At 40.6% G+C, this 119374-nt stretch overlaps 5 protein-coding genes across 9 annotated transcripts; 2 read left to right on the top strand and 3 right to left on the bottom strand.

Annotated features, from left to right (window-relative positions):
• Positions 1-30793: 30793 nt before the first annotated feature.
• CROT (carnitine O-octanoyltransferase) lies at positions 30794-47312 on the bottom strand. The gene is made up of 16 exons (XM_069006755.1): positions 46891-47312; positions 44124-44248; positions 41989-42170; positions 41692-41816; positions 41003-41111; positions 39405-39498; positions 39186-39311; positions 38642-38743; positions 37905-37988; positions 37694-37801; positions 37321-37451; positions 35903-36026; positions 33987-34065; positions 33099-33192; positions 32792-32911; positions 30794-31731 (listed from the first exon to the last, which is right to left on the bottom strand). The coding sequence occupies exons 1-16, from the start codon at positions 47147-47149 to the stop codon at positions 31611-31613; spliced, it is 1983 nt and encodes a 660-aa protein (XP_068862856.1). The 5' UTR covers positions 47150-47312; the 3' UTR covers positions 30794-31610.
• Positions 47313-47849: 537 nt separating this feature from the next.
• OLAH (oleoyl-ACP hydrolase) lies at positions 47850-62240 on the top strand. The gene is made up of 8 exons (XM_069006751.1): positions 47850-47987; positions 48760-48808; positions 56185-56316; positions 57950-58088; positions 58672-58771; positions 60706-60881; positions 61771-61856; positions 62096-62240. The coding sequence occupies exons 2-8, from the start codon at positions 48772-48774 to the stop codon at positions 62227-62229; spliced, it is 804 nt and encodes a 267-aa protein (XP_068862852.1). The 5' UTR covers positions 47850-47987; positions 48760-48771; the 3' UTR covers positions 62230-62240.
• Positions 62241-62786: 546 nt separating this feature from the next.
• ACBD7 (acyl-CoA binding domain containing 7) lies at positions 62787-71949 on the bottom strand. Its single transcript, XM_069006752.1, has 5 exons — positions 71640-71949; positions 70579-70884; positions 63122-63239; positions 62958-63020; positions 62787-62870 (listed from the first exon to the last, which is right to left on the bottom strand). Exons 2-5 carry the CDS (start codon positions 70588-70590, stop codon positions 62797-62799), a joined length of 267 nt encoding a protein of 88 aa, XP_068862853.1. The 5' UTR covers positions 70591-70884; positions 71640-71949; the 3' UTR covers positions 62787-62796.
• Positions 71950-72215: 266 nt separating this feature from the next.
• RPP38 (ribonuclease P/MRP subunit p38) lies at positions 72216-75636 on the top strand. 5 transcript variants are annotated; one of them, XM_069006749.1, is made up of 3 exons: positions 72216-72272; positions 72543-72681; positions 74594-75636. In XM_069006749.1, the coding sequence occupies exon 3, from the start codon at positions 74621-74623 to the stop codon at positions 75461-75463; it is 843 nt and encodes a 280-aa protein (XP_068862850.1). In that variant the 5' UTR covers positions 72216-72272; positions 72543-72681; positions 74594-74620; the 3' UTR covers positions 75464-75636. The 5 variants fall into 5 exon arrangements, with proteins under 5 accessions (XP_068862850.1, XP_068862848.1, XP_068862851.1 ...); XM_069006747.1 differs by having other exon boundaries at positions 72221-72272; positions 72540-72588; XM_069006750.1 differs by having other exon boundaries at positions 72237-72272; positions 72540-72681.
• A 210-nt stretch (positions 75637-75846) lies between these two features.
• On the bottom strand, positions 75847-111914 carry NMT2 (N-myristoyltransferase 2). Its single transcript, XM_069006744.1, has 12 exons — positions 111715-111914; positions 101842-101977; positions 96396-96540; positions 91512-91630; positions 91324-91415; positions 91101-91217; positions 90375-90545; positions 89118-89226; positions 85491-85661; positions 82938-83105; positions 80208-80345; positions 75847-80011 (listed from the first exon to the last, which is right to left on the bottom strand). The coding sequence occupies exons 1-12, from the start codon at positions 111822-111824 to the stop codon at positions 79991-79993; spliced, it is 1497 nt and encodes a 498-aa protein (XP_068862845.1). The 5' UTR covers positions 111825-111914; the 3' UTR covers positions 75847-79990.
• Positions 111915-119374: the final 7460 nt, after the last annotated feature.

Here is a 119374-nt window from a genome sequence, read left to right as displayed (position 1 = left end):
TGCTACACTTGTCTATAAAAACAAGCTGCCTGGCAGCATTAATTTCTGTAAGACACTAAAATCTCCTTTAAACATTTGTTAATGAATAATCCTTGTAATCATTCACAGCACAAAGAGACACAAAGTTAATCTCTTTCTCAAGGTGTATAGTCTATTTGAACCTTTGTAACTCCTCTCCCTCAAAATCCAGTCTAACTTGTAGATTTTGTCATTGAAAGGAAAGAAGACAACTGGGAGGAAAGAAAAAACTTGATAAACTGCTTGTGAACACAGGGCAAAACCATTCAATTCTTGTGCAGAAAGAGCTACATTGTAAATGTATCTATGGACAGTCTAAATAGTCTAAATATCTGTTAATGTCAAGTACTCAGTCTTCTAGACAAATTGTCTAGAACAATGTAGTTTAATCATAAATTCATTCTGTATTTCTGTCCCGGTTTGAGACAAATTACGGGAAATGCTCTGGAAGGAACGTCTCCTCCAAAGAAAGCAGGTTTCAGCCACCCCTCCTCCACAGGTTTGGGAAGAAATTCCTCAGAGGAAAGTGAAAAAGAAGTTATTTATTTAACAAGCAGAGTGCATGCAGGCATGGGAAAAAAAGAATAATGCTAAATAATAAAACCTCTTGCTGTGGAGAGAACCTGGTAAAATTCAAAGCTCTTTGTATGCGTGGCTCAGCTCTCTCTTTCCGGAGCTGGGGTTTGGTGTGGGCCCCTCCAGGCCACGGTGTAGGGCCTCCTGGTGATGTTCTGGTGTTGCTGAACAGTCCAGAAGAGAAGAAGAAACCAAAGTCCCAGGGAAAGACTTTCTTGCCTCAGCTAGCAGACTAGCTAAAATGCAAAGGAGTTTAACTCTCGGTCTCTCTCCTGAGAAAAGGAACCGAGGGCTGGGAAAAGCAGGAAGAGTTCTTTGCTCTGCTCTGCCACAGCGGTGAGAAAACACAGGGGAGTGTACATGTCCTTGAGATACAAACCGCTCTGAAAAATTAGCCTGGCTTCTCTCCCCCCTCTTCTGAGAAACAGCTTAAAGACACAGGAAGGCACAGGATTCATGTCTGGCATAGGGTATACAATATACAGTATCATACAGTCACCCCAGGACAATTTCCAAGAGACGATGGTATCATTATTCTAGTTATTTTAATCCAGTAAATTGAAAGCAAAAAGTAAGAAACAGGACCAGCAGCAACTTCAAATTCTTTGCTGTGGATTTCATACACTGCAGAGCTATCAAAAGTAGAGAACAGGAAGGAAAATAGCAGAACACAAGAGGTTATTGAAAGGTGAGTACATTTCATTTTGTCTTTGCATGCTTATTCCTGTATACATTTCATTCTGGGTGTACTCCATTAAAGAGGGAGATCAGTATCATAACACTGTTGCTGTAGAAATCTAGGGCAGGACTGCATGTAACTCATAGTGAGCATTCAAACCTAAATCATTTCTCTAATCAAGTATGTCCTCTACAGGGTTAACAAAGGTCTGGCCAATGAAGTTCATCCTGTTCTAGAGTTGCTGTCACTAGCAGGTCAGATTAGCAACAACCTTGTATTCTATCTCTACATAAAAGGGTGTGAGCATGATTATCATAAATACCTACATTGTTAATGCCTTGGTGTAGAGTAAATGAATCACACCTTGAATGAGTGCTCTACTAAAATAAGCATCTTAGATCCTGCATTACATAATGTTTCATAAAAGTAGATCCGTAAAAACTGGCTGCAGCCTTACATTCACCAAGCCAGAGAAAATTTTTACGGAAAAACTAGAAATTGTATGGGGCTGTTTTAAAATGTCCTGACATTTAAAGTCATCGATGTTTTAGATAACTTAAATGTAAATATCGTGTCAACATATATAATCTCTGAGTAGAAATGGTATCATTCATTTGCTTAGTAAAGGAGACAAATATGTTAAGAATTTTTTTGAATACAGCAAACAATTGTTCTAAGATAAAAAAGTGTGGTCCTTACATCATCTAACAAACAGGAATAGTTTTATTTCTTTGTTATCTCATTATATGCAAGATATTACAATGAAGCAATGTTGAGGGAGAAGGAATGTATATCTGTATGACACAGGAACTGTGGGTTCCACTTACATTTCAGATGTCCATAATTAGGACAGCTTTCATTACAGCAATATATAAAAAAGACAGAGCAGAACTTCGAAAGAATGAAGATACTATAGAATCATAGAATGACTTGGGTTGGAGGGGACCTTAAAGAACAGCTAGTTCCAACCCCTCTGTTGTGGGCAGGAACACTTTCCACTAGACCAGAGTCCCATCCAACCTGGCCTTGAACACTTCCAGGGATGGGACTTCCCACAACTTTTTTGGGCAACCACACCCAGAGTAAGGAATTTGTTCCTGGTACCTAATCTAAGCCTGCTCTCTTTCAGCTTGAAGCCATTTCCCATTGTCCTGTCACTACATGCACTTGTGAGTAGTATAGGTGCACAGTGACCAGCTTCATCTACTCTCTTTACTGCTGGGGCTATGAAAATCTGTTTGGTTAACACTGGCACCACACCTTTTTCTTCCTAGGCACTCTCATCTTTCCCCAAGATTAACTTCTTCTTACCTTCCCTTCTACATATATGACATTTTGTACAGCTTTCATTTTGGATTAATCAATGTGCTTGCTTGTTGTAGAAACTCTTTGGTCATTCTTTGATATGCATATATTTAATAGTGTTGTAAAGCAATACATCATTTCCATGTTGTTCAACAAACAAAAAACGACACAATTTTTGCACACTTTCCAAGGGACAGGTAAGAAAAGGCACTATGGAATTATGACACATTTCTCCATCCATAAGATGAATTCCTAATCTAAATTAAGTTTTCCCAGGATTTTCTTTTGGGTAGGTCTACAGAAGATTTATCTACATGTATCTGTCTATTCTTCACGGTAAAAGAAGATGAGTTATTAAAGATCAGAGTTATTTGCACATCTGCTGAATCAAAAACAACTTAGACACTACTCTTGATGTATATTAGAGTTGTGAATTACAGTTCAGGATGCTAATATTTCCCTGTTCAGCTTGTTAATGGTACATTCAATGAAGCATACAGCAATCTAGTGTTGCGGATGTTTATAATTTTGTTTCTTGCAATTTCCTGAGGATCTTGATGAATAATCAGAAGCTTGGTTGCTCACTTGGTGCTCATATGAGGACTTTTGAAATCTTTCCTCTGAAGATATGATTATTCCTCCTAACTCACATTTTCCCACTATTACCTATGAGATTTTAGCTGTAGAAAAAAAATATGTGATTTCCATCTAAGGATATTTCATTGAAAAATAATTTCTAAAATTTCAAAATATCTTTCAAAATTTCTCTATAATTGATTGTGAAAAATTGAAATGCTCAAAGTAATTTCTGTGTTGGATCTTTAACACTAGTTTCCTTTGATTTCATGATAAAAGGTGTGTATTTTCTTCTTTATTACTCTATTCTGTATATCAAGTTTTTCTTCCTATGGCCATGTCTTTAATTTGCCACATGATGGCCTCATTTGTTCAGAAAATGGCTACACTGATCTGCATTGTCTTTTTTTCTTTTTACTTCTTCATGTCTGTCTTGTTCAATTCAATGTATGCAGTATTCTTCTAACCTAAACAGCAATATTCTCTTTCCTGCCTATGGGATTAGCACATCAATTTACAGTCCTGCCAGCATTGCTGCCATGTCTTCTAAAGTCAGAATTCCTAAGTCCTAGACTAAGGCAGTAGACACTAACTGCTCTTCCCAGCTTCTACTATGTCAAGCAGACCTGCTGGAGGCAATCCATGACGGTAGATAATGTTTATCTCTGCATTCAAATCAAAGGCCTTTCATTTATTTCTTCCTAATTTAATCTGTCACAAAATCTATTAAGATAAAGGAGAAGGATAAAGAAGAATCTTCCCATGTATTAAAAATATTTCAGAGTATTACAAGAGCAAAGAGCTTTTCATTTAGTCTGGGAAATTTGATTCCAGATACAGAGTTTGAGTTCCATTTTTCTGAGTGACTTGCTTCTTTAAGGGAAATTACATTCAACACCACTATCATTCTACACTGAATTTCGCATGACTTCTAAATTTTACAGAACAGATAAAGAATTTTTTAAAAATAGGGTATTAAAATGCCACATATATATTAAAGTGAAACTGTTCACCTGTGACAACAGGCATCTTACCACCAACATCAGTATTTTACACTAGGTGAATTCAGTATTTCCTGTTAATAAAAAATAAAAGCTTGTTGCTTGATTTTGCAGCTGTGGACAAGAAATTCAGTGTTTGGTTCAATTTAATATACCACAGACTTTTAAAAATATGTACAATGAACTTTCATATTACCTAAATGAAAATAATAATTTAAAAATAATTTAACTGTGTAATTGGTTTAGCTGGCTGCAATGAGAACACAGAGATGGTTTGTTGCTTTACACTGAGAAAATTCTGTTTCTAGGATAAGATTGATTCACAAGAAGAAAATAATTCTCAATAACACATCCATGAACTTCTCATTGCATGTGCACAAACACTACTCTTTGTTGTGTCCAGTAGCAGAAGCAGCAGCGCTGGGTCCAATTTCAATACCTTTGAATACATCACAAACTGTATTAAGAAGTAAATAATTATTAAAAAATGCTTGAACATAACTTCATAAACTTTTGTACAACGAGTATGTAGAAGTCTCCCATGTCTCGAAGATGACAATAACACGACAAAAGGAATGTTACAGGAATCCTTATGACCTCTGGTGGCAGCCTGAGGGAAAGAATCAGATTTGGGTTTTGTCTGCCAAAGGAAAAAGAGGGTTGTTTTTTCACTCTTACCAACAAGCCATCGTTTCTAACAGAACGTTGTTTTGACATCATGACAGTAAACCATGTCTTTACTCGGTGAAAGCCAGGGACTGGAAACCCTTTGTTTTTAGGAATTGCAGCTAGTTAATTACAGGACAGCCACAGGAAGCTGGAGAGTGAATCCTCAGGTACTGCCATGGTTTCTTCTCCCTGCTTTTCTGAGAGCAGCTCTCCCCTTCTCCTCTGCCACCTCCTCCTGCTACTGCATTGCTGTAAGACCCTCAAAGGCCACCCTGAGAACTCATAATGAAAGGAAAACACTGAGTTCCTCCAAGTTTCTAAGAGCTCTCATGTTACCAAACCTCACTCTGATTGCTGAAATTTTTTTCTTTAATTTTTTAAGCTTTTCATCCCTTCCTCAACCAACACTATCAAACTCTGAAAAGACAACACTGGTTTTCTAAATATATATACAGCCAGCCATAAGACTAATTCTAGAGATAAAATATAGCATAGTTCAAACCTTATTGTAAAACTCTCTGGCAAATTATTCTGTATTGGTACATCAGTGAATTTTTCTAAGAAATTTTTCTTACACTCTGATGGGAAAGCTGAAGGAAGAAATGACCAGGTAATAGGAAAGTTTTTATTCAAGCCATGGTTATTCTTTTCTTGTAATAGAGATCTTAAGTGAATGTTCTCTAAAGATTATTCCAATATTTGGTTAATCTTATTATAAATATTTCACAGAACTGTAGGAATTCAACTTTTATTATGTCTTTGAGCTAACCTCATTTTATGAGTGAGGGAGCACCTTGCATTTTCCCACTCTAATCCCAGTCTGTGCCAGATGGCTTCTGTGTGCTCCTACTCTTACTCTTCTTCCGTGCCCACGTCTTTCACTTCTCATTGTCCCATTGCACTCCCCTGTTCCCATTTTGCCACCAGCCTTGCCTGATTTGCAACCTGGTTTCTCTTCTTCCTGACACAACTTTCCTGTTCATCCTTCTTCCTTTCCTCTGATGCTTTCCCTCTTCTGTCAGTGGGTGATGACCACAGGAGAGTAAGGTATAGTCCAATGCACAAATCACTGCCACGCATCTGGTTCTGAGGGAGGCCCTGGGGGAGGGATCTCTCGCAGCTGGGTTTTTTTAGTCACATCTCCAAGATTAAAGAAGGAAGAGGGGGAAATTGCAATGTTAATTCAGGTGGTGGCTACCTTTTTCATTGAATTTAGAGTTGGTTTTACAAAAAGCTGGAAATTGACACTTGTGATTCTGTCCTTCAGTCCTGTTACAGAATTCTCATCAGCTCTCCATGCAAAGATATGAAAAACATATGAGTTTTCAAGAAACTAGTGAGCCATATCTTCTGTAATCCCATTTGGTGTCTGTAAGATTTAAAAATACAATCTGTCTCTCAGTGAATTTAGACCTTGTCCATATACAGAAAGGTGTGAATAGCTGCATGATACCACTGGTGCAGCTGAAGAGCAGTGCCTCCAGCATGGACTCAGATAAAATGCTGCAAAATTTCCATATGTTGGCTGTTTTTATAACAGTGGCTAAAGAGATTTTTCTTTTTTCTAATATATTTTTGCTGTAGATTTTTTGTCTTTACATTCTTTTTAGTAGTTTAAAAAAGCATCACAAATCATGCAGAGATGCAGTCTCTTTCCTGAAGAGAATATGGTCTTACAGACCTCATAAACCCAATGAGAGTTGCAAAACAAAAAGAAAGGCACATGGCAAAAAATCCCCAGGTATAACACTAACTAACCAAGGGCATGCACATGTATTTATTTGTATTATATTACAAAATACCAGTCTTGCCATTGTTTTGATATTTTAACTAAATATGAACAGTGTGACCACGAAACCCAGCAAGTTTTGAAACTCAAAATTCAGTAACAACTGTACCACCCACAGAAAACATGTTCCATCCCCTGACCTGCATATCCCTTTATGCTCCAGCTACCGCTGTTACCCAGCTCAGGTGGCTAAGGAAGATCTTTGGGCACCTTCACTTGGCTTCCCAGTTCAACACATCTCTCTTTGGTCACCCAGTGTTGTTCACTACTCTCATAAGTCTCATTATCTCTTTTTCCTGCTCATCTTCAAGGCACTGTTTGCCAGCCACTTCCTGCCATGAGTGCATTACTGACGTAGGTCTTCCCTCAGGGTTCAGAAGTGGGAAGGACCTTCCCTGTTATTGAGACCAGGTCTTGTTTTTGTAGAAAACTAATGTATGACCAGAACTTTTTAACACTATTGCTTCAGGAAGAGTATTCTACTTGTTTTAAGACTGAACATCTCTTTCCAACAAAATAGATGCACAGTTCCTGTATATTAATTTCTTCCTGGACCAGCACTGAGCCTTTGCTCAGTAGTTCCCTCCTGTGGGTTTACGCTCCTATGCTGTTCATAGAAATAAATCTTAGATTCTCTCAGATAACATTTTGTGAGGCCAACCAAATTAAGTCATTTTAGTTTTCTCATACAGTGTAGGTTTTCACTGATCATATTTTTCTTTGATTTTGTCATATTGTATTTCACATAATTATGGCTCATCTGCTTCTCTTACTGCTACTCTCCAATATAATTTATCTAATTCTGTAAGATATTCTGATATTCTTTTGTCCTGGTCTTCTCACTGGTTTTCTGTACTGATCCTCTCAGTTTTGTACCATCAGAAAATTTCATTATCATGAGCATTGTTTGCATGCCCAAGTCATTAATTTAAGTAAGAGCAATAAATCCCAAGACTGAAGAATTAATGTTGTCAGCTCCCTTGGGTATTACATCTCCATGCTGAACACCTCTGTCTTCCTTCAAACTCTTTTTTACCTTACTGTTCTTTTATTACTTCACAACTAGTGTTTAATAATTTATCTCATGGCTCCAGGATAAATTGGCATTATTAGGCATTAATGAAGTCCCAACGGATTAGTTTTACTGGCTCTAGTCTAAAAAAAAAAAGTACCAAAGAAAAGTAATTTTTGCTTAATTCTTTGGTTAATTCTTTGCTTCCCTAACTCATAACGTACTTAATTGTCATTTATTTCGGATTTTATTATTTTTGTTAGGATTTGCTTGCAAGCTTCCTGTGCTGATTTTGTCAAGATAAAAGTGCAATTTCTCAGCTTACTGTCTCTGTTGTAACTCTTCAGCCCTGTGTCTCTATCCATAATTTGAAAATAATCACTAAAAATCTTGGATACTGAACCAGTATTATGTTGGCCAGGTTATTCAATACTCTGGAATAAAGAGATCATGATCACCATGAGAAGCACACTCCCTCCTTATCATTTTCTCTTTCGGGTCAGATGTGGTAATTAAGATACCCCAATTCACATTGTCACCCTGCTTTTGGCACCATGCACTTTTGTGGGTTTTTTAACTGAAGGTTGAGGCTGAGTGACAGTTTCAAGGCCATCCTCGGTGCAATTTTCATCTCAATGCTTTTTAATTTCTAAGACACATGAAATGAAAACCCATTGTTGCAGACCTTTTCTCTGTGTGTTCATCTGTAATTACAGCAAGTTAAAATTGCTCAGTATATCACAAGTAGAAAGGCAGTCAATACATTTTCTTCTACTCTTAGAAACATCTTTCTTGGGCTTGGATTACTGTCTACAAAAATATTTTATACATCTTCAATGTATTTCATGAGAAATTTATGCATATACACAATGAAGAAAGGGTAATTTCTTGTATGTTCTGGGGCTTTTTTTTGTCTTTCTACAATTTTGCAACACAGAACTAACCAATATTTTGTTTCTCATATCAGAGGTCACTCCTCGCTTCCCGGATTCCTGGCAGAAGGGAATGCACGAGCAGATAACCTGACAATGGTTGTTTCAAACACTTTGCCAAACATCTTTGAACAAGCAAAACTGAGTCATGCCTTTTTCCACCAAAATGCACAAGCACTTGTGAGGATGTTTCACATTTTTTAAAAGTCAAGCCAAAACCATCATTAGTACTTGCCCTGACTATCAGCATGTGCAACCCTGTTTCTACAGGAGCTGTCAACCCATGGCGTTTGCAAACCCTGCATCACCAAATACCCCTCCTTTGGGAAATTTAAAAACATCCATGTGTCAGTGGACACGTTCTCAGGAGTGATATTTGCCTCTGTTCACACTGGAGAAACTGCCAATCATGCCTGCCAACATTTTTTGCAAGCATTTGCTTCACTAGGCATACCCCAAGAAATCAAAACAGACAATGGCCCTGCATACATATCCCAAAAATTGGCCACATTTTTAATGGGTCGGGGTGTTTGCCACACCTTTGGTATTTCCCACTCTCCCACAGGTCAAGCAATCACTGAAAGGACACATCACACCCTAAAACATATTTTAGATCAACAGAAGGGGGGAGTGGAGGCGACACCACAGATGAGGTCGAGTAAAGCTTTATATGTTTTAATTTTTGAACAGCTCTTTTGCAGAACCTGATCCACCAATTTTTAGGCATTTTTCAAATAACACACAAGCAAAATTGAGAGAAATTCCCCGTTTTAATTAAAAATCCTGAGACAGGGCACATTGAAGGTCCTTTTCAACTAATAACTTGGGGCAAATGGTGTGCTTGTGTTTCCACAGGTGCAGGACCTAAGTGGGTCCCCGCAAGGAACGTCAAACCATATCGCACACGAGAATCCTCTGACAACTCTACGAGCAAAGAAGCAGGCACGCAGACGTGAGCCAAACAGAGAGACTGCGAGTCACGCCCGACATCCCTAGCTCACCCATGGAATTTGCAAACCTTGATTTCATGTCAATAATAAATGAGTGAACTGTTGCTTTCGTAGAGCTCTTTGGCAAAAGCTTGGTATCCATTGTGTTCAGTAAAAGTGTGTCCCCTCATTGGTTGTGCAAGGGGAAGTTCCACCTTTGCCATTGCCACCTTTTACCGTTGCCATTCGGTTCCCCGGCAATTTCAGGAAGAAATATAAACAGAATTTATGAATTGCAATATATGGGAAAGTCTTTTGCCAAAAAGTAGCTCTCAAAAAGAATGGAGCAAAATCAAATGTTTTATTGGAGCTTGTTAGCTTTGCTTGCTTTTTTGCAATGCAGATTTTCCTGTGGTACAACCAAAACCAAATGTTTGGGTCACCTTAGCCAAAGCAGCAGGCTCAGATACCATATGTCTCTCTAATTTGAACCCAGAAATGCCTTTTACAACCTGTTTAGTCAGTGTGCCAGTTAAAGACTGGCCAATACCCATATATCATAATCCCTTCACCAAAAAGCAACTTAACAGCAAACCAGGAGAAGTTGCTAGCAGGAGCAATCCCGGAAGGGACTGGGACCTTTGGACCATAAAACTCCCCAAAGCAACTGCTGAACCCCAGGAACTGGAAATTCTGGGCTCCTTGACAATGGACTTATACCTTACCTTTTCAGATAACAATCAGCAAAAGAAAGATCCTCCCAGACACAATGTCACTCCTAATCACCCTGTCTACAAAAACTCAAGTTTTTGGTGTAATTACTCAGGCAGTTGGGGCGGATGCTCCGGAGTTAACCAATATCCACGACAATTACCAAAAGGATATTGGTCCATTGGCGGAAGTAAGGCTTGGCAAGGCATTCCATCACACCTTGAAGGTGGTCCATGCAGCATTGGACAACTTACTGTGTTAACACCCAATGCCAAAACAGTCGTCAGGGAAAAACATAGAAGGAAAAGATCTGCTCATCCATATGATGAGAATTGTAACAGTGAGTTTAGACCCTGGAAAACTGCGGCAAGGGTTTCAGCAGGTTTGTTAGTATGCCAACTTGCCTCAGCAATGGCATTGAAGCAATTGGATCAAGTTGGATGTTGGCTGAGTAAACAAACTAATGCCACATCCATTGTGATCAGTGATATGGTGACTGACATCAACAGTGTTAGACATGCTACCTTTCAAAATAGAGCAGCAACTGATTTCCTTTTACTGGCACATGGACATGGTTGAGAAGAATTTGAAGGATTGTGCTGTATGAACTTGTCTGATCCCTCTGAATCCATCCACAGAAGTATACAAAAGCTGAAAAATCTAAGTCTCAAATTCAAAGAGACAGTGGATCATGGCTAGACGGTTTGTTTGAGGGATGGAGCTCTGCACCTTGGTTGAAGGAGCTTTGCAAAGCAGGTTTATATGTGTTGCTGCTTGTAGTGGTGATATTGGTAGTTGTGCCTTGTATACTTCAGTGTGTGCGATGAACGACAGACATAACTGTTAAGGATGTTTTTGTCGTACAAGAGAATGATGTTGGAAAAGGGATCACAGAAAGTTCTCAGAATCTTACACAGGCTGTTATGGATGAAGGCTTTGAATTAAGGCCTTGGAATGGACAAGACCTATTCAAACTAACACTGGATTTGACCTATGTTCTTGAAATAGACCCAAACCTTTCACAGCATTAAAATCGCTGTGGTGTAAAATAGCACCGCTTAGAGCAAGCAGAAGAAGTGCCTTTACGCAGAGGAGCTATGAAACACAAGGTAGTCAATAAGCGACAAAGTTAAGAGGGTTTCTTTATGGTTGTACTGAGAGGGGGAATTGTGGGGAAACACAAAAGGTGGAAAAAGCTTTTAGGTGTGAGAAAAAAGCAGGTTATAGGAATAAAGCAGAAGAATTTAGGGATCAGCTTTGGCTGCAAAAACTTGAAGAAGATACAATTATACAGCAAGCAAGGACATTAAAACAATGGTTAGAGTTTTTAGGTTTGGCTGAGATAGGTTTTGAAGTTGCAAAAAATATGCTTAGTAAGATAGATAAGTTTAAGCTTAATAATGGAATATTGTGTATTATTATATGAGGCATAACAAGCAACTATGGTGTACAACAGATGTATGTGCACTATTGTGGGTTGGTTAAAACAGTTGTCTGTAACTTTGAGAAGCATGTTATTGGCTGAGAAGCTTTTAGGGATGCTCTGTAACCAGGAAGTCTTTGGATATCTGCGACAGCGTGAACTTTGTACCATCTCTGTCTCAACTCTGTATGTGAGACTGATAACAGAATAAAGTAATAAAAGGCTCCTGGAACGTCTGTCCGGGCTCCCTGTTCTGTTTGTTGACAAAAATGCCGACATCAGATACCAAAAAAATAGAAAATGTCAAATGCATTGCTATCAAACAGGCTATTTCAGCCAACATTTCTACAGGAATTGCTTTCTTTTTGATATATACATCATATGCCTTGGCCTTCTGGTATGGAATCATTGTGATACTTTCCAATTTTCATAGAGTTCACAATCCTAAAATTCTTCTGCTTGATGAGGCAACATCAGCTTAGGATACTGAGAGTGAATCAGCAGTGAAGGCAGCACTGGACCAGGTCAGTATTGGTCAGTGTTGAAGTGTTTTTATCAATGCCCATGGAATTCAGTTAATGATGTTATGGGTAGAACTGAACAGCAGCAGGTTCCCCAAACATACTTTAGTCTTTAGAGCACTGGAGAGCTCAATGTGTGCTGAGACCTAAATATTCCCGAACAGTTTTGGGGAGCCCTGTGGTTCCAGCAAAGTAATTGAAAAACAGCTTGGGGGTTTCTTCTAGAGCAGCTGCTACACGTTGACTGCTGTCTAGACCTAACTTATAAACCACACAGACAATTCAAAGCAATAGCCAACCCTGTATTTCTTGCTGTCTGCTCTAAGCATGTCTATGAACTATTTACAAAACAATTCCACCTATAGCCCAGTCTGAATCAATCATATTTGCTGATTTTTCCCCCCCTCTGTTTCTCTACCTTACTATGCATCTATGCTTATGGTCTGGATGAAGACAAAATTCTCACCATTGCATAAACAGTTTCAGCAATGATTACAGTTTCTCTATGGACAAGATGTTCAGGGAACATTTTTTCAAGATATACTGTCACAGGAGAAGTACTTAATCTGCCTTCTCATCATCAAAAATCTTTTAATTCCTAGTGTTTACTTGGACAATTAATTACTTGACAATTAATTGCCACTAATTTCAGCAAGAATTGGACTCTTTGTCCAGGAGTTCTAATTCCTGATAATTCACACTATTTTGTGAAGCTATGCTCACTGGCACACACAGTGATCTTCCTCCCAACCCATGACCTGTAAAGTGAATCCCAGAGACAGCAGGGCAGAGAACTGCTGGTTGACTCATTTGGTGGGATTGCCAACCAAGTGCTGCAATATAAAACTTACAGAGCTTGTTTAAACAAGCTACTAAGCCTCTCACCTCCCCCACACAGCTTTGAAATATGTCCTCCTATTGACATTTCTGGCATAGCATGACGGAAAGGCTTGCTCGGACTAGACTAGCTCTGATTGCTGATGTTGAGCAAGACAAAGCTAACCTGTTGTCTGCCAAGCGTGCATTTGTCCTCCTCTTGCCTAATTTTTCTCTTCCTCCCTGTGCTCAACATGTACCTCCACAGAAGGTTTACATCCAGTGTAGACTAGACTCTTTTCCCTGCAGGCTTTACCAAACTTCTGATGAATCTCTGTTTATTGTTTTTGTGAATGGGACGTTCTGCTTTTTATAATGAAGGATGTTAACCTGGTTTTCTTCTATATTTTGATGTGATTTTAGCTTTTTAGTGTCACCTCAGTTATAGTGAATCTCTCAGTCTACCAAGAAAAATCATACATATTTTTATAGGCTGCTTGAATGGCTGTTATTTCCAGTTCTTAAAATCATATTACAATATAAAGATATCAGGTTTATCTAGAATTTCATGGACAACATGCCACACATAACAATTTTATCTTTTATTTCCTAATTGTAAAACATATTAATCCACTTATATTCTGGCAGTTCAAAATGTTCAGTGAAGATTTTTAAACTGAATTATATGAAGTTTGTAGTCATTTCTTGGATCATTAGATATTAATACAAAGTTATCCCAGCAGACACTGTCACAATGTGCCTGTAAATACATCTTTGTCATGACAAACTACATACTTCTAAAATTTATTTTATTGTTTTTGAGTAATTTAAAAGACGGAAAAAACTGTATGAGTAATACAAGTATGATTTTAACTACCTTAACATATATTTTCATTGAAACTATATTTTGCAGTATCTGATTTGTTACACTTTTGCTTTAGCTTACCTTGAAGAAACTTAAAAATATTGTGAAGTTCAAATTCCTCAGCTGTCCATTTTGATCTTTACTAGAACACCATTTTAAAATCTATTGTTCAACTCAAATATGAAGAGAGGAAAAGCTATATGTGCCTGAAAATGTTCATCTGGAGCCACAAATCCACTGTTTCCAGGTCAGGAAAAGATGCTACACATAGCTCAGTGCCTCAAAATGCAGATCTTACAGCTGCACTTGAAAATGGTGTCATCACAGAACAAGTTGATAATGAATTAATGGAACAGAATGGTATTTACTACAAGCTGTCAATATGCAGATAGCTTTTCTCATAGATTTTATCATAGGGTGTACCATTGACCTAACTGGATTGAATTGTTCCCAAAGGTACTTCCAGCTTTGCAGTGTTTTCTCAGTGAAGAAACTTCAGGGGAATAAAGCTCCCTTGAAGAGTGCTAAACTTCAGATAAGGAAAAATTCATATTAAATAAAATGTTCAAGTTTAACTCAAAGCTGTGAATTACAGGAGTTCTAAACAATTTTTTTTCAGAAGTATGACATTAAAAATTAAGTATATGTGAAGATAAAAATTAAGATTGTGGAAAAAAGGAAGTTGTGGAGTTGATTGCCTCTCAGACTACTTTTCCAGACTACGTCATAGTCACCAGACTAAAATCAAACCCCACTTGCCGGTGCCTAAAGTCCTACCTTTACTAGGTAATCTACTGTAGATTAATTGCCCCTTGATTCATTCACTCACATCCAGAAAAGGCCCCCTTCCTTGTTGTACACTGGTAGAGATGCAACTGGAGAGAAGAAGTTCCTTATCCAAGACTTGTGTGGCAACAAGTGCACATCAATAAAAGATGAGAATTAAAGTTATAATCCCTTTCAATGATAATGTAGCAGTGCCAAAATTCTCCCTATCCTGAAAAACAAACCCCACCTCTTTATTAGGAAAAGATGCATCAGTGGTTTAAGTCATTTCAGGAATGAAGACAAAACTGAAATCCTCGGCACCCTGTTCTTGAATTCACTGATAGAATGGTTGAGAACTGCACTGTACTTGTCCAAAATTACCAGATCTAGAGGCTGTGTGGTTAAAAGTGGCATCGGTACCTGAATCAGCTCTCACTTTGATCCGCCAAATGAAATCCAGAGACATTCCTGAATTTGGTTCTGAAGGAACATTAACTAAGAGTAAATCATAGGATTATAAAATCACTCAGGTTAGAGACGACCATCTAATCCAACCCCTGCTGAAGGCAGGGTGCACTCTGAGGTCAGGGCAGGGGTGCACAGATCTATGTACAATTGGCTTTGAAATACTTCCAAAAATGGAGACTCCACACCCTCCTCAAGCCCTCTGCTGCAGTGCCTCCCACTCTCATTGTGAAAATTCAAAATCTTTTATGCAAGTACCTTTACAAATCCACAGCATCTTAATGACTCAGAGTCCTGAAGTTTTGTAATTCAGACATGATTTATCTTGAGTATTTTTATTATCTCCCAAGCTATCTCCTGAACTTCTCAAGCAGTTTCTGTCAGGCCTACACTTGGAAATAGCTATAAATTTTGTTTCCTATTCTTCTTAGCTCCCTCCTTGCACTGAAAGTCCCTCTCAGTGACTTCCTGATTCTCTTTTAAGACTTTTAATATAATTTTTGCACTTTAAAATGACTCTTCAGTTAACTTCATTCTGTAAATTTTCATAACAGTTTAACATAATAAAATAATGGAAAAAAATATATGTGGCTAAAACACACCCACACACCCACACACCCACACCCTGCTTATGAGTGTTAGTGTAACGTCTAGGTTTTCAGTGAATGTAGAGAAGACTTAATGAAACTCAGTACTTAATTGGGCTTCGCAAAAATACTCAGCTCTTATCAATCTTTCTTCTACTTGACAGGAATTGTAGTTTTTATTCAGAATTGTTCATCATTTGAAAGTACAGGATAAGATAGAATCATAGAATCACAGAAAGGTTTGGGTTTGAAGGGACCTTAAAGACCACCCAGTTCTAACCCCCCTGTCATGGGTAGGGACACCCTCCACTAGGCCAGGTTGCTCAAAGCCCGCTCCAACTTGGACTTGAACACTTCCAGGGATGGAGCATCCACAGCTTCTCTGGACAACCTATTCCAGTGCCTCACCATCTGCACAAATTTTCTTCCTAACATCTAATCTCAGTCTACTCTCATCCATTTAAAAACTGTTACTGCTTATCCCATCACTATACTCCCTGTTTAAAAGTGCCTCTCTAGCTGTCTTGTAGCCCCTTTTAGGTACGGGAAGATGCCTGTAAGGTCTTTCTGGAGCTTTGTCTTCTCCAAGCTGAACAAACTCAGGTTTTCTCAAGTCTTGCCTCATAAGAGAGGTGTTTCAGCCCTCTGATCATGTTTGCGGCCTCCTTTGGATTTATCCAACAGGTCCATGTCTTTATGTTGGGCCCCCAGAGCTGGATGCAGTGCTCCAGGTGGGGTCTCACTAGGGCAGAGCAGAGGGGCAGCTCTGCTGCCCATGCTGCTTTTGGGGCAGCCCAGGGTGTGTTTGGCTTTCTGAGCTGCAAGGGCACATTGCTGGGTCATACCAAGCTTATCAACCAATGCCTCCAAGTCCTTCTCGGCAGGGCTGCTCTCAATCTATTCTCTTCCCAGCCCTTGTCTGTGTTGGATCACATCAGTGCAGGCGCAGTACCTTGCCCTTGGCCTTGGCGAACTCCATGAGGTTTGCAGGGGCCCACCTTGAGCCCATCGAGGTCCCTCTGGATGGCTGCAAACAAATTTTAGCATCATACTGTGTTTTGTTTCAGGCATCAGGAACTGAGGATCAGTTGCAGAAAGAAGGCAGTGCATCAGATGTCTCAGAGAAAGCACAGAAGGAATCAATACTGACTGGACAAAAAAACCCCATCCATTCAGAAAAGCTTTAAAAGGTTCAGAAAGCAGCATCATGAACTTGATCTAAAAGCTCGTGTCTCTGTATTCATACCTGCCTGTGTTTTTCATAACTAATGGGATAAAAAAGGAACACAATCCCACTTGAGAGGGCATAACTTTTAAACAAAATTTGTGAAGGCATCCTGTGTGTCTGGGTAAGGACTCATAAACTGACATAATCCTAAAAGAGTTCTGTGGATATGCCTTTTCCTCTGAAGCTAAATGTTTTGTTGTGATACTTAAAATTGTTTGAGTAATATTATTAAAAAAAATTACTTTAATATGGGAATAGCCTAAGTAGCAAGTTAATTCATTTAATGATAGAATAAAACCAAAACCATGTAATTAGTCATACAACTGATATAACACACCCTGAATAGAGTGTAATTACTATTTTTGTCTAAATGCTTTGATATCTGTTGTCTAAAATGCCTGTGTTAGCAAATAGATTCCTGGAAATCAAGATATAATTACCAATCTGTCTAAGGACCTAAACTTGCAAGAGAACACAGTCAGAAACAAGAAAGAAACAATTCTCTCAGTATTCAATACCATCAAATGCAAAAAGTGGTTTAAATTCTCAACTTCTGTTTCTGGATAATTCCATGAAAGGTAAGTGACTTACTGTATATCTCATCTACATGTGCAAATTGCTTTATTTATTGCTCAGCTACTTGTTCTTGCCCAGTCTGTAGAGTTGTGAACACCACCTTGCTTCCTTCTACCTGATGCCTCTGAGAATATGGTACCTTTTCTGAAAAGACACCCAGCCTTTGCCCTCTCTTCAGGCAATTCCCAGTTCTCTGATGCCCTTGGAAAAGAAAAGAAGATGCTGATGTAGCTGTTATGGGTATTACTCAACCTAATGTGTCTGCCGCATCGCATCGCACTGCATCGCACTGCATCTCATCTCATCTCATCTCATCTCATCTCATCTCATCTCATCTCATCTCATCTCATCTCATCTCATCTCATCTCATCTCATCTCATCTCATCTCATCTCTGTGTGGTCTGGCCCTGCATGGCCCTGCCCCAGGAGCGAGAGATTCCCAGCACATTTTTGTGCACACTGAGTTGTGTTGTAGTCAGTATCTGTGCAGGTTTACAGGCTTCCTCTAGGAAATAACCAGCAGCACTATAGGTTTTGGCTGTAAGCTCCTAGAGCGAGAGGGGGAAATCCTTGGTATTTGTACAGTGCCTAAAACAAGCCTAAAACATAGGGTCTGGTGGGGCCTGAAGACTGCTACATGATACACACTTATTTCTTAATAATGTATCATTTTTCTCTACCTTATAGGTGCTAAATTTAGGTTTTAAAAACTTGGATTACCTCAGTTACAACTTGAATTTTTTTTACATGGTAATATTATTTTTAAACTGTATGCACATAGTCACTTTACTTACCTGAAAAAGACAAAAAATATGGTAAGGTAATAAAAAAGCCTTTTTTTTTTTCTCAAACAGGATTTCACATTAGGCAAAGCTGGAGAAATTCTTACAATGAGGCTTTGATTCACAGTATTTAAAGGATGACTTCTGAGTCAGGTTAAAGCATTATATATATTTAGTTTTCTGGAGCTTTAGAAATGCTTGTTTGTTTAGACAACATAAACAGTCTTTGTGTTTATTTAAGCAGTTATGCTGTGGTCCTACCCATAGAGATACCACACTGATTTCTTTAGCTCAGTTTGGAAACCAACTGTGCAAGATCTTCAGAAGAGGTGTTGTAACTGCTAGACTCTGCCTAGCAGGCTGCTGCTCCCTGAGAGCTCAGCCAGGGTTTCTGAGGGCCATGCGAGCAGTCGCACCCCGGAGTCCGTTTCGGACAGCCCCGCGATCTGGCTCCGGCAGCCAGCAGCGTTACAGCGCAGTGGTGGTAAAGGAGGTACAGAAGGGTCTCTCATGAGGGTGGTAAGATGGCTTTATTCACATCTTGTCCCGGTGCCCTCGGTGGCAGAGAGAGACACCGGGGTCTGGGTGCGGGGTGGTTTTGTCAGGGACTCAAGGGCGGTCCCTGGGTGGGGTTGGGGTACAGGAGGAAATAGGGAGAAACTGACGGAGTGGCCAGGGCTAGGACAGGGAACAGAGGGAACATCACAGAATCAGGGGGTTAACAGGCTGCCACAGACAGGTCCAGGTAGATATTTTGAATGGTTTTTAAATGTAACTCTAAGTCAAGCGTAGAAAAGCTCAAAGGTAATTGTGGTATTTATTTAGCTGTTTTAATAAAATCAAAGCACCTTGGGATGGAGGACCAGAGAAAGTAGACTGTGTTCTACGAGACTGAACCTGAAATTCAAATCAGCCTTCAAAGACAGCTAACTCATATAGACTAGGACCCACAAAAAATAACTAGTGAAGAGAATAGGACTTGGATATCTGACTAACTGCACGCACTAAACTGGTGGCTGCTCCTCGGTAGAAGGCACAGAGCCAAAGACAGTCACAGTAGGGATCAGGTCTAGGAGCAGGGCTCTGCTGTCAGTAGAAGTACAGTCAGCAACGAAGATAAATCTTTTAAAAAGAATCAGCCTGAAATGCAAGCAGGGCTGTCTCCAGTTGCTAAGCAGTGAGTAGGTCAGCAAGGCTCCCAAGAGTGTGTGCAAGCAGCCCTATCACCACTATTGGAGGCTTGGCATTAGCTTCCTCCTGGAGCTGCTCAGCACCCCTACTCTGCTGCAGAGTGTGTGAGATGCCAGTGGAAACTGCTAAACCAAACCCTACCTGGGAGGCACAGCCTGCAGTGGTACCTGCCCTGAGGGCTTGATGGTGTTTCCAGTGTATATTTTAGCACAGCTAGAACTAATGCAAATATTTTTATCCCTATTTTGTTGCTGTTCCTACCCTTACCAGTGGACTCCCTGAAAAGTATTATTTTTAATTCATCACGTATTTTAGGGAAATGTTGGTATTCAGCATATTATCAATCCACAGAATAACTTCAATCCTTCTGTGAATTTCTACTAAATTTTACTCTCACCTGACCCAGCTGTAGGCATGCTTGTGATCCCTGAAGTAGTAGAAAGCAGAGCAATGTGAGAGACTAGACCAGACACATCCCTCCCTTGTCATTATCTCACTACAGACAGTGGTTTATCCCAGCCACGTCCACAACCTGACCACTTATTGAGCCCATGCAGCTGAGTGAAGGTTTCCTGGCCTCCAGAGCGGATCATTTCCTCCCTGAGATGCTCCCAGAGCCAACGTGAGTCACATCAGCTCCATTTGTTAACCCCTTCCCTAGCGACCCAGATGCCTCTTCTTCCTGGTTTATATGGGAAGGGATTATATATAGGTCACTTCCATGGAAATTAAGACCCATGAGACTTATTTGACCAGCCCAGGAGGAAAGTGAGGTCTCTCAGACCATGCTGAATCTCAACAGATCCCTGCAGGAAGGGCTTGAAAAGACCCTAAAGGAAAATGAGTGGTCTTCATGGTCTGAGGATTCAAGTAATGCCACTGTATTCACTTTTCTTACTCTGGTGTCAAGTGTCCACCTGGCAACCTCTTCAAGTATCAGGCAGTGCAACAGTGGGGCCTGGGAGGGTTTTGTGTATTAGCACCAACACACGTGGTGTGTTCTCCTAGCATGTAACACCAAAGCAGCCACCTGGCTTTGCTAGCCTAGAGCCAAATCAAAATTGTTTCTTTCATGTATTTTTTTTCTTACCACATGTAAGAATATAGTACTTTACTGCACTTAAAAATGATACCCTACCCTCAATAAAACCCCAAGAAATCAACATGTAATATGTTTGTTTATGTATAGAGGTTCTGCATTTATACACTTATGGTAAGAAACATAAAAACTCTTAAAATACCCTAACAGTTCTTACACAAAAATACCATTCTTTGAAACAAATTATGTATGTGTAAAGTAATAGAAAACTTAAGATTATTTCATGACGATGACATTTTAGTTTTGATATTTGGCAAATCTGGAGGAAAGGTAGAATGAATTTTTTTACTTTTGCTTCCTGGATTTAAATAAGACAAATGTCTTGCATTTAATTCAGACATTTTAGTTTTCAAAGATGTGTTTTAAAGTCACTGGTACCTCTCACCAATTTGTTGCAGTGGGGATACTGCAACACGCCTATATCAAACCAGGAGTCCCGTGGAAAGGAAATATATACGGACGGATTCTTGCTAGATGTTTCAGAGATGTTTATTTCCCCAGCCGCATGGCCGGGCTCTGCTGAGGAACTGCTACAGTCAGGACCCGAGCTGCTTTGCCCGCGCAGGGGAACACAAACCAACCCATGGGGAACGAGGCTGAGCAGGGGCAGGGAAACCCCGTGTGTCTGTGCCCTCAGGGCTACATGGCGGGGGGAGGAGACCCCAACATCTCACCCGTTTTATTTTAATAAAAGGAGAATGAAGACAACTGGATAAACATAACAAGAACTGTTTCAAAACAAAACAAGCCACCCTCCTGAGTCTTTAAATGTCCAAACAGATTCTGTGGAACATCTCAGGGCTGACAGAAGGGAGACAGAACTCTCTGGACATGCCTGTGGGGAAACTGAGGCAGGAGAGGGTTTAATTTCTTTCCTCCCCCTTTTCATCCCCCCATCGGCATCGGAAAGGGATTTTTGGGGAAACAACTGGCAAAGGCAGGGTTTTGTGAGGGAAACCATGGATGAAAATATGGATTGGGAATACACTGGGGGTAATAGGACATAGGGTAACAGGGAAAGGTGGGATTAGGAAAGGGAGACTGTAGGGGGGGTTTACAATGGAGATAATGTCTAACATGACTACGATTTTTTGCATATATACTGCCTTTTACAGGAACACCATCAGGCCCAGTGACCTGCGATGCTTGTAACCCTTTTCTACCTTGTATGATTTTGAATTCCACCACCTCTCCATCTCCCAAGCTTGGGATGCATTTTTCAGGGTTATTCTTTTTAATAGCAGTTCTATGCACGAATATGTCTTGCTGGTTATCACACCTTGTTATAAAACCATAATTTTGTTTAACATTATACCATTTCACTGTCCCTAAGATCTTAGCTACTATGGTCTTTTCCTTTTTCCGAGTGGCTGCTGTTTTCTGTCTCGCTGTGTCTTTGCTCTCTCTTTCGGTCGCTCCCGTGCTGGAACTATCGGCGCGCTTTTCCCAGGGTCGCGTTCGGGGCCGCGCGGGCCGGGCCGGGCCGGGCCGCTCCGTTCTCCGTGCATCGCCTCCTCTGCTCTCAGCTTCGCTGCCACTGCCAGGCGCTGCATCTCGGCGGGCCCCCAAGCGATGACCCCCCCGTGCCCTGCTCCAGCGCGCGTTTCAGCTGGGCACGGCTCCGCTCCGCCGCCGCCAGCCGCCGCCCGCGTGCCGCCCCTCTCGTTCGGGCGCTCACGGGGCTCGCTCCACCACGCGCTGCGCGGGGCCGGGCGGGCACTGCCGGGCCGCGCCGCTCCTGCCGCTCCCCGCTCCGCCACCGACACTGCGGCCCGCGTGGCTCCGCCCGCGCACGGGAACCGTCTCGCTGCTGCTCGCAGAGCGCTCGGTGCACGTGGCCTGGGTCGCACGGTCCCTGAGCCAGGCTTCCCTTCACCAGGACACAGCTGACATTGCTCAACAGTCTCGGTTATTAACTAATATTCACGAAAATATTCTTCCATCGGCATATATTTTGACTCAAATATTAACTGGATCCAAACGGTCTTCCAAAAGCTCTTGGTAAGAATTAAATCCCAAGAAACATAGAAAAAGTCCTTAAACAACCATGCCAGGAAGTGTTTCAGTTCTTTCTGAGCTTGAATCAAGCTAAAATTTACAAATCATTGTTCAAGAATCATTTTAAGTTTAAGATAAATGTCCATATGCGGCTCTGAAAGCCAAGAGTCTTCCCACTGTTCCTCCATAGTTTAGATATGGAATAGCAAAACAAAACCAAGAAGAGGAATCCAAAGTTTCCAGGGTTTACTCACACAAAGTCGCTTAGGGATCGGGGATCGTTCTGCTCACAATTCTCACCATTATGTTACAGTGGGGATACTGCAACACACCTATATCAAACCAGGAGTCCCGTGGAAAACAAATATATACGGACGGATTCTTGCTAGATGTTTCAGAGATGTTTATTTCCCCAGCCGCATGGCCGGGGCTCTGCCGAGGAACTCTTACAGTCAGGGGACCCGAGCTGCTTTGCCCGCGCAGGGGAACACAAACCAACCCATGGGGAACGAGGCTGAGCAGGGGCAGGGAAACCCCATGCCTCCCTCAGGGCTCCCGGGGCTACAGGGCGGGGGGAGGAGACCCCGACACCAATTAATTTGAATTGTTAATGAGATAGAAAAGTGTATAATTGCCAAGATATTTTCCCCCTAAAAATAGTATCTTCCAGATGAGGAAGAGGTGGTGTTGAGAAATCTCCCAGCTCTGCACACTATTTCCCATACGCGTTCTCAGACACCACAGAGATTTTGCAGCAACGCTCAGAAACATTCCACAGCAGAGTTACAGCTCTCACAGTACTTATAACTGACAGACAATGAAGATTTATTTCTAGTTTTATAACAGGAGAAAGTATGTTGTTTCGTAATCTTTGCAGATGCATGTTATAAATCCAAGTAATTGTCCCAGATTGGCAGCTTCTATGGCACTATTTACTGAGCATCTGATTGTCAAAAACATGTTAAATTCACAAGCAAAATTTCTTGTAAAGCTAAATTAAATATTAAATAATTTGGTGGTGTTTGTGCTATTGCAAAAAGGAGTTTTGTGTTTCCATTTCTCTATTAAACATTTAGATCTATTGCATTTATTATTACATGCAAGGAAAACCATATTATGTGTGTCATCCTGTTGTAATATGAAGTGATTAAGTTCTCTAATGTAACCTAATTAGGTGATGTGCAGACTAATGTTTTGTATTAATTAATTATTTATTAATTTTTAATTTATTAAATAAAATTTATTTTGTTGTCTCAAAAATGTATTTTATAAATAATTTCCTCCTAGTTCATATTAATGTTTGATCCAGTTATCACTAATATAAATGAGTTATCCAAGGAGTCTTAAGTTATTTATCCAATCTGCTTAGATGTCTAGACAGCGTTGTGTTTTCATGCTAAATATTGCAAATATTAAAAATATTAACAAAATGCTTAATTGTATCCCTCAAAAAGGGAAATTTTCTCTTTGCAGCACTGTTTCTCCTCTGTTTAAAGATAAAAGTGGTCAGAGAAAAAAAACCAGTCATCTCAGACTCCAAGTTAGGAAATGTCATGTTTTGGGATCTGGCAAGTTTAAAGTCATGGTCCTACATATAAAAAAATATGAGATTTATGAAATGCCATTGTGTTTTCTTGGGCAAAACCTGTGAACAAGGACTGTAAGTCTGAGTGAATATATGGAAGCAGAGGAGGAATGCTAGATAAGCTACAGAAGGCTTGAGGCAAACATCTGTACAACTGACAAAAGACAAAGCATCCAATTCTGCAGAATATTTAGACCAAATTAAGCACTTTCAGATGGCGTTTGGTGAATAAATCTCAATTGTCTAGGTAAAAAATATTTCCTGTCTAGTTTTCAAATAAACCAGAGTAATTTACAATGGTTTCATTCATTTCCAGGCTACAGGTTCCAGATTGGCACTAACTGCCCAAAATGTAGCAGTTCTTGGGACTGGATGTTTTGTTGTTGGTCTGTGGCTGGCAGCTGATTCCTCTGCTTTCAGCCATTGTGCCAATTATTGTTGTAACAGGAATGGTTCAAATCAAGATGCTTGTTGGACATGGAAAAAAAAAGATAAGAAGGAACTGTAAATCACAAGAAAAGTAGGTTCCGTGGCATTTTTAGGTTTTTATGTTGTACTAAACTGTGTTGCTTAATAGGCACATTGGTGATGGATTGAGAATATACTCCTGAAACAAGTTAAAGTCTACCTTGTTCTATTATTCTGACAAAATGGTGATATAGCAAATACGAAGCTGAAAATTGAAAACACGAGTTACTCATTTGTGTCCTCAAAGAGTTCATAGCATTCAGAGCATACTAAGCATTTTAAAAGTACTGGTTTCCTCATGCCTGTCCCAAACCTACATTTGGGTTCCCTAGTCTTTCCCAACACAGTTTTTTTCTTTTTTGTCTTTTTCTTTCAGTTTGTTCCTTTTCAGAGGCCCTCTCTTCTACCTCTCTTTCTCCCACCTTGCAGTTGTCTGTGGGCTTAAGATAAAAAAACACTGTACAGAAACCATCAGTAACAAGGATATGAGAAAGTGTGACAGTGTAGATGATCATACCCTGCAATTTCTTGCTCTGATTTTCATTCCTTCCCTCTCAGCCAGGAAGAGAAGCAGGAGCCTGGGAACCTGTTTCAAAGGAAAATCCTGAAAGGATTTTTAGTGAGGTAGGAATCAGCCTTTCCTCCCAGGTGACAGGTGAGAGGACAAGAGGAAATTACCTCAGCTTGCTGCAGGAGAGGTATAGAATCAGAATCATAAAATTATAGAATGGTTTGGGTCGGAAGGGACCTTAAAGACCATTTCCAATCCCTCTGCCACTGGCAGGACACATTTCACTCCATCAAATTGCTCAGAGACCCATCCAACCTGGCCTTAAATATTTCCAGGGACGGGGCATCCACAGCTTCTCTGGGTAAACTGTTCCAGTGCCTCACCATCCTTACAGAATCTTTTCCTAAAAGCTAACCTAAACCTACCTTCTTTCAGTTTGAAGCCACTCCCCCTTGTCCTGTCACTACATGCTCTCATAAAAAGTCCTTCTCCATCTTTCATGAAGGTTTTCTTCAGGTACTGGAAAGCTGCAATTAGGTCACCCCTAAGCCATCTCTTCCAGGCTGCACAAATGCAATTCTCCACCTTTCCTCACAGGAGAGGTTCTCCAGCCCTCTGATCATCTTGGTGGCCCTGCTCTGGACTCGCTCCAGCAGGTCCATGTCCTTCCTGTGCTGGGACCCCAGAGCTGGATGCAGTGCTCCAGGTGGGGTCTCTCTCACCAGAGCAGAGCAGAGGGGCAGAATCCCCTCGCCTGCCCTGCTGCCCACACTGCTTTTGGTGCAGCCCAGGACACGTTTGGGTCTCTGGGCTGTGAGTGCACATGGCTGGGTCATGTCCAGCCTCATCCACCAGCAACCCCAGGTCCTTCTGGGCAGGGCTGCTCCACATCCCTTCATCCCCCAGCCTGGATGGATATTGGGCATTATTCCAGCCCAGGTGCAGCACCTTGCATGTCAAAGGCCTTACGGAAGTCTAAATAAATTACATCTGTGGCCCTTCCCTTGTCCACTGATGTGGTCCTCCCATCCTAGAAGGCCACTAGATTGGATATTTCGAAAGATTTCTTTACTGAGGGGGCTGTTGAGCATTGGAACAGGCTTCTAAGGGTAGTGGTTGAGTCACCAAACCTGAAAGTGTTCAAAAAACCATGTAGATATGTGAGACTAAGGCACGGTTTAGTGGTGAAAATGGCAGTGCTGATTACGTGGTTGAACTCAACAATCTTAGAGGTCTTTTCCAACCTTAATTATACTGTGATTCTATGGTACTTAGTCTGTTGTGTTTCTTTTTTGTAGATTAACTAAGCACGTATTCTACTTCTTATGTGGAAGTAGTGATGTGGAAAGAAGGATTTACTAACTTCATGGGTAGAGTTAAGTTTTTGGAGGTTAGCTCCCGTACTTAGAGCTTCTAGGCTTTCCCTTCTTCTTACTGAGTTGGAGATTTAGCCATGTTTGCTTCCAAGCTGTTTTCTACATTTACAATAAGGTCTGATGATTCACAAGTGTAGATGTGTTCCATTACACGTTAAAGTAAGAAGTTAGAAAAGTTTATTTTTAAAAGAATAAATGTGTTAAAAAAAGGAAATGTGTTCTTCTTTACATGATAAGGTAACAAAGAAAAAAAATTCATTACACTGCCTCTAATTATTCACAAAGTTTTGCCAAATTAGTAAACTTGTTGAGTGCATTCTAATGCACTGAAATATTTCAAATTTTTTCATAGCCATGGTGTTTACAGATGATTATCATCTCATGCCAACTTCCCTGGAGAGTATTTGTCAGAAGAGTTACATGACTGTTAAGCGATGACCTGAGTATCTGGTTTTGGCAGACTATATTCATCAAAACAGTTTTTTGCAGATCTCCAGTTTCTGGCAGTATTTAAACCATATGTCCTTCCATAGCAATTCAGCAAAATGTTTTACTCTCAGTATATCAAGCAAACTTGAAGGAAAACAAGTCTCAAGCATCTATTTTTAGCTCTAGGTAGAAATCTACTTTTTTTAAAAGCAAGGCTCTTCCTGGAATACTGCCTGTGGAGAAATGCCATCTTCACACACCAGAAGTAAAAAAAAACTACTCTCATTGAAAGGCAGTGCAGAAATGGCGTAGTTAAAAGAGAGAAATGAATTTCATGCCTTCTTTATGAGCAGCAGAATTTGTCATACACTTACCTAATGAATCGAGTAGCTCCTGGTACAATCCATGAGCAACAATTCAGAGTGGTACAGATACTATGAGGAGCTTCTGTGAAGGCAGTGGGATTCCACAGAGTACAAATCTGACATGGGTAACAGAAAGTGAGAAAGAATTGAGCTTCAGTCCCGCATACTGGCTGGTTTTCTAGACATATCTAGTGATATAGTCACATATCTAGTGGATAATTCTAAATTTTCTTCTCTCACAAAATGAGTACTTTGAAACTAAATCATGAGTTGTAGTGAATTTAGTGCTTAATGAATATGCTTTACAACATTGATTTCCAATATGCTTTACATATTGAGTTTTGATTTTCTAGATTCCTGACCAAGGTTAAACAAACCGTTGCTTATATAAGACTTGCTGTTGATATTAATTAGCTAGAAGTAGATTCTCTTAATATTTGGGAGCATTAAGAAAATTAATGCATGAGCTTCCTCTAGTTTCCAATCACAGGTACCTAGCTTAATTAATAATTTTTGAGAACTTCTACTGTTTTTCTTCTGTGCAAAACAGGAAGATTTTCAAAGGTATAAAACGAATAGGTATTAGATACCACACTGCTGTATAAGCCAGGAAAACGTGTCTCTACATTTTTAGGAATGGCCACTGGTTCTCCTTTAGGAGTTTTAAATGGCATTGGGCGTGGAATTTCTCCTTTTGGAGTTTGGAAAAATTTTGATTTTTCAAAACATGCTGAGAATATAGCCCATGAAAGATAATTTCTTTATAGGCAAGCTCCAAATCACTGTTTGCTTTTGACAGTGCAGACATATGTTTACCCTGCAGTTCCAAAGGCCTTTGCAGGTGATGTGGGCTTGTTCAGTGTTTCGTGACTGGGCTCCCACAGCCAAGACAACTCCATGGCATTATCCTCGTGGCAGCTTACACAAGACCAATAGAAAATAAACTCTCATTGTGAAAATGTGTGCTGTTTCCACTTCACTGCTATAATTCTGTCTAATTGGATATATTTAATAGCAGCATATCCACAAATGTTGTGACTATGCTCGGAACAGGATGTAGAAACACTTCTACTGCAGTTCTCCATTGGATTATGTCTAGAAATACCCATATAATTTTTTTTCTGGTGTTGAATATCTGCTTCCACACACAGACTGCTTCAGCAGCCAAAGAAAATGTTTGCATTGTTGTTACTTTGAATCAGAAAAAAAAATTGAGCTTTTATCTGCACAAAGTTTGCAACTGCCGTACAAGTTACAGAATGCTTCTTTAATATATAGATATTGAAATATTCTTTTTTAAAATGAACATAAACACCAAGAAACTGAGGTCCTTAGTGGGTGTTAAGTGTTTATACCAAGTACATGCTTTCTTAGAGCTTAACAACTGAAATACAAAATTATCCAGCATGTTATTTGATTGTATGGACTCTTTGGGGGATTAAGTTGTAATTATTCAATGAGTGGGACTTGGAGCAGTTTTCCATGTTGCTGAAAGTGAGACAGAAAGTGCATGACTTGTCAAATAAGACAGGCCAATTTGTTTGGGACAGTTCCTAAAACTAACCAACTAAGATCTGCTCGAAGCAGTAAAAAAAGGCCAGGCTGGGACCCTGGAAAAGTCTGCTTGACCTGACTTCTGGGGCAAGTGAAAATACGGTGAGCACTGTCTGTCTCCTGTCCCCCATCCCAGATATACAAACAGGAATCTGAACTAGTCATCAGGATAGTTTTTCACCTCCAAGGCCATAGAAGCATCACCTCTGTCATTGTTCTATCACAGGTAACAGACTAGAAGCACCACAGGTGGGAACAGCGGCTGGATTAGTTTTTAATTCACCTTTTGGTTTTTCCATTGTGGAGACTGTCAGGAAGCGTCAGTTCAACACAGAAAAGGTCACACATGCACCATGATAGCTCACCACCTCTCCACCATCCAAAATGCAGACAAGATTGCTGTGGTTCAGAGTGCAAGGTTGTAGAGAGAAAGAATCAGCAGCAGTTCTGGACTGAAAAAGGCATCTACTATTCTCTGGTCAGTGTTCAAAGTGGGACATGAAATGCATGAGAGTGAGCAGTACCAGCTGTTGAAGTGCAGCTATACAGCAGGTTCAGTCTTTTAGATGAGACTATTAAGGATGTTTCACTACACGTGGTTTTGGTACAATTCCATAAATAGTTTCCTTAAAACCCGTAACTAATAAATAACTGAAGTACATTTGCTTTAAGTACCCAACCCTCTTCCACCAGCACAAAATTCATAGTTGCTCAAATTAAAAGAGTACACAGCAGTCCTGAAAAATCCTCACTGACTTGCCAAATTGAAAGCGAAGGACTGGGTGGAGAGCTCCAGGCACGGAGAGCAGCTCTGCAGCACAGAGCACCTGTGCTCATGAAGAAGGGCACAAAAACAGGGAGAGGCTTTGAGGGCAGAGGCACTGGAGATGAAATGCTTTACACAACAAGGAAATTAATACCACATTCATGAATTCATGCATCCACAGCACATAACAAGTAGCTCTAACAAGTCACAGAATTTAAATTTGTTCTCCCTGGATACACTTCTGGCTTCAGTTTCTCTAGGCAAGACTCAAAACTGTCTCAGCTGAACAGGAAATTCTGCTTATGCTGGTGATTGAATGCGATTTTCTCAATGATTCACTTTCTGAAAAAGTTGTCCTTTTTCTGTATTTCTGTCAGTGTTTCTATGTTCCCAGAAATCCTCAGAAAGGCAGGAGTAGGTGTATGGAAAATAAACGCAAATAAATGCAAAATTACACCCTTCATCAGACTTCAGACTTTTTTGAATGAATGTTCAAAGCAAACTGCCCTTATCACAACTGCAACCAGGTTTACTAACCCAGGTGAGGGGGGTGAAAGGCTGAACTATCAGACAGAACTTATTAAAATAAAGAATAAAAATCATCAGGCATAGCTTAATCCAAAATCCTAATCTATCTCACAGAAATCACAGCATCATAAAGACACAGGCTTCACTGCCCATGAGATTTCAGAAAGTCATTTACCTCTGAGAAAGAGTGGGTTATCATAAGCATTGCAGAACAGGGATGGATTCTTTCTCTGTATGAGTTTTGGAAGATCTCAAACTATAAAACATTGGATGGCTGTCATATGTAACTGAGACAAGACATACAGGTAGCTCAGTAAAGGCAAGGAAACCAAAGGCTGAAATGAGGAGACCATTTTTTGAGGCAACAAGACACAGTGTAACACACCCTAGACTATAGAGAAGTGTCAGGTATTGAGGGAGGAAATAAAAAGGGGAAGTATTCTTGCTACTGTGGACAAAAAATATGCAACAGAGCTTCCAGAGGGCAAAGAGACTGGTTCCATGTTAGCTGAAAATTGAGTTGTTTCTGTAAAATAAATAACAGTATTTGATCTCTCTGAAACCCTAAAAGCTAGAGAAGAAACAATGAGTACTTCAAAATCTGTTTCAAATTCACCTGTCTCCAAGATCATCTTTCTCTCACAATGTTCCTACACAATGTTACACAGTCCAGCCATAAATCAATAAATACAAAGTTGATTTTTAGAAAATTTTATTTCTGTAATAGGAAAATACAAAGCTGCTCAGAGGAATCAAGTATTAAAATCCTGAGAACCATATCAAACTGTATTTAGTGCTTACTTTTATTGTGCATTATTAGTGTAAAGCAGCAGGTATTCACAGTTCACTAGAGAATGAAAACTGAGAAATTTGAAACTCATGCTGCTTTCTGTCTTTATTATTGAGTGATTCTTTTTCGAAATACTTCAAACTGTAGTGCTCTCATACTACAATGTAGTGGGAACATCCCCATTCATGGATACAGCATTTATTTGGTATAATCCTGATAGTAAAAAATGAAAGATAACTTATAAAGTACCACATAACCTGATGGAGGCAGCCCTTCAGTTTCATAAACCACTATGAATAGGAAGCATAATCACGTAAGAGGATAGTGTGGTTACTTTTAAGTACACAGTTAAGTGCTCCACTGGCATAAACATTATCAGTAGACTACAAACTATTCTACACATGACTACTAAGGTCATAAATACAAGTCACCCATCAGTTCTCCACTCCAACATCCCATCCCTAAGTATGTTTGCATTGTTGTGGCATATTTTAATATTGCATAGTTCTACACAGGTAAGGTACTACTGCTTGCATTGCTGTTGCAAATGGCTACATTATTCTTAAATGGGTACTGTTACCACAGTAAATCTCATAAAAATAGGTACATGTCACATCGATCATTAAATGTCTTGAATGTAAGAGTACTCTTGAGTAGCATTTCATTTTTAAGTACTACATGTAATTTGTGAGCTTGCAAAGCCTCTTACATCATTATCGAGCTTACAGCTGAGCTGTAACTGTTAACTGCAGCATGTCATGAAAACACTGGAACAGAGTTCTGCACAGCACTTCTGCATCAGTCTCTGGACAGGATTTCCAAGAAGAACAGGTAGTAACAATCCTATCAATATAGAAAACAGTGAAATCACCACTCTTAATTGTGAAGGTCTAGGAAAAAGTCATACAAATTTTCCTGAGATGTGGAATTATTGACATAAATTCTTAAGTAGATTGTCACATAAACAGAGTCTCAACATTAAAAAAGGACTCAGATCCCTAGTGCCTTCAGTAAGCAATAATGTTGACAGATCTTGAAATCAGATACTTTGATTTAAAAAGCCATTACTACATACACAGTAACACAACTTTTCTGCTTATATTTGAAAATGCAGTGAATTATATTTCTTCTTTTTCTACAACTAGTTTAAGGTTTTAGGTACTTCTTTCTATTTATCTAATAAAAGGCATATCTTGATTTAGTTCCATTTATTTTAAGACAGCCATAGATCAAAGTATTAATGGCTTGTATTCTCAAACTGATTTGAATGGGCACACAAACCCATGCTTAGCTTTAGGAAGACATCATTTGAATTACACCTAAAGCAGCAATTTATCTCTACACATTCTAACCAAAGTAGTTTTAGATTTCATTAAAAAGCAGTAATTTTTGTCCATAAGAAGTAAGCCAAAGTTGGATCTTTTCAAATCATATGATTTTTGGAGAAGTGAAGCCAAATGTTTTAGCCTCTCCTTGTCAAAAAGGTCTGGTTTGAGTCGAGATGTGTGTCACTGCCAAGAATGATGGGCAGTGTGCTCACCTGTCCTCCTACCTGCTCTAGCTCAGCCAAAAAACACCTTTATATGTTCCAAATAATCTCTAAAATAACAGCCTATTTTAAAGTTAACTCCTTTTGTTGCTCCCTTCTTTCACCTTCCCTACTCTTTATTTCTGCTTCTTGTCAGTATCTTGGTGCTCACCTGCCCTCCACCACTCATCCTGCCTCCCACACATGCTTTCCCAGAATGCCAATGCCTCTATTCTCATGTACCTCACTTCTCAACCTCTTCTGACACATTCAGCCATATTTCTTCAGTATTTTCCTTTCTTCATTCTAGCTGTTGGCCACCTTTCCCTCTGTGACAAATGCAGAGCCATATCCAAATTGAAATTATATCCTTACCTGTCATCTCTAATTGAATAAAAAAAGCCATAGCCATGTTGTACCATAGGGAGTGCAGATCCACTAAACCTAGTGTAGCCAGTCAGACTAGTTGAAAGGACAAAATTCCCACCTCCTCCACTGTGAAACAACACAAAACAAAAGCAGCACTTTTAAAGACAATTTAAGACAAACTGAGTTTTACAAAACAGTTATTTTGTTGTAGAGATCAAGAAATCAGTACACACAAGGCCAGTGTAAAAAAGGCCTTGGTATACAACCAAGGGTTGAGGGATACAACTCCCCACAGGACAAGAATATGAATTACCTGGCTGTGAAGGCCTTATCCCCATACAGTTCTGGCACTGGCAGTCCTTGCTCCTGTGCTATGAGCAGGAGACCCAGAAGATGACGATCAAAGCCTGTCAAATAAATGCAAATACTGAATCATTAACAGCAGCTGCTTTTCTGCTTCTTCTGGTCTGGACAGCTGGGAGCTCAAATAGCAGCTGAAGGACAGGTGAACAGCAGCATCATATTGTAGCATCCAAAAACATTCCCACTATTTGATCTAAGAGGTCTTCAACACTTTCAACTTGCAGCACTGAGCTCAAAAGCAAATGATTTAAGTAACAGAGACCCAGCACAGCTCCTGTGGAGAACAAAACCCAAGAAAACTCCCATTTCAGTCAAGGAAGAAGAGTTCCTCACAGTGAAAGTGGCCCATGGGCAATTATGTCAACACAGTGAAAAGGCTTTCAGGGCCACGACTGTCCTGAATTGTGATAGCACACCAAGTAGGCTGGAGAGAGTATCAAGTTCATCAGGTTCATTTCCCAGCTACTCCTTCTTAGGCAAAGAGTAGTGTACAGCACTAACACAGCTGGGTTAGAATCTCACCCAATCTCTCCTCTGCCCTAAAAGACTACCTTTTTCACTTTTCAGCCAAGCACATATTTGACCAGAAGGTATTCCAAAGTAATGTTTAGCTGGGCAAAAAAACTGAATTAATATTCTAAGTGAACATATTTTTGGGGTACAAGGATGGGTGCAAGGACTAGGTGTTAGTTCTTCTCCCCAAAATTAAAGTACAAAATATTAAGGGGTAGTTTTTATTCAGTTTGAAAATAAGGAGACAGAGAAAATATACTAGCATACAATGATACTCCCTTTTCACCCACAAGGAAAAAAAACCCAAATTTTGATCCCAGAGTACCTTTTCCATTCTCACATTCTTTCCTCATTTTATTGTGCTTTGCAAATGCCTTATGCATCAGTTGTAGCTGTTGGTAAGTCTGTAAAGTAGGGGGGGAGACAGGATTTAAAAAGAAAAGAAAGAAAAAGAAAAACCAATCCAAATGAGTAACACATCATCAATCACAGATCAGCAGGTTTTTCCCTTTCATAGTTTCTAACAATTTTAGATAGAAGAAAATGGAGGAACTTGAAAGGTACATTAGAACCTCTCTCAAACCCTTTCTCCCAAGTCCAAATTCCCTTTTCAGGAGAATATGCTTGTTTGTTTCCTGTATTTCTGTTCTCTTACTCAGACTGCTTTCGAACTGAACAATATTCTAAACCTCATCCTCTTTGCCAAATAACCTGGAACAATGGAAAGGAACCTGTGTGAACTAGAGTGATCAAACCCAAAAAACTTCTACAATACTATTTATTTAGAAGGACACTAGCTCCGACTAGAGGCATTCCCAAATTTTCACTGCTGATTGCCAATTCTGCCCAACATCGTGTTTTTTTCAAGTTTATATTAAAACTTATATGTTAAAGTCAGAGAGAATACAAATAACATGGTTTTTGTAAAAGAGGCCTTGAGAAACCGTCCTAGATGCTCAAGATCGTGACTTCCAAGATCTTAGATCTTGATAGCTCTTTGACTACTTAAAAAGCGCTTTTTATCCTTTCATTCATCACACGAGGCTGCAGCAGAGAATGCAAAACAAGGACAGCAGCCACTCAATTTGGATAAAAATCAAACTACCAAGCTGACAAGGGGCAAAAGAAAATTTAAGATAAAAGGATTTTTTCCAAAGCATCTTGACTTTAAGGTACTAAAAATTACACAAAGGCAGACTTTTAAGCATGTTAATTTCAATACTATAGAACAGATTTTTTAAGCTCCAGCTGATGGTACCAAAAAAACCCCCAAAACAACAACAGGGAGATATTTGGAGATGCTATTTAACATTACAAAGAGAAAAAGGCTACAGTTAGTGTTGGAAGTTACACACCAGTAGTAGTAGCAGTAGAAACCACAGAAGCCTGATAATTGGTTAGAAGGTAACTGAGGAGCAGGGAAGTAATAGGAATCCATATTTGGAATAGGAAAGCAGGTTTGGAAGACAGCCAGAAAACTGAGTTTTAAAACTGGACTACATGCCAAAAGAAGCCAGTGAAGACCAGGAAAATGTACTTCAAGGCGAGAATAATCAATCACACATGCTTTCTGACAGCTGTTTTCCTCTATGTTTTTCAGATGCATTAATATTGATTCTTCTGAAGCTATGTGGCCCTTTGTCTCAAAAACCTTCTCCTTGCTTAATTGCTCAGGCTCTGAGAAATGTGCAGTGAGGACAACAGAAAGAGCTTTTGTAGAGCTCTTGCTTGGCAAGCAGGCATGACCTGCTTTGCCAGCCAAGCACCAGAGGGTAGTTGCTGGGAAAATAAAAGGTCTCTGGTTCAGCTACTCAAACTCCGGAATACATCCCTGTTACCACTAGCACACAAATAGATTTCAATCTTGCTCTCAGATGCAACTTACATAAACATTTCCTGATTTCACTTGAAAATTAAAACAACAGAACAGCAGCAGAATACTTTGGTCCCAACCCAGTAACTTTTCGAGGTGTGAAATAAATCAGGGTGAATATAACTCAAAGAAAATTACACTCTTGAACCCAAAAGGTAAATAGCACAGAAAATCAAGCAAGCCCACACATGGCAGCACATCTCAGTCACAATGACCAGAACCAGAGCTCAAGCAACCCAACATTAGAAATTTGTCTCACTGGAAAGGCACCAACTCCCATCAATGAGACAACAGAGAAACGAGTTTGAAGCGGTTCAAATGACAGGCTTTCTAATACTCAATGATTGAAGTAGCATTTCTGTATTTACACCGTCAGAGGGATCCAGCATGGACTTGCACCATTCCACTGCTTCCACAGTACATGGTCTTATGGTCTCTGTGCGGCCATGATAGAAACGCCTGGTCATGGCAGTTTCGTAACAGCAGCCTGGACTAAGAATAAAAATTAGGGAAGAGTGTCTCATTAATTTAACAAAACTATTTGCTCTCTCAAGGATTAAAAAAGTCCTGCAAAAGATCTTGCACATCTAGCTCAGTTACAAGTACCAGAAACCCATTAATTTTCTTTAAGTTACGTGTCTGAAAAAAGAGCCACAAAGCAACTCTATGTGCTTTTATGTGACAGATGACTGAAAGAAAGTGCCAGTACCATAATAATACCTTGAAAAGACTGCATTGCCATGAATATTTTCTGTAGACTACAGATCCACCAGCCTCTAGTTAAAATAGCTGAAATTATACAAGCTTCAGTTTCACTACTTACTTCCACCTACACCATCCAAACCCTCAAAAATTAAAGAGATACATTTGAAATAAGCAATGTGTTCTGACGAATTTAGCGGGAAAAGGTCAAAACCTTCTCTGCTGCATACTGACAGCCATCCAGCTTTCACAGGGAGCAACTCCAGCTCTACTTAATATACAACCTACATAAAACATGCTTGCATGTTTACAACAGACCAAGGCTATTTTAGTCAGATAATTTATTTGTCCTGACGTTCAGCAAACCAAGAGTTACTAACCATTGTTATGATGGGCCACACCTCACCAGTGACTAAACATCACACTCCTATGATGAAACCCTCCTCCTTCTGAAGCAAGCAATACTCTGCTGGTCAGTAATGACTTACATAAGCCATAATGAGTGCTAGTTAGCAAAAATATTGGGAACATCAATAACAGGAAAAATGACACCTTTTAATTGGTAATACAAAATTAAATGCCACATCCAAAAATGCAGAGGCAGGCATTTGAAGGGTCACTATCTCTATTATTCTGCCCAAACCTTCACCTCCAGTATTGCCAGAGAATGTGAGACACTGAAGTTTGTGAGGCCTTTTACAGGCTTGGAAGACTCAACATTTTACTGATGGCTGTCGCATGCTACAGACAAAACTCTCTTCTACATTTGAAAAACTATTTGACATTAGAGAATCCTGACCCACTGTGGATTTGGTGTTTGCCTGAGTGTTTCCCTTGTACAGCCCGAATTCAAGTTTTCATGGACTGTGTTCTGCCATCCATTCCACAATATGTTACATGTATTATCCCTATGGGCACAAGAACACAATTCTTCTGAACCAAGTACGGCCCTGTGCAACTGCTACTGTAAAAACCCCTTAGTTCCTCACTCTTACAATAGCAAATTACATATTAACACTGCAAAGCCACTGCATCCCTCTACTCAAGAAACTAGTTTTTTATTCCTAATCTGGTATTTTCTTACCGTCCATGGCATTTGTAATAAGCAAGCTGAAGGGCAAGCTGCACAAATGTATCAGGATGAAGTTTACTCTTTCTAATCAATGCTTTGCCAAAGGATGTGAAGGCATAAGACACCAGCTGCAAGTCAGATACCTGTCATACCAAAGGAGGTAAAACAACAGCAGTCAAGAAATATCACAACTTGGTCCACTGCAAAGAAAACACACTCAACATACACCAACAATGTTACAAATTTAACCATGGTGTTAAATTCAACAATTAATCAGTAACATACTCATTCCTGTTCTCCAGCATGAAAAAAGACCAACTAAAAACATGCAAATAGAATGAAAAAATAGTATCAGTAATAACTAAGAACCAGGAACAAATTTTACCTTCTTGTAATACAATTCTTTAGTACGTCCAATTTCATTTATAATTTTTGGATCCACTGTGAATACAAGTTCCTCTGGCCATGGAATATCCCTCACATTATCTGATCCCTGGGAAGAGGAAGACAGAAAGAAAGACACAAAATCAGAAAATGTTATCCATAAGAAAAGACACATTAACTGATAAGCTTGAAAATTTATAAAGGACAGATACCTTCCATTTTCCCTCATTTTCAATAATCTTCTTTTCGGCATAAGATAACATGGTAATTAAAGCCATGGCATCAAAAGGAGAATGCTAGAATCAGATAAAAGAAGATATTACATTATTTTGCACAACAGCAAGAAGATCAAACTGTTCTGCTTTTTTCCCTATCCCATTCTTTTTCCTGCAGACCAACAGATTTACTGGACAGGGTTGGACTTGTTCTATAGTTCTACAGTACATAAAGAACTACTTAAAGTCCACCCACTGTTTTGACTGCTCTGCAGCTGGACAGGGAGGCACAATGTACAACTGCCACAAAAAGGCACATTTAAGGAAAAATACAAGCCCTTCTGTGCATGCAATATGCATGCACAGAAAAACAAGTTTGAAAAACAACAACAACAACAGTTTAAAATAATGTAAGTTAAAAAAAAATAGCTGTTCAAATGGATACATCAAACAAAGAGTTAATTTTAAGCCTTCTTGTGCAATGTATTATTTTTTCTTTGGAGCTCCTCATTAAATTCTTCCAGAAATAAGATTATGACTTCAGATCCTGTTGTTAATTCATGTATGGTGTTGGTGTAGTATCAAACAGTGAGAAAGCAGACTGCTTTTGGAAACTTACCAAATCAGGTGCCAGGTAAACAATGCTCTACTAAAGAATAACACATTAAGCACTTACTCCGAAGGGGGAAATTCAGTAACTAAATACTCAGAAGATGGAAAAAAATTTAACTTACGTCACAGAATGCACTACAGGTTCCATTGGAAAAGAATATGCTGTTGTAGGATTTATCACCCCAGCGCACAGTCGGATCACCTGTTAGCCCCAGCCTTGTAAGCTAAAGCAGAAGAAACACATTGTGAACATTAAAAAACACCAAGAACACTGCCAATCTTTGTAAGCTAAACCTAGCCTAGATTAAGATGGCAAGACCTCCCTGACAGATGACATCTTCATCCAGTTCAAGATGAAACATTATTATAAGGCCAAGTTATTAACTAGAAGTGGAATAAAAAGTTAATGACTATGTTTTTGAAGACCCTGAAGGATAGAGGGCTAAAAAGTTATGAAGGTAGATTTCAGCCATTCCCACTTCCAATGTCCTAACGATTAAAACTATTTAAGTTTTCCTATGGATCAAAAAAGCACATTTTTTCCATATTTATCTGCTTCATTTTTATTGTTCTGAAAGAGAAAGAGGTGCTACTGCTGCATATATATGCAGGAGAAATTTTTATGTAAAGATGATCAGGTATGAATTACCAAAAATTCTTAGGTACCTCGGTGTAGTCCTCAGGAGTTGCATGGGGGCTAGAGTCATCAAGGCAGACCACAAACAAACTTCTCTGAATTTTTTCCAGAAGAGTTAAGTTCTTTGGATCAAGATGAATCAAATATTCCCGTAGCTACAAGGCGTAAAAACACAAAGCTAAGTGAAATAATGTTTTTCCAGTGATCACAATGCTTTTTTCAGGAACCAGCTGTTGAAGTACTCCTACCTCTGCCCATTTGGTCCTTTCATTGCTTGTTAAGGCTGCCAGTCCTGGTCCATCTGGTTCACTATGGCATCTCTTCTGTATATATGTAAGTTGCCTTTAAGAAGATTTCAAAAATTGAAGTTAACAAAGAACAAATGGAAAGAAGATAAAAGCCACCTTGTGTCTCTGTCTCTTTATTGCAAAGCTGGAATTTTGGTTCAACATTCACAAGCCAATGTGAATTTTCAGGAAGCATCAATCAGCTCCCCCAGATTCTAAGGACAATTGAAGACTAGCTCAGTTTTCAGTCACTCAGCACCTTCGAGCCCAGTACAAACTCACACATAAACAATTGTTGTGCTAAAGTGTTATTACACACTTAATTTGAAACTAGATTTAAGACTTCAACAGTGCAGGTTGAGACTTTTCAGAGCAGCAGTCATCTGCAGTACTGCAGCTTTACAGCTTTTACAGCAACTAATCACATATCGGACAAACCTTCCCTTCAAGACAAAACCTTAAATTTAAAGCAGAACATTAGCTACAGTAGTACATCCTGAATGTAAAGTCTGAACTACTCAAGAGCAATTCTCTTCCTACTTTTTCCTTTAGAAGAACAATTAACAGAGGGGTAATTTCTAGTTTCCAAGTTCAGTTTTTCACATGCTGTTCTTGGTGCTAAAGAAACTCCACAAATTGCAGGCACTTAATCTGGCTTGTTCTTTGTTCTGGCACTCTTGCCTATTAAATTTCACTACTGATCATTAGTTACATAGCATCAAAAATGTAAGACAACCATGATGGGGTTATAAAAACAAAGCCAAAGGAAAAAATCCCCACCAAACCGCACCCAACCTGCTCTTCCTATAGACAATAGATTTAGAAGGCTTTGTCTGTACTCCAAGTGTTCATTACTTTGTTACTGGCTTAACGGGTACAACTACAAAAATTAGAAATGCATATGTTAAAATATTAAGTAATAAAGTACCAGACTATTTTTAAAAAGTTATTTTTAGCTTCAATTAGTTTTTGTCTTGCCTGAGGAATTTGGCCATCTACTTTTTGCCAGTTTTAATTACAAGTTTTCTGTTGTGCACTATAAGCAGCACTTTGACAAACACATTCAATTATTCCCTAGCAAAATTAACAACCCTTCTTTAGTAAGGAGATGCATATAGATCCCAAATCAGTCACAAGAGACTTATGCTGAAACTACTTGCATATGTGATAGGAGAGTTCAACACGTAAGAGTGCTTCAACTTTGATAATGATTAAGTAGCAATGAGACAATTATCAATGAGGATTGTACCTGGATGGAATGATGATAGTTATAACCCTACTACCTCCACATAAAGAAACTTCATAAAAAATGATGTTTCCTACTGAAATATCTTTTTTCAGCCCTTTTTTATGATACTCTACAGATGTATTACAATAGTACATGGAAAGAAGTTGCCATCCACTCAACAAGAATTTATTCAAATCTGAACCTTCAATTAAAGGAGAAGCTGTAGCCTCTCTCACACCTAATTCTTTGGGGTGAAGGGAATGGGGAAAAAAAGCCTCTTTTGTGTGTAGTTTAAATAGCACAGCTAATTTAAAATAAGCGTTTTCAAAACCTGAAAATCTCCGGAGGAGTCAGTATGCTGCCTTCATGTACAGCATCAAATGCAAACACCCGACCTCGACACAGGACTATCAAGTGAGATGGGCATTCACCTTCAGCCTCTGAAATGAAAAACAGCAATAAAGGAAATACGACCTTGGGGATAAAGTGACAGATACAGAAAAACTCAGCAAGTCCTACAGACCTTTTTTTGTTAAATTCTGCAAACTTGAAGACATTTTAAAAACCAAGAGAAGTCACATATAACTTAAGTCCCTTTTACAAATTAGTTCAAGTCGTTGTCATCATGTAGTAGCAAATTTCATTTATTTGTGTCTCTTGTAGGCATGAACTCCCTCTGCTGAAATGAGTGTCCCTTGGTGAATCCACACACACTTGTAACACACAGAATTTGTCTTTCATCAATTCTTAATGCTGGCATGCTTATTATACGCATCAGGCTGGTAATATATGATTTGAAGCAGAGCTTTCTTTTACTCTTATTTGGTAGGGACTAAATATTGCACCAAAAAGGGCATTTGTAGATGAGATACCTTCTTTGCCTCATTATATAAACACTCAAAAACCAGTACCTGATTTAGTGCTCAAGAAAGCAAGTATTTTATGGTTAAACTGACCACTCCTTTAGCACATTAATAAAAATCATTTGCTTGTATTAACCCCCAATTTTCATTTGTTTACCAGTTTTAAAGTAAGTGCCAATCGAGTCTCTAATAACTCCAGGAATTTTGCAAGTGCAGAAGAGCATTCGAAATTGGTTCATGTCCAGAACAGTATTCCCAGACCTCTCTATGGCAACCTTCTCTCTGTAGTAATAAATACAGCAACATTAAGCAAGAGAAATTACAATGATGAAGTTAAACCAAGGTAAGGCAAACCTACTACTGCAAAGAATACATGCCAATGAACATAAGAATACATATGCAATTAAGGGATACACAGACCATCAATATTTAGGATCAATTATTAAAGCCTTACGCTCGCAACAGATCCCAGTATTTCACGGTGTGCCATATATTTACACATGCTCTGTCTATCTGAGTGCCCTCTTTTGGTGGCCAGCAGTGCTCAATGTAGGGACCAGGGCCTCCCATATTACAGTGTATTTGTGTTGAGATGCGAAGATCAAGATAAGCCACATTCAGCCACCAGTCCTCCAGCTGAAATGAAAAATGTTTAACATCAGAACTTACTGTTATTCATTAATTCTTTAATAATCACCTGACTGTTCAACTGCCTGCTCTTTTTACTTGTTTTTTTTTAATACTCTGAATAGTAGTTGTCATACATGAAATCCCTAATTAGCTTGGTCTTTGCATGTTAAGTGCCTTAATTAGTTAATTTTGAATTAAACAGCTCTTTTAATTGAATGATAAAGTTAACCCATCAACCCAGGTACAAAAATCAAGCCTTATTATTATTATGGTTTTCACTATCAAGCTTCATTATTAGTGTTTTCACTTGTTCAAAACAGTGCATTTGCATTAGTCCCAGTTAAAATTCCCAGTTAAAAGTTTCCTAGTTAAAAAAAAATCCCTTTTTCAAACTTTAAACCACTTGTACACTGTAAGAGTTGTTTCTCCTATGTTCATTGTCTGCTTTTGTGGATGTTTTGGGAGGTATTAGATGTATTTTAATATGTTTTTAGGGTTTTGCTTTGCACTTTAGTCTCAGGACTAACTCCAAAACCCCAGTCCTAACAGCCAATTGCTATTTGTAGCCCCATAGCCGTTATGCTGCAAGTAAGCTCCATAGCAACCTGAATCTTAATGAGGGCATGTTACCACCCTTACTTCAGCTGTTACCACCCCCCTGACAACGACGAGCTATTGGTAGACAGAGATGATCTGTCAAAAGGAAAGCATCAATCACTTTGGGCCAAAGGGGCGGGCTGTGGGCCGGCTGTGGGCGGGCTGTGGCGGAGCAAAGGCACTATAAAATAACGATGCACCCCCCTCAGAGCAGAGCTGAGCCCTCTGCAGATCAGCTGTGGTGGGCACCAGTGCTGGGTACTTAAGCCTTACTCCTTTTAAGGAGCTTTTAATAATTTTTACCTTTGACTTTTGGATTAGCTAAAAGTCAGCCCAGCACTGCAAGTTCTTCCATCAGAGGTCCAGTGCTGTCTAAGCCTGAAGATCTCTAATCCCTGTGCTCCTGGGGCATACGTCCTGAGCCACTAGGATCCCAAATTTTTATATTTTTCTAATTTCTGTAATTTTTCAATTTTTCCATTTTAATGAATTGTTTTAATTTTTTACTAAGAGTTGTTTCATTCCTCACAGTAGTTCATGTATAACACAAGGCAGGACACTGGTTCAAAACTAACTGCTGAAGATATTGACACATTTAGCTCTTCTATTTTCAAGTTTGAAATAAAATTCAATGCTGCTTAAGAATATTAAACTGTAAATTATGATACTTCTTCCCTGATATTCCTCATCTTAAACTCTTGCAGACGTCAGTTGTGGCAGCTGCGAAAATCACAGATTACTCCATGAAGAATAGAGGGAAACTAGACTTGTGCTGAGAAGGGATCTGAGACAGACAGTTCATAATGTACATTTTCTGTCACCATCTGAAAATCCCCACTCTGGACTGCGTCATGTTAGGATTTAGAAAGCCCTCATGAACTCCCCTTGGTAATGACCTTCCTCATATCTTTCTCTGTTGAAAGGCCACTTTAAAATGCTACCACATAGCCTCCTTCTGGGAAGAAAAAGAGAGAAACCAAACTCTGAATTTCAGGGTTGGTTTTGTTGGTTTGTTTTTTTTTTGTTTTGTTTTTTGGTTTTTTGCCAGGGTGAAGAGAGAAGGGACAGATGTCACAGAAGGAGATACTGACAGACAAAGCATGCAAAAGCTGGTAGATAAATGGTAAATTTAAATTTCAATTAGTGAGCTCTCTTAGCCACTCAGCTTTGAAAAAAACAAATTACACATATGTAAGTGAATGAATTCATATCCATAGGCCAAGTGGCAGATGTAAGGAAGATCCTAAGATTTAAAAAAGTGAAATGACTCCTTGAGTTATATCCTGAATAACTGGATTTCCACAAGTTGAATTAAAAGTTTCTCACACTGAATTATGATTTCTTACATATCTAAATACATACCCAATTCCTTCTCATTTTAGCTCTTTCCAGTAATTTCTGATGCAACTCTTTACCAATGCCATTTTCAAATTTTTTAACTATATTCTCGGTTCTTTGATATTCTTCTTGATTTAGAAATGGCTTCACTGTAAAAAGAAAATGTTTTTATTTTAAAGACAACTGTATACTAACAGTCCAAGATTCAGATATCCACAGGCAAGGGAGTGGATGAGAATTAACTTTTGTAAAACAAGTATTTGAAGGAAAACACCTTTTAAACACCTGTTAAAAATCAGTATGTTCTAATAAAACATAAATGCATACTTTTAAATAAATACAGATGCTAGCAGACTAAATCGCTGAAAACCTGAAATACCTAACAGATAATTAAATCAAATATATTTACATCTGTAGCTGGAAATACTATGGAGTTCTACCAGCAATTAAATTTACAGAAACTTTGTAAATTAACACATTGAGCCATACATGTCTGCCACCCTACTGCACCAACTAAAAGCTACTTGCCTGTATTTTCTAGTCCATTCATGGTCTACCAGCAACTTGCCCATCAATTTTCACTCACTGTCCCTGTGTTATATCCACCTTTGACAGCAAATGCAGTTACTGCTAGACAGTTTTTCTGGTTTTAATCCACTTGGATTTCTCTCAGATCATATGCATTATAAGCCAAAGTCCTCCATAAACATCTGCAAAACTAGTCATTATTTTAATCTGAGCATTCCTTAAAGACTTTTTACCATTAAATCTGTGGTCAGTAACAGGCACTGCTGATGTCATTTTCCATAGAGGCACATCTCATTTTTATCCTATACTCACTGGTGTATAATGTATTTTCTGGTATATTTATACTTAGATTGTGAAGTCAGTGGGAAACAGAATGGAGGGTTGTGTGTGAGGTGTGTTTCTGGTAATTCAATGCCTATCCAATAAGCTCTGGGAAGCTGGAACTTTGGGTTTTCATACTTTCATGTTGAGTTCATGTTTCTGAATCTCAGCCTCTGGGCTGGAAGGCTAAATAACACAGCTATGGCCACCTTCTCTGCTCAAGGCTTACTTTCTAAACAGGGTTACTCCTTAAAGAAGAGGTAGCTACTCTAATAAGGCATATTCAGACACATACTTTGTCCAGCTTTTCTAGTTGGCTGGCTTTAAACAAACAAGTGCTTTACTAGCCCACGCCCTGACTAATGTCAAGTGCCTGGAGTTCCCCTCCAACAAATGAAAGACAGCTTCCCAGGACTGATTTAAAGCGTGTATGAAGAATCACTTGGAGGTTCTGAATTGTTCTTCAGAAGCCTCTCCTTTCCTTCACTCACATTTACAGACTAAAATGACAAGCTTAAGCAATGAAATTCACAGAGCTACATCTAGAACTGTGCCCTGCACACTTTGAATTATTTGTACAAGGAAAGACTGTGGCAAATGCTGGGCTAACTTATCTCCACCACCAGTGAAACTAAACAAGAGCAACAGTGATCAAAATTATATAATGATTTTGTACATGGAACAATAAGCAGCAACTAACTTCAGCATGAAGAAGAAAGGGACATGTGATAAGGTATTCATGAAAACAGATCAGAATCAGAAAATGAGCGAACAAATTCACTGTCAGATTTTCTCACTCCATGAGAGTTATTTATTAACCTGGAGAGACAGATGACTTTACAAAACTAAACAGCAATTTTGTTATCGCAGGATCTACTTTTGCAGCACAACTTTAGTTTATCTGCATTACAGCAAAAAGAAAATGCATTATTTTAGACACACATACACACACAACATTTCTGCTCTAAACCCACCACTTGAACATTCTGTATCAAAAAGCAATGATGTAAGAACACCAAAGCAGGCCATTTCCAGTACTCAGAATAAACGGGAGCTCAGAGTAAATGGGAACTCAGAGTAAACTTAAGGAAGTCCATTTTGGGAAAGGGAAAATTTGGTGTGGTATGTTTCTGCTAAGGAAAGTACTTCAACTCTGTTAGCATTTGTGTAATACCTGTAAGATAGTAAGATACAAAGCAGATGTTTCAGAAAAAGCTCCATGTCTCAAGAGTTCTGAAAATTATTGAAGAAATAAAGAAAAGTAATCTCAAGATACTTCATAATGTATTTTTGTCATTCCCAATATATAATAAAGAACTAACCAGTCATTTCTGCTTTATAAACAAAGCTAGACACACATGCACTGATGTTGTTTTCAAAACTTTTCTGTGATCTTCCTTAATCAACATGCCAAGGCAGAAATTATCCAAGCTAATTAATGTGAAAATGCTCACCACTGCTTTTTCCTACTACTGTATAGTTAATAAATGTTCTTTCGCACCAATATTAAGCATGAAAAGTTTTAAATAACTGTTTTTTAAAAAAGATCCTGGGCAAACACAGTTATAAACAAGCAGTTATGTAAAACAAAATTTGTAGATGAAGTATCTTTTATCAGACCAGCTTTTTACTGGAGAGGGGAAAAAAAGTAAAAAAAAAATCCACTCTCAAACCAAAAAGTTAACCTTCTCACATGCCAAATTCCCTTGAAGAGAAAGGTAATTAGGGATAAAATGGAAACTTTTACTCAGGTTGCACTGGGCACTTAATTTCCAGTTTTCATCCCTGAGCCTGAAAAAGACCTTTGGCACTCTACATTTGTCTCTATGCCACGCCTCAATTACAATACAAGCTGTCTCTACAATCACTTCTTCAAACATCTTCATATTAGCCTGGTTACAACAGCACATGACACACTACCATTACAACATTAAGTCATTACCTGCATCAAGATATTTACTCAAAGATTCATCAAGAGGAGGTACTGGCAAGGAAGGCAGAGAATCTTGGTACTGAAACGTTCTCTCCTCTGAGGATTCAAGCACTTGCTTTTCCATGTTGCAGGTCTGCAGCACAACCAGACTATTCACCAAGCCCACGTTCGATGACGAATCCCCCCACAATGTTCTCTCCCCTGCTCCGTCCTCCTGCCATTTACACGGTAAAAGACAGATATCAGGGAACGTTCCCCGACAAAGCATGGACCGAGGGTTTCTTGTTGGCTTGCAGCCACGAGAGGCACACACACAACAGGGGAAAACGATGACCAGGCGGCTACTGATGCTTTCTCCAGCATGTCGCGATTAACCAGCGCGAGGACTGTGGCTTTCTTTCCCAAGGATAAGCCAGTCAGCCCTGGGACACCCGCCCGAGACCAGAGGATATCCGGGGAAGGGGGAATCACATCCCAGCCCGGCTGGCGGTCCCTCCTCGACCTCCCCCGCAGACCCCCCCAAGGTCCCCGCCCAAGCCCCGGCCGTGCCCCGACCCCAGCGCTCCCCGGGCGGAGCCGAGACGGGCCGGGCCGGGCGCGGGGCCCTCGGCACCACGGCAGTGTTTACAGCGGCTCAGGGCCTGCGTCGAGGAAAGCCCCGGAGAACCCCAGGCGAACGGGGCCTGGGCGTAAGGAGACAGCCGAGCCGAGCCCACCCCTCTGCCCCGCCGCCGCGCAGCCCCGAGGAATGAGGCCGGCGGGGACCACCGCTCACCCCGGCCCCGCCGATCCCGGATCCCTGCCCACCGCCCCGGCCGCCGCCTTCGCCTCTGCCCCACTTCCCAGCGGGTCCGGAAGCCGCGCGGGGCGGGGCGGCCGGGGAGGTGGGAGGGGAGCGGCCTCGCCATCCCCTGCGCTCTGGAGGCGTGCGGCGGGGTGTCAATAAAAGGACAGTTTGAAATGGGGAGGAGGTGTTGACTCCCTTGAAGGCAGACGGGCCCTGCAGAGCGACCTGGACAAATCGGAGGGCTGGGCAGTCACCAACTGTGTGAAATTTAATAAGGGCAAGTGCCGGATTCTGCGCCTGGGAGAGCGCAACCCTGGACGTACGTACAGACTGGGGAATGAGAGGCTGGAGACCTCATTTCCATCGATCGACCTGGAGTTCCTGGTCGATGGAAATTTGAATGTGAATCAGCAGTGCCCTGGCAGCCAGGAGGGCCAAGCGTGTCCTGGCATCAGGCACGGCATCACCAGCCGGGCAAGGGAGGGGATTGTCCCGTTCTGCTCTGCACTGGGGCAGCCTCACCTCGAGTGCTGGGGGCAGTTTTGGGTGCCACAATATAAAAAAGACTTTAAGCTATTAGAGAGCTTCCAAAGGAGAGCTATGAAAATAGTGAAGGACCTAGAGGGGAAGCCACATTAGGAGCGGTTGAGGTCACTGGATCGCTTCAGCCTGAGGGGAGACATTGCAGTCTATAACTTCCTTGTGAGGGGAAGAAGAGGGGCAGACACTGATATTTCTCTGTGGCGCACAGTGACAGGAAACAATAGAATGGCCTGAGGCTCAGGAGAGGTTTAGGTTGGGTATTAGGAAAAGGTTCTCCCAGAGGTTGGGCACTGGAACAGGCTCCGCAGCAAATTGGTCACAGCACCAAGCCTGGCAGAGTTGAAGAAGCCTTTGGAAGATGCTCTCAGGCACATGTTGTGATTTTTGGGATGTCCTGCACAGAGTCAGGAGTTGGACTAAACTGATCCTTAGAACTCAGGATCTGTGACATGGGGAGAAAGCGCAGCTGGGGCTGCACTGGAGGCAGGGGCTCTTCTTCACAGCTGCTGTCCCTTGTAGGCTGTGCTCTTAACTCCTCCACTTTGCAGGACTGAGACTACATGCAAGCGATGGCTGGCCGGGGGGACTCCACCCAGGGTAAGTGGCCCAACTGCTTTGTGAGTGGGCAATAGCTAAGGAATCTGCAAGGGCATTTCTGTGGCGCAGGTCTGAGCTAGACTGCTGGGTTTCTGTGCCACCTGTTAAAATGGTGTGTGGGAGAGATGCTTGTGGAGTGTGACTTGCCGCTCCACAGGAGTGGGAGTAAGCAGTAACCAGAGTAATTGGGTGGGATTTGGAGCAGTCTTCACATGCTGGAGCAAACATTTCACTACATGGTGAAGCACCACTTGTACTGGGAAGGACATGTGAGGCCCTACTTGCCATGGTTAACGAGGTCTCTACTTCCAGAGACTCCTGCCAATACTGCTATTTGGCACACTGAAGGGGTCTCTGACACCTGCATGAGTACCTGGGTGGTGTGTGTTGAAGAGCTATGGCTCAGCCCAGAGTCATTAAAAAAAAAAATCTGTGACATAATCTGCCATACTGAGAACAAAATGTCACCATGTTCCATGACTTCTTTCCTCTTTGTGTCTGCAGCAGTGGCACCTTCTGTTTGCTTCTTTGTTACTACCTGCCTTTGCTGCCAAAATGGCTTCCCATTACCTACTGTCATGGTTTAACTCCAGCCAGCAACCAAGCCCCATGCAGCTGCTCGCTCACTCCCTCACCAGTGGGATCAGGGAGAGGATCAGATGAGTAAAAGTTTATTGTGGGTAGGGAAAGCAAAAGGCACACATTAAAGCAAATCAAAACAAGGAATTCATTGGCTGTTTCCTATGGGCAGGTGTTCAGCCATCCCCAGGAAAGTAGAGCTCTGTCACATGTAACAGTTACTTGGCAAGACAAACACCATCACTCAAAACGTTCCCCCATTCTTCCTTCTTCCCTCCACTTTATGTACGGAGTTCTTCCTGAAGCTTATAGGGCTGCATGGGGTTGTTTTGACCCAAGGGCAAGACTCAGCACTTGGTCTTGTTGAATCTCATACCACTGGCCTTGGACCATCGATCCAGCCTGTCCAGATCCCTCTGCAGAGCCTTCCTGACCTCCAGCAGATCAATACTCCCACCCAACTTGGTGTTGTCTGTGAATTTACAGAGGGTTCACTCAATCCCTTCATCCAGATAATCAATAAACAGGGGGTTGAAATCTTCCAACTAATTTTTTCCCTTGAGATGTTAATTATCTTTTCATGTTGATGTCTTTCCTTGTAATTGTTGAGCTACTTGCCTGGTACCATCTCTGCAGCCTTTATCTGTAGTTTTATCCCTCTTCCCTTTCACAACTCAACTCTATGGACTTCTTTAGAGCTCTTTCTCTCAATTGAATGATTTCCTCAAAAATCTGAGCAAAGGTTATGTGGCTGTACCAAAGCAGAACTAGGCTGGCAGCAGAAACAGTAGGAAAGGAGGGGAGATTATACTGCTCCTTGTTGTGTTTTCTTTTGAAGCACACACATGGTCTGTATATTTGGCAGCTTCAACACTCTGGCAGGTCAAAGTAGTAAAAGTCCATGTTGGGAATGCATGTTGTGTGACTTTAATATTTTTTTCAATTATTTTGCATTAGGGACGCTTTGAGCTTATCAGATGCAAGTGTTCCACAAATAAGTTTCTCTGTTACAATGTCGTAGATTTTTTTTCAAGACTAAGTAAAGGAATGGGTAAACAGCTTTCTGGAGGACAGGATTTCAGTTAGTAATGACATATAAATTTTTTTTCATCAGCAGCTTTTAGATATTAGCAATGACATTAACCTATTTCAAATATAGTCTGCTGAAACTGTAGCCATGAGAGATATGTTACTGGGAAAAATATGACTAATAAGATGAGTATGCTCCATACTTTTTTCCAATATTTTCTAGGGTCTAGGTATAATGATGAAGGATTGCCTTAGTATTTATTTTTCAAGAAGCAAAGGACCAGTGTTTTCCTGAACTCGGGAGCTACTGAGATATAGCTTCCCATGGTTTTTTTCCTGTGGTTTATGTATTTTGCTGTCTCTTAAATGGAAGATGACACCACTGCTTTTTGCTGAGTATGAAAACTTTCAGGGATATAAATCCATTATCCTCAAAAAACTGTACTAAATATTTTAGTGCATGTAGCAGATGTATTTTCTCTCTAACTGGACACCTCTTTTCGTAAACCTGTAATTTTCCAGAAAGCCTAAGTGCCTACCCTAGAAAACATATTTTTAAACGTTTTTAAAGGATGATTTGACTACTGAATGTAACCAAACGTGTGTGATACAGGAATGTGTAAGATGCAGAAATAAAGAATTTCAACTGTATCACAATGTTTTAAGACACTGAGACATGTTGGTGTCTGTCAGTTAGACAAACTGTGTTTCTCTTGTGAAGATGAAGTCAGTAGAGGATTACATTGACTGTCTGTCCTACAGCCAGACAGCTCTGTTATTATAGGATTGCAGACACCAAATTGTCAATGCCCTGCCTTGTTAAAGTTCCTATGTTCCCAGCCAGGTGTCTCAGATGCGTGCCTATTGCCATAAGCAATCCAGCAGCTTTGATAACAGACTCTGTATCTACCATGAAGTAGATCATTTGACTCCCAGGCTTGCTATTCCACTTCTGTGCTTATTGGTGGGAGGTGAATGGACTACCTTAAATCTAAATTTTGTAAGTAGACATGGATCTACTTGCCATCTGGGGATAGGGTTGCTTTTTCCCTGGCTTCCAGTATCTGCAGACAAGGGGTTAAGTCACATATGCACAAATGAGACGGGTCTACTATGTAGGATTTGCAAGTGCCTGGATACCTGAGAGGTCTCTTTGGTCCTGGACTGCCCTACTGGCAAATACCACACTCTTACAATTGACAGACTCATTCCATGGATTTCTAGACTGTGTGCTATAGAATATATTTTCCTTGGGGAAATATCTTGCAGCCCTGTGCTGCAAGCACTAGGTGTTTCTTTACCTTTGGCTTTCTGTTCCCTGTACGGTGGGGCTGTTGGTCCATTTGTCCTAGCAGCTGGTCAGTGCAAAAGCAGTTTTGTTGTCACTAGTATTTTCAATTATACTTGTCCACCTACTATAAGGTGATGCCATGACAATGAATAAAGCTAATGTAGAAAGTTCTTCATGCCCTGAAAGCCTGTTTCAGAAACATGTTTGAAAAATAATCCAAAATTTCTTTGGTATACTACTTCTATGACCATTTTTAATTCTGCTGTATTAGAAGGATGTTGCAATACTGAAGTCAGGCTGGCAGCGTTCCCTGTGATTGTGACTGGAGTGGGTTGTGTACAAGGAGAGTCTGAGATAATTGGTTTTGTCTTAAGAGGGGAGTGCCAAATGAAGATGTCTTCACCTACCTAATAGAAGGATATGTTTTGGGAGGTTCGAGTGCTGGAGAGCTGCCAGAGTCATGACACATACACCGATATGATTTGAGCATCGTTCTCCGTTTATTGTTCAACTCTGCAAGCTTATATCTACTTTTGCAAAGATTCACGCCCAGTCCCTCTAGACAGCCTCTAATCCACGGGGGAGCCGACCAGTGTATAACTTGCCAAGGACTCTCAGGGCTGCCTGAAGCCAGGGGCCTGTTCAGGGGTTTTTCCTCAGCAACCCTGGGTTGTCCAATCTTTCCTGGGGTATCATATGCCCCTGTTCTGCAAGGAATCCCTCTACAGATGTGCAGAGGATGGGCAGAGCCAGACTCTTCTTCAATGTACTGTGCAAAAAGACAAAAGACTTGTGGATACAAGGGACAACAAGGATATAGACAGAAAGAAAAATGTCCTCACTGTGAGTCATGATTGAACACTGGAACATGGTTACCAAGGGAGGTTGTAGGGTTGCCATCCTTGGAGATACTCAACACCTAATGAGAGAAGATTTGGACTATATGGTCTCTAGAAGTCCCCTTGAACCTAAGTTCTTCTGTGATTTAAATGATGGCTCTTTTAATCTTTTATACAGCTCTTTATCAAACTAGAATTTTATTTTCAGCTTATTCTAAATGTGAAGAGCCAAAAGCCAGGAAATATTTTCTTAAAATTCAGTGGGGTTGTTTTTTCACTCACTGAGCCATTTTTTTGCCAATAGTTTAAGAAAGAAACATTCCTTTTAACTGTGAACACTCTAAAGTAGATTTTTCTGCCATTAATTCATCAGATCACACATCTAACTTAAAATTTATAGGGAGTAAAATAAAAGCATGTTTCACTTGAAAAGTTTACAATCCAGGAAAATCTTGATTATGCAGAAGAATTCTTATGTATCCTCTCTTTGTTATAATAGGTCTAAGTTAGATCTCAGGTATAAGGCCAGTAGGTGAAAGCAGAGGAAAATATAAAGATAATTTTGGAAATAATATAATCCAATTCTTTCAACTGCTCTCCTGTCTTGTAAAAAATGAGGAAAAAAGAGGAATTGCCTGTTCCTGTGCTTCCAAAAAGTGGTTCTTAAAGATTGACCAGTACTTGTGAAATCCTAAGCCCTGAAAAGAAGATTTCCAAGGTACTCCCATGGTGTGTTTCCACACTGCACTGGAAAAGGGTGGGGCTCCAGAACATCTGCAGTACATCGATGACATCATCATATGGGGGAACACAGCAAGGGAATTTTTTGTGATAAAAGATAATCCATCTTCTCCTGAGAGCTGGTTTTGGCATAAAACAAAGTAAGGTCAAAGGGGGGAAAAAAGTCAGTCTTCCTAGTATTGCAAATGCAGTTGTAAAATATACTGGTGTTTTTAGGTTACTGATAGTTCATTTGATTGCCAGGAGCATAGAGGATATCTAACATGAAATTATCATATGTAACCACAGTGTGTAGTTCATACACTGCTATGTCTTTCAGTTCGCAGAAATGACAACTGCTCTACTAACCGAATGCAGTGGTTTAATCAAATCAGGTGATGGTCTTCTACAGCAGCATTTTCAGACCCCTGTAAAACTCTCCAGCCTAGGTGTGAGTGCTGTACTTCTGGACATAGTTCTTACAAAAGGCTGGCTTTTCTATTTATGCAGCTTTTTTGTCAGCGAGGTTGTATGTCTCTGTGTATGAAAGCTGCTACAACTTCTGTACTGTCATGGGCATGCTAGCCTGTGCTGTTTCATTCACTGTGATTAGTGCAGTGTGCCTTTCTTATACTTCTGCCAAATGCCGTGTGTCACCTCTAACACATGATGCTTCTGTCTCCCTTTTGGGATGCTGCATGCCTCAGTTTGTGCCTTTTTTGTTTGTTTGTTTTTGTGGTGGGGCTCCTCCCCTTAAGCCTAGAAAAGACTTCAAAGCAGGTGTCTGCAGCTTCTTGATGTGCAACACTGAAAAGTGGAGCCACCCTCGGGTTGTCATTGCCTGGCACTAGTGGTCTTTCTGACTGTTCAGGTATTTGTACCTAAAGTAAGCTGGATGGCGACGGAATAAACCAGTATTTAAAAGTGTTTAAAGTGGGAAAGATTTCAATAACCATTAATGTATCTTTAAATAATTTAAAGACTTTGATTAAATATACTTTTATCATGCTTGAGATTTCTGTGTCACCTCTGGAATAGTTTGAGAAGAGATTTTTCTTTTGCTATTTGACTGCCAAGTTAAAACATTGGCTTCAGAAATGTTTGAGCTTTTTGTGTATTTTTCTGGAAGAAGTGACTGTGTAAATAGAACTAATTGTACTGAAGCTAAAAATCCACCAGAGGAGTTACGTCTGCTGTAGCACCAATGTCAGTATTCTTCAGCTGCTTTAGGCTCACATACCCAGTGATTTTTGAGACCTTTTTTTTTGCTTGTTTTCTGGTTTTTTATTGGGTTGGGTTTTTTGGGGGTTTTTTTGTGTGTCTTGCTCTTCTTAATGTGTCTTTGAAGTGATTCGTAACAAATATTCACAAACTGTCCAGTTCAAACACACATGAAAATCAAGCAACCATCACAGCAATATTTGGTTCAGTTTTCTTTTGTCTTGTTTGTGTAGTTTTGAAATAGATCCGAATTGCTGCCTATCCTGATCTGGTTGCATTTCTCAAACTTTTCGTGCAGGTGAAAAAGATTGCATGTAGGCATACAGGTGTATTTTATGGTGAATCAGCCCTTGCATATACTGAGCCATATTCAAGGCAAGAAATAATACCCTTAATGATATGCAGCATTTTGGAAATGGAATTTTGCTGCTTGCTATCCCCTAATCAGTATTTTTTTTCAATCTTTTTAACAAGAACATGAGAGTTTATTCTAATGGGCGCAGAAAACATTTTATAAAAATTCTCTATCATGTATTTCTAATTAATATATCTTCACCAAGCACATGGTTCCCAGGTTCTTTTGACTGAACACAGACTGATAGGCTATCAGTACTGCTTTGTCACTTCAGTACTTACATCCACAAATTTAATCAGCCAGAATAAAGGACAAGAAAATTGGGAAAGAAGAATAAAAATGATTGAGAATTGCTTTTTTCTTCAGATAGTAAAAGCAGTATCTGATGCTAGAGACAATGCACTTGGCATCTTCAATGCTATTGTTTCTTCTCAGCAAGAAGGAAGAAGTAGTTATAAATCTTGCTTCAGCTGTTAACTTCTATCAGTCACTAAGCAAAACTACTAAAGCTGTTGTGATAAAGTTGAATGTGGCTCTGGTTACTCCACCATCTCAACAGAATATAACAAAACTAGAAGTCCAGAGGTAGGTAGTGATGATGGATTTGAAGGATATCTAACACAGCCAGGCCTTTTCATTCAGGAAAAAGAAATGTTTGAGGGCTGAGACAATATGACAGCAGAGCTCAGAAATGCTCAGTGGCAAACCCTGAGAGGTGCACTATTCACTCTCTTTACTGCACTGCCCTGTGTACATCAAATGAATTTGTATGAGTGAGATGAAAAACAAGGGCATCATTCTTCATGCATCAGATAGTGGAGCTGTGCGACTCATTGCAATAGGACGTCGTGGATGCCAACTGTTCAAGGGGAGACTGGAAAAATATGTGAAAGAGTAATTCATAGACATTTTATATATATAAAGAAACTACATCCTGCTGTTCCCTAGACATCTATTTTACCACTGTGGTAGAGAGAACATTGAACTAGGTGGTCCTTATATTTTCTATGTCTTCAGATGGAAGAAATCCCTTATCAATTTATTTTGCTGCTTGTAATGTTTGTTGCGGTCAGTGACTGAGCAAATATTAGCTAAGGGTATTGCCCAATACTATTCTACCATCATTTATAAATGATATACAATATATAAATGGTTTACAGTGTTGTAGGAAGATCACCTCATGTCTAACAGATAGCTATTGTAGCACAAGCAGTTCTGATGACAGAAAATATTGCACCCTATTGTTTCAATTTAGTCTTAATTCACTCTAATTTTCCTATATCTGAAGAGTCTTGTTCTAGAATGATGTGTTGTTTTCTTGGTTTTTTTGGTTTTTTTCCAGAAATGGAAAAGCTGATTGCTTGTCTACACAAAAGGCCAGATGCTCTCTTTAGACTGATTTGCTTTCCATGGGCTGGAGGTGGAACTTTGCAACTTGCTCAGTGGGGCAAACTCTTCAGCGACTCAATTGAAGGTTAGTCATTTTTGTAGTTAGAGTAGAAGTTAAGCAATTCTAAAAGACATGGTAGCCACATTTTTAAAATGGAATATAATAATCTTGAGAGCACCACAATCTTTATCCAGTGGGTCTTCTCCAGAAAGGAAGGAACTAGCATTCATTAGGAGTTAGCATTTCCATGAGGCTACATTTTCTGTACCACCTTGAATCAAATTATATTTGATTAGGTGAAAAAATTATATGCTCAGAGCTACATTTCACAAGAGTATTGTATGTTTGTTTCAGAAACTATTGGTATGATTCAGAAACAGTACACTGCATATTGTGGATAAGCCAGTCTTCAGCAAGGTTAACAGTAAAGAGGAGAACTTTTCTAATGTTGTGAGGCTGCACAGAGCATGTTAGCCAGTGTTTGCACTTCTTGTATCAAAACTGAAATTTAATCTATGAATTTTATAACACTGAAATGACATTCAGGTACACTATGAAGTAATTCTTATTGTTCACAAGATATATCAGCACTAAAAAGATCCATTGCTCGACCTATTTGAAGAGGAACCAAGGCCATTTTCCAGACCTTCCACAAAGAAAAAAATAATTTCATATTCATGAGCATTGCCATTGCAGTTTTACTGGTCCTCTAAATGCATGCATAATTTCAGGTAAGCACTTGCACATTGAGTTTTTCTTGAAATTAGGAAAAAAAACCAAAAAAAGAAGAAATAAAAAAGTTTTTGTCCACTGGAGCTATTTACAAGAAAGTTACTAAGGAAATGGCCTAGGACCAACTGCACACAGATGAATAAAATCAGGGCACAGCATGCTCTTTCAGAGATGGTTTCTGCAGAAAGTATAGAAGATGCAAACTTTTCTGTACTGCTATCTATGGTATTAGGCTGTGGTTTATTCTGTCTTTTCTAAAATACTTTTGTGTCTGACCCGTTACTTCTGTGTAACTGGCAGTATGCATGATGTCAAGGAGATTTGAGAAAATCAACATTTTTTTCTTATCTATTCATTCCTTACTTTCACTAAACAGTTAGAGGAAAATCCTCAATTTTGAAGGGAAAATAGTAAAAACATGTAAAATTTCCTTCTATATAAATATAAATAACTATAACTATAAATATAAATACAAATGTCGACCAATTTGCACTATAATTCCACATTTGCCAATGAGTGGTGCTGAAGAGCTGACAAAGAAGAAAACAGGGATTGTACAATTCTAATACAGGGTCACTTACTAATGCTGCCCTTGAAAGGATGTACTTTACACAACCCTCAAACTTACTATTATTGAAATTGATGAATTTTTGATTGTTATTAAAACTTGTAACAATAAAGTTGCTTTCAAACCTCAGCTGAAATCAGGATCTTGTGCATTCTGACCCAAGGCATTTATCAATCAAATCAGCTGGAGAGGCAACATTTGTGACTAAAGGAAGGGATGGAAATCTAATCTCTTACAGGATTAAATCACAGTAGTAGCAATAGCAAGCAAGTGCACAATATCAACTGTAAGAAGGATTAAATTCAAATAATATATAAATTCTGCAGAATAATTTTAAAACTTAATTAAAGTTATGTTACTGTATCCATTTGAAATAACTATAATTATTTTCCTTCCCTTCCTCCACCTCTTCTGCAGTGTTCTGTATAAGGCTTCCTGGAAGAGAAACTCGTCTTAAGGAGCCTTTTGCAAAAGACATGACAAGCATAGTTAATGAAGTTACAAATGTTTTGTTAAAAGAATTGAAAGAAAAACCATTTGCATTTTTTGGTCACAGGTAAAAATATATACATTTTTAGATACCCTAGTGAAGGAGCTTCTATTTCTGAGCTCTAGAGAGCTTGTTTTTATTTGCAAAAACTTTAGGAAAATATGCTTCTGCAAGGATCTTCTGTCAAGCCATCCTAAAACATGCAGTTGCTCTCAAAGACTCCAGTTATTTATTTACTTATACTTTCAGGTACAACATCTGAACATGTGTTTCCAATCAATTATAATTGCATTTATTGTTAATATTTGTGTCAGTGCTTGATCTGTATGAATGCAGGGGGTGAACCATTCATGAAACACAGATTTTGAAGATTGCTTAGTCTCAAGTATTCAAAATAACTGTTCTTACTGAAAATTAAGGAGACAATTAAAAGAAAGAGAGACTAAGAAAAGGTCTTATGTACAAAATAAGACTGTGTAGGAATATACTTCATGTCAATTAACTAATATCATTGTAATCTGCATATCTTACATGGTTTCAGCAACTGTTCAAGATAGACAATTAGCACTGAAATTTAAATTACTTTTTTATTTTCCAGTTTTCATGTATTTTTTTGCATACTTTGCTTTAATTTATCTTTTTGCTGCAGTTTTGGATCTTACATGAGTTTTGCAGTTGCACTTCATTTGAAAGAAAAGTACGGACTGGAGCCAGTCCATCTTTTCATGTCAGGGGGACATGCCCCACACGTAAGTTACATAATCTTTAAAATTATGAAACAGAACTGTAAATTAGCTATCAAGGGTAAAAATAATATTTTAAAGTATGGTATGCAGATTAGTTTTAATACAAAATAAACATTTCTTCAGAATCTATGAGAGAAAAGTGTTCTGGGATAGATGCAGAATACATAATATTCACTGCTGCTAACTTTAGCCTTGGGAGAACAACCTCCTTAAACTAATGCTTGAATTAATTAATGCTTAAACTAACTAATCCTTAAACTAAACTTTTTTGAATATTGCGTTATTTACTATGGTGTCTTGGTTTGAAAGACAGGTGTCTGCTAAGGAAGGCAGGAGCCCCCCTTGGAATGGCAGATGTAACCCCTTTCCCTCCGAGTTATTATAATTTTGAAATCAAGGGGCTTTTAGGCAAAGATGTGGGAAATAGGAATAACAGTTCTTTACTATTATATATATAACAAGGCAAACAAGCAGCAATAACTCTGGCAGTAACAGCGAACAATCACAAACCCAGTCCCGGCCTTCTCGGCTGCCGGGCCCTTTCCCCTCGGGTGCAGTTCCGCTCGCAGCCGGCAGGGGCGCTGGCGGCTCCCGGTGAGCAGGGCAGGTGCGATGGTTCCCCCGCGGCTGCAGGGGGCGCTCCGGAGCGAGCTCGGGGAGCACGCGGCAATGGCGCCCTGGGGTCCTGGGAAGGGATGGGACAAAGGCTTCACAAACCGCTGGGCAGCCGATCCCGGTGTCTGGCCGAACCCTCAGGAACAGCAGGCTGGAACAGCAGGCTGGAACGGCAGGGACGAGAACAAATCCCGGGTAGCAGACGAGATGTATCCAAAAGGGGAACCCCCCGGAGGTCGGGCAGGCAGGGTGAGCACGGCTACAACGCAGCGAAGGCTCGAAGCAGCAGCGGGGCAGGGCGGCCACAGCCCAGCCTCCAGCAGGGCAGGGAAAGCGGCTTTGGGATCCCGGCGTTGTTTCCAGCAGAAAGAAAAACGGCCGAAAAAAGAACCAGCAGCTCCTCTCTCTGCAGCTTCTCTCCGAACGCTGAGATTGAACTGACCCCACACCCAGGTGAAACAAAGGAACAGCCAGGCCCACCCCACCCTCCGTGGGTAGCTCTTTTGTCTTCCTTAAGTACCCCAGCGATTTGTTGTCTTAGTAACAGTATGGGGAAAATTCCTTTAACAGAAAAAAAACCAACCTAGAACTCTTAAAACCCCAACATATGGCCTTTGGTTTAAAACTCAAAAGTAATGCAACCAAAATAATAAGTGGTCTTCCTTACTCTGTAACGTGTGAAATAACTGTCTTGACCTAGTCTTTCATAAACCTGCTGGATCAGCCCTCAATACATTTGTTCAATCTTTTTCTTTCTCCTCATTCTTTGTAGGATTTTTAATCAGTTTCTTCTGAGGTTCTTCTAGTTCTGCTAGTCTTTCTCAGATAAACAGCAGTGAAGTGGCATTTTTCCAGTCCTGTTCTCAGTCAGTATTTGGTATTTCTGTTCTTCAATTTCTGCTGAAGCTAAGGCTTCTTAGCAGTCCTGAGTATGAACCAGTGATTCATGGAAGCAATTGCTGCAAATTTCCATAGTCAGTTGGTCTCTTCAGTCCTACATTAGCCAGGTTTTTCTTTCTTAGATTATTTTACTAGTTGCATTTCAATAGTAAGAGTCAAACTTGAACAAAATAATACTAACAGTTATTTGTCTGTGGAAGTTTCAGAAGAAGAGAGTACTTGGCTCACTCATAATTTTTGATTTCAGTAAACACAGTTTACTAACCCTTTCCATGAAGTGTTCTCTGTGACTGTTGAGCTAATCAGCCATCGTATTTTGGAGATGAAAAATTATTGTACTTTTTACCAAAATCATTTTAATGGAAAGATTATTTAAAGTATATTATATGCAACACCTGATCTGTTTTGTTTGGTACTGACAGTCTGAAAGATTCCGTGCCCTGAAAAGCTTACCCATATCTGATACAAAAGATGAAGAAGTTATTGCACGGCTACAGGTTCTAGGAGGAATTCCTTCTGAGCTTCAGCATTATGAAGGCATTCTGAAACAAATGGTGCTTACTTTCAGAGAAGACTTTAGAGTTCTTCAGACATTTTTGTAAGTTTTACAACTTTGTATTACTTTCATATTTGTATTTTACATTTTTACTTCTGTCTGATCATGTCAGATTTTCTTTTTTCTTTCTTAGTAATTTGTGCTGATTTTTTGTTATGAAAAGAATAAGAAATAGTAAACATAGTTTTTATCCTTTGTGTGCTTTTCTATTTGTTTTCTGCTATTTAAGCCCTAGAAGAAACACTGCATACTGCAACAACCACAACTGTTACTGCAGTATTGACATGGTAGAATTATGGTTCTACTGAGGATCCAAAGTCAGCAGTTACTAAAAGGGAGTATTCTTGGGTCTTTTATTGTTTTCTGAGGTTAACAATCTCAGCTGATTGTGCTTCAGGAACACTGCATTCAGTCTCCTGATCCAAGGTCCTCTAGCCTAACCAGAAGAAAAGAATTCCAGTGTTCTGGGCACCCAGACAGCAACCGGCTTCCTCTGTCCTAACTGCTGTCCCCACTGGATGTTACATGACAGCTCATGTAGCTGAGTGGTTAAGGCTTCTCACCTTGGCAAAAACAAGGACACTCTTGGATGTTGCGCCCATTTTGGTCTTAGGAACCTGACACTGAAAGATGCTGAAACATTAGAAAACTTGTATATGTTGGTAACAATTATTTATTGTAGGTGAGAAGTTTTATTGAAGCTCTTTTTTTCCCCTAACTATTGGGTCATTTTTCTTTACAATTTTAGAGCTAATTTTAGTAGGGTAAGGACCTAAGAAACTTCAAGATGCAGTATTTTCTTCTCCTGATGTCCTGCATAATCTGACTCCTGAAAGTTGGAGGAGAACAAAAAACCTATTTTTTATGTGAAAGCAAATTCCAAATACAGGTATCTTATGGAATGTTTTATGACTATTTTTTATGTTCACAGATTTGAGAAGGCAGAAATGGATATCCCCTTCTCTTGTGATATTACCTGCTTTAATGGGTCTGATGATGAAGTATATGATGTACAAGGTACTTTGTTTCAATGGTTTTACTCTTATACTTACACACTTTCTTGTTGTATTGCATCTGTTAATTAAAGTTTTCTAGAATCTGTCTCCTTCTTAAAGGAAACAAATCAACAGAGCAGCCTCAATGTATGAACCAAAAAGTTGATATGGAATTTAAAATAATTATTAAGTAATTGAAATAGTTCTACAAAATGATCCCAATAGTTGACATTTCTCTGGCACTTTAAATATCTTTTTTAGCTTGGAAAGAACTAACGAGCGGAGATACTTCCTTTTATGAGCTTCCTGGAGGTCACTTTTATCTTCTGGAACCGTCTAATGAAACATTCTTGATGAAACACATAACAAGATGCATAGAAAATGCTGGTCTATGAGTATTTCCCTCAATTTTAATAGCAGAATGTTAGTCCAGTGCAATTTGTAGTAAGTCATTCTTTCTGAACATTGCTTACAGTTATGCCTAGAAGTTGTTCTGTTCCTCCTCTGTAATCCTTTAAAATGGGGAGTTTTCCTGATTTTTTTGAAAACAAACAATGGCTTTGGGTCTTAAAAAAGGTTTCGTCTTCTCCCCCTTCTCTTGCATGTGTACAAACTCTTCACTTTATTCCAAAACTTTGTTTGCAAAACAATTATGCCTATGTTATTTTACTGTTAGAGCTTCTCTGTTTTTCTGCTCCTGTCAGAATGCTAAATATAATTTAATACCCAAAAAAATCCACAATTCTCACAGAAGGCTTAATTTATTCAGTTCAAATTTATTTAGATTAAGATACAAGCTAAAAATATATTATATATGGAAATACCCTTTACAGTCAAACAGCTTATGCTTAAAATATATTAGTATCAGACTACACAATAAGAAGTTAGTATTGCATTTTTCTCAACAGTTAGTTCATTAGCTACTGAAGAGTTAATTAGTAGTGGGAATTATTTTGAATATTCTAGATCCCATACTTTTCTACCATTGCTCTTGCTTTAGAGATGTAGGCATTCATGGCATCCTCCTTTGATAAACCTGCAAAGAAAAGTAGGAGTCATTATTTTTCCTCATTTGTCATCCTATAAACTTGACTACAGGATGTAAATTTAATTGGTGTAACACCTTTTTTCAGGTTCCATGCTTCCCATTTGGCTTTGCCTTTCAAATCTAGCATTCCTGGACAGTCTGCCAAAATAAATGCATAGCTTTGGTTATCATGCAGATTTACATAACATTAGCTTGACTATCAAGATATGTGAGTAAATGTGAAGTATACATAGTAATACCAATATTAATATCTCCAACAGTGGCCTGTTTGTACAATCCATATAGTTCCTTCAGTTCTTCATCAGTTGGTCTTGTTTTTAATTTTTTTACATCTTCTGCAGCACCATCAAAGTCAGCCTGATGAAAGAACAGAAAGTGTTAGCTCTCTTTGGAAGGGGTGTATTTAAAACATGAGGTATAAGACACAGTATCATTAGATATTCTCAATTACTCACTTGGGTTTAGTGGTCAGACAAGGCTTTTTCCCATGAAGGAAGCTTCATAAATGTGTATATTGTTAGAAGGGGGTATAGGCTTGCATGGCTGATAGGGGCAAGCAGCCTCCACAATTTATGTGGTCTATTTGTCTTTTACAGTCACACTGCAGGTATGAAGGCATTCACTGAACTTTACACCCCACAGTAATCTCTGAACCCTTTTGGCCCTGCCTGCACTGTGTTGGCTCAAGTGGGGGAGCTCAAATCCTCTCTTGAGGGCTACTGCCCAGTTCACCCTCCATTTCCACTGCTCTGCTGACAGGGAAGTAGGTGACCAACAGCTGGCACAGAGGAACCTCAAGGAGATGAGCTACTGCCAGGACCACCTTCCACACCCAACTCTGAAACACAGGAGAGCACCAGAGTTAAGTGTAAATTTACTCCTTTCATCACTGTGAAGTACACACATCAACCTGAGGCTGTAGCCATTCTCTCTATAAAGCAGGTCTCAGGCTAAGGTTTGGGGTTCTGTTTCCTGCCCAGGACATTTCAGAGACAGATTTCATACAGTGACCACAGACCCATCAGGTCACTGCACTACTCTAATGCAAAAAGCTACAACAACTTTAATATGCTGTATGCTGGTTTCAACAATTATTTTAGCTTTTAAGTTGGATCTGTGTTTGCAGAAACACAGTGTATCCTGCACATGTATTTAATATGTACAAAACCAGCTGTATTGGTTTTGCATGGCCTGGGTTTTGGTAGTGGGGGGGGGTTACAGGGGTGGCTTCCATGAGAAGCTGCCAGAAGCTTCCAAAATGTCCAGCTGAGCCAAAGATGGATGTGTTGCTGGCCAAGGCTGGGCTGATTAGGTGGTAACGCCTCTGTGAAAACAACTTCAAGAAGAAAGATAAACAAAAGTTATGTTGCGGTTTTAATTATGACTAGAGAAGAGCAGAGTGAGAACGTGTGAGAAGAACAACTCTGCAGACACCAAGGTCAGTGGAGAAGGAGGGGGAGGAGGTGTTCCAGGCTCCGCAGCCGAGATTCCTCTGCAGGCCGTGGTGATGACCGTGGTGAAGCAGCTGTGCCCCTGCAGCCCATGGAGGGCCGTGGGGATGCAGGGACCCACCCACAGCCCATGGAGGAGCCCCACGCTGGAGCCTGTGGATGCCTGGGAGGAGACTGTAACCCTGTGGGAGACCCATGGAGAGAGGGGCCCTGTTCCCAGGCTGGAGCAGCCTGTCCTTGGAGGACTGCACCCCATGGAAGAATGACCCATGCTGCAGTAGTTTTGGGAGGACTGTTGCCCATGGGATGGACTCGTGTCGCAGCAGGTCACAGGGAACTGTTGCTCGTGAGATGAAGTCACGTTGGAGAAGTTTGGGAAGAACTGTCTCCCGTGGGAGGGACCCCATGGTGCAGCAGGGGAAGGACTCCTCTCCCTGAGCAGTGGGAGAAGCCACGGGTGATGAACTGACCATAACCCCCATTCCCTGTCTCCTTGTGCTGCTGGGGTAGGAGGTAGAGCTGAGAAGGAGGGAGAGGTTGGGGGAAGGTGTTTTTAAGGGCTTATTTTACTTCTTATGATCCTGCTCTGATTTTGTTAGCAGTGAATTAACTTTATGTCTCTTAGTTGAGCCTGTTTTGTCCTTGATGGTATTTGATGAGCAAACTCTACCTGTCCATACCTCAACTCATGAACCCTTTGTTAAATTTTCTCTCCTCTGTCCATCTGCAGAAGAGAGTGAGAGAGTGGCCTTGGTGGGTGCCTGGCATCTGGCCAGCATCAACCCACTACCCCAGCTTAAAAGTTTTGTGAAAATCAGCAATGATTTCGGCATGAGTGCTGCAGCTCTGTTTAAATCACACATCCTGGCATTACCCCAGAAGTCTGTACTGTGCTTCTTTATACCACCTTTCCCTTTAGTTACAGGAAAGATTTGATTTTTTTTTAATAGGAAAACCTAATGCATGTTTGTCTCCTTAACTGATGCCTTTCTCCTTGGGAAGTGACTGTGCTGGGTGGACCAAGTGATGAAAATAAGCAAATATGAATGAGAGCTTGGTTCACTATAGCATTTTGTATTTAAACAGAGAGAAAGTACAAGAGAAAGGTTATTTCTGTTTTTAAATTTAAGAAGGAAAAATGAATAATAATTCAATTAGAGAGTGATGTTCATGCATCTTTCCTCACAGAAAGGCCCCTTCCTGGAATCATGAAACTACCTATTCATTAATGTAAGGACACACCAGCTGGTGGCTGCATTAAGGCAGGAGCAGCAGGCAAAAACAGGGGGAAGTCAGGTAGCTGAGTGCACTGCAGTTTCCTGCACAGAAACTTGGCCACTCTACCACCAAATGAGTCACCGCTACCTCCTGAGATGGAATTCACTTTTTATTTTGGTCTGGAAATTTAGTTTGGCTAATGAGATTCCCCAGAAACAAAATTCTGAGTAATTTCTAATTTTTTGCAAATTTTGAATTGCTATATGAAACTCACGAAGGGAAAGCACAAGTATTCTAAGAACAAAAGGGCTCGCCACAAGAGGATGTACATCTGTAACACCAGAGTTACAACAAGGAGCAGCAGGCAGAGAGGTGCATTTAAAAGGAATGTTTTTAAAAAATCATTATGTGTGATTAAAAGGGCATTCTACCTCCCTGCAAAACAGCAATTAAATATTGAACATTCTTTAAACTGCAGCTGTAGATTGACAGAACACGAGATGAGAAGGATTCATGATGACAGTACACATCTCTAGGTCTGTCAGGTCATAGCACCCTTAAAGTGCAATGAAAGGAAAAGACAAAAATCCTGCAGCAGTGCAGATGCTTTTTAACAAATAATCTTCCTACTCAGTGAGGACCTCAGTGTTTTCGTAACTGACAAGCAAAAGTTTATGGGAGATTCCCACCAGGACCTCCCTGAACCAAACGCCCACTAGTGGATGGAGGAGTACAGAGACCAACTGGTGTGCTAAAATTGGTAAGGACTGTTTTAAGTCTGAGAAATGCTGCTGTTCTATTTTGAATGTAACAATCCTTCTGAGAATTAGCCAGATTCCAAGTGCCATTTGTCTTCTTAAAGATCTGACACTTGGTCATTCAATAAAGTATATGATTTGACAGTTTCTGTACTAAATTCTAGATTAAATTACTTCCAAATTATATTCTTATATCTACAACTTTATATACTGACACATGTAACTACTTAAGTAGTTTGTTCCTGTTTTAATAAAAATAATTCTCAATGTTACTACAATGCAACTATACCATAGAACCACAGAAAAACATGAAGCTTTAAGTCCAACTTTTTGTGTCTGATTTCTTTTAAGAACACTGTAGGTTTTTTTTAACCAACCAAGTATTTGAGAGTGCTGAAAAAAATACAGGATTTTTCTAGAATAAAAAACCAAAAGGCTCAGAATATGTTCATGTGCTATGTATATATGTTATATGTAATTTAGATAAACCAAAATTGTGTGCTCTAGGCTACATATAAAAGCTGAATCAATAATGTTGAAATGGCCTTGCAGCATTCCTTCTCAGCAATTTTTTTTTGGAATATTAATATTTGCTTTCATGAAAGCCTTGGAATCTTTATTTTTCTTCTTATGCTGTATTGTCTTTTGGTATCCTTCTGCACAGCAACTGTTCCTGGATTTCCTACAACCACCTGAAATGCTTCAACAAGTTCAGATGTTAGGCTCATTTTTAATTTTTCATCAGAAATTGCTGAGGGCCATAAACGCTATTCTTCCTTTCAGCAGCAAACCCAGAATGGTGAACCCACGTGTTTGAGGCCTGGAAGTCACACCAGTACAGGGAGAGAATTCAGGGCTTGGGGTAGAAGCACCTTGCCATGTGTCTTAGGTACAGCGTGGGTGCCTTCAGCCTGGGAGAAGGGAGGGGACAGACACACTGCCATAAGCAGGAGTCTGAACTCACAGTCGCTGTGAGACTGCTCACAGGACTTTTTATCTCACTGTATGCCTTGACAGTCAGGTGCCTTATCCTTCCATGAAAACAGGCCTGTTCCACTTTATGCTCAGCATAAAGGGAAGAGGCAAGGACATGGGGATTGCAGAGGAACTCACATGCTCTGAATTACATCCCAGCCTACCCCTGAGTCACTCCAGCTGTGCCACACTGCTGTGCAGTGTTCCAGACACTGCAGCATTAGGATATGAGGGAGTTTTGTACTAAGGTAGCAAGACAAGACTAATTACACAAAAACTGCTATACACTAACAACAGTATTTTTAATAGATGTACAGCATTTATAATGGAGAGGCATTTAACGAGGGGAAACAAAAATCAGCAATACAAACTACCTTACCAATGAGTTAAAAATAGTGGTCAAAAGAAACTGGAACAGTACATATTTGACACTCCTTAAAGCATTTAAAGTCACACTGTTGGTTCAGATGTATAAAAGGGATGTACATTTACTTACAAAAATAAATGTGATGACTACCGCTCAAGGTTTTTTTATTGGTACAATTTTATTAAAATAAGTATTTAATTATTAATCCAAATATCAGAAAGGTGATGTTCTTGACTACATCTATCACTGACTCCTTCATCACAGACACCTCTTAATATTATCCACACACATGCAAACAAAAGCAGGATTTATGCTCTGTTAACTGTTAAGATTTAAAATACGTATCAATAATAAACCATACCTAGGTTGCCACACTGCTTAAAAAAGTTACTACTGCATGTGAGCCTCTGCCAGCACTGACGTACAAGGACCATTCAAATCTGTGGAAATCTTTCACAAGTCTGGAGTTGTTTTCTGATCTAAACTTCTGTCGTGGTTTTGTCAGGGTAGAGTTCATTTTCTCCATAGTACCTGGTACAGAGCAGTGTTTTGGATTCAGGATGAGAATAATGTTGATAACACACTGTTACGTTTTGGTTGTTGCTGAGTAGTGCTTGCACTGAGCCAAGGACTTTTCAGTGTCTCATGCTCTGAAATTGAGGAGCTGCACAAGAAGCTGGAGAAGGGGGGGAACACAGCTGGGACAGCTGACCAAACTGGCCAAAGGGATATTCCACACCACAGAATGTCATGCCCAGTGTATAAACTGGGACAGAGAGAGAGGGACAGATCGCTGCTCAGGAATGGGCTTGGCCTTGCTCAGTGGGTAGTGAGCAATTGTATTGTGCAACACTTGTTTCTCCTGGGTTTAATTGCACATGCTTGCTCTTTCTCATTACTACTATCACAGTATTATATTTTACTTTTTTTTAATTACTAAACTAATCTTAGCCCATGAGTTTTTGCTTTCTCCCCCTTTTCTTCCCCCCTGCCCCCATTTCTCCTCCCCACCCCACTGTAGGTGAAGGGGGTGTGAACAAGTGACTGCATGGTATGTATTTGCTGGGTGGTGTTAAATCATGACAACTTCACAGTAAGAATGAACCAGAAGCCCTGTTATATTGTACAAGACAGAAGATAAAAAATTAAGGACACCATTAAGTTAATAACCTTATCTTCCTATATTTTTTATTCTATTTGCATCTATAGGAAAATATCACAAGATAGTTTAAAAATTTGCAAATGCATATCTTACAGAGCAAGAAATGTGCAGACATGAAATCTAAATACTAAACATTTCTTTCTTCATTCCCCTCTAGCGAATCATTCTGCAGAAACTGTTGCTTAGGATTTGCCTGCTTACACAACATGCTTATGAGCAGCCTGTAAAAATATAATTTCCTTTTAATCATGTGCCAATAAAATTCCCTTTAACTCCTCAAATAAAAAGCATAAAAATATATACATAAAATAGAGACATAAACATACACGTGCATTAAAGATAAAAGCACAAATTATCAGACTATTATCAGATACTCCCTTTTTACAAAGAAAAAAGCTTGAATGAATTCTCATTTACAGCAAATATTTTAACAGTTTGCAAAACTTATAAATATTTTACAGCCTCACTAATGAGAACATTATTTTATTCATTTGTCCTCATGCCCATACAGCTAGATTCAATAAATTTATGGATATGGTTAGTAGCTGTCAACCAAACCAATGTGAACAGAAAAGCTCTGTAATGTCTAATGCAGAATGAGTATGGTATCTTAAAATTTCAACCACTGATTTCTATGTGGAAGTGTAACTATACAGCTATGGAACGGCATGTCATACTGCATTCAGCTCTTTCTTATAATGATTTATGGCTAATTGCTTAATCATCAGGCTAATAAATTCTAGAGTGGATTCAAGGCAGATTAAAACAAACTGTAATTTCAGCGATCATTAATTAAGCAAAGGTGTCGTTACGTTTGGGATTTGGCAGTCTACTGAAGAAATGGATTTCTTCTTAGCTGGAATACAGCACAATGAAACCTCTGTGCTATTCAACATAATTGCAGCTCAGAAGAAAATTGCTAAGCTGCTGGCAGCGCACTCCCTGCATCTAGGTCAGAGCATTGTGCTGCTCACCCTTTGCAAAATGCACACTAACTAAGCGGAGATAGACATAATGAGACAGGAATAAAAGAGCTTGCAAATCTTGAAGTGAAAGGGATAATAGGAAAGCCTAAAGAAGAAAAACAGCTTAATCCATCAGGGCATGGCCGAGACAAGGGAAGTATTCATAGTTTCCCACAAAGGTAGGAGGCTAAAAGCCAGCAATAATTTCCTCAACAGCTATTTAAAGCTACGATCAGAGAGAAGGTAAAAGGAAGCTCTCTCTCTAGCCAGAAGGTAGGAAAGTAGAAGCTCTCTAACCAAAACAAGCCCATCAAAATGTACCAGTCCAAAGATGCATACACCCTAAAAAAACCACACCTCTTCCTTAAAAATTGTTTATGCTTCCCAAATGCACATATAACACTGCATCAGTATTAGAAGTTTCCCTCCTCCTTTAATAGCTCCAAGTAACCAGCTCATGTACCTGCCTTTTCATGCCTAACTCAGTCCTAGCAAACTCGGATGCACACCTAAAGAAAAATAATTCACGCATGCTCTGAACAGGTAAGGCTCCAAAATATTACATGACCTATGAAATAGTTCAAATTAACCAGCACGCTTCTCACCCTCCACTTGTGAAAAGTAACGCACTATTTAACCGTCAAGGGTTTAGGCAAATTTCCCTTGCCGCAAGGTAACCTTGATTTTGCAGTAAAAATCCTTATGCTGAAGAAATACCGCAGTCTCCAGCACGGCATTACACAGACGGACAGTTCATCCCTCTCCTCTCGTCTTTGTCTCACAGATGCAGAAGTGCGTACCTGGAGAGCCATGATGCTGCGAGGATGCGCAGGGAACGGCCTCTCTCTCTCTCTTCTCGGGCGGGGACGCGGCGCGTCTGCCCCTCGGCTCCGGTGGCGCGGTCGCGGTGGCGCTGGGACGGTCCCAGTGACCTCAGCTCGGCCGCCCCAGGGACTCGCTCCCGCCGCGCCCCCGGGACCCGCCGCGACAACTGAGCGGCGACAAGCGCCGGGGAAGGCGCGCTGGGGGCAGGAGCATTAAGCCGCCAGTCCTTTCCGCTGAAAGCCTGAGCTCGTTTCCACACCACCGAGGATTAGGCCACCAGGCTGAGAGCAGTGATACAGAAAGGTTCCCAAGCCGTTTGTTTGAAAAAGGAATTTCTTGAGTGATTTGAACTGCAACCAGCCCAGTTATTGGAACTGTTACCTCTGCCGCAGCCCCTGCCCCTGTCCATGCCCAGCCAACCTGGGACCTCTCATCCTTCAGCTGCAGCTATGAAAAACATGTGGGTCATTCCAAGGATACCTCACACAAGTGGCTACACACACAAAATACACTGTGAATGCTGGTTTTTAATTTGGTCTACTAAGTACAGAATAAAAAGAATGTTAAATTAATTGACAAACTACCCTACAAAGGTAACCATTGAAGAAAAAAAAAATCCATCTCTATTGTATCAATGAATAAATTATTTATATTCATGCCCCTATACATTTATGTTCCCCATTCCCTGAGCATTGTTTGATCACAATACTAGGTACTTCTGCATTTTTTAACCCACTAACTTCCATAAAACCATGCAAAAAGAGTAATTTGAGGGGAAACAAGTCCAGCTTAAATTAAGTCAGGAATTAACGAGAAAACAAACCAAATAAATTTCAGTAAATAGAAGAAGATTAAAAAAAAAAAATTGAAAACATCTCTGAAGCACCTGTGTCCTGGCGAAGAAGCTCTGCTCTTTCATGGCCAAGAGGCTGTCATGCTGTGCAGTACGGCGAATGTGTAAACTGAACGTGCTTGTGAAGATTTATTAAAGGCTTGGGGCAGATTGTGGGAACCACTGAAAGGAACCAGCCCTTACCTGTCTGCTCAGTCACAGAACACAATGTCCGAGCACAGCACGGCGCACATTGCACTGCAGCAAGGGACGCCCCTGTGGCTGTCAAGTCCCTGTGAAGCACCCCGTCACCTGGCCCTGACTTTGTTAGCTGATATACGACGAAGCAGGTCTGCCATCGCCTATACGCCAATTTTCGGGAGCGCTCGAGCCCCGGGAACGCCAGTAGTGAGCCTACGGCGACAAGGGCAGGCCCCCGGCAGCAGCGCTTTAACGCTGCTTTGCACCAACGCTACGGCCGCGTCCCGCTGCGGCCCCGAGCGCAGCCCGGGCACCGCCCGTCCGGCCGCCACCGCGGGACCCGCCCGAGCAGCCCAGCGCCCCCTCCGCCCCCGCCACGCCCGCGCGGCTCCTGCCCGGCCCGCTCCGGACACCCCCCAGCCGCGGCCGGAGGGCGGAGCGGGGGCGGAGCGGGGGCGGAGCGGGGGCGGAGCGGGGGCGAGGGCGGGGCGGGACCAGACCGGGGGCGGAGCGGGGCCGAGGGCGGAGCGGAGCCTGACCAGGGGCGCAGCGGAGCCGGGGGGCGGAGCGGGGCTGAGGGCGGAGCGGGACCGGGGTGCGGCCCGCGGCGCGTTCCCGGAGCGCGGGGTGGCCGAGGTAGGGCCGGCTCTGTGCCAGCGGACGCGGCGCGGTTGCGGCCTGGGCCCCGCGGTCGGGCAGCCGGAGGCCGCCGCGCTCCCCTGGCCGTCTGGGCCCGGTCCGGCCCGCAGCTGCTCAGCGGGTGGGGGGCGGCGGCGGCCCGGGATGCGGCGGTCCGGGAAGCGGGTGCTGCGGTCCCGGCGGAGGCCCCGCCACAGCGACCCGGCGGCGGCTGCAGCGCATCGTGCTGGGGGCCGTGCTTAACCCGCGTTTCCCTGTTGCCAGCAGCTGGAGGAGCCCGCGGAGCGCTCTGCAGCGGAAGCGGCTGGAGAAGGTTCCTGGCGGTGACGTGGCCGGTGTTTTCCCGATCTCCTTTCCGCAGGAAGCGAGGGGGCCGCGACGGTGGTGCGAGCTGGAGGAACTCAGTGTTTGTTTTTTCACTTGTTGCTCTGTTTCCTTATTCCTGCACGCTTGTTTTTCTCAGGAGTGCCCATTTTGAAGAGAAAAACGTAATCTTTGAACTGTGAACATGTTCCATGTTTCTTTCCTCGTGCACAAGTCTGCTGCTGATTTTGTCACAGGTCATCAGAGCATCCCTAATTGAAAGCTTTTAAAAGCAGTAACCCAGAGCTCATTTTTTTTTAATCAATCACAAGCTTCCATTCTAACTCGGTCGTATGTAAGAATTCTTGTGGTTATTTCCATTCTTTAGTTGTGTTCACTTTTTGGTTGTTGCCGCTGTGATGGTAAGCAAAAGGGATTAGATAACTGCATAAATGATAGCTCCATAAAGGACTGATAGGTTAAGTTGGCACATTTTTATTATTATATCCCAGATGCAACCATTCTGGGTGCTTGGGAGCTGAGGGGAATGCCAGCCCTGTCCTCCCCAGATGGTTTCTCCAGTTTCTTCTGTTGGAGGCAGATAACTGGGTTGGATGGACCATTGCTAAGGTGGCCCAGGGCATTTCACAGATTATTCTGAGAATACTCAAGAGTGCCACAGTGCTTTTTTGTATTTTGGAATCCTCAGTTTTACTGTTCTCTGGAAACTCCTTCACTGGTTTTGACTCTTATTTTGGGTAACGGTTCACATTGCATTGATACAACTTTGTTCAAGGTGGAATGATAGAATATAGACTATCCTGAGTTGGACAGAATTCACAAGGATCATCAAATCCAACTCCTGGGCCTTCTGGTCCAACTCGTAGACCACCCCCAGAATCACACTGTGTGCATCTTTCTCCTGCTGTCCTCCAGACAAGTTTACTGAGTGAAAATCTGTCCAGACAGATGTTGCTTGATGGCAGCACACTTGTGTGAAGATGGTGTTTGTCTTTTTATAGCAAGGTAGCTCACTACCAGTACACAGGTATGAGCAGCAGAATGGTATCTTTTGGGTGGCAGCCTTGAGATGTTCATGAGCTGTACATAAATGCAATCTGTATGCCTGCTTGGGTAACTAGGAAACCTAGGAGGGAGTCATGTCATGTTTCCCCTGATTACAAACCTGAACTGCTCTTATTCTGTAAGGTTGCCTGTGCAACAATGAAGATATTACTAGTTCCCAAGCAGGAGCATGGGGGCTTTGCAATTTACCAGGGACGTCACCAGGCTTGACTTTATGTCTTCACTGCTACTCTGGACTAGATCAATCAGAGCAAAAACAATTACACTTTCTCCATTCCTGTTCAATTTTTCTCATCCCTAAAGGCAAGGTCCAGGTGACACAGAAGACCCCTTCTGAACTTTCGGAGGCATGTAGGGGATTGCCTTCCTTCCCTGAAAGCATAAATTAGTAAGAGTCTGCAAGTTACTATCATGCCTTCCAAATAGAGAAAAACACAAAGGCATGGACTGAAGAGACAAATTTCTAAAAATCCTAAATAAATTCAGGAGCTCGTTTCATGTTGTGCTTCAGATTTTTTTTTTGCCTTTTTTTTTCCTCCCATGTCATGGGGGACAATGCAGCTGTTCAACACTGAAAATGGAGTGGGCCATCAACCTGTGATTCTGGGGATGGGTTGTTTGGTTGGATTAGTGGGTTCTTTTACATCTGTAATACCTCCAGCTGCTTTTCAGCTTTGTAAGGGTCTGTTGTCACTGCTGTGGTCTTACTGTCCTGTCCAGCTATTTATTAAAAAAAAAAAAAAAAGCAGCTCCACACCTGCCCTGTGGAAGACGTGTGAAGGATTGGTGCCAGTGTGAGGAGGTTGACAGATGCTAGTATCACTGACATAGGATGTTTCACTTCTGCATTCCCAGAAGAAGCTTCTGGTAACAATGTCCACAGCACACAGTACAGTATTGGAACTAAGGTCTTCCTCTTTCTTCCTTAGGGTGACAAAACACAGAACCACCTCAGGATGTCTGTAATTCAGCAAGGGACGGCAACACTTCGGAAAGCAAAGAAAACCACTGTAAAAACATGCCTAGATAACCCCTTTGTTTTCCAATGGAAAACCATAGATGGAGAAGATATGCATTTTATACTAGAGACCTTAGAAGAAAGGATTAAACATATTGGACTTAAAAAGATTGAGAGTCCAAGAAAGAAAAAACGTTCCCTTACAAAAAAACAAACAGAAAGAAAGTGTGATGCTGGCACCAATGAACTCCCTAAAGAGGAGACAGAAAGCCACCAACAAAAACCAGGATGGACTGACGTAAGTATCAGAAGACAGCTTGCTATTGGAGTTAATGAAGTTACAAAAGCATTGGAAAAAAATGAACTTCTTCTCTTGCTGGTGTGCAAGTCTGCCAAACCTGCCATGATCACGACGCACCTGATCGAGCTGAGCGCAAGCCGCGCCACGCCGGCAGGGCAGGTGCCGCGGCTCAGCGAGACCATTGCGCCCCTTCTTGGCCTCACATCCATTTTAGCACTCGGCTTCAAAAAGCAGTCCGACAAATTCACTGAAGCAATAGCAGCAATAATTCCAAAGATACCAGCTTTGGAAGTGCCCTGGTTTCAGTACAGAACTGAAGAATCCATGGCTTATGCAGATACAGACTCTTCAGAAAATCTGGAACCCGAAGAGCTTGCGGAGGTGCTGGGGGATGAGCTCACAAGTCAGAAGCAGAAGGAAAGCAATCAGCCTGATCTTTCAAATGTAATTTTGCAGCCTTTGAAAATCAAGAAACTTGTCCCAAATCCCGATAAGATAAAGAAACCGCCTCGCAAAAAGAAAAAGGCTTTTTCAGCGTAACTGATTTTAGTTTGGTTCTTTCCATTAAACTGATTTTTTAAATGCAGAATGGAGTACAGTTCTAACTGAACAATTCTTTTATACTTTACAGTGTAAAGCTCTTGAATACAAGGTGGACTTTATGTTGTGTTTGGCTGAGGTATTTTCTGCTTTAATAAAGAATATTACTGCGACTTGAGTGTTAGTCTTTACCTGGGGATAAATATTTCATTGGCAGCTGGAGATCAGAGTTAAAGCTGGTAATGAACATGCCGAAGTAATTTTAAGACGTAATTAATACTTCTTTGGAGTTAATGCAAAGCATTAAATGAACTTTGTATTTTTACACAGATAAACATACTTTAAGCAAAACAGATTTAAGTATAATTACTCAAACAAGTAAATAACAAAAGTGAAAGTTTATTTAAACAAAGGTCCATGCCAGTATAAGTCTTTTAAAGCTGGGATCAAGTAAACAGCTGTAATAGCACAGGCAGACTTCCCTTTTGAACTCTATTATAATAGTTTGTTCTGCTGAACAACAACTTGTTTTGGTCACGGATGTATGCAGACTTGGGTTCCACCTGATACCTTCTGTATGGTATGCTGAAGGAAAAGCTATTTTCAAATACAAAACCAAATTGCTACTGCTGCAGTATTAAAAAAAATACTTCCATATGCAAACTATTAACATGTATCCTGTGAGAAAATGTAAACCTAAACTCCATTAGATCTCTGTCTAGAATTGTTCCCCAGGAAACTGACATAAGCCATATACTGTTTTATATAAAGTAGATGAGAACTGTAACTGCTACAAGACTGAAAATGTACCACGTAACTTCTGAGTTTCCTTAAATTTTACTGGGGACTATGAACAATTTCCTAATGAGGGAGTGGGGTTGTAGGAAGGAAGGGAAATAGTGCTGTAATTGAGGCAATCAACAGCCTAGGAATTTACTTGTAGAAGAAAGCATAAAATAACCGAGTTACTCTGTTGTTCCTTAAAAGGTAAAATTTACATGTATTTTTCAGAGATTTGTTAATCCAGACTTCCACTGCCATCCAAGAGATCATCTGTATTTTGAATTTATTTAGAAATTACTTTAGTTCATGACACCAACTACAAAGGCAGGCAGTAGCAATGAGCAGTGACTGTGCAGTCATGATGCTCCTTGAAGTTTAAACAAAGCATTTAATGCTAAAATTTTTGTCCTTGTCTTAGGGTGCAAGAAGAGGGGAGATTTCTTTGCCTTGTTTCATAGTCTTTCATACATGTCCTTTGTTCTGGCTTTCTGGATGCATAAAACTTTGAAGGCATGCTGGCACTAGTGTGCATCATTCCCAGGCTGGCTAACCACAGCATAAGAGTCTTAGCATTTACACAGAGCATAAGGACTAGCTTTGGTAAAGAACATCAGCACAGCAATCATCTTTCAAGCACTTCACTGCCTGCCCAGGTTTATCTCTGTCTTCAGGGATTTGGGTTCCCTCTCCAGATAGGAAGTTACTTCGGGAAAGAAATAATAGATGTTTAAAAAGCCAGATGGGAAAGGTGGTGGAGCAAGCTTTAAACTTGCCAATCCTTTGCAAACAACTATTAGGTTCTGAGGAGTCTTGCCTTCAGAGTGGGCCTTATACACACAGGTTCAACCTTGGAAAGAAGAGACATGCCCCTCCTACTGAGCTCCTGACAGTGGCCCCACACAGATGTTCACCTTTTATTTAGTACCTGCTTAGGAAGTCAAATTGAGTTGCCACAATTTTCACCTCCAGAGTAACTGTCTTTTATGTGGGTGCAGGCTGGGACACCTTCAAGACTCAAGTCCTCTTGATGCTGTGATACTTCAGCGAAACACTTCAGGTGAAGAGCACTCAGGAGGGACAGAAGAGGCCATGCTTTACACATACAAGTCCATGAACAAAACTCTCCAAGAGCTGCCCCAACACTCAGGCTTAGATGCCTGCTTCCCTCATGCCCTCTGGCCAATAAATTTTCTCTCTCAGCTACAGTGCTGCACAGCTACAGGAGCATGTCTCTGCGCTCTTGCCCCTCAGTGAATATGCAGAATGAGCCAGAAAACAAGACAGAAGTTTATCCCTTGGATTCAGAAGCAAATGGCACTATTTTACTAGAAGGGAGCATAAGACTGGCCATGCTCCTTCCTTCATGTGCCCTAACCTGAAGATTTGGGTAAAAGCCAGGCTGCAGGAAACTCATGTTCAAGTCTGTCTTCTACGTCGACATACTTGGTCAAGGACAATACTTGAAAGGATTTGCCTTCTGATTTCAGAGAAGATAGGAGGAATCATCTGCCTAACATTTCTTCCATGTGCATTTTTTTGAGGGGAAGGAAGGCAGAGAACATGAACGTATCTTACACCTGGGCTGTGATCACCTGGGCTGTCTCAGCAAGGAAGTACATTAGCCATGAGGACAGAGCTATGCCCTGCTGTCCCACCTCAACTCAGGCACCCTTGAGTGAGGATTGCTGAGGCTCTGCCTTTAAGAGCTGAAGCAGAACACACTGAGCTCCTTGGTGAACCTCCTCCTCATCCCAGAGTGCTCCATGAGAATGCCCTGCCAAGGAGGCACCTTCTTGCCTTTTAGGAGTTAAAAACTTAAGTCTTTGATGGATTTGAGATTAAATCCTTCTTGTTGCCTCAGGTATCACTACCATCAATTATATTTTCAGGCACTTAATTATGCTCAGGCCTCACACGGAGTCCAAGCTCTCTCTGCACCACCTGTTTTGACTGCTACCAGCACAGAGGTATCAAGAGTGGCCAGAGATGTAAAGCCCAACTGCATTAGATCTCCTCTGAAGACCTCTTAAATTCAAGAGCTCCCGAGCTGGTGCACAACCAGGGGTCAAACAAACCACATTCAGTCCCTTCCTTTGTTTGAAGGAAGTCGAATGCTTTAATCAGCTATAATGCAACAAGGGAAAGGATTTATCACTGTTTCTAGGGCAGAGTCCTCTCACCACAATTCAACAAGAAAAAGAAACCAAACCACAAGCCATTCACACATTGGAAAAGGAGAGGGAAGAAAGAAAAACCCCACTGCTACAAGGAGGTGGGTAGGGCTAACAGTTTTGAAGAACAGACAAATTTATCTTCATGTACAGAATTAAACTTTCAGCAAAATCTGCTGTCAGAATTACAGGCATGTTTAAAAGGAAAATAAGACATTTGCATTTCATGAGATATTCAAGTCACATTCAAAAGATGCTCACAGCACAGAGGCTTCACTACCACAATTTGGCACTTTCAGCTAGAACAGTTTCTTAACGCAGATTTTCTCAGTGCTCACAATTCTGCAGCATCCATGAGCTGAAAGAACTGCTATCATCTCTAGCTATGATGCTATGCTGGAATGCATATAAAGTGCTTCAGAAGCCACTCCTGCTGCCGAGCATTCATGAGGGAATTAAAAGAGCTCCACCCAACAACAAAGATCAGCCCTCCTGCATTTCAGGAAGCGCAGTACAGAGACTTCCGAGGACTGAGGGCAGAGCATTGCTCTTCTGCTTACCAGCCACATACATAGCAAAACTTCTTGTTCCAAAGTCAGGATAAAAACACTACCAGGAACAATTTATGAATACATATTTACACAAGGTACTTTTCATTAGAATTACAGACTTCATAGGAAATCAAAGTAGACAAAGGAATATGTGCAATTTCGCAGAAGCGTTGAAAACATTCAAACTATAAATATCCTGATAGCACTACTAAAATTCTTAGTTTTACACACAGGCTGATGTTATTCTACTGAGGAAAAACTAAGGTTTTGTGCCACAACTGTAAATTAAGTACAGTAATGTATTATCATTCTGGCAACATAGATAACACCTGCACTGAACAGTGCGATACTGTTAAATCAATCCACTGATCTATTTAAGATCAAAGTACAAATCTGTATTTTTTATTGATTTGGCAGCGTTGCTTATGGAGAAACAAATGCACTAGTTAAACCAGTACATTGTCATACTGCTCCAGTTACAAAAACATCCAGGACTTCCATAGAGCTACAAAGGTATCGTACTTCATGATTTTCCCCCAAATGACGATATCCATGTTAAGTAAGTAAGCAAAGATATACTCCAGTTTGTATCCTTCATTCTGTTACACTGACATACATACATCACCACTTAATAAATAGAAATGCAGCAGTTCATCCACATAATAGCAAATATTTTAGTACCCTAATCCACCACTGAAGTTCAGTTTGTACAAAACAGTCTTCTCTACAGAGTGGAAAAAAATACCTTCTTCTCATCAAGGTGCAAGCTAAGCTTTGAAACTTAAATGAATGTGCTTTTTATTCTTTTCATGGACAATAGAAGAGTTTCATGGACCGTCTGATCTATCTGAAAATGCGTAAATTTGGTCACATGTGGATGTCTTCACTGATCAGATTTAATGGACTATTTCAGTATCACTGACGTTGTGCTTTTACTCCTCTTGAACAATACTATTTCAAGAGTTATGGAGATCAAATTAACTCAAACGATGACCTCGAGAGTTCTAGAAACATAAGCGTTCTCATTGTAATACAAGACCAACCTAAAGGAAGAAGAAAAATATATTATTTTAGTTCAAATGTGGCAGTAAACTTAAACATCAATAGTCTCTGCATCTCAATTATGGATCATAAACAGGGCCAATTAAGTTATTTTAAAACTTCTGCCCATTTTTGGCCAGTGTAGATTAATGTACCATTACACCAAATGGAATTCAGAAACTCATTTTTCTCCCTTACCTTTTCAGATTCCATGCCTGGACACCTCCAGTTGTACAAGTAATACTGCAAATTCCCATCTCCAATCCCAAACTTGAGTTTTTCCAGGAATGTTTTGTTTTCCATTAGGTCTAGTGCATTGAACACATCAAATCCTTTCTGGCAACAGCAAAACATTTTTTAAATTTTACTTTTGAAAATTTCAAATGACACACAAATGATACTTTACAGAGTGGCAAGACACTTAGGGTATTCAGAAACTTTGTGTCAGCTTCAACAATAAAATAGGCAGGGTTTTAGAGGGATTATCTTGACACAAAATCCCACTCTCACTCCATGCAGAATGCATAGAACCTAAGTGAGTAACTCAAAATTTTGGGTTTTACTTTGAAGGTCAGGTGTTTTGTCCTGTAACTGCCAAACTAATTCTAAACTAATTTTATAGAGTGTGATATGAAGATAAAAATAAACATCAGCTGACAAGCAAATCCTAAAAGCAATTTGCTGAGCTGAATTTGTACCTCCAAAACCCATGCTTCGGAATTAAAAGTCCAGAAAGGAGACTGGTGGGCTGTCCCCAGAAAAGAGCCAAACACCCACACAGCCTTTGGTTTACTCCTCTCCCACAGGATGGGGAGAAAACAGAAGGAAGGCAAGACATCTTGTGAATTGAAATAATGTCAGTTTAATAAAGAAAGCAAAAGCAGAAGGCACAAGGGAAGCAAAAAGAATTCATTCACTACTTCCCACTGCTAGACAGATGTCAAACCACTTCCTGGGAAGCAAGGTCTCAGCCTGCATAATGGTTGCTAGGGAACATAAATGCTATCACGGGAAGCATCCCCCCCTTCCTCCTCCTTTCCTTCAGCCTTTAAGAACATCATATGGTGTGGAATAGCTCTTTGGTCAGTTGGGGTCACCTGTCCTGGCTATGTCCCCTCCCAACTTCTTGCCCACCCTCAGCTTCCTCACTGTGGGGGAAAGAGAGAAAGCCTTGAGGCTGTGCAAGCACCGTTCAGTAAAAACGAAAACACTGATGTGTTATCAGCCCTGCTTCAGCCACAAAGTGCAGCACCATATGGGCTGCTAGGAACAAAGTTAATTCCATCCCAGCCAGACTCAGTATGTTCGTAAACAAAAGGCTGTGAACAGGACTGCATTTATCATCTCTCTTCCATTGCCTTACCTCTCCTCATGTAAAATTCAACTGCCAGATCTGCAACTATAATTAGGCATCTAATGATGCATTACAGGCCCAGCAGGTACTTTAGAAATCACAGGTGTCTAAATCCCACTATTGCAAGGGATATATGATGATCCTCTCAAAAGGAAAGAGTCACATGTCACATTGGGAGAGAAATGTATGCAGGGGAAGGTACAAAGCCCTGCAGGCAGACCATGGAACTGCCTCCTCACCTGTCCCATCCGTGGCCTAGAGAAGGGCCAGACACACAGCTCCCTGTGCCACACTTCTAATGGAGACCAACCTTTTTCTACCTTTTAAGAATAATTTTAAGTACTTTTAGCCACTTCTGAGAATTATACTGCTTTCTCAAAGTCTGTCTCTGAAGTTCCTTTTGGATCATTCTGGAGCCTGAATAACAGTATTCTCCATGACTGTCCAGGAGTTTTCCCTGACAAATAGTTACTAAACTGCTTCTAGGTTAACAAGCCTCAGCAAGCAGTTCCTATCACAGATGGCAGCTCAGCTGCAGTGTTGACGAACATGGCTGGGACAGACAGCTTGAAGACTGTGTCATGCAGCCTGAAGTCTGAACAGATACAGCCTTTGCAGACCATCACTGGCTTCATATGGAACCAACACAGAAATCCCCATGGCATGTGCAGGCAGCTCTGAACATGGCCTGCTAGAGCACAGGCAGCACTGCCTGCACTGAGCACTCCCCAGGCAGCTGCAACACCACCAGCAGTGCGGCAGCAACACCTCAGCTGGAACGAGGTGCAGAAAGAAAACATGCCTGTGCTCTGCAGCGTGCTGGGAATGGTTGTAGAGTGGATGCTATGGACTCAATGAAGCTCGTGCAGTTCTTTGAACTGCCCAGGCCAAACAGGTCTCATCAAATTCACTCAGAGTGCTGGTATGTGCCACTGGTGTAAGCACTGCACTCCCATGAATCCCTAATCACTAAGAGCTGAGCAGTAGTTTTTCATCAGACAGCACTAAACTCTCAAAATTCTTCTGTTTAAGAGCTTCATTTATAGTCTTCTCCCTTCCATTCAACTAAAAATCTATCAGTGTAATTCCATACATAAAGGTATGCTTAAAAGCTACAAGGACATTATCTACACAGCTTTACACATAGCAATGATAAAATGATAACGCTCACATAAATAAACTTTTACATTTTTTAGAAGTAAGAAATAATTTTAAAAAGCAAACTGTATTTGATAGCACTTATTAATTCATCTCCAAGGGAAATTCTTTTAGTGATACTTTTCGTTCTTCTGATACTTAGTGACTATGGTCATCAGTGTGCTCTTGGGCGTTTCCACAGTTCAAGCTATTGCAAACACTTCATTCCACAGCATCACTCAAAGTAAAAAGGAAAAACAAGAATAGTGCTTTATGTTTTGATATATATATTGTATATGTCTCATCAACTGCATTCTGTGCTGTAGATAGTAAAACTGAATGCACTGGCATGGATAAATTACTCCAGTTCTTACCTTGCCACCACTCCTAAGAATACTTTTGTGAATGAAGCAGAAAAAACCCAACCTACAACTTACCAATTTAGCTATAATGAGTGCATCATTCATTAAGTCCAAGAGGGGAGTCTCTGTATGAATATTGTAAAAGGAATAGGCAGCTTTGAGGCTTTTATGAACAGGATGATGCATCACTGTTGAAGGTAATGTGTAGAAACTGAGGAAGTCTGTTAAAATACCATTTGAACCCTACAAAAAAACCAAACCAAAACAAAAGTCCATTAATAAGTAATCAATTACTGGTTAGGCTAATGTGGCAGTTCTACAGAAAGTAAGTAATAAATGCAGCAAGGTTTGTGCACTGTAAGTATTATGGGATAACAGCTAGTCTTGGCTAAGATTTGAGGAAACAAACATTTAAATTTTTCTAGTCTATTACACCACTAACATTTTGACAAACAATTGTCAAAGCAGTAGTTTGCTATAGACAAAGCTAACAAAGCACACTTCCACTAAAAGTATTGAAGTTTTTTTCCAACTGAACTCATTTTTAATAAAATAGTCTTAAAATATTACGGATATTTAAAAAATCTGATGACATTCACATCAAAGAATAATCTTCTCATCTTTCTAAAAATAGAGAAAAAATATACTGTGCTGGTATACAAAGCATATTTAAATATTAATCAACAAGCATAACCTATTTGTTGGACAACAGTGCTAAATCACACTGAAATTCTAGTAAAACCAGTAGTCATCAAAAAAGGTGTTTATACAGAAATCTAAAGTATACTACATAAAACTTCTTAATTTCACACATCTAAGGAAGTTTGGCCACCTTCAAGAGCATGGATTAGTTGGAAATAGGAAATAATTATTACATGGGTTATGAAATAATTATTACATGGGTTATGACTAACATGCTGAGCACAAAAAACTCCCCAGAGTATCTCCAAAAAAATAAGGCAAAGGAGACACAAATGCTTCCTCTTGCTTGTTTACTTTATTTTTGAATGACTAGTAACCACTAATTAGAGTTCAGTGAAGGACCTCATGTGGCTCCTTAAATTAGTAGTATTTCTACAGTAACAAGTAAAACAGTTGAACATACCACATGCAAAAAAGCTTTTGTCTTAGAGCAGGTACAGATTCTGTAGTAGAGTAATACTAACTACAAGGAACAGAAAAGTTATTGAGTCACTGACTAAATTCAGTAAGGATGATGAAAATACTAACTTATAAATTATACACAGTATTTTAAGGTTTTAGATCTGCACATTACAAAGATGACTTACAAAAGTCTGACACTAGCTTTTCCAAGTCACAGAAGTCTTAAAAAGATTTCAAGCACTAACAAACCTACATTTTGTATAGTAAAAAACTACTCCAAGAGACAGCATAAAACAAGTAAGTGAAGACTGTGCTGTTAAGTTAATATGGCACTGTTAATGTCAAATTCATGATGATTCTGGTGCTTGTGAACTCTCCTGTAGGCTTCAACTCACAAAGCAAGCCAAAAACCAACTCAGGGAGCAGGGGCAGAGGGGCAGGGAAAAGAGGAAGTGGAGAAAGAAGGTGGGACTGTAAATCAGACCATGGAAAAGTCCAGCGAGCACTAGACCCACTACAAAGTAACTAAAAAGCTAAGCTTGGACAATAAAAACTGATAGGCAGGACTACTCATCTCCAGCAGCACTAGGTTCCTAATTCAGCTGAGGCTCCTGCACAAATTCAGGTTACAGTGTGGGAATGCTGAGCTTCACAACCTAGGACTTCTGTGAGGAGAAGGTTCAGGGATGTTAGTGCTGATCATTTTTAAATAATGTTATCACTTTAAGCAAAGTAATACACTGTCTAAATATGCTGTTTACAACTGATTTTGTATGGACTCAAAAGGAAGGGTGTATCTTTCCACTAGCTTTAGAGCACCTATTCCAAATGCGTCTGGGAGATTTCCAGTCCAATGCTAATCTATTCCTGCACTCCATATTTTAAGAGAAGCATTATGCCCAGTTGTTTGGAGGGTGGGGGTGATAGATGTGTGTATATATATATATGCACAGACATACACATATATACACATTCTTTTACTGGAAAAAACACACTTTACTGAAGCAAACCATCAAAAAACATAATTCCCCCAGCAGGTGCCTCTAAAATTAGATTTAAAAAAAGAATTTTGTAATGTGTATGGCAGAAACATGTACACATGGGAGAATGATAGTCAATTCAAAACAAATCCTTATCTCAGTCACTGCATCATTTTTCCTTTTTTCTAGAAAAGGAGGTTTGAAGACCACTGCTTATTATCATATCGCATCTCTGTAAAAAAGAATCAAGAAGCGCAGGTGGAAGAGTTGATCTTAAAATATGTAAAGTTCCTGGCAAGATAGTGATATTTTGGTATTTCAGAATTCTTCTTTAAGATACCCTGTTATAAGAGCACTTTATCACAGTCAAACATTTTCTTATTAACAGAACGTAATAGAAAGAACAAAGCTTTCACTCATGGTATCAAATTCTACCTATACCACGCATGTTTCATAGTGCCTGCATTTCAAAAACTTGATGCTGATACGAACGACTGTCAGTGGCACTCACATACACATTCACGTATGTTAGGGCATGTTTTACCTCTACCACGTAAGTGTCAATAATATGATCCCGAGGCAGGAACCAGTGGGCCACCTCTTCTTCATCCATCACAGGAGCAAGATTAAACTGCTTCAAGTAAGTATTGATTAATTCTTGTACTGCTTTAGTATCTTTTTGTTCCATTGGTCTCAAACCTGAAGTCTTTGTGGCCTTATCATAAAAAAGAAAAATAAACGTTAAGATGTTGAAAGGAAAACTGCCAACACAGCAAAGGCTGAAAGTAGGTTGCAGAGTCACTCCACTTGCTATAATGCATTCATTATTAGCCTACTTTATCCCAGCCACCTAATTCATTATGCTATTTTACAAATGGTGTTCAACCAGAATTCCCTCTCTTCTAATTATTGAGACAGTCTGGGGCACTTCAATCTTTTTATTTCATTATTGAAACAGCTTCATTTCTCCAGAGAAAGACATACCCTCGTCAACTGCCTAGACTTTGTGCAGTTTGTATTTTTTTTTTTTTAGGTCAATCTATTTCTTATCTTCTAAACTACCTGGGGCTCAGACACAGAAACAAAACAAACGAACTTGCATATCAGAGTTATCTGAAGACAAGAACACATGCAATTCAAACTTGTGGAAATTACAGTCAAGGTATACATCAATGTCAGCTGAATAAGTTTATTTAGAAATTATTTAACCAAAAAGATTCCACCTATTTTAGCATTTGTAAACTCCCTTGCTAACAACTTTCTATACAGGCATAACTGCTATTCTGTTAACAAGAAAACTTCTCATAACTTACAGCTGCCTGAAATGAAAAACTTTTTTTAACAAATAAAGTTATTTTTCTCACTTTAAACATCAGAAAAGGAAAAAATTACTTTCTAGTACTATGCAATTATTGTTTAAACAAGCAAAAGTGATTAAAGTTTTCTTCCCAGCTTTTGCTAGCCTTCCTGGATGTTTCCTTTTGGGAAGGCTAATCCTTGTTCTCTTCAGCTCTCATTTATCCTGCCACCTCTGTCTGAGCTACATACTTGGGCACGTACCACATTAATCATAGCAAAGTCAATTGCAAGAACAGCCAGGTAAAGACTTGATTACTGGAAGCCTGAAATTAGTGTAGCTGATTATGCTTTGCCCAAAAGGCATTATTCTGGGGGAGCTGTTTATTCATGCGCTCTGGGAGTCAGCAGCCAGATGAGAAATCAAGGCACATTTTGCCACAGCTCTGGCCTGTGTATTACATTTCAGTCATCCTGCTTTTCTAGGCAGCCTGGGACTATGGTTTGACTCCACAACAGCACATCATCTATATTTTTAAATGTCCTTATTCCAGAAGGGCGTATACTTGACGAACAAGAAGAACGGAGGAAAAGTGGCTGGGCTGGAACATCTTTTTCCCCCCAGTAATGCTCAGAATGGCCACGAGTAAGTGATTATTTGCAATCCCAGAGGTGAGGGAAAGTGTACAGAACTGTTTCTCTGCTGGACTGGGCACATATTCATGCAACTGTCCTGCATCAGGATCTCAGATGGTCAGGAAAACATACAAACATTCTCCTGTCCTGACTCTAAATACAGTCAAATTTTACTTCTTCCAGAAAACTTCTTGCTCAACGAGATTAAACACTTAAGGAAAAAAACCCTTTTGTTTTTGGTATCTATAGGTACATGCACAGCCTTTAGGGAGGGTGGTATTTATTTATTACAGTATTTATTATATCTGAAAACCTTTTTAATTCAGGCTGCTCAAGTGATTAGGGATGATTAATTCTCTTAAAGGGAGATGAGCTCCAAGTGGCAATGATATTCCAAGGACACTAAGAAAAGAGGTTAAAATGCAAGAAACAGTGTTTGGTGCTGAGGGACAGGATAGCATGGCCTGAATCAACAAATTTCTTTGACAGTAGTGCTTAAACCAGCCTGAAACTGAGGAAGAAGAGCCTCAACAGCACTTAATCCCTTTCTCAGGAAAAGAAAAGCCCTCCAAATAAACCCAAAGCACAAGACCTAAAGACAAATCATCAGAACAAAGATTAAATCTTTATTTTCCATGGGAGAAGCTCCCAAATCCAACCTAAAAATAACAAAAATCCTGAAGTATATGGATTCTTACATCACTTAGTTTTAAAAGCTGATTTTGAAAGCACCTATTTTCTATTTGCACTTCTATGTATAGTATATCTTTGCCTTAGCTATATTTTATGAATGAGATGTATTACTTGTTTTCCATAATTCACTTTTCTGTTGAAACTGGGTTTTATGATAAAGGAAAATGATCAAGGTACAACTGCTACTTCTAATAATTCTCTGTAGTTACACTTCTGGTACTATAAGGTCCTTTTTCTTTAAACTATTCACTTCCTGAGCTTTTTCCCTAAGAAACGTTACTTGAGTTGCCACCAAAACCTATACCTGAAATCGTATATTGCACTCTTCAGACTGTTAAAAACGTCTTCAAGATTTGATGGAAGCTATATTTAGCTGTCCAAGATTAAAACCCAATTAATTTGGTTATTAATTCTTAAACTATGCAAACTGCTGCCCTGCACGCAAGGGAGAGGCTGCATGTGCAGGCACAGTTGGCACCAGGCAGAGCAGGATACAAGTGTCTCCGACAGCAGCAGGAGTATGGATCAAGCCATGGCATGTGCTCTATTCCAAGGGCTGCTCAGCCTACTACTCAAATATCTGAGCACTAAGAGAATCTGCAGCATCAAGCTAAATATAGCAACAGACACAATTCTCCAAAATCAGATAAATCATTAGAAAGCACTATGAGTGAGGAAAAAAGTGTTGTTTTTCACCAAAAGGAAGGGTTTGTTTAAATAAAGAGGGGTTTACTGATAAGGTACAGGTAAAGGGTACTCTGCAATCCCTACAAAAAAAGTAGCTTTTACAAGCATATAAATTGTTTTCAGCCATAAAGCTTGGACTAAATTCTGTAGGCTATTCATTACAGCAATGAGATTTTTTAACAGTATGTAGTATTTACAGTGACTTGCCCTATCATGGAAAAGCACCCTAAGGCTTTTTTGCAAGCTTAACTATTAGCTGCAAACATGTGAAATAAATATTTTTAACTAACCCAGCTAGGCCAGAACAATTGTTTTTTACTAGACCATGCAAACAAACAGTGCACAACACAATGAAGTGGCTTTTGCTGAGCCTGCTCAACGCAGAAGAACAACATTCTCTGACAGAACGGAAAAAAATCTGAATTTGAGTGGAATCAACAATATGATTGTATTCAGCCAAGTTGCTGAATGACTTCTCTGAGAATTTTAAGACATGAACTGTTGATTTTCTGTTCCAGTAATCTCTTATCAGATTAAACATACCGAGAATAGTTTTATGCATCTTCAACTCAATCCCACATGTTTGTGAAGTCAAGCTTTCTGGTTTTTTTTTCCTTTGTTTGTTTAAGGATTTTAGGTCAAAATTTGTATTTTCTCCATAGAGATCCAGATTTCCAGCAATAGTCTCTTCTGTTCAGTATAGCCCTTAAGGTCTTTTTCATCAACCAGAGATTATTTTTTTTTAATGTCCTGCACGCACTGCCTTTACACAGAAAAGCCTGTGCTGTCAGAGACAGATGGAAGGTTATTTTGGGCCTCACAATAACTGTGGGGATTCTCTAGAAGTCATACTGCTTACATCAGGAAGTCTGTAGAGCTTCATTGTTCTTTGTAGAGTCATGTTTCTACTCAAATGTGAAAATTTCACCTCCACCAATTTTCTAGGATTTAGTGATCGATGCCAATACCTGGAAATAAAACAAAATAATGAATTTAAATAGTATTTTATGTGTCAGCGTCACCTGCATGCATTTCCCTGCTTTCTTGCTCACTCATTTTCTACTCGTCAAATTTGTTTCTAAGCAAGTCTGTACCACATCCGTAAGAAGGCTGATTAACAAAAAAATTAAGGAAAAGCTATATCCAAGCAATAGCTTTTTAAAAAGCCTGCTATCACAGCATTTTCAATCTAAGCAAATGCTTTTTGATACAGAGTAAGTAAGCACAGGGCTAAACATTTTAGTATTTGCCACAGCCCTGAAACGTCACCACACACAGATAGTAACATTTACTTTCTTGTGCAGACAGGACCCTCTGCTTATGTCTAAGCATTTTTTAAGGAGCTCTCCCTTTCCTGGGAGGTCATTGTGCAACAGAGTATTCCTGGTTATTCTAACACAGCATAGCTTTTTTTTTCCCCTCATCATTCCTTACAGAAACTTACAGGATCTTCGGTGTTGATAGGTACAAAACAATTTAAAATCAAAATGTACTCTGTCTTCCAGAAATCTAAACAACCAAACTAAAACTGCAGGAGCTGAACTTTTCCTAGTAGAAATAAAATCCATTCCAAGCAAATGAAATTGTATTTGACTATAACTCTTCCCACATGGTAGTTTTCCTGTATTTATCAAATGCCAATAAAGTCCTCCTTTCTCCAGGAAAGATAACAGTATTTCAAAAAAAGCAAATCATACAGTTACCAGAAATGCTCTGCCATCTCTGGCAAGCAACCAGGTTAACAGGGAAGCATCCCAGCAGGGACACAGGCCACTTGAAAAACACAGGTATACAACGTTGTCATTGCTAGAATGGCTTCCACCAGAAGGTCAACAGAAACATCTGTTAGTCTATTTAGTATGCTAAACAAACCACAAATTAAACTTTAGTCCGAGAAGCTGTTTTATCCAAGGCACTGGGAGGGAAGGGGGGAAAAAAAACCACCACCACCAAAAACACCAACCCTGACATACACTCAGGCCTTCAGTTTAGTCAAGGCCACAACACTTAACACCATTGAATTTTATGCTTTTACTGTTTTTAGACAATTACATTAAATTCTCTTAAAAATAACTGTTATAGGAACCAATACTATTAAGAACATCACCTAGGTTACCTGCAAGTGGCCACAGGTTTGGGAAGTACCACTCCAGCAGTATAAACAGCCTGAAAAATTCCTTCCAAGTTTACTCTTCTGGTTATTTCCCGAATCAGTACAGGTGCCACCCGTTTAGATCTCAGTTTCTTATGGACACACAAAAAATTGATTTCTACCATTTTCTTCACACTATAAGGACATTAAATAGTAGAAAAATTAAAGAGACTTACATATTGAAAGCTTCCATTTGTATAACTACCGTTTTCCATACTGTGAAAGAAGAATTTGAAGTAAAATAAACCGGCCTGTGACAAAGTACATCTGCAAAAAATACTCATCTATGATACTGCAAATGCAATGGCAAACTGTGCAATATGCAAGCTATGCCTAAGGGGTTTGCAACAGTCCTTTTCCAGAGCTCTATCAAGACTTAACTGATTGCTTTACTTTAGATGCAGAATGGCATCCAAACAATGCTATGTGGTGTCATAATGCTTTATGTTTGTCAGTGTATGAACACCTGGCCAAGAAGTCCAGCTGATCAACTACAAATGCTTTCCAGCAGGGTCAGAATATTGTATGGCATTATCTGTATCATCCATCACTAAGAAAATTCCTTAAATAGATATTAATGTTCTTCACCTCCTTCTCTTTTTTTAAGTTCTATATAGCAATGGATACCAGTTTAAGATTTGTTTTGTGGCATTACTCTTTTACAAATAAAAAAGTAATGGTGCTTTTTACCTGTCATAAATACGAATATTTGCAGGGATGGCACTTATGAATCCTACCAGTTTTTTGTTTGAAGACACTCTAACCCCACAGTGCCATTGCGGTAACCAGCCCGGAGGACGTAATGCCCTAGAATTGATGACAGAAATAATTACAAATTACTGCCTAAGAAGATGTAATAAAAACACTCTTCATTACACTCCAGCCAGAACAGAATGTGGAACTTGCTACTCACCACAGAAGAAATTCAGGTGAATAATCAAACCTAAACATGTTATCATCATCTTCTACGTAATTCTCATTTAATAGTGTGTATAATTCCTTCAGCTGAAAATACATACAGAAAAATCCAAAGACTTATCCACATATCAGTCAGAATAAACTTGAATTATTTGAGATACATACAAAAATTGTTCTACTTACAACTTCAGCATTGCTAAGATCCAGTGTGTCCCACATAAAACCTTGTGGCAAAGAATATGGCTCTAGGCGGACATTGTCCTTATCTGGTTCAATTGCACCATGTGAAGTTATAACTTCATCTTTTGAGGGAGGAGGAGGAAAAAAAAAAAGCCAAAAAACCATTACATTGCTAGCTTTCCTGATAGTTATGTAAACTGCATTTAATTCACATCATGTATTTTCTCATAATTATGTGAGTGGAACAAGACGCTTTAAAAAATGCTGAAAAAATAAACTAGTATTATTAGTTTATGCTACTTCTCATTCTCACAGACCACATTCAGACTTATGACTGTCTCATCATAATATTTATAGATATTCACAGAACCACTCTACCTCAACTGATATCCTGTATTTCATAACACAGGACAGCAACTTATAAGCACAAGCACAGCATTTAGCCAGCCATGAGATCCACAGCCTCATCATGAGAAACATGCACTCACAGCTAACAAGCTATGGCTCAGATCCTGTTTACCACTGACTTGAACAGACCTGAACAGGATTACTCAGGAGCAGTGACATAGCAAAGCCAGGGCATTTAAGAGATACTGGTGGTATGTGAAATGTGTTCCTAAAATCCCACTTGAAGGCATGCTTTCTTCGCCCTCTACTTTACAGCTCCAGTCCTCAGTGTACACTTACAAACTGCAGCTGTTCCTCTTCTAAGGAGCAGCACCTACTAAATCATAGAATCATTTAGATTGGAAGACTTTTAAGATCAGTACAATCACTAGCCTTACACTGCCAAGCCCACCACTAAACCATATTCCTAAGCATCATATCTATGTATCTTTTCAATACCTCCAGGGATGGTGACTCCACTACTTCCCTGGGGAGCCTCTTCCAATTCTCAACCATCCTTCAGTGAACAGATTTTTCCTAAGATCCCATCTAAATCTCCTCTGGCACAACCTGAGGCCGTTTTCTCTTGTCCTTTCTCCTGTTAGCTGCCAGAGGAGGCTGACTCCCACCTCACCACAACGTCCTTTCAGGTAGCTGTACAGAGATAATGACTCCCCTGAGCCTCCTTTTCTCCTAAAAGGCTAAACAACCCCAGCTCCATCAGCCACTCCTCATCAATCTTGTGTTCCAGAACCTTCACCTTTTGTTGCCCTTCTCTGGATTCAGTCCAGGACCTCAATGTCTTTCTTGTAGCATTGCCCTTTAAGTCAGTAACCAGGTAACATTGTAAGCGCTTTGGACCTTCTGGTTTTCTCCCTGCATAACCTCAGCATCCTTGCAGTCCTCATGAGTTGCCTGCTGGTCCTTCAATAGCCATAAACTCTCATTTTCTTTCCTGAATTCCTCTGGTGGTGCATCTTCCCATCCATCCTCGGGCCTGCTCTATGATCTCAGGAGTTCCCGATAAGCCTTGACCAAACCAGTTGGGCAGGGAAATGTCCCTTGATGGTAACAGGAGCTGCTGCACAGTAAAGGTGGGAGCGACACTGACTGCATCAGGATCATCATTTGCCTGAACAAGGTGGGGAACAATGGATAATCAGTTATTTCCTAATAATCTGCTATTTCCTGACAGCCTTGGAACACCATTTGCCTGAACTGTAGCCCAAGTGAAATGTTACTGGATGGGGTTTTTTGGCTTTTTTTTTTCAAAAAGCAGTTACCAATGTGGGTTATGGACATGATGGAAACTTACTGATGGCTAAAGCAAATCATCTTGCAATCCTATGAAGAGTGGTCCTAAGTGAGGCCCTTTACAGTGCCCTGATTGCAGTGGGCTGCACCAGCTCTTCCCTCTGAGAGGGATGTCTCTTGGAGCAAACCCTCAAGTTTGTGATAGTCTAAAGACTTGTCGAGGATGAGGCCTATGCTGACACCCCCCACTCCTCAAGGCTCAACCCTTGCCTGCGGAGAAATGCAAGGGACTCGATGTATGTCACTTAAGAGGAATTTTTAACAGGCACCTTTGAACACATAAGCATGTAAACATCTCTGTGCCTGCATTCATGTTGTGAGTTGACTATAGTAGGAATGCCATTATCTAGAACCTATAATTAAGTCACTCTTATAATTGTAGTAAATCCTATTGAACCACTTCACAAATGTTGAATTAATGATTAAGTACTGCTAAACTCTCTTGTACCCTTATATTTTTGCACCCGGATCCTTGGCACCCTAACTCTACTGCATCCCCAGTTTCCATGTAAATCATTTTAACTTGTTGCTAATTCCATTTTCCTATGTGTGTTTCATCTATGTAGTAAGTAATACTACTGTTGAGTTGCACTTCCACAAACATATTAAAACCTACTTGTTGCCATTATCATTGATGGTGATTCTTTAGGTGGCCCAAACCACTCATTCACAACAGTTTGAGCCAAAGTTCTGCCAGGCTGGTCTCCTTCCCCATCGGCTCATCCTTTGGCACATGGGGACAACCTATTCCTACATCTTTTAAGTTTCTTTCTGAAAGCACTTCCAGTTCTCCTGGACATCTTTGCCCTTCAGGACTTCCCAAGGGACTCTGTCAACCAGTCTCCTAAACAGATCAAAGTCATCCCTCCAAAAGCCCAAGGTGGCAGTTCTGCTGACCCCCTCCTTACTTCTCTGACAATCAAAAATTCTATCATTTCATGATCACTGGGCCCAAGACGGCCTCCAACCAGGACACCACCCACAAGTTCTCACTTTTCATGAACAACAGGTCTAGGAGGGCACTGTCCCTAGGTGGCTCACTCACCAACTGTCAGGAAGTTCCGTTCCACACACTCCAGGAACCTCTAAACCGTCTCTCCTCAGCTGTACCGTATTTCCAGCAACCTAGTACATTGAAGTCCCCATGAGAACAGCAGCTAGTGAACTGTGAGACTTCTGCCAGATGTTTAAAGAATATTTCACCTGCCTCTTCATCCTGGTTGGGAGGTCTAGAACTGACTCACACCATGGTATCTGTCCTGTTGGCCTTCCCCCTGATTCTTACCCATAAACACTCAACCGTATAGTCACCATCATCAAACCACACAGTGAAATGGTCCTTTGAGTGAATTTTTCCAAATGATGCTTAGTCCTGACTAATAGTTATGGCCTGCCATGCTGTTTGGAAGGTCATAATTATTAGCATCTTTAAGCAAACTCTGAAAAGAACCAACAGCCCAGATATTACTGCCACTATGTGGCAGGCTTGGCATAACTAAAGGACCTATTGCTAACAATTTTAACTTGAACGCAGGAGGATTCTGAAGTAAATTTAATGCAAAGATCCCAACAACATTTTCTTGAATTGACAGATCGTTTTTGCCACCTAAACACATAAAGTGTATCAACTAGCAATGACTTCCCAATCTGTTCACTCAGCAGATAAAGAAAAGCTGAAAAAAACATCTGCGGGATTAAGAAGAAATTCATAGACACTGTTGGACAAAACCTTGCTGACCAAATTCAACAAAGCATATTTCTACTGAACAACACTAACAAATAATTTTCTGAGCCACTCTATGGGCTTTTTTAGACTGGCAAGTGACAGACTCATCTCTATCTAAGTGATGTAAGATACATTTGATTAGCCTGAACTGAACTCCTGGAACTACTATGCAGACACCTGAACTAGTTCTGAAAAAGCTTGATTATAGAGCATTTTTTGATTTACACATCAACTTATTTTGGCTAGGATCTTCCTCCACTTATGCTGGATTGCTGTTGACATTACTACCATTACTTTTATTTGGATAGAATTTGTATACAGAAAAGCCATGCCAGGTCAATTCCATCCAATCTGGGTGAAAATACAGGGACTCTGCTCTGGACTTCACTATGCAAGAAAAGTCAGGAAGAAATGACATAATTGTGGGTTAAGCTATAGCCATGGATTAATGTGAAATGCTGCCTATGGAGAGAGAGCGAGCAGAGTGCTCCTGTGCTTTAGACTTTACCTTATTTCTGCTTATTCTATACCAATATCCAGGGCAATGGAGAGAAACTTGCAGGACAGAACAATGCCAGCTACTGTGCTGAGAATGTTTTACTTGTGGGGCCCCCAAGTTATGTTCACACTGAAAAGCTATAACTGCTTAAGTTGAAGATAATGAAAGTGAAAAAGAAGGTTCAGAAAGCAATGCAAAAAACACAAGATGGTCAGCAACTACTTTCTCCAACAACAAGAAGATTTACCAACCATGTTATCAGGGATCAGATCAATATAAAAAACAACTTGCCAAATTCATTACAAATTTAAAGGCAAGGAGAGATCACCTCATCATCTCACTTGGAATCAAGACCAGAAAACAGAATCTGAGAAAGCATGTCTTCAAGGTAGTGTATATTGTGGAGGAGAACATGAACACATAGCAGAGAAAGAGTCTGTGTATCAGACAAGTACCATTATCCATTTAAAGCTGTATGAAAACTGCAACCATAGGTAGGAGAGTCATGATTTCTGTGATAGCAAATCCATCTATTGAAAAAAATTTGAATGAACTATAAATAAACTATCAAAACAAACAAACAAAAAACTTTACTCTCTGTCACCACTTAAGAGTTCTTCTCCTAAAGTGGAAAAGATTTCTATGTTCTATTCAAGATTTCAGACCTAAAATATACAAAAGAATGTTATTTCAATAGCATTTCCCATTTTTACAGAGGTCATCAGAATGAGATTTATTATGAGATTTATTAACACTGTATCTTGTTGCATATTATCTGTGGGGAACATAAGCACTTCCCTAGAAAACATCAAGAATTCCACATAAATGACACAAAAGACTAAGGATCCCTACCACACACAGTCCAACTTTATACCCATTTTAGAGAACATGTCACAGAGCTGGCACACATTTCTTTAGTGATCATAAGACAGATCTTTCACACAGATCCAGTTAAACTTACTAAGTTTAGGTACAGGTTGCGTATCCCAAAACTGGTATTTACGTTTGGTAGCCTCATCAATATTCTTTGCTGGGCCTTGGCATGCAGAGAGCAGCTCCATCGCTCTCTGGATGTCTTGAAGCTTCTGCATTGGAATGGCTGGATTCTGCACACACAGACAAATAGAACAGGAAGCTTATTGAGCACATCTACCTTGTGAATAGTTGTACAAACGTTCATCTCTTTTACTGTTACCTATTCTTACATGCACTTTTCTCATCATGGTTAGTTTCGGTACAACGTTTGTAGACAGGAGGGTGGAAAAAAGTTAGGTGGGCAACAGGCAAGCAACTTCACAAAATAATTAACAGTTTTGAGTAGCATTTTCATTTAACCAAGAAACATCAACATTTTTAACACAAATATAGCAGCATTAAGGCAGAATACTGTATTGCAATAACAAATGCTTCTTATATTCCCTATTCCCCTGGTAAAATACAACAAAATACCAAAAAAAAGAGTCGGTTTAGGTATTTAACAATAAAGATACCATTGGTACACGTGGAGTTGTTTCAAGTTGCACTTTACACATACAGTATAAATATTTAAATTCTCTCTGGTTAAGTAGTACCTGAAGGTGCACTGATGTGCTACAAATACCTGGTTTTTAACCTTAGTTATACTGCCTTGTATTTGCTTGGAATTATTAGAGCAGATAATCCCTTTCTGCATCATACATGGAGGCATTAACCATCTTGCTGCTAATGTCAACTGTGCCAACACTGACAACTAAAGACAATTTTAACTGAAGCAGACAAACATAAAATAAACCCACCTTCCACTTAGAAGTTGAAAAATCTTTATAGAAAAGTTATTTTAAAAGCATAAACCCAAGTGTTTCTACATTGAGCTGTTAAACCCTCACTTTTGATCACTCTGAGTAAATGTAACAGAAATAAGAATTTTTCCTGCAAAGGACAGTACAGAGGAATAATGGTAACAGACCTCTGAATCTAAAGGGATTTTTCCCTCTCTCTTTTTAAATCTGTTTGTTTTGTTATCTTCCTAATGGTAAGTCCTGTTCTGAGGCATACCAACAGCATGCTTGTGCTCAGGTTTCCCTAGACTGCAGTGCAATAATCCATCTGAAAGAATAGTCTCAAATGCACTGGAAAATTTTAAGCAATTCTGCATAGAGATTTCAAGCCAGACTTTTTTTTTTACTGAAGAGCAATGGATTACTATTTCCATATTTCACTTTCTTTCTAGGACTCATGTGTTGAAAAACCACCATAAAATAAATGTAATAATGATGATAAAGCTTAATTTGGGTGATCAGCCTCTGGTATCCTCAATCGCAAAAGGAGTAAAACTCTGTGCCTGGAGCTCAAGCAGCCCATCATTTACTGTTTATAATAAACACTTTTATTATCTAAATTAATGAAAAAAAATGCCTAATATTTAAGTATTGCAAATTTCACCTGTAACTGTGCCTTAAACACCTGTCAACCAAGTAACTGTGAATTAACATATTTACACACTTTAGAGCTACACTGTTCCAGCCTAAAAAGCCTATCTTATTTCTAGATCGGGATAACAGAGACATAAATTACTAATGCCATTAGATAAATTCAGAAATCTCATCATGAGAGAACATAATGAAATCACACATAAATGTTTTAAAGTCTCTAATATGTCTTCTACATTAAAAAAGCAGAAAATCTAAAAAAAAAGGTCCTAAGAAGGTCTTACGAGCAAAATAGTAAAGTAAGAAGTTAATGTTCTACTAAACAGACCATGGCTAGGACATACGGAGGAATCCCCTTTAATTTCAAAACATTCAGAGATTGGCCTGACTAAGAAGTTTACTTTCAACACTTTCTGTTTTCCTTTAATATAATGCAAGGAAAACCTACACAGAACTTCATATAAATTAGAAAAACAAAAACCAGCTCTTTTGTTTAATTTCAATTTAGGGCAAATATCTCTTCACAGCACAAGATGGCCCTGTTGTGCAATGGGGCTGAGGTACGATATGGTATTTTTGTCTCAGTTTTGTTGATGACCTCAGGCCTTTGATGTTCCTGTGCACTGTAGCAGTCTGTGAGACTCCCATTAACCACAGCAGGAGAAAAAGTTAGGGACTGTTGAGCAAACTAATTGTGCACAGGTCCCTGAAAACAGACCAAATGCATGTGAGGGTGCTGAGGGAACCGGCTGATGTTAGTGCAACTAACATCTATTAAGTTTAAAATAGCAACTAGTGGAAGTTTCCTATAAATGGATAAAAGGAAATGTCACACCCATTTTCAAGAATGCAAGGGAGAGGATTTTGAGGACTCAGGGGTCAATACTGTTTAATGATCTGGACTTGACAAACAGCACTTTCTCTGCAAGTGCACAGATGATACCTAGTTGGGAAGAATGGCTGATATGCTGGACCACAGAGCAGCTATTCAAAGCTACTTTGACAAGCTGGAAACAGAAACTTAATCAGTTTGACAAAGGCAAATGAAAAGTCCTCCATCTGGGTTAGAAAAAGACCATGCAAAGGCAGAGGCCCGCATGGACTGGCTAGAAGGCAGCTTTGCAGAAAAGAACTTGGAGGTCCTGGTAGGCAGAGGGCTGAACATGAGCCAGCAGACTGCTGGCCAGCAACAGACAGCTGCATACTCAGTAGTACCAGTAAGACTGGCCAGGAAGTCTTCCCCTTTATCCAGCACCCCTGAGGTCACATCTGACAGTCTGGGGTTCTCCATCACAAGGAGAACATTGACAGAGTGTTGCAGGTTCACTGGAGGGCACCAAGATAAATGGGGGACTGAAGCACATCACACACAAAGAGAAGATGAGAGACCTTGGTTTGTTCAGCCTTAAGAAGAGGAGGTTGGGGGAGTAGGAGAAATCTTATTACTGTCTAATGGGAGGGTATAAACAAGGCTGAACCAAATCTTTTCAGACGAGCACAATGATGGCACAAGAAACAAAGGAGACAAGTTGCAAACCAGTAAAATCCATTTAGATATAAGGAATTACTATTTTTTTAACCAAAACTGTAGTCAAACACTGGAATAAGTTACAGACAAAGATTGTGGAGTCTCCATCCTTGGAGACCACACAACCTTATCTAGGCCTGAGCAAACTGGTCTAGCTGGATCTGCTCTAAGCAGGAAGTTGGTCAAAAAACCTTCAGATGTCCCTTCCAATCTGTTATTCTGTAGCTAGATTGTGTAGGCCACTAGGGACTACAATAATGACTGATAATATTGCAGATATGGCAAACTTTCTTTGTGGCAGTGTGGATAGTCTACATCACTGGAACTTGACACAGGGAGAGATGGAAGTCTTGTGAGATGGGCAGTGAAGTGTCCTCAAGGTCACAGTAAGGATACAATGGTAACAAGCATTTATTGCTATGATTACACTCACACCAGCGTTCAGAAGGATTACTATCACTACTATCACATATAAGGAAGGCAGAAGCCAAGGAGACTCACTCTTCTGCTTTACGCATCTCCAGACTGGTACCTGCGTTTACAAACACATGTGACCTCAAAATCCTTTTTCAAAATCATTTTCAATGAGTTCAGGGGCCCCACTGAGTTCTACCTTATGATCCTGCATATATTCTCTTAAAGGTAAGGTGTACAGTGTCATTCTCCTCTGAAATATGCTCTTTTCAACCAAGAGCAAGCAAATGCTAAAAGCCTGTTACCTACAATAAATTTTACACAGCACAAGGAATACAAAATCCAAATATTACTTGAGTGGCAGACAAAATAAATGTATTTTTCTACACTGATCCAGATCAGCAGTCTAAGATGCTTTAAAAAAATCTAAAACAGAATAGTTGTCTAAGATAGACCCGCAAAACAGCAGAGAAGGCAAAATAACTCCCCAGTCAATGCTGATGCATTTGTGGCTAGAGGAAAGTAGAAGCCATAAAAGAAGAGTAAAGTGGTTTAGCTGCCCAGAGCTTGAAAGAAAGACTTATATAAGATTTTTTTTCTTATGCCAATAAAATAGAAAATTTTATAACATTGCTAACAGACTGACTAAACTTCTTGTGTCAGTAAAATAATCATGAACAGTGGCACTCCAAGTATACAACTTAGAACAAGGATAGGCTTCCACATTTGCTCAACACATCACATCAGAGAAATGGTGTGCAAGACTACAAGGTGCAGGACTAAAATGTTGCACATGAAAACAAAAAAACATGAAGCAGCTTCCTCAATTAGATGCAACATATGGAACACTAAGCTTGGTCAGCAGAAAATCAAGGAACTCACAGGATACCACAGCAATTAACTATGCCTTTATGTTAACATGAAAATTTACCTCATGCCAGTTGTAAGAGAGTGAAGTTCCTTGCATTTGCAGTCTTCCTGTATTACCAGTTCATGACACGTGTTTTACAGAAAGGCAGTATCAAAAACATGTGGCAAAGAAGTATTCAAGATCTCTCTACATATTATAAAGTGTCCCCTGTGCCAAATGTGCCCATTCAAAGCAATCAGGGTAACACAGAGAAGATCTAAAGGGACAACACAAAAATCTATCACTATGCTAATGAGCCAGAACACAACTTTTTTCCCCTAAAATTAGTTGGTAGCCCCAATGTACTTGACAAATCTTACAGGACGAAGATTACTGTTGGTACAATGGTGTAAAATTCTCCGCAGTAATCTGATAAAGCAAATATAACTACCTCAATACGCTCAGTGGTCCATAAACTTGAGTTTTACAAACTTTAGTTCTCAGAGTCAGATTTCTCCTGAGACAAAAGCTGTATGCTAAAAAGCCACCACATCATGTTATTCACTGCTCATTCAGAACATGATAGACAAAAGCACACACACAATGCTATTTTATCATAAAATCCACAAGGACTGTACGTTCCCTCAAGTAATTCTGCATTCTTAATTATAGTGGAGGCCTTTCCAAGCAAAAAGTTTCTTCAGCCTGTATCTTCATGTTTGAGATTACTGCATTGCTGCTTGCTTGCCCCAAAGAGACTCTGCTTATCACAGCAGGCCCACCTTCCCTCCTGCTGCTGCTGCTGAGAGAGCTTTATGCTGCACAAGTGACCGAAACTGCACTAAGCCAAGTTAGATGGTGGCTAAAAACTAAAGGCCATTCATCAAATACAGAATCTATTTAAAAGCATTACCACCGTAGATTATGATTCCGTGCAACGAGGCTGTCACTAGCCCGAGTTCTAACTGCTCAAAGAGAAAGACAAAACAACTCCTCCCCTGCCTTTCTCACAGTACACCACCGTGATGGTGACGACAGCTCTGAAAACACCAGGTCCTGCCTTGCTTCTGTCTGATCAGGACAGGAACCATTTGCTTAATTTTCACACACTAAGGCAGAACTACCAACTTGCTTTTATAACAAGTGACACGCAAATTAAAATTAAATTAGAAAGCAAGCACAAATTAAAACAGAACCAGGCTCTCACTTTTGAAGGCTGTTGAATTTTAATCTCCTGGGAGTCAGATGCAGAATCTGATTTGGTGCCTCCAGAATTTGGTTTCTCCTTTTTTCTCTTCTGCTTCTTTTTCTTCTTCTTCGCTCCCAAATCCCCTCCAGGACTTCTGCCAGAGATTCAAAGAATGTGCAATGAGAAAAATCAATACCACTGAGTCTAAAATTTTTAAAAAGTTAAATATGGAAAACCCAGCAATTTGATATGAAAAAATCTAACAGTAGTTTGAACGTGAAAAAAAGGCAGCGGAAAGAAAGGGAGACAGGGGGAAGCTGAGAGCATTGATGAAAAACTTCCTTCAAGTGCTGTCTAATTTGTTTTATACTCTGACACCAGCACAACCAGGCATTTTGACATACTCATGTCAAATTGGGACACTACATAGGAGCCAGTGCTCTTCTCCAGACCATTACCCAGCACAAACACAAAACAATCAAATTCAACAGTTTGAGGAACACAGTAAAGTGTGGGAACTGAGGAAAGTAACCTCCTTGGAAACTCAGTAACTACTAGTGGCCCAATACTTTTTCCCCCTTCATGCTCAACCATCAGGCACATCTGAATCTGAGAAGAATCCAGATGAAAACATTCTGTTTTCAGGAAATTTTGTTTGTAACTTGTCGCGGGTTGGGTTTGTAACCGGGCGGAAACACCAATTTAGTGTAGTGGTTTGGTCTAAAATACTCATTACTGTTTATCTTCTGTGAGATAAGAATTAGGAGAAATGCAAAGCAGGCACCAACTTGAATGAATATAAAGAAGTTTATTAACAGACCTAAAAGAAGAAAAGAAAAAAAAATTATACCACCTTTAGAACTCTCCTCCTCCCCCCACCTTCCTCCCTTCTCCCACTGACAATGTAAAGACAACCCTTAAGATGTTCAGTCTGTTTACCACTTCCATAATAACCTTGTTCAGTCCATTTAGAAAGAGAAGTCTCTTTTTGCTCGTGCTATGAAAACAGTATCACACCGAGACAGCCACCCACTTCCAAATATTGTTCAGTCCATTTAGGAAGAGGAGTCTCTCTGCTTGCGATGTGAGTCCCTTCCCCCGACTTGCAGCTTTTCCCGCAACTGCTTTCGAGGGTCCACTCTTGAAGTTTTTCGGGGTACAATTTTAAGGTTGAGCTGTTCAGAAAAAAACAGAGGCCCTTCTCCTTCCCTGGGAGCAAAGGGTCATCTTCATCTTTGAGACTATCACTGGAAGCATCTCTAGGAATTGAGGTTTTTCTCCTTTCCTCTTTGGAGCAAAAGTCCTCATCTGGTTCATCTGGTTCATCTCTCTCTGTCCAAACTTCTCATGAAATTACAGCTGCGTCAGCATCTGCCTATCTCAGCGCAGGTGCTTCTGCTTATGAGTTGAACACTCCACCCCCCATATCTTCATGAAATTACAACAGGATACTCTGATATATCATAGCTTCACAACAGACTTTCAGCTTTAAGCATCTCCTCTCTCTCTTCCCTCAGGTTTTCAGCTCTTCACAGCAATAAAAGGGTTAATCTCACCTCGGCCTTGCAGCTGGAATGTGGCTTATCGCTGTTGGTCACTGACCTCTGCCGGACAGAGGTGCCGCTTTGCTGAATCTCGGCCGCAGTGGAGGGGGGGGATTCCGAGCCGCTCCGGCTGCCCACGGCAAGGCAGTGGGGGGGGGTTCCACAGCTGGAACAGGCCCATGGCTCCAGGCTGGCCGTGGCCCGGCCCGGCCTGGCCCAAGCAGGGCCTGGCCGGGCCTGCTGGCCCCTGCACGGGGCCTGCAGCCACCTGTGCCAGCGCCGGAAACGAGAGAGCTTGGGGGGGGAGTTTGTCTATTCTTAAGTGTGTATCACAGAGGCGGTCACAACTTTAAGTGGCTTAAAGAATTGTCCATATTCAAACTGGCCAGCTGATAGGTTCTATCAGGTCCCAGAGGAAGCTGTAAGCACCCCTTAGCAAGGATATCCCTTCCGGGACTATGCTTGCTAACCTATGACAAACTTAAGCGGCAATGAAAGTCTTGCTGAAATCCCAATAAGAGACAACATAAAACTAATCAAATATTTGGGCTTTGAAACAATAAGCACAAAGGGGTTAACTTTAATTAAAAACCCCCAACAACAAAGTAAACATTGCACTTGCAGATTCTGATATATTTTTACTATTGATAATATAAGTTCTTTCTTCTTAAAGGAGATTTAACAAATAATTGAGATATAGAAACAAGATTAGATGAGAATTTGCAAAGTGTGGGTGGGATGTATTGGCAACTCTCAGACAGAAGAAAAATACGGAGGCAATGAGTCAGTTAACACTAAATTGTATTCAAGAGGCTAATCCCTCAGCAAAACCATATGCAAATAATGGAACTGAAGACAGATATCTAGAGTTTGGAGGGCTTGGGTGTTCTTTACTGGAAAAGAAAAAAGTCAGTGCAACAAACAATTGTTTCTTTTAATCCTGGAGGGGGAAAACCCCCAGTCATCATACTTACAAACAAAAAGAAGGAAAACTCAGAAGAACATAACTAAAGTTATTAAGATCAACACATTTGCAAGGAACATATTATTTGCTGTAATGTGCTCACTTTCAAGATTATGATGACAAGTCTTAGCATCTATACCTTGTCTGAGCTGATGTTGTCAAGAAAACACCCTCCCTCCAGTTGGGAGGCCCAAAGTCTGCTATTAACCAAACAATGCAACTAAGCAAAGACTGATTTTTGTGAGATCATTACTGGACTTTAGAATAGTCTGTAGGGAAAGATCAATCTCAAGAAGCCCTTAACATTCAAAGTTACACTGGGTTACGCTCCCAGAAAGAGAAAGTTGTAAATGTCACAGCCTCTAGAACAAGACCAAGTTCTTACTCAATGGACAGCAGTAGAGAGACCAAACACACTGGAGAGATAATAGAGTTTGATTTACTAGAAGGCTGGAGAAACAAAACATGGACTTGAGTGACACAGGGAGAAAACCGTTTGTTGCAGAATAAGCATACTGCCTTATCACCTACATGATCCACAATGAATCACAATTTCATTGAATCACAGCACTTAGGTTGGAAAATACCTTTAAGATCATTGAGCCCACCATTAACCCAAGTTGACCTCCAAACCATACCCCTCAGTGCCACATCTACACATGTATTTTCAATACCCCCAAGGACGGTGTCTCAGCCACTTCCCTGGGGAGCCTTTACCAATGTTCAACAACCCCTTCAGTGAAGATATTTTTCATCATATTCCATCTAAATCTCCCCTGGTGCAAGTTGAAGCCATTTTCTCCTGTCCTGTCATTTTTACCTGGGAGAAGAGGCTGACCCTCACCCAGCTACAACCTCCTTTCAGGTAGTTGTAGAGAGCAGTGAGGCCCCCCTGAACCTCCTTTTTTCCAGGTTAAACCACCCCAGTTCCCTCAGCCACTCCTCACAGGGCTTACTCTTCAGCCCCTTCACCAGCCTTGCAACCCTTCTCTGGACATGCTCCAGCACCAGTTTTGAGGGCAGTGAAAGGGTCAAAACTGAACCCAGGATATACCAGTCCAAGTACAAGAGTACGATCACTGTCCTGGTCCTGCTGGCCACACTCTGTCTCCTACACGCCAGGATGCCATTGGCCTTCTTGGCCACCTGGGCACAGTACTGACTCTCCAATTAAGATAATAAAATTTACATCTATCTGAAGGCCTGTATACCAAGCCGACATTTTGCACAGAATTTAAACCCAGAACAGACCCAAAAGCCTGGCAAGAGGTTATAAATACAAAAGAGTAAAACCACACACATGTATACAAGACCTAGGACTTCACCACCTCTATCTGGCAAAATTGAGATAAAAATATTAGGGAAAGTGATTTCATCTTTGCTCAGTTCATTTAATGAGGTATTTTTTTACTTTCTGCAACTGTCCACAAACTTGTCTTTCCCTCTAACACCTCACATAAAACAAACAAATGATGCCACCATGTCCCTGAACTGGTTCCCAAGGGCTTCTGTGTTGAACACCAGGCTATTCAGAGTTTCAGCAAACCCCGTTCCTGAACAGACACCCTCAGCAGGCACTCAGTCCCGAGCTGCACCAGTGCAGTTCACTTGTCTTCTTGTCTTTCAGGAGGATCTGGCATCACAGACACCACAGGGCAATTTTGCTCACTAGGATTACCTGAGGGTCAATGTTTACTTAGTTTGGTGAAATAATGAACAATTGTACTAAGAAAAATGTTTGGCAGCTATGGAGAAAAATCAGCTTTGCCAAGCTTTACTAATGTTATCCCCAGTCAAACCATACTTTTACCAGGACAATCTTAGTTTGTTCTTTGACCAATTCAAGACCTTTTTCATATAGAAATGCATATTCTTCAGCTGGGAAAGAAGGAAGACAGAAGTAAATTGCTGTAAAATCTATGTAGTGTTTAAAACTACACTACTCAGTTTTTAATTTTTTTTTTTTTTAATCTTCCAAAATCCCAGTCCTTAGTTTATGACCTTCAGGTTTAAATCTTTCACACTGGCTGTTGCAAAATAAATACCGGTATCTTTTTCTGACAGGTGATCCAAGGATCATTCCGAGCAGTTATTTATGCACAGTCTCCTGCTTGGGTCAGTTTATTTTTTACTGTTACAGTCCACACAATGTAAAAAGAGGATTTAAATAGAGTTCTACTCATCCTACTATTTAGGCACGCTTGCAACCCAGATATTTGGCAGCAGGCAGTGCACAGGAACTTCTACTCAGTAAACAGGTTTGTCCAACACAAGTTAGAACCAGAGATATCAAGCAAATTCGGGCAGAAGCAAAACCAAAACACCTCAGGATTTTTTGTCCTTTTCACACTCTGCTTTGAAAAGAACTGAAAGGCTCTAAAACTGGGAGTGAGAATGGCTTGGAAGGGAGGAACTTTGTTGCTCAACTTGTAGTAACTGCACTGGACTTGACAGCACAAAGGATATGCAAAGGTAACAAGATTAAAACCAAAGGTTCCTACTAAAAGCTTCTCTCTGACATTCTTACCTGCTGACTAAGATCTGAGTTCTCCTCTGTCTGGTCAAATACACCTATATGATGACACTCACACTTAGAAGCTGGGAGAAAAAGAAGTTTCCCATTTAAGAGTGAAATCTCTTTTTCCAAACTACCCTGCTAGTGTAAAGTGACACAACTCTGAGCACAGGTCCCACGTGGGAAGCAGAAAAACAATACAGAACTCAGGGTGCTGCCACGTCAAGTTGACAGGTCAGGAAGCACGACCTTTTCATGCATCACATTAACCTATGTGCCCCGGTCCAGCCTGCCACATAGACCACAGCAGAATATACCAAGAAAACCATTCAGTGTTAGACTTGGGGAAGATTTTGACTGTGTCAGTCTAGGAGACGTGCTTATACCACGAGAACTTTATTGACAGGAGGGCAAGTCTATACACAGAGGTTCAGCTATATATAAGTACAGGCACAGTCTAAGATATTTTTAACTGCACCTACAATGACAATTTTGTCAGTCTGATGAATAAGAAAAAGGTGAGGCCAGCATAAAGGTGACATGCAAATCAAAATTCAGTTGAGGCAAAAGAAGGGTCAAAAGACCTTATTCTGCCCCAGACAGACTTAACCTTGCCCCAGAAACAGGCTGTGGATAGGACTCCGAGATAGATACTTAGGCCTACAGTTTTATGATTTTGTCTGCAAGTCACAAATGCAAGCCCATGATCCCACCCACATACCTTTCCACTTATGTACACACATCTGGTGTTTTGCATAGATGTGGAAAAAAAACCCTTTTGCTTTTCCCTGCATGTGGTGGTGTTTTGGTTGGGTTGGGTTTTTTTAAACTGAAAAATGGGAATACTTACTGCATTTGGGGAGAAGTGCGAAAAAGGTGGAGAAACTTACTTTATGAGGCTCAGAGCAAATCTATGAAAAGCTGAGATGGAAAAATCAGGAGGAGCACAACAATTAACCTGTTCAAGTGGTCAAACTGTTTTGGCTCCCTTGGTTTGAGATTATCTTTCTCGCTAATTGTCATTTTAATTTCCTGTTTGAATACCAAATTTGGCTTTAGCAGAAACAGCCTTTTGTAATATCAACATCTGTTTTAAGTTACATGGAATGGTAATTTTAAGTTAGCGATTTCTCAAATTTAAAACCAAACATGTACTTCAGATGTTTATTTTTAAACTGCAATGGCCTGTGTGGGGTTCTTGCCTTCACAGTACTTCTCTCTCTGTGAGTAAGTGAGGCTGCAAAGCTACATTTCTGAAGATGTTACACAGATCTTTTTGATCACAAAAATCAGGTCTCATGTATATGGACAAAACCTCAAAAAATTTCAAAGCAGTATTATTTATACTGGGGCTGTCCTCGATTCATAAAGAAAATGGAGGTTTAGGTGCAAAAGGCTTTCTCATTGCTGTGTAAAACTACCACCACTCCAAGACAATACAGAAAGGTCCTGACCAGAAGGGTCCATGCCCTTCAAATTCCACTTACTAACAAACTACCATTACAAAGCATCTCTCTGCATGAAGATTTAATTTGAATACATTTCGATATTAAAAATGCAAGGTTTTTAGCAAGAAAACCTAGCAGCAATACCTTAAATGCTAACCCAAGCAGTATTCCCCAGATCTCCGTGTTTCCTCTGCCTCTCCCTTCAAGTCTGTACTCCAAGATGTAAAACTCACCTGCTAAAACCGAGCACTGCTTCCACTACCTAAAAAATATTTCTTTTTTAAATCCAAAAGTAGTATTCATTGTAAAGTTGGCCTTTTTAAACAATAATTACGGGGTATACTACTAAAACATTCAAAGCAAATAATTTGTGCGGGCTGGGGGAGTTGTTTAAAGGTCATACCTTTTTCTCATCTGTTTACTAAATGTTTTGTGCCCAAGGCCTTTCTGGCAATGAGCATAAGGAGCTATTTAGAATGAACTGAGACACCTTATAAGGCTGGGCTTAGCAGGGTGGATCCAGGTGCAACAAATACATTTTTTCTACAAACACACTAGAAAAGGTATTTTGTAAACCACACTTTATTACCCTACGGAACAAATACAGCATAATGCATCCAGCAGGAACAAACTACAGAATAGGAAAACAGTAATGAGTCACACAACATACATAATCCTGCATCTAAAAAACAGGAGCAGAATCAGAGGACAAAGACATTTATACAGTTGAGAGCTATAAAATGGTTATTTTCTGCTGCACTCATTCAATGCTCAAGCACATAAAAAACATGCAAATTAAAAGAAAACAACCCAACAACAAAAAAGTCATATATATATATAAAATACATGTTTTCATGTGGGCAATATTCTAAGGACCTATTTTCAAATGTCAAGAAACATCTTGAAAGTAACTTAATTTACATGGCACTCCAATAGAGACTGACACAAAATTTTCTGTCTCCTTCTAAAAAAGTGCAGGTTAAAATAGCATGAGATTAAATACTGATCTGCAGCAATAGACCATGCAGTATTTAGCAAGACAGTTGACAAAGTCACAGTCTCAAGTAGTTGGACTGCTCAGAAATTGCTTAAGTATATAAAACCTAATCTAAAAGCTCAAAGCAAACTTTAAAGCTACCTCAAGAATTAATATACAATGACAGGGAGAAAACGGGGAATAATTAATTAGGTTCCTATTTCTATGGGTTAATCTCCCAGATCAAGAGTAGATCTTGCATGCTCTACTGTGAGATTTTTCCTTTCCTTTGCTGGAATTTGTTTGAATATTTCAGCCTGCAGACAAAGAGCAGCAAACAAGATTTTTCAAAGATTACAGGAAAATAAAGTAATTCGAAAGTCAATATTAGACTTCATGCAGCAGATACTAACACTTAAGAAGCTTTTTCAGCTGGAATGATTTACCACTAATTTAACTAAACTTCGTATTACTTGAAAGCATTCACTTTCTTATTCAAAGATGAAATTTTGGAAATACTCATTAAAATACATTTGGGATATTCAACAAAAACAAGCTTTGGGGAGAAGACCATACAGGCTACAGCTGGTGTCCCTCGGAGCGCAGCTAGACCCGTGCTGGAGCAGAGCAGCAAACTGTGATTCAGAACACACCAAAGTGCAATTCTTTGTTCCCTGGCCGCTCCTTACATACACTCGGCTCGCTGTCACAGCAGCCCGAGCACAGCCACACGCAGTGCTACGCTGCAGAGGGCAGCTACAGCCCGGGCACGCACACAGACAAACAGGAGAGGAAACTGAAGTAGGAATACAATCCAAATGAATTCTGGACAGGCATCACCTAGCTATCAAACAATCCCAACTAGGATGCCAGGTCGTTCCTATGAAGAACAATAAATAAGTCTCTGCTCTCAGCGCTTTACTTTCACATATTTGGGAATCACCAGCTGTGACATATTTACTGAAACAAATGTAACAAAAGCTCCAAGATAATAAAACAATATTTTATCCGTTTTAATATCCCAGATTTATATTACTCTAATTATTTCTGATGCAATTATTTTAGTGTGCATGCCATTAACTCAATGACAGAGCATCAAGCATCAAAGTTTTCCCCTTTCCTGCCTTTTAGACAAGTCAGCCCTCCAAAGTCTCTCAGACTTCTCTTGCCATATTTATGATTCAACCAAATCCTAGGGGCAGGAGACAACAAACAGCGTACATCCTCAAACATCAAGCACCTACAGAAAGGCTCTCAAGCAGATCAATCACAAATTCACGAAGAAAATATTTGTGTAGCACTGTATAGATTAACCTAGTTCTATTTTAGGTTACTCCAGCCACTCCTAGCTGCGACAACAAAGCGCCTTCTCTGCAATCACGTTTCTAACCCCCCAAAAAAAGGAAAAAAAAAAAAGTAATTCTAAATGAAACAGACTTCTGAAACGCATCCCTCCCACTCCCCTGCCCCAAAAGCCCGCAGTGTAAGCCAGACCCTTGGCACCTCGTGCCCGGACGGAGCCACACCGCAGCCAGTCCAACACCGGTCGGGTGCCAGGGGCCGCAGCTATGCTGGCTGCCTCTCCCATCAGCTCCCCAGGCAACTGGAGACACCGCCTGATCCTCAGCGTGGGAAGATCTGAGACGCGAGATTAGCGGAGAAGGAACTACAACCAGACAACAGCGTCTGCCCCGGCTAATGCCGCGGTGAAACACGCGCTCTCCTCTCCGCAGCGTGTGGATCTGGAGGTACCATCTCTTTGCGGACAATGGGTGACGGTGAGGAGGAGTGTCTGCAGGACAGGCAGACACAGATGATGCCCGGACCGGACCCCGGCCGGGAGGGAGCGGGCGGTGGGTGTGGATGTGGATGTACGCGGGGCTGCCCGGTCAGCTGGAACCACCCGAAACCACCGGGGGGACAGGGAGGCACCTCCCCGCTACGGGGGGCTTCCTGACGGCCAAAAATACCCAGAAACACCTCCAAGCCCTAAAAGCGCCAACAACAAGGCAGGATTTACCCTCGCTTTTCCAGCACGATTTCAAGGCCGGCGTCCGGCGGGGAAGTGCCAGCCCCGCCGCCCCCTCACCTCGGGCCGGGGCCCGGCCTCTCGCCTCTCCCCTCACGGGCAGAAGGGCGCGGGGCTCCGGGCCGAGCGGCAGGGCCGTCCCACGCCCGCACGCTGCAGCGGGAGGCGGCCCGGGCTGGGGCCGCTCGGCCGCGGGCGGCCCGGCGCAGGCGCCGCGGATGAGCCGAGCCGGGCCCGGCCGGGCCGCGCAGGCCACTCGCCAGCGGGCAGGAGCGCCCGCCACACCAGCCCCGCCGAGGGACCGCGCCGGGCATCAGGGGAGCCCGGCCCGGGCACCTCCAGCCCGGCCTCTGCCGCGGCGGAGGACACGGAGCTGCCTTCCCGAGCCGTGCCCGTTCCCCCAGCGCGCCCCTACCCCTTGGCGTGCTCGGTCTCCTCCTCATTGTCGCCGTCTATGCCGCAGGTGTCCTGGTCATCCAGCTCCAGGCTCTGCTGGCTGGCCGCGGACTCGCTGTCCTCCGCCATCACGGGGGAAGGAGGGAGGGGAGGGGCGGGGGAGCCTGTGAAAGAACCGGGGCGCACGGGCAGACGCGGTCCGGAGCAGCTCCCTCTAGCTGCGGTCCTTCCCCGCGCTAAAGCCTGGGGACGAGGAGGCGGCGGCCGCTGGGGCTGCCCGGCCGCTCCCGCCACCCCGTGGGGACCGGGGCGGGGCCGTGTGGGGAGCGCTCCGCGCCCTGTCCTGCCCGGCCCTTCCCTGCCCTGCCCAGCCCCACACCCTCGGGCGGTGCTGCGCTGGGTCCGGCTCTGCACTGGCCCCTTCATGCCGACATCCACACCGCTTCCCCTCCGGCCGTCCATGGGCCCCGGGATCCCGTCCGTGGGCGCTGCCCCGCAGCCGCGGGAGCCCCAGCGCAGCCTCAGCGTGTCCGTCCCGCGGAGCCCTTTGGGCCGGGCCTGCAGCTGCCGGGCCTCGGCAGCATCGACGCGCGTTCTGCCGCTCCCCGTGTTTCCTTCTCACACCATAAACACTCGGACGCCCAAGTTATTTTCATACGTCTCCTTAGAGCTTCAGTAGGGACTCTAGGTTTGCTGCTAGATGTAGACAACATACCAGTTGCTTATGGCAACAAATTGGAAGAAAGGAAGAGAGAAATGCAAATAAATTACTTCAGATGTAGCCTTGCTGCTCCCACTACTGTTAGCCACCAAAGAACAGAGCAGTGTCTAGGGGACCCACCACACCACCATAAATCCCAGCTTTCTGCATCTTTCCCCATTCTACTTCTCCTTCCAGGTTCTGTCTTTCCCCTGTTTTCCATAACAGAGGCAGTCATGGGTCTGTCATGGCCACGCAAAACAATTCAGAGATGCTTTGGGCCACCTCAAATGTATGTATGACTAGAGGCCCAGATCCACAAATGGACTTTGCCATTGCTGTGTTTAACTTTCTCCCAGTTGACTCCCAGGGGAAACTCCAGGACTTAAAATGAAGCTCTATGAACAAAATTTGCTGCTGGTGGAAGCTGCTGAGGCCACCAGGGCAATTCCAGCATGGTGGCTGGTGGGCACTCACAGCACTTGCTGTTTTCCCAAAGCCTTTGGCATTTCTACAAGCTCCATGCTAGAAAACCTGGAGTTGAATGATAATGATTTGTACCTAGGAAAACAAATAAAGAGCAAAGTGTGTTAAGTATTTGAACTGTCAGGATCTCCAGGGTCATATCAAGCTTTCTGGATGAGAATCAGAATTTCTGAGTGCTTGGTTTGGCAGCACTGCCAATCACCACATTAAAACATAAGAATAGGGTGCATCAGTTGTAATTTCTCCTTATGTCCACTGCACCCTTGAAAGTAATTTAATGTGAGGAAGCTATTGCTTCTGCCCTATTTGATTTCAGGTGGTGATCTGGATTACTTTATTCCATTTTTGATTTAAGGTGGTGTCATATTATGCTCTAGCATATATTGCAGGTGACAAGTAAAAGATCTCACTGGCCAAGTAGAAGAAAGCTAAATGTCCTTCCAGCTGTCAAACTCTGAACCTCTCTCTACTGAGCACCAGCCTGGGGCTGCTCTGTGTCCCACTGCATTTGGTCCTTTAACAGCTTGAGTTGCCACAGGAACTTGTGATTCAAATGCATAAAATGGAGTCTGTAATTTACACTTGGCCAAGTATGACCTCTCAGGGTCAAGCTGTCACTGTAGTTCAGAGGGAAAATGTCTCTATCATGTCATTACAGTTTGAAATTACCTTTAGGAGTAAACCTTCATTCAGTTGTAATGAGAGGGAGAGAAAGAAAATCTCAAAACAAAGACACAATACCCAATTCTCAATAAGTTCTCAATAAGAAAAAGCAATTGTAAACAGTTGTCTCACAGTCTGGGGAGAACTTAATCCAGTGATTACGAATGATTTTTTTCCCCTCATAATAATGTGTAAGAGAAAGTGAAGAACAGTATGTCAATGACTAAACAGCTGTATTGAATCACCATGTTGAAGAAGCTGTAGATTTCACCATCTTCTGTCCTTTACCACAATTTTCCTCACTTCATTGAGACAAACAGAGCACAAGGAAGCCTGGATCCTGACTCTTCTTGCATTTCATATTATCAATTAAAGAGGCAATATGAATCCCAGCAAGTTACCCTGTTAGGCATTCTCCCTGGAAGGGGGAGTATAGCTGCAGAATGGCTGCTATTCTGTACGTCATAGCATATGCGAAGAATAACCTTAAGCATAGTGCAGTCGATATCCTGAGATTATTATCCAGGTTCGACTGTTGCAAGGCCAAATGACAGCATTGGATTGTGCTTTGCATTTCATGAAAATGCAACTTCTGCTTATACCACAAGTAGAGAAGTTCAGCAGAAGTTAGAGTTACCTACCTGTCCAGCACTGTGGATTTCTGAGGTAGCTTTGCATTTCTGAAATTACGAGACGTATTCCCAGAGCATTTAAATTCACTTTGTATACACTGCTCAGCAGTTACACTACTTGATAGATGCTGGTTATCACATGTATAGTTGTCTTCCAAAAATAGAGCAGCAAGGTGAAAAAATGTACCTCTGAATTTCAGGACTGCACATGCTCAACCACAGAGAGTTATTGGAGTATGTAACATTTTGACATGAAGCAGCAAGGATGGCATCTGCTGTGCCCAAAGAGGCTCCCTGTGGGCATCTGTACTTCCAAGATCTCTGTTGTTGCATGTGGGTATGTCCAGGAACTCCCCAAAATGCTGCATGCCAGTACTGCAGACACAATGCTTAAACTCACACCAGTCTAAGCAGACCATCAAAAATTATCAGAAATGTTTAATTTTAAACTTAACCAGGTAAAGATCTGGTGGTTGTGAAGGTGTGAACTTACTGTTTTTAATTGATAAAAAAGCCCTCTTCCTAGATTTACAGGGAAGATAAAAGCAAAACCCTTTTATTTTATGAAGACTGAAAAGAAGAAAGCACAGTCATTTTGCACAAAGGCTAAAAAATTATTAACAAATGAAAATAGTCTTCCTTTGGAGGAGATACACTTTACTTAATACTAAATGGCATATCATGAAATCAATTAAAATAATTCCAGCATGTAATGAATTATTCATCAGTTGGTTATTTTCATAGGTCTCATTAGAGCTTCAGTAGGGACTCTAGGTTTGCTGCTAGATGTAGACAACATACCCAGTTGCTTATGGCAACAAATTGGAAGAAAGGAAGAGAGAAATGCAAATAAATTACTTCAGATGTAGCTCTGCCTTGCTGCTCCCACTACTGTTAGCCACCAAAGAACAGAGCAGTGTCTAGGGGACCCACCACACCACCATAAATCCCAGCTTTCTGCATCTTTCCCCATTCTACTTCTCCTTCCAGGTTCTGTCTTTCCCCTGTTTTCCATAACAGAGGCAGTCATGGGTCTGTCATGGCCACGCAAAATTAACCTGTGTCTAACAGTTCAGAGATGCTTTGGGCCACCTCAAATGTATGCATGACTAGAGGCCCAGATCCACAAATGGACTTTGTCATTGCTGTGTTTAACTTTTTCCTAGCTGACTCCCAGAGGAAACTCCAGGACTTAAAAGGAAACCCTACAAACACTCAAATACCTTAGGCATCTTGGTGGCCAACATGAGTTCACAGGAACCCCATGTTACTGAGGGAGGAGCCATTTAAACTTGGCAGAAAGAAATACTGGGGATTGGGAAGCCTAAATTCCCATGACTGTACAGGGACTTGTCAGATCTCACCTGCTGGATGAACCAACAGGGGAGACTGTGCAGTATGTGGGCAGGCTTGTACCATGTTTCTCCTTGCTCTTCTGCGACTGAATAAAGCCAGCCAGGCACAGATACCGTTTCCCTCAAGCAGCCAGGCATAATCCAGACTTGTTTACCTGCCTAGCAACACATATTAATTACATCCCAGTGAGCTGGTGATATATAATCCCACATTCAGGCTATTGGCATAATCTGATTAGTCTATGTGTTTTGAGTATTAAACACTTCGTAACAGAAGTATCTGAAATTTTCATGCAGTCACGGGACTGCTCCTACCTTTACACACCACACTAAAATATTCATGGCATTTTAAATGGTTTTGGATTGCAAGTAACAACTTGGTGTAAACATTTTTAATCTTGTAAATTTGAAGCAAAACTGGTCCAATTTGAAAACTAGCTAATATTTTAGTGTTGCCCCTATTTTTCTAATTAACATTAAAAAAAGTTATTGAGCAAATATATGTAGAGTTTGGTTCATACAAGTGTCTACTAGTACTACCTCACAATGGTTTTTTTCTAATTGGCTAATCTTTATGGTGAAAACTTAAATACTATCTTCCTCAATTCTGAATGAGAGGCAGGGGTAAAAGAGTAAGACTGAAAATAAACAGAACAAATGCACCAAAACACTTCTCCATAGTTGTTACAGTTAACAGCATAGGTAGAAATGGTTAGGGAAGGAAATGAACTTGTGATCCCGTATGTTGCACACCTGTATCCATGTGAGATCACACCTCTGGTCTTTATGGCTTGTCTCACCCACCCTACCTCTTTTTAGCCCCCCCTGCATACCATGCTTAGGAAGCTGCAGCCTCGCCTATTCCCACAGCCCACTTGCTGATGGCCTGTTTTGGCTGCAGTAGTCAAACTGGGGGCAAGCACTCTCAAAGCATCCCATTCTTCCTGCTGCACTCTCATTCAACTCTTTTTCATTCAATTTTCAAATGCAGCTCATACCTTACCTCTTCTATTTTACATCTTACTTTTGCACAGAACCGTCTACTTCTCCATGCTACTGCCTGCATTGGCAAGGGCCGTGGGCTATACAGCACTGAAGAGGGTTAGACATTTACATGTATAGTGAAAACATCAGAGTATTAAAAAATGTGTATGATAAATACAAACCTTTGTGCTTAAAGGGGTAAGTGATAAGGGTAGAAAGACTTTCACCCTTTATGTTAGTTATTATTGCTAGGAGAGATTTCAGTTTTCTGAAGCATCTGTTTTTGATGATTGTTGGAAGCAGGATACAAGACTTACATCAAACACAGGTTCAAACTGGTTCCAGCACTGCTCAGTTCCTCGGGTCCCTAGCCCCAAAAGGTAAAAAAGATATTTAATAATCATAACTGAGAATTAAATAATTATTACAAATATATACATATTTTGCATTTTTATGTCTATTTTTATTCAAAGACCCTTCTCAAACTATGTATGTGAACAAGAATTAGTGGTAACACGTTTTTTGACAAAGATGGTGTTGACACAGGTGCTGTGGGAGCTTTGACCAATACTCAGCAATTACTTCTGCCCATCTAATCTCCAAATCAATCCAATTTACTCCTGTCAGCTCTGCAATCAGGTCTCCCACTAGCCTTTTACACTTTCCCTTATCAATGTGCCTGCTGTTTCCTTCTCTTTGCAGGGAGGCTGTAGGTACAGCCAAGATGCTTTATTCCCCTTATTCTGATGAAGGGAGTGATAGATACATGAATTATTCTTTACCTCTTGACTGTTCCAGTAGTTTTTCTAAAATGAAAGTTTTTAGAGTTTTCTTTTTGTCTGTTTCAGGTAGCTCTTTACTTCCAAACAAAAAAAGAACTCTTTCCTGTGACAGATGTGCCTTCTGGGTGGTTAGAAACAGATTAAGAGCATGGTTCAGGATGCACACCTATGGCATGGAGAATTACATTGAATTAAGAAGTGTCTCACAGACAGTGTCTTCCCTATGAAGACAATGGAAAATCAGACTCATTATTACAACTCTTCAATTTCTATGCAGATTTTTTTTTAGATTTTACCCTTCAGAATTTTACAACTTTGTGCAAAAGAAAAGCCTCTGTCAAGTGTGCACCAAATGTGGAGTAACTTACTTAAAATATAGATACTAGACAAGCTTTAATCACAAAATTTATACACCAGGTCTAGGCTAGAAGGCAAGTGTGAATAAATCTCGTGGAAGTTGGAGGTGCAGCAGAAACTCAGCATCAAGCATGGTTTTGACCCTGCAATGTCAGACCACAAGGACAATTAAGTTAATTAATACAAACCTTTATGGGCTCTCATGCCTGTTCTTCCAGTCAGTCTGGGCAAGCGACCTTCACTTTGCTATTGCTTGATGTTGAAATGCTGAAACTAGTATTTAAGCCAGCTTTTATATTAAATGCATTTATATACATACATGGGACTGTGTATCCATGCACATGTGTATGTGCACACACACACACACACACACACACACACACACTTATGTAGGTATACTTTCAAGGATTTCAAGGAATGAAAGACCAATCCAGCTGTCAAGACAAATACATTTGTCATTGGGGAACCTGGTTATCATGTTTTGATTCTCTCATTTTTATTGTGTTATTTAATGCAGGATTGCAAGGTGTTAAATACAAGTTAGAGCAAATGGCATAGATACAAAGAAAGCTTGCCCTCCCCAACATCTAACAGTAGCTTTACTGAAAAGTCTAGTATTAGGATGTCACATTGTATGTCCCATCGATGTGTGGCCTCACAGCACGGCACAAAAGTGAAGGCGGAATCAGGGAGTTGGGTTTATAGAAGGGGCAGTCCTTGAAGAGAGGGGAGAGAGAAGCCAAGCTTTTTAAACTTCCTACAACCACTAAATCACCAAAACCCTTTAAAAAACAGTGCTTGTAACAGGACCCACTTTAAGTAAGTTCTTTCAGCTTTGATGCTCAACCTCTCTTGCAGCAGGACCAGCCGTTCCTTTTAAAGAGGGATTTCTCATCTCACAGCATTATTTCAAGCACCATTTCCTACCTTTATAATATAAAACTGGCAGAAGCATTCCTCAGTTGGGTTTATTGAGGAGTCTGTATTTCTAGTCATGTGAACACAAAGTCCTTCTCTACAGAATTACAAAAATAACCTGTAAACAAGTATTTCATTTGTACCCCCCTGTTGTCATCACATTTTCCTTCCCTGTGGCTGTAAGTTTCTAAGGCAGACTAGCTATTTAATGATCAAACATGCTAACTGGCACTGTTCATTCCTAGAAGAAAAGCACATCAATAAAATAAGAAATACTTCAGTTAAGTGATAATAGACCAGGCGCCACAGTTTGCAAAATAATAACCTGTGGATACCAGAGGATTACAGCTGAAAAGAACTAGATACCCTTTCTGTTATTACTGACAATAGAAGACAGTACCTGGTCTCAATTTAACAGCTGGAATTACATGAATAAGTGTAATAAAAAGTTCTCCTCTATTCTGAAAATTGCACTTGACAGCTGCCTAGTTGTTTACCTGAAGCTCCAATTCCAATTGTTTTACAGCACTGAAATAAAAATAGCAGGTATGATGAAAAGATAGTGTGTGTACGTATCTATCATGGCATATAATATAGCATAATATTATATATATTATGAATCATATATGTGTGTTTATATATATGTGTGTGTGTATGTATATATATACACAGGCATAATAATAGTAAGGATAGCATTATGAATAAGATTAGTGCTGAACCTGCCAGTTTATCTGTCTGTAAGCAGAGGAACAGGAAAACAAGAATTGAGTTGCTCCTATTTTTCTCAACTTTGGAAACAATA

The sequence above is a fragment of the Aphelocoma coerulescens genome, chromosome 2 (assembly GCF_041296385.1).
Source record: "Aphelocoma coerulescens isolate FSJ_1873_10779 chromosome 2, UR_Acoe_1.0, whole genome shotgun sequence".
In the NCBI taxonomy this organism is placed as follows: domain Eukaryota; kingdom Metazoa; phylum Chordata; class Aves; order Passeriformes; family Corvidae; genus Aphelocoma; species Aphelocoma coerulescens.
This window is presented reverse-complemented; position numbering and strand designations above follow the sequence as displayed.

Excerpts from the sequence above, each read along its gene's own strand:
- CROT (XM_069006755.1), bottom strand. The coding sequence starts at position 47,149 with ATGCTTTGTCGGGGAACGTTCCCTGATATCTGTCTTTTACCGTGTAAA. Across the intron at positions 36,027-37,320 it reads TATTACAAATGCCATGGACG|TCCAGGCTGCTGTTACGAAA; the intron begins GTAAGAAAATAC and ends TTTTATTCTTAG. Across the intron at positions 34,066-35,902 it reads TGCTGGATCCCTCTGACGGT|ACTTACCAACAGCTACAACT; the intron begins GTAAATACAGAA and ends CCTACTTTACAG.
- OLAH (XM_069006751.1), top strand. The coding sequence starts at position 48,772 with ATGCAAGCGATGGCTGGCCGGGGGGACTCCACCCAGG. Across the intron at positions 48,809-56,184 it reads CCGGGGGGACTCCACCCAGG|AAATGGAAAAGCTGATTGCT; the intron begins GTAAGTGGCCCA and ends GTTTTTTTCCAG. Across the intron at positions 60,882-61,770 it reads AGAGTTCTTCAGACATTTTT|ATTTGAGAAGGCAGAAATGG; the intron begins GTAAGTTTTACA and ends TTATGTTCACAG.
- ACBD7 (XM_069006752.1), bottom strand. Across the intron at positions 63,021-63,121 it reads TGTTGGAGATATTAATATTG|ACTGTCCAGGAATGCTAGAT; the intron begins GTATTACTATGT and ends TTATTTTGGCAG. Across the intron at positions 62,871-62,957 it reads AGCATGGAACCTGAAAAAAG|GTTTATCAAAGGAGGATGCC; the intron begins GTGTTACACCAA and ends TTTTCTTTGCAG.
- RPP38 (XM_069006749.1), top strand. The coding sequence starts at position 74,621 with ATGTCTGTAATTCAGCAAGGGACGGCAACACTTCGGAAAGCAAAGAAA.
- NMT2 (XM_069006744.1), bottom strand. The coding sequence starts at position 111,824 with ATGGCGGAGGACAGCGAGTCCGCGGCCAGCCAGCAGAGCCTGGAGCTG. Across the intron at positions 91,218-91,323 it reads TCACCTGAATTTCTTCTGTG|GGCATTACGTCCTCCGGGCT; the intron begins GTGAGTAGCAAG and ends CATCAATTCTAG. Across the intron at positions 80,012-80,207 it reads CAGGCATGGAATCTGAAAAG|GTTGGTCTTGTATTACAATG; the intron begins GTAAGGGAGAAA and ends TTCTTCCTTTAG.